This window comes from Sprattus sprattus (genome assembly GCF_963457725.1).
Source record: "Sprattus sprattus genome assembly, chromosome: 16".
Taxonomy (NCBI): domain Eukaryota; kingdom Metazoa; phylum Chordata; class Actinopteri; order Clupeiformes; family Clupeidae; genus Sprattus; species Sprattus sprattus.
Genome location: NC_137914.1, coordinates 10563297 through 10705919, shown reverse-complemented (window position 1 = coordinate 10705919; position 142623 = coordinate 10563297). Strand labels below are relative to the sequence as shown.

At 42.8% G+C, this 142623-nt stretch overlaps 11 protein-coding genes across 13 annotated transcripts; 6 read left to right on the top strand and 5 right to left on the bottom strand.

The window, feature by feature from the left end:
* Positions 1 to 6062: 6062 nt before the first annotated feature.
* Positions 6063 to 7112, bottom strand: LOC308377180 (olfactory receptor 1G1-like; the record flags this gene model as incomplete). Its single annotated transcript, XM_080853764.1, has 1 exon — positions 6063 to 7112. One exon carries the CDS (start codon positions 7110 to 7112, stop codon positions 6063 to 6065), a length of 1050 nt encoding a protein of 349 aa, XP_080709890.1.
* A 27251-nt stretch (positions 7113 to 34363) lies between these two features.
* Positions 34364 to 35440, bottom strand: LOC308377179 (olfactory receptor 4F6-like; the record flags this gene model as incomplete). Its single annotated transcript, XM_080853763.1, has 1 exon — positions 34364 to 35440. The coding sequence occupies one exon, from the start codon at positions 35438 to 35440 to the stop codon at positions 34364 to 34366; it is 1077 nt and encodes a 358-aa protein (XP_080709889.1).
* Positions 35441 to 44703: 9263 nt separating this feature from the next.
* LOC308377178 (olfactory receptor 1G1-like) lies at positions 44704 to 45780 on the bottom strand (the record flags this gene model as incomplete). The annotated part of the gene is made up of 1 exon (XM_080853762.1): positions 44704 to 45780. One exon carries the CDS (start codon positions 45778 to 45780, stop codon positions 44704 to 44706), a length of 1077 nt encoding a protein of 358 aa, XP_080709888.1.
* Positions 45781 to 54174: 8394 nt separating this feature from the next.
* Positions 54175 to 55224, bottom strand: LOC308377177 (olfactory receptor 2G3-like; the record flags this gene model as incomplete). The annotated part of the gene is made up of 1 exon (XM_080853761.1): positions 54175 to 55224. One exon carries the CDS (start codon positions 55222 to 55224, stop codon positions 54175 to 54177), a length of 1050 nt encoding a protein of 349 aa, XP_080709887.1.
* Positions 55225 to 67100: 11876 nt separating this feature from the next.
* LOC308377568 (troponin C, skeletal muscle-like) lies at positions 67101 to 70315 on the top strand. Its single transcript, XM_080854280.1, has 5 exons — positions 67101 to 67145; positions 67557 to 67700; positions 67900 to 68014; positions 69244 to 69380; positions 69977 to 70315. Exons 1-5 carry the CDS (start codon positions 67136 to 67138, stop codon positions 70006 to 70008), a joined length of 438 nt encoding a protein of 145 aa, XP_080710406.1. The 5' UTR covers positions 67101 to 67135; the 3' UTR covers positions 70009 to 70315.
* A 2149-nt stretch (positions 70316 to 72464) lies between these two features.
* On the top strand, positions 72465 to 75154 carry tnnc2.2 (troponin C2, fast skeletal type, tandem duplicate 2). Its single transcript, XM_080854276.1, has 6 exons — positions 72465 to 72572; positions 73694 to 73745; positions 73838 to 73981; positions 74138 to 74252; positions 74337 to 74473; positions 74603 to 75154. The coding sequence occupies exons 1-6, from the start codon at positions 72570 to 72572 to the stop codon at positions 74632 to 74634; spliced, it is 483 nt and encodes a 160-aa protein (XP_080710402.1). The 5' UTR covers positions 72465 to 72569; the 3' UTR covers positions 74635 to 75154.
* A 544-nt stretch (positions 75155 to 75698) lies between these two features.
* taf13 (TATA-box binding protein associated factor 13) lies at positions 75699 to 76655 on the bottom strand. Of its 2 annotated transcripts, none has more exons than XM_080854277.1 (2): positions 76584 to 76655; positions 75699 to 76503 (listed from the first exon to the last, which is right to left on the bottom strand). In XM_080854277.1, the coding sequence occupies exon 2, from the start codon at positions 76465 to 76467 to the stop codon at positions 76093 to 76095; it is 375 nt and encodes a 124-aa protein (XP_080710403.1). In that variant the 5' UTR covers positions 76468 to 76503; positions 76584 to 76655; the 3' UTR covers positions 75699 to 76092. The 2 variants fall into 2 exon arrangements, with proteins under 2 accessions (XP_080710403.1, XP_080710404.1); XM_080854278.1 differs by having other exon boundaries at positions 75699 to 76500; positions 76584 to 76647.
* A 106-nt stretch (positions 76656 to 76761) lies between these two features.
* Positions 76762 to 81513, top strand: LOC308376955 (solute carrier family 35 member C2-like). 2 transcript variants are annotated; one of them, XM_080853465.1, is made up of 10 exons: positions 76762 to 76778; positions 77687 to 77888; positions 78076 to 78226; positions 78844 to 78907; positions 79135 to 79207; positions 79465 to 79633; positions 79800 to 79883; positions 80188 to 80363; positions 80700 to 80829; positions 81088 to 81513. In XM_080853465.1, the coding sequence occupies exons 2-10, from the start codon at positions 77778 to 77780 to the stop codon at positions 81210 to 81212; spliced, it is 1083 nt and encodes a 360-aa protein (XP_080709591.1). In that variant the 5' UTR covers positions 76762 to 76778; positions 77687 to 77777; the 3' UTR covers positions 81213 to 81513. The 2 variants fall into 2 exon arrangements, with proteins under 2 accessions (XP_080709591.1, XP_080709592.1); XM_080853466.1 differs by lacking the exon at positions 76762 to 76778 and adding an exon at positions 77023 to 77095.
* Positions 81514 to 83271: 1758 nt separating this feature from the next.
* LOC308377860 (collagen alpha-1(XX) chain-like) lies at positions 83272 to 113451 on the top strand. Its single transcript, XM_080854622.1, has 42 exons — positions 83272 to 83379; positions 85351 to 85467; positions 87865 to 87969; positions 90163 to 90306; positions 92857 to 93012; positions 93884 to 94144; positions 94978 to 95145; positions 97024 to 97143; positions 97780 to 97944; positions 98302 to 98460; positions 99548 to 99717; positions 100037 to 100166; positions 100517 to 100662; positions 101219 to 101348; positions 101959 to 102098; positions 102531 to 102657; positions 103087 to 103226; positions 103539 to 103671; positions 104015 to 104160; positions 104388 to 104517; positions 104700 to 104816; positions 105685 to 105831; positions 105930 to 105983; positions 106115 to 106153; positions 106283 to 106421; positions 106761 to 106903; positions 107451 to 107560; positions 107652 to 107810; positions 108074 to 108151; positions 108530 to 108616; positions 108721 to 108774; positions 109101 to 109196; positions 109321 to 109374; positions 109537 to 109590; positions 109759 to 109812; positions 109915 to 109986; positions 110246 to 110281; positions 110470 to 110536; positions 110946 to 111134; positions 111725 to 111802; positions 112160 to 112321; positions 112589 to 113451. Exons 2-42 carry the CDS (start codon positions 85380 to 85382, stop codon positions 112615 to 112617), a joined length of 4776 nt encoding a protein of 1591 aa, XP_080710748.1. The 5' UTR covers positions 83272 to 83379; positions 85351 to 85379; the 3' UTR covers positions 112618 to 113451.
* An 859-nt stretch (positions 113452 to 114310) lies between these two features.
* Positions 114311 to 116928, top strand: dpm1 (dolichyl-phosphate mannosyltransferase subunit 1, catalytic). The gene is made up of 9 exons (XM_080853584.1): positions 114311 to 114454; positions 114911 to 115010; positions 115094 to 115127; positions 115250 to 115326; positions 115548 to 115573; positions 115685 to 115780; positions 115956 to 116024; positions 116184 to 116298; positions 116410 to 116928. The coding sequence occupies exons 1-9, from the start codon at positions 114327 to 114329 to the stop codon at positions 116512 to 116514; spliced, it is 750 nt and encodes a 249-aa protein (XP_080709710.1). The 5' UTR covers positions 114311 to 114326; the 3' UTR covers positions 116515 to 116928.
* Positions 116929 to 119153: 2225 nt separating this feature from the next.
* On the top strand, positions 119154 to 126529 carry adnpb (activity-dependent neuroprotector homeobox b). Its single transcript, XM_080853618.1, has 4 exons — positions 119154 to 119445; positions 121935 to 122050; positions 122812 to 122907; positions 123030 to 126529. The coding sequence occupies exons 2-4, from the start codon at positions 121943 to 121945 to the stop codon at positions 126015 to 126017; spliced, it is 3192 nt and encodes a 1063-aa protein (XP_080709744.1). The 5' UTR covers positions 119154 to 119445; positions 121935 to 121942; the 3' UTR covers positions 126018 to 126529.
* The last annotated feature ends 16094 nt before the right edge of the window (positions 126530 to 142623 follow it).

Sequence of the window (142623 nt, the reverse complement as noted above, 5' to 3'; positions counted from 1 at the left end):
ACCTGTTTGTGTGTGTGTGTGTATATATAGTCCTTGTGTTCTTGTCTCTCGTTGCTGGTTCGTCATTAATGTTGCGTGTTAGTTCTCAGTGTTTTCAGCGGTTTCAATGTTCTCAGTGTTCCTCCGTGTTCACAGTTGTAATTAAGTTTTGTCGTGTTGCCAACCCTGGACTGGATTTCGACTTCTCTTTTGCCTTACCCCTTTGGATTGTTTGCCTGCCTTTTGACTGATTACCGTGTACCGAACCCTGGACAGTAGTGATGGCGAAATGAAGCTTCATGAACCCTCGAAGCTTTCCAGCCAGACGTGTTGAAAAAAGGTTCACTACTCGAAGCGTCGTTCGCTCTCCAGTGACACCTGCAGGTCAATATAAATACGGTGTAAGAAAGATTTTCTCGGGACAGTGAATTTGTTAAATTTGTTGTGGTGCGCAAGGCCTGCTAAAATAACATGCACACAAACGTATGGTGGAAGAAAACGTTTCTCCATTAATTAAAATTCCATAGTAGGCGAATACAAGTACAATAAAGGCTTTATTTTTGTATTCTTTGTTCTAATAATAGTTCGATCTGCAAATTAAGGATTACATGGTGGCACAACGGTAAGCGACGTCGGCTAGAACATGTGACTGTTTAGTTTCGACTCCTGACCAAAATTTTAAACGGTCCTTTACATTAAACAAAAAAAGCCTGTAAATTATCTTTACTCTCTATGCCGTTGGAACAGAGTGAAAGTTCTTTTGGAATACTGGTCAGTAGGCTACTTTTGTAAAACCAATTAGTGCTTCTGGACAACTGGTCAGTGCAGGACACTGAAAAGGGGGAGAAAGTGCTTTGTGCAACTGGATCAAGTTCTTTCTCTTTCTAACTGGCTCTATAACTCTATCTCAAATATTCTATACTACCAACAACACCAAACAATCTAAATCTCCAACTATCGCTTATTCTCCAACCACTGACAATGACTACCACGAATACAAGATGAGTTTTGGGCCGTCGTATAGTCGAAGCGTCCCGCGAAAAGTGAACGAACGAACCACTTGGTGAAGCACTTGATTCAAATGAGGCTTCAGACGTCGTCGGTGACGTCATCTCGGCAAAACGATACAAGCCTCGATACGCGCTCCGGTGAGGTAGTGCTTCATTTTCGCGACACAAGCTCCGAAGCCTCGGGTTCATTTGTAACATCACTACTGGACAGTAAAGTTTATTCTTCATTCTACCCCTTGTGTCTGAGTCGTGCTATTGAGTTCACACACGACACCCCAACCCCAATTCGTAACAGACCATTCATACAATGAGATCGAGCTAATCCATGGACCATCTCCTTATTGTAGCTTATTGATTACAATAATCAACCTCCAGATTTCTACATCCAGCCTCCGGTCTTCTGATTGAAAGAAAAGGTGTAGTGAGATCCAGTGGCGGCTCGTCCATAAGGGCGATTGGGCGACGCACTGCCTATGGGAAAAAGAAGAAGGGAAAAAAAAAAAAAAAAATATAATAAAAAAAAAAATCCTGATGTATAAATTCAATTGCACGACTACATGTAAATGTAAATTTCATATATTTTTTCTGTCGGATTCTACCACTAGACCGTCTTATCTGCCTCTGTATGTCATTGTCGAATCAGGTAACAGTCATTCAGTCAGCCTAGAGTCAAGATTCAAATGGCCCCGCCCCTTCAGGGCGATCTGGGACGAAATGAAAATCGCCCCAGACCTCTCCCATCCCATGTTAAATGCGTTTTTTTCACAAAACAGAGCTCTCCACTCTCAATGCATTCTCTATGGCTTCCGGGAGGGCTCGCCCCTCCAAGTCTAGTCATAAGTAAGCGACGCAAAAGGCTATGGTAAAAGCCATTGAGGACGTCACACAGCTTCGACAAAGGCATGTCAAGATGGCACCTGTTCAGCACAACAATTCCATCCGCTCTTTGACAGAAACTTCTTTTTAGTCAGCGTAATAATGAAGATAAATTGACCAAAAAAACAATTAGGACTTCCTAGACCAAAAGTATCCATTCAACAGTTTTCTACAAAGGGAGGGAAATTGGAACAAAAGAAAATCGCGGTCGTGAAGTGGCTAACGCGGTCTGTATTTCTATTTACCACTGTCACTTTTCATAGGTTTCACAGTGTGAACTATCTTTGAATATTTTTTTATGTGATGACTTATTTTGCTTTTGTAAGCCAATACTTTCAGTCAATAAATATCGTTGGTTTTGACGTATGTTGCCCCCTTCTTTATGTTGTTAGTGGACATATCATGTGTCCTGTTCAGCTATGTTACAACATACAACATTTGAGACGTGTGGATAACGAAAAAGTGGGATAATTTAATGTGGAGCCACATCATGTTTGCTTATGAAGGCTCCTGAATGTAACTTTCTTCCATAGCGTTCCACTTGTATCTTGCTACTCTAGCTATGTAGAAAGAGGGGAGATATTACTGTTGGTTGCTGCCAATAGTGGAAAAAAAGGTATTGCTGCATGAGTAAATCGGATAACTTAATGTACCTACTGAATAGGTCGCCTTAATCATAAAAAAAAAAATTGCCCCCCCTGAGAATTTTTTCAGGAGCCGCCACTGGTGAGATCCTATTCTCGCCACAACAATGTTTATGCTGTTCTTCCTACGGGATTCGGTAAAAGTTTAATTTCTTAGCTGGCCCTGGTCATACTACGTTGCTCTGATTGGTTGTAGATCTATTTAATTGAGCGAAGAGGCCTGGTTCGGTTGAAAGTGAAACACGCCTTTAATCACAGCCCAATCGGGAAGTATCAGATTCATATTCTGACTAGAATCGGTCATATTGGGCTCTTAGATCGTTTATTTTCTGTGCCCTCAGTTCGGATTTGAGTAGCCTATATGTTTGCTCGAAAGATTTTTGCTTCGTCTTGTAGTGGCGCGTCACATTGCCACTTTTATTACAGTGCATGAAATGCACTGTATTGTTATTCCTAGGCTTTTTATTACAGTGCATGAAATGCCCTGTATTGTTATTCCTAGGCTTCTTCTTCTTCTTCTTCTTCTTCTTCTTCTTCTTCTTCTTCTTCTTCTTATTCTTGTTACCTTTTTCTGCGATTAATTCAGCCCGAACCGCTTAACGTAGAAACTTCATTCAAACTTTGTCGCGTAGGTCTTGTAAACGACACTTATGCTATGTATTTTTCACTTTTCTAAACTTTATACTTTTTAAGATATTAAAGAAAATCGAATATAAATTTCTCCCATTGACTTACATTGGGCCATTATGACATCATAATAGGGTCTTTCAACTGGCTTGCACCTGTGCTTTACTGACACCTGTGCCAAATCCAAAGAACCTCTTCTCTCTCTGTCCCTCTCAATTTAACTGTAACCAGGAACATTAAGACACCATCCATTCTCTATTTTTTTTCTCTCCATCTCTCCATCTTTCTCTCTCAGTCAACTTTCTCTCACACTCAATCTCTCTTCTTCACTCCATTTTTATCTCCTTTTTTCAATATTTTCACTCTCTCTTTATCTCTTCATCCAGAGCCACTCTTGTTCACTCTTCTTTCCTTCTTCCACTCTTCTTTCCTTTCTTATTTTCTTCTTCCATTTTTCTTTCCTTCTTCCACTCTTCTTGCCTTTCTTTTTTCCTTCATCCACTCTTCTTTCCTTCTTCCACTTTTCTTTCCTTTCTTCACTCTTCTTTCCTTCTTACACTCTTCTTTCCTTTCTTCTTTCATTCTTTCACTCTTCTTTCTTTTCTTATTTCCTTCTTCCACTCTTCTTTCCTTTCTTCTTTCATTATTTCACTCTTCTTTCTTTTCTTCTTTCCTTCTTCCACTCTTCTTTCCTTTCTTCACTCTTCTTTCTTTTCTTCTTTCCTTCTTTCACTCTTCTTTCCTTTCTTCTTTCCTTCTTCCACTCTTCTCTCCTTTCTTCACTCTTCTTTCCTTTTGTCTTTCCTTCTTCCACTCTTCTTTCCTTTCTTCTTTCCTTCTTTCACTCTTCTTTATTTTCTTCTTCCTTTCTTAACCTTTGCATTTCATGCACTGGTATTTCCTTCAGGAAATGCATTTTCTAGTTCTTCTTCTGCTTATTATTCTTTGTACCGACTTCTGCGATTAATTCAGCTCGAACCGCTTAACGTAGAAACTTCATTCCAACTTTGCTGCGTAGGTCTTGTAAAGGACAATTATGCTATGTATTTTTTACTTTTCTAAACTTTATACTTTTTAAGATATTAAATAAAAACGAATCTAAATTTTCCCATTGACTTACATTGGGCCATAATGACATCATAATAGGGTCATTAAACTGGCTTGCACCTGTGCTTCACTGACACCTGCGCCAAATCCAAGGAACCTCTTCTCTGTCCCTCTCAATTTAACTGTAACTAGGAACATTAAGACACCTTCCATTCTCTACTTTTTTTTCTCTCCATCTTTCTCACTATCCCTCTCAGTCTATTTTATCTCACACTCCATCTCTCTTCTTTATCTCCTTTTTTAAATAATTTCACTCTCTCTTTATCTCTTTATCCAGAGCCACTCTTGTTAAAATCCAGGCGGATGTTTGAACACTTAATCCACTAACTTCCCCATTTTTTCTTCTCTTTGATACATGAGCTGAACAAAGATCTATTCACCTTTGGTCCTTCCTCTTTCTTTTGCGATGCAAAGATTGTAAAATAAATTTGAGAACTGTTGGCCTGTTTGGAAACAGGTCTGTTAAAAAAAAGGCAGGAATCGGACTTGTCATGTAAAATAATTGCATGATAAATCTACGGTAAAGAGCTAGCATATATATATTTCATACTAACGTGGCTGTTACATAGACGGGTCTGCATGTAACATGAACGGGAGTTCCAAACGCCAGGTTGTATAAAAAAACGGACATTTATTAAAGTATAATAGAAAAGTCAGTGTTATTGTCAGAAAGTGGCAAGAGGATGTCTACGTAGTATGTCCAAACAAACAACAAACGACGTGTGGCGGAAAGGGAGCCTCCTGCACACTACGCCAAGGCCTTCTTATTGTGGAGCTCATCAAGCGGTCACCTGCGAGCACCCTGCACAGACTCTGCTACCCAGCTGTGGAAAACAGTGCGCACTGATAGCAGGGGGCAGGGCAGACCGGGCTGGGTCATGACAGTGGCATAATGCCCTTCAACATGCGAGGTAGGTCATATATAAAATATATACAGTATATCAAAGAGGTACTGTATGAAATGCATTTTAAATGTAATTCTGTAGGAGCCTATACAACATAGAGAAAAGATTTTGAGAGTGAAAAGACATTTGAAACTGCTGTAATAAAGAAGAAAATACAAAACATTCAAAAAAATTAAGTCTTTGTGTACCTGAGACAATATTTTATCACAAAATTAGAATTATGTACTCTATTTAAGAAGGCCAACTGTTATTTTTCAGAATGAGGTTCACGCGCTGTGTGTGGAATGATACACACAATGTATTGTGTGAAATGTAATAACCTTCATGCAGACACTAATTACCAAAAGCTTTTCAAATGACCTTTGTCAACGTCTGAACTTTTGCATACAATACTGTTAACTGATACTGTTCAGACCAAACACAACAGAGACATTTATCTTCATTTAACAAAATCTTACATAACACAACATTAATAATAAAGACATAGGAATGTTTGCAGTCATAAAGACTACAGAAATACTGTATATGACAAACTGTTTGACTCCTTGTGTTAAATATCAATATACATGCATCTATTTATATAAGCAAAATTATTTAGTGAAATTAATAAATATAATAGGTAGACACTTAGCAATATAGAAAACAGACTCCCTCTCATTATATGCTGGTAAACAGAGTCAATGCAAACATCCAGGGAGGTTATCTGAACAAGATACAGACTCTGTCCCTATAGTTTTGGCTGTTTGGCTGCGGGACACTTTACCTAAATTCAACATATCTCAACAAGATCAACACAGAGCGGTCTACATCCATAGCCCTGTATCCATGAGTTTCAGTTTCAGTTTTTCTCTCTGCAGCAATGATTCGTCAGAGTTATGAATGCTGTTGTTACAGCCATCTAGATATTTTGGTTTTTATACACCTACATTTCTGGATGCATTTCCCCCATCCATACACCTGAGCTCATGGCACTTGCCTTTACACCAGATCATTTTGGGTAGCCCCTGGTGGACCTCACGGTTTCGCAGTCCATAGATGAGGGGGTTGATACAAGGTGGAACTGGAATGAGCAGTAATAACGCAATGTGGAGACGCCAGGCTGTCGACGAGGGAATGAACACAGGGAACGTGCTGGGCACCATGGCCCGGGCGCCCTCCAGCTCCCAGATGGCGTCTGAAGTGATCTTGACAAAGGCGGGCAGCAGCTGGATCAGCAGCATGACACAGTAGAACAGCACGGTTTTACGCGCACGCCTGTTCACCTGAAGGAAAGGCTGCACGGCGTTGCGCGCCTCCTGGTACATGCGCACGTAAGAGAACGAGTAGCTCACCAGACAGGCCATCGTCACGGAAAATCCCGACACTTTCCGGAAAATGGCCGCTGCCCGAGGGTTGCCCATGGCGTGTTCCAGGGTGTCCGGCTCACACAGGAGTCCGAAAGTTGTATGCCCCTCCAAGTGGGTGCCCTGCTCTCGCCCCAGATGCAGAAGGCTCATACTGACAACCGCCTCGCACACAGAGAGCAGCCAGGTGATGCTCACAATGCCACACATACGCCGGGAGGTTAGGATTCTCAGGTAGTGGATGGCCTGACACACATATAGGTAGCGCTCCAGAGCCATGCAAGTGATAGTGAGCACTGAGTTGAACAAACAAACTGTGCCCACAAAATACTGGATTAAACACCAGTTCCCTAAAGACAACGTTCTCCTCTGATACAAACAGTAGATTACTGTGGGTCCGTGTGTGATTATGAGAAGGACGTCACTCAAAATAAGATTCTTTAACAAAGTATAACGCGGGGTCCAGGTAAGATCTTCCGAGTGCCTGAGTCCTACTAGCGTGCATGCATTGACAGATGCAGCGACTAAAGTGAGAATCACTATCGTCCACATGAGCGCTTGCACTGTTATTTCTGCCGGCAGTATCGTACTGAAGGTGCACTCTCCGACATCTGCCGTCATTATTTTCGTGGCGTTCTCCCGTCAGTTCACCATAAAGCGCAAAGGACACTTGCCGGTAGTGATGAGGTCTTTCTGCCCCAAGCGCAGCAGTTAGTTGATGCGTCCATGAAAGTTGGCAAGAAAAATGGACGGAGGTGGGAAGAGAGACAGTGAGAATCGCTGCTAATCATAAGTGAATATAAGGATCTTAAATGAATGTAAAAGCTTGACTAATAGCCACTCGAAGTTGGCCATGCCAGTTATACCAATAATACAAATTCGCAAAACCGTGATGAGAGACTCGACAAATTCTAAAAACTCAAGTGATGATATACTCAGCTATGATTTGAATTGATAAAACTATTTAACACTTACATTATTTTCTGTGAGCATCTTCAGACACCACAAGAACACACTATAGCTCTGTTGAAGAACTAAACCCAATTCTAAAAACTCAAGTAATGATTTACTCAGCTACTGCTTTTAATTGATTAACCTATTTAACACTTACATTCTTTTCTGTGAGCATCTTCAGACACTGCATTAACTCCCCTTAGCTCTGTTGAAGAGCTAAATCATTACCTCGATCCCACTACACATAAGTAGGTGGAGCTGACGCAGGAAGAAAGCAGCCTCTCTTGGACTGGAGGGAAGTGTTTCATGTGACATGACAGTGAAGATGTATTGCTTCCTCGACGATTGAATGAAAGAAGGAATTAAATAGAAATAATAGGCAATTTTGATCTTCTACCACAGTAAGAACATGTTCATACGGCTCTGACGACCTGGTAACCCATAAACCCTACAACGAGTTTGAAGTGTTTAGGAAATGATGCTAGTGAGGTTCCCTCTTGGCTTGCCTAATGCCACATCAATCACTAATCCTGTATGAAAATACTGGTGATTTTCTCTTCACAAAGGAGATATTAGTCAATTTGCAAAACAAACAATAAACAGCCTACTGCAGGGGTATTCAATTAATATTCAAAGAGTTCCATTAAGATAATATGTCCTCAAGCAGAGGTTCCGAACATCATAATGTCTAACTTGCGTTATGATTCAGTGCCATGTATATTACAATTTTCCTCAGTTGTTAACACACAAAAAAGCGAAAAATAGGCCCAATTTGCACAACCTTCACTTCATGTAACAATCGCTTAACCCAATTTGGCACTACTTCACACTCCTTTATCTGAATTATACTCCTTCCTTCTTTACACTCTGATGTCAATAACACATCACCTTGTTGTCACTACACACAATGTTCAGTTGTTGCACACAAGTAAAATCTCAAAGCATCAACCTACAACACACAAATAGTCAAATCTCTAAACATTCAGGTCTGAGGACTGCACCATAAAAGTGCCTTGAGCCTCTGTTTTGTTTGGTAAACAATGGAGAACTTTGAAGAGATCGACAATCAGAGATGGAGAGGGGTAAGAGTGAGAGGAGGAGGAAGAGGAGGACCAGAAGGAGGTGGACAAGGGGGAGTAGGAGGTAGAGGAGTAGGAGAACAGAGAGAAGGAAGAGGAGGACAAGAAGGAGGGGGACAAGGGGTAGGGGGGGTAGTGGGAGGTAGATGAGTAGGAGGACAGAGAGAAGGAAGAGGAGGAGGGAGAGGATGAGAAGGACAAGGATAAGAAGGGGGAGGAGGAGGAGAAAGAAGAAGAAGAAAGATCATCTCTAATGAGATTTGGGCCGCTGCGGTTAACCATGCGCTAAACCATGGTTTGAGCATGAGGGAGGCTGGCCAGAGGGGCCAACCAAATCTCAGCCGCTTCACAGTGGCTGCCATCATTAGAACCTTCAGGATGGAGAACAGGTACGAAATCTATTTACCTTTTGTACTGTAATACTGCATATCAATAGAATACAGTGTGCTCACAGTATTTTATTTTTTGCAGGACTGAAAGAGATCCACATTGTGGAGGAAGAACACACACTTTCACCCCTGAACAGAAGACTGAAATTGTAAATATGGTTTGTGAGAACAACTATCACACGGTTTACAGTACTGTACTGTTCTCTGTGTGTACCGAAAATACAACTTTTTTTGCTGCATTTGTGTGCTGTTTTATGATTGACTACGACAAAGGAGGCATACTGAGACATTTTACAAAGGAGAAATGGCTCATTCTCCAGAGTCGTTGTCCTTCATTATGGTGTGTTCCATGTCGATGATTGTGTTTTCAATTTTTCAGTGTGCAGCAAATGCTTAGTTTTGTGTTCTCAATGAATGGTGTGTGTGTAATTTGATGGCAAAGAGTCATCTTGCAAAGGGAGTGTCAGGTTTAGCATTTTGTGTGTGAGGTTTTCAGTTTTGTGTGTGGAGTTTAAAAAAAGACATGGACCGCGGTCCGCCTAGTGACCTTGTGCCTACTGCATCATAGGCTTTAACAGAGGCAGTTCTTATAATATATTGTACAGTTTATAAACGTGGAAGAATTCCTTTGAAACATGTCTAATTAAATTGTAGCATTACATTGTATTATACTAGTTATCAATATTCGTAGTAAGCAGTGGTTTATTGTTTGCGTTGAATGACTATAAGAATACAACTACTATGTGAAGTAGTGGAGCGATGATGATATGATGGACGCGTGCTTAACGCATTCCAAAATGTTCATATCCCCCCTTTCCTATCTCTAAGGTTGACATGGGCTATGAAGTGTTGTTGACAGGCCACTAGGTGGCTTCTTGAGTTTGCAGTCACTTGACCTTTGGTGTATGTTCAGAGTGTGAATTAAATGTATTTTTGGCTCTTTTAATGTCTCTGAGCTGCTGCCTCAAACTTCAGACATCAATCTAAAGACAGCTAATTATCATTAGTGATGTTGGTTCTTTTGTCGTTTTTTGCTAGTTTGCTCACCCATATGCCCAATTCAATGGAAACTGCTGATGCACGCATGTGCCATAAACAATATGACCAACATGCCCTGATCTCAACCATTTTTTCAGTCAGTGATTTAAATAATATATGAAGGGGTTTACCCATTCAGTTTCAATGTGATCAGAGTAGTGAGTGTTGCTATTATGTTATTTTTCAAGAATTATGTTTTACTGAATGTTTCATGAGCATAAGTTACTACATAATATACTGTGAGTCACTCCATACTGTCTGTCAAAGCTATCAGTGGGTAATGGCTCAAATTGACAAACACTTGAAAAAGAGCGCTGATCAATGTGGTACTGTCTTTTTATGACGAAAGTTGAAGCAACAGCAAGTATAGTAAACATTTGTACCTTCATACACTTTCTATGTTTCCTGCCTGTATTCCTGTACACTGGTAACATCATGGCACCTGTATTGATTGGAACTGAACCAGCTTGGCAATACTTATTTTTAACACTATTTCTGAATGTTTCCCCTACATCTGCTGTTGCTCACGTTGTACTCGACATTTCAGTCGTTTTGGGTAACACTTGTTTCAAGTAGGTTACCATAGTTATGTCGGATGGGCTATCGAAGCTGGAACTCATTTTAATTGACTGGATGACTGAACACTAAGTCCATCTAAGTCAGCTGACCTGATCATTATAAACCCTGCCACTATTATTGTCTTCTTTGGAGCAATAGGGCTAAAAATAACTTCTATGTTTTGGTTGTGTAGTTTGTGTGTGCCTGTCTGATGTTCCTCTGAGTAGGGTTTCTTTGAGAATAAACGCCGTGAGACTTTCTTGTGATTGCATTTAGAGTTCCCTAGTCAGTATGCTATCTTGAGATCTAAGGTCCAAGCATGGAACTACTAGAGACTTGACATTCACAATCCTCCTCAAATGTTGTTTTATCGTTTGTGGTGCCATTTCATGGTTATAAAATAAATAATTGAAGTGGTCTTTACTCAAGGTCTTCCCCACAAGCTTTCCCGCTGTTTATTTTTCACCAGCAGAACGGGACATGCTTTGCAACATTACTGAAATCAACAGTGGCACTCCTGGTTAGCCGAACACACCTGATTTAGCTAAGAAGGACTAGTCGTGTGTGTGCTTGGAACAGGGATACTTACCAGCTATGCAGGACAGCAATGCTTTAGGGGCAGGATTAAGGATCCCAGATAAAGAGAATGATGATTGAGTGATTTTTTTTTATTTAATTTTTTTGCACTTTTTCCTTTCTCAGACCATCTTCACTGACAGATTTGTGTTATTATGTGAAAGGGTGAAATCTTTTGTTCTGCAGGAGGGACCACAGGACTGTGGTGAGTGCATAATGAAGACAGGGGCCTTATTCTGCCCCTCTCCTTATTTAGTTAAAGATGTTTCTGGTTGGTCCCCAGTTTGCAGCTGTGTCTCTAGAAAGAATGTCTAAGAATAAAGTGTAGAAAAGGGGAGGGGCCTTCAAGGAATAGATAGAGAGATTGTGAAGGAGACAGAGAACTCAGACAGAAAGTGAGTGAGAAAGAGAGAGGCAGAGAGAGAGAGAGAGAGCGAGAGAGAGGGAGAGAGAGAAAGAAAGAAACTACCACCTGTTACTTTCCATCAGCTCACCTTGGATTAACAGTATGGCGAAGTATAAATGACATCAGCATTCAGTATGAGAAGATAGCAAATGTCTAGGTGTTGACCTTTTGGACCGGCTGATCTTTGTCTCTAAACCCTAATTTGGATGGCACCTCAGGGAACAGGGAACAGTAACTTGGCTTATTAAACAGTAAGAGGGTTAAAAAAAAGCCATCTGATTGTGTGGGAATATACTATACGAATGTAGGTAAACATGTGACCTCATGTTTTCCGAGGGCATAAGGCTGGGTGAAGCAGGCATTTATATGCTTGGTTAATTGAGTCAGTGATGACAGTGTCTACTGTCACACCGGGCCTGTAAAGTACTGTGATAACTTTTCTCCAGACTCATGTTTCTCTTAGACACAGAGATGTGGATAAAAAAAAAGGATATTCTTCCAGAATAACAATATAATGTCCATTATGTTCAGATACCCTCAGTAGACACCCAATGTGTGCATATTTCCTTTATATAAGATTTTTTTAAAAATGTAATTTAATGTAATTCTGTCATTTATTTCATGCAGGTATATGTTCACATAGAAGATCGAATACATATTTTGACACCAGAATATGCATATTCAAAATAATCTCAAGCAAGCAAGATAGCCGTTATTTATATATGTATTTATTAATCTATCTATTGATCCCTCCAGCTACCTATCCTTACCTACCTATACAAGAGGATCTCACTGACAGACAAAATTACTTCTTCAAGATGACACCAAGGGCTATAAATACTATCACCTCCTTTTCATATAAGCAAGGCACATGAACACATTCAACACATAGCACAGACAATAGTAATTCTCCCTCATCAGGCAATATTGTGCCAATAATAACGAGTGCAAGATTGACGCAATCACGTGCTGCACTACACACAATGCAATAATAATGATCAATTATGATATATTAATAAATTAAGTTATATTACATTGAACCGAACTGTATACTGTATATTTGCATACATCTCCTATGCTTGTTTGGTCTTGTTGGTATGCAAGGAATAATGATCCCTTCTTAATGAGTGTTCTGGCGGTCACACAAATCGCCTCTTCTGACCCTTGCCAACCCCAGAGGGGGTTGTCCTCATGCTCTACTAATGAACACCTCAGTGTGGAAATAGATATGATGCTTTTGCCATAGGCTGTAAATCAGTGGACCCTAATGGCTGAAATCACGGGTAGCTGTGTTAAAAAGGGGATCCCAGCTACTATAGTTCCTCTAAGGGCTTTGGTACATACGGTGTATGGTGTTGTGAGAGTTTGAGTAAAGAGGCACACACACTTACGGAGGGTATGCAGGCTTTTACTATGAGTGACTTTCGATAAATGCACCTGCTTAATAAATCAACGTAAAAGTGTTTGACTGTGTGTGACTTTCAAAGCATGGGAACTACAGACTTAGCCAAATCAAAGTAATATACATATTAGATTTATTATTTATGTTTTCTGAGGTTTGTCAGTAAAGACACACTACCAGGGAGGATCCCCTTATCTTTCTGTGTCTAGCTTGACATAAGAGCCCACCACTGTTTACTCTCCCTGTTGCTTAGTAACCCTTGGTTTAGCCATGGAGCTGCGACAATAAGGAATAGTTTCTCTTTGGTGTTATTTAGATGTATACAATGATGTTACTTTAGCACTTCAGTAAACCATCAAAACACTTCATACTTTACCAAAAAGTGACTCATGCTGCCACTTCTAATGCATATTCTCTCTCCCATTAAACAACTTTATCACTCAATGTACAATTAGCTAAAAAAACACAAAACTGTTTGTATTTATATTTACAGTTTTTCACTATTGTTAAGAAGTAAAAAGCGAAAATTCGGCACAATCTGCACAATCTTCACGTCATGTATCAATCGCTCGCCCCAAGTGGGAAATACTTAAGATTCCCTTATCTACATTAGAGTCCGATTTTCCTTGTGAACACACTGATGTCAATTACACATCACGTTGTTGTCAAAACAGTGTACACAAAGTTCTGTTGTTGCACACAATTTTCAAGTAAAATCTCAAAGCATCAACCTGCAAGCCACAAATAGTCAAATCTCTAAACTTTCAGGTCTTTTGACCAATTTGCAGTGAGGACTGCACCATAAAAGTGTCTTGAGCCTCTGTTTTGTTTGATAAACTATTGAAAACTTGAAAAGATCGATAACCAGAGAAGGAGAGGGGTAAGAGTGAGAGGAGGAGGAAGAGGAGGACAAGAAGGAGGAGGAGTAGGAGGTTGAAGAGTAGGAGGACAGAGAGAAGGAAGAGGAGGACAAGGAGGAGGAAGAGAATGAGGACAAGGTGAAGAAGGAGGAGGATCAGGAGAAAGAAGAAGGAGAATGGTCATCTCTAATGAGATTTGGGCCGCTGTGTTAGACCATGTTTTCATGGTTTTTCATTAGAACCTTCAGGATGGAGAACAAGTACGAAATCTGTTTGCCTTGTGTACTGTAATACTGCATATCAATATAATATACGTAGTGTGCTCACAGTATTTGTATTTTGCAGGACTGAAAGAGAACCACACTGTGGAGGAAGAAAACACACTTTCAATATTTTTTGAAAGCAAAGTAGCATTTTCCAGGAGATATAAAGGGTTTTGCATTTTCAGTTAGTTGCTTTGGGATTTGTGTTTAGAGTTTTGAGAACGAGGCATGCTTTCAAAAAATGTGTGTAAGCAATTGAGAAAAACTATAAGCATTTTGTATACAATTTTATGTCAATACAATCTGGTGGAACAGGAGACTGAAATTGTAAATATGGTTTGTGAGAACAACGGTATTGCTGTTTTATGTTTGACTATGAAAAATGTAGGCCTACACTGATACATATTACAAAAGGAGAAAGGGCTCAATGAGTTATTGTCATTCATATGGTGTGTTTCGATGATTGTGTTTTCAATTTTGCACTTCTGTGTGCTGTAAATGCTTGGTAGTGTGCAGCTAATGCTTAGTTGTGTGTACTAAATTAATGTATGTGTGTGTGTTTTGAAAATATGGCTGTGTGTACCAAATGAAAACACGAGTTCCATTTTGTGAACAGTTAAGAGAAATGATAGCAAAGAGTCATCTTGCAAAGGGAGTGTCAGGTTTAGCATTTTGTGTGTGAGGTTTTCAATTTTCTGTGTGCAGTTTTGAGAAAGACGTTACTGTTTTGAAAAACGGTTTTTAGCAACAGTGAAAAACTGTATTATAAAATGTATATTTGTATGTGTTGCTGTATCCTAGTTTGGTGCAAAAGAAAAGAAAACTATATAACACCTCTTACAAGGGTAACACAATCAAATACAGTAAATACAAAATTCAGCTATATGCCCCAAGACAGCTCAAGTATCTGTGGTACACGATAGTACCAAAAAGTGTGCTGACATTTTCTTTCTTTCATGGTACAGTAAATGAAACAATAACACATGAGATTACCTAGAAGAGTTCTGCAGCCATAATGCTGATCCATGGTGTCCTCTGAATGTAGCCAGAATCTTTATGAACTTCACAGTACAGCAACATTCTCCTTTTCCTTGAATTAAAAAAAGAAAATCTTAAGCACATCTAATCCACCCCTAAAATCCCACATATTCCACAAATATTTCAAGGCAAGCAGTTGTCATGACATCAAGAACAAACTTTTTTGATCTGTTGGTTTGTCAGAATACTGTAAATACCAATTTTGAGTGCGGTATATTTATTATGTGTGATAAAAAGTGTCAGTGATACAGTGGTATAGATTTTTCACAAGTATCTGACCCTGGTTCAATTGCTGGGCAATGCAAGATGCTTTTGTATGTCACTTTGGACGAATACTGTATAACTGACAGTACCAGAGTTTTGTTGCGCTTTTGGGTCACATTGATAGCCCATGATAGATACATCAGTACTAGTGGGTAAATGTCTTCAGCGAAAAATGCCTCAAAATTGTTCCTTCATACATACACATTTCAACGTAAATGCTGTATTACCACTTTGATATAACTGCAAACAAACAAAATGATGCAAAAATTGAATACATTTCCTGCAAAAAACAGAATAAACTGTCTTATTTAAGTATATAAATGTTTGCAAAAATTGCTGCATTGCGTATGGGTGTGTGTGTGTGTGTGTGTGTGTGTGTGTGTTGTGTTTGTGTGCATGAAATCATCACTAGCACACACATACACCAAAGTGTTTTAACTTTGACAAATCGCCTTGACTTGTGACGTTCAATGATTGCAGCGTGTGCAACGTGGCTGCTGGTTTTACTTCTTCACAGTCCAAGGGGCACAGATGTTGATAATTTGAAGACCAATATAGTATTTTTTTGAAAACAGTGCAAGTGGAAAACTGCTGGTGTAGGACCATGCCCCTGGGGGGTGAGTGGTTCATCCAGTAAGAGGCAGGTGATTGATGTGTGCCTGTGAATGCATGCCTTTACACACATCTGTATTTGAAAGTGTGTGTGTGTGTGTGTGTGTGTGTGTGTTTGTGTGTGTATGTATGCATCTGTGTGTGTGTGTACTGTATGATTACATGTGTTTGTGAGCATATAAGTATTGTTTGTGTGTGTGTGTGTGTGTGTGTATGTGTGTGTGTGTGTGTGTGTGTGTGTGTGTGTGTGTGTGTGTGTGTGTGTGTGTGTGTTTGTGTGTGTGTGTGTGTGTGTCATCTAAAGATGTTTGGCCACCCTTGCTGCAAAGAAGGGGATGGGGATATATATATTTGCAAAGCCAACGAAACTCTAGCACGTCGAGGATTACAACAAGAAACCAGATCAGGCACGGCAGGAATGATGTGTAGATATGGATTAGTGGTGGACAAGGTCACTCCTTGAGCAGCAGGTGTGAGAGCAGCACAGGAACTAGACGGGAAAGAGGGAGTCATAGAGAGAGACTGGTGGAAATAGAAATACGCTGAAGAAAAGATAGGGAACAGAAGGATGAAAGAAAGAAAAAAACATGGTGGATACTTCAACATGAGGCATTCAATCATTTATTTGGGCATTTATTGACCTATTTAGTCCACTTTCAGTAATTCCCGCTCTCCTTCAAGAAAAGGTGACTCACTGTAGCCTTGATGTTTAAATCATCAAGAAAAGATAATGGAACAGAATGAGGTAGAGTTTTTGTGCAGTTAAAGTAACACTAACAAATTTACACCTTTTGAGGTTTGGTTTTATAGGCAACTAGCTTTGGTACCGTACTCAAATTAATTTTGATAACATATGGTCATGTGAAGGACAGAGAAAACACCTGTGTCTTTCCCACTAGCCATCCAGGATGTGTCCTATGTAGTTCTGTGTACCGGGCTGGAACACCCGGCGAAAATGGAAGAAAAGCTTTCACATGCATGACATTGCCAGCTATACTGCCAAAAGACACCAGTTAGTGTGTTGGCAAGCTTTTTCAGTGTGAGCTGGTCTGTTGGTGGTGTTTGCAAGGTTTTTGCATGCCTTTTAGGGAGTTTGCTTAATAGTTTTGGAACAGAACTCTATACTGCTGTTTTACCTTCTCTTAATGATCATTTGTCTGTGTCCAACCTTTAGAACTGGAACACATCATAAATATATGTGAAAGAGGAAAGTAAAAATAAATATATACAGTATATTGACATTTATTTATGAAACATCAATAGTTGATAGTTGTGTTACGTCAATTACATCCAATTATCCATATGGGTGTGTTAACAGAGCAAATGCTTTTTTTCTGTATTGAAATCTGACAACTGATCATTTGAGTTTTCTTAATACTTTTTTGTTGTACTGAACAGGATTACTCTTCACCTCTTATACAGAAGTCCAAACAAAAGGCTCTGCATAGTGTTGATGAAGGAGAGAAGGAAAGGAGGAGGAGGAGAAGGAGAGAAGAAGAGAGAGCCAGCTTAACGGATGAACAGATTGACAGACGAGGAGGAGAGAACACACAAGCATGCGAACAATGGCACGCATCTTTCCTCTCTCTCTGTCTGTCTATCTTTCTCTCCCCCCCCCCCCCCTCTCTATGTGTGTATGTGTGTTAGTGTGTATGTATATATGTTTGAGTGTGTAGTTCAGCAAGACAGAGTGGGACAGAGACAGAGAGAAAGAGAAAGAGAGAGAGGGAGAGATAAAGAGAGAGAGCAAAAGAGAGGATCCATTTGTCAGAAGATTCTTTGTTAATCCGCTGCCAAAATAGCTTCTCGATGTCTCACTCACTTTTTTCTCCCCTCCTTTTTCATTAAATGTCATCGCAACTGCCTGCCTTATCCTCTAGCTAAATATGGGGTAAGGATGAGTGCATAAGGGCGCTAGAGTGATATAGACAGAGCTTAGGGGAAGGGGTGTGGGGCGGGGTTTCTCTGACAAGCACTACAGTGATTGGCTAAAGTAAACCCTCTCGGGTATATCTCACCCTATCCCAATCAATTTCAGCTTAACTGAGAGGTGATGTCCTGGTACTTATTGGGCAAGTTCTGTTGGGTCCAAGTCGGGACACGTTGTTTTTTTCAGGGAGAGTGTGAATCGCAGATCTTTGTTGTCTCTGACACTCTTCGGTCAGCCCATCAACAAAGCCAACACAATGGTAAGACCTTTTCTATGCTCAAAAACCCATTGGAGGTTGAGATGTAAGGGAAAAGGACACTGACCTGCAGTCAGTTAGTAAGGATGACCAAATTCTTCATTGGATAAGAAGCCTTTTTTTGAAGACTTTAGTCCTGGAAAGAGAGTTAACTGTCAGTAAAGATTATGGACCATATTGGACATTCACCCTTCATGGACTAGTATTTTCTGTGACTACAAACCATCAAAGTGTTCAGAAACCTGGACAGAAACCACTGGATATGTGGGCATGTTTATATGGGATTCATTACAGGCTATTTTGTGGAAACTGTTCTTTGGAGAGGTGAAAGAGCAGCTGTCTGCGACAAATAGGTTATGCGGTTGTTTTGTGGCCACCGGGTCTTCATCAGTATACACATTTAGTCAGTGATCTGCAGTTAACATTTTCTAGATTATTATGCAAATAATATTTTACATAAAATATAAATGTTTCTATATCCCTTTTGTGAAGTATGACAAACTCTCTAGTAAGTGTTGTTTGCAGAGACTTATTTTTTAGGCATATTTGATGATGAGAGTTGAGATGTCAGCACTGTCCAGAGAGACAGCAACGGCAATGTCACATTCGTGTGAGCCAACACAGCTGACATCTTAACATGTTAAGCTTAGCTTATAGGCCAAGGACACATTTGCCTGCTGGTGCGCTATTTGTGCTTCAGAAGATACGTGAAATAACAAGGAAGATCTCTGAACAACAGCTTGAGCCATATGACGCTGAGAAGGGGCCAAATCACGGAGAGTGAACTAGTCATTTCTGGGCACTGTTGTTGTAGCACATGGGAGAGAGCAGTCCCCCCATCCAGCGTCAAACCCGTATATCCAGGTTATCCTTCGCCTAGACTGTTACTTGTTAGTATGGCAATAGAAGCACATACTTAACACTCTAAGGTCCAAGGCCTTTTAGAATTTTCTAAATTGTCTGACATGCCTTGATGTTTTTGTACATTTTGCTTAACTAAAAACATTGATGCACAAATGGAATATATGATTCTATTCTAGACTTCAGCAATAATATTAGAAAAGGGTTCAATGTTTCCGTGGTTGTTCTTTTTATGTCTCTAAGACGAAAACTCAAAAATAAAAATATCCCGGACGAGGGATATAGACCTTTTAGTGTTAACCATGGTGATGGCACAGTGTCACACTGCCCTCCCTTTTTGAAAGGCTGCCATTGCGCTTCATGCACACACTGGCATTCCTCGTACATCCTCCCCACAGAACTTCTCTCATCCCTGCACTCTAGCGCTTCATTCATCGGCACGGTTCCTCCTGCGGTGATATCGCCTTAGCAGCAGGCGCACCCCAACACCACCCCACTTCTGACACCAATCAAAGGGAGAGAACTATCGCGCCACCAGCCTCAAAACGGGGTCTCCAGGGCAACAAATACAAATGCTGGTTTGGTTTTCAGAGCACATATTCAGTCAGGACGAGGGCCTTCTTATGCAGAGTTAGGATCATTCCTGATCGTGACATTTATTGTACCAAGCTGACCGAGTATTGGCAGATGGAAAGAACAGTTCAAGCCGCTGGCAGGGAGAGAGAGACTGTTTGATTATTCCGACTCTCAATTTTTCTCATATCCTCAGCGTGCTTTTCATTGTTGATTATAATTCTATTGAAGAGGGATCACATTTCAGGGTGGTCTGTGAGGTGTGGTGGTGGTGATGCACTTCACAAGGGCAATTACTACAGTTACTGCCTCATATATGTAGAGAATGAGCTGGCTATGAATGGGCTGAAAGGATAGGCATGCATCCCTTCTTGAGATCCGATCTCAGGAGGAAGATGTAAAATTGAATGGCTTAAAATTCTGCATGATTTACAGACCAAACAGAACCACAGTGATTATAGAAGACTTACATAAAATAAAATACTTCTGGGTGGAGAGCACTAGTAAGCAATCACTGTCAGCAGTGGGCACTAATCTCCACATTTTATTTGTTGAATGTAAGGTAATGTTTTTGCATTTACTGGCAGATTTATTTATATTTTGGATGAAAAGTGACAGTTCTTCCTATAAAAAATCTTCAGTTTCTTTAGGAATGAATATCTATGCTTGGGTAAATATTCAGATTGACAGTGGAAGATGTGAAATAGAATAGCTTATCTGTGTCTAGAAAGCAGTCTGAAATTGCAAAATTCACACCTTTGTTTTGTCTTCAATAGACATTTGTTTTGATTTGATACTCCCCCTACTCAGTAGTATCTGCAGTCGTGGTGGGGAACATGTGGAAAATATTTAGGGCTTTGAATCATAATCACTTGTTCTGATCAGACTCAAGAACCATAATGTTGCACCTCTATCACTTCCTCCAGTTCAAATGATCAAGGCCTTGAAGACAAGGCATTTCCCAAGGACTGCTTTTTTTCTCTCTGCTCTTTCTCTTTTCTTTCAGCCGACTGACGCCCAAGCTGATGCTCGCTCTTTCTTGAGCGAGGAAATGGTTGCAGGTAATTATGTCTGTGTCTGTGTCTGTGTGTGTGTGTGTGTGTGTGTGTAAGAGAGAGATGTCCATCACTCAGGTCAAATAGTGAAGCCTGACACATGTAGAGTTTAGTACACGTAACGTGAGCTAATGTTATGGTAAAATTAAGACAATCAAATGTGTCAAATGTCTCCAAACCAGTAGGTCAGTCAGACTCAAGTCATTTTGGCGGTTCAACAGGATGGCGACAATAGTTCGTTTTCTTAGCCTGTTTGATTTTCAGGGTGGTAATTAGAATTTTTGGCCCTAATTCCTTTTTCCCACATGGTAGCGATCTATAGACAAATGATAGGGAAGTGAAGGGACAGTCAACGAGAGAGAGAGAGAAAGAGAGAGAGAGAGAGAGAGAGAGGAGAGCTGCCAGCCATAAACATATGTTTCTACGCGTCACCCCATACTGATTTTGAGTGATTATTGTGAATGCTCTGATTGTTAAATGTAAATAAATAAAGCCGTGTTATGACAGTTTTGTTTAGTTCTGTTTAGCTATAACAGCTAGTACCTAGGCATCCACTGTGCTCTTTAAACGCTTTTTTCCCTCCCCCTGACCTGCCGGAACAGCACCCTTTTACTGCCGCTTAAAATCTCTCATCCCTGGTTTTTTCAGAGTTCAAGGCGGCCTTCGATTTGTTCGACAGCGACGGTGGTGGTGATATCAGCACCAAGGAGTTGGGTCAGGTCATGAGGATGTTGGGCCAGAACCCAAGCAGGGAAGAGCTGGATGCTATTATTGAAGAGGTTGATGAGGATGGTAAACTATCAAACTTGTTAACATAATGTTACACATAATTATTTTTGATCACACATCATCTTTTAAAGGATAGTCTATGATAATAGATTATATATGTATAGATTTTATATATATATAATTCAATATAACATAATATAGTTCAATATAATATTTCAATGCAAACACTGGTCCCTTTAATATGAAAACTTACCTTCTGTAGGCAGTGGAACCATCGACTTTGAGGAGTTCTTAGTCATGATGGTGCAGCTGCTCAAAGAGGACCAGGACGGAAAGTCAGAGGAGGAGCTGTCGGAGTGTTTCCGCGTGTTTGACAAGTGTGTGTCTGTAAGACTTAACCAAGAACTGAATCTCTGAAGTCTTTTTTCAATAATTTGGCACGTACCAGGGCACCAAATATTTTTGATATGTGAAATTGATTTAAATTATTTTTTCTTCATTTAATCACCTTATAGTCATATGTGATGCACAAATGTATTTTTGCACATTAGTGCTGACTGATTCAACAACACCCCATAGGCCTACTTGACATGACATGGGCCAGTGTCGAAGTTGTCCTAGCATTTTGTTAGAGTAATAGCCATCCAAGCTGCAATGCATTAAAACATCTGCAGGAGGCACTGCCCAAAGTCTTTAAGTTTTCCCAGTCCATCCATCTGTGCATTCCATTGCACTTAGAGTAGTTACATTTCTGCACTTATTTTATTTCTTACGTAAAGTAGTATTTATTGTTACACTAGGTCTCTATTGCTCGTAGCTTGATTGTTCTCTCCTTTGTACAAAAGCGTCTGCTAAATGACTAAATGTAATGTAGATTGTCATTGTCTTAATACCTCCTGCCACTGTCTAGCTGGGTTCATTTAGTTGCAACCTTGACACTTCACCAGGAGAGGTCGCTGTTACTGAAGCTTCAAGTAATGAACCGATTTTTGAAGCAATGTGCCTAATGGTTCAATGCTTCGCCAAAGCTTCATTTGCCCATCACTAGTGTTAATCACATTGAATGTGTGATAGGGTCAGCCTACCGAGATGCTTACAGGCTCACACCCACCTGGGACAGAGCTGGGTTAATGACCACGCAACTTCCGCCGGGATAAAATAGTATGCGGTCTCACTAATTGTTTCACACATAGACATGTATACATGTCTATGGTTTCACACGTTGCCGTCGCTGGCGGGAGTAGGAAGCTAGCTGCAGGAGTCTCATGTCGGAACTTCACGTTTGGCATTGATCGGTAAGCTGTTGCTTGCAACATTAGGCTTTCTATCGCTTGTTTGCTAGGCAGCCCGATCATCCGAATGCTCGGGATGCAATTACTGTGGTTAGCTACCGAGATTGACGCGCTGCCTCTGGCCTGTTGTTATTTGTATGCTATGCTATCTGTTGCTGCTAGCTTATTTATGCTGCCTTGTTTCCACTGCTCCTGTAGTGACGCGGGTCTTCCCTCAATGCCCATTTCCCTCTGGGTTTACCGCGTTGTATTGCCGCCAAGGCCAAGGTAGGCAGAGCGCCACGGTCATGTTTCATATTGTATCTCGTAGGTGGTTAACGGGCAACTTCCCTACTGAAAGGAATGTTTGTAAATTCTAAATGTCTATTTTTCTAATTACAGTAATGATCCATGTATTTATATTTGATCAGGGAAATGTGCAATATCTTTTCTAACCATTGATAGTGATGCATGTATTTATAACGTATCAGGAACAATGTGCAATATCTTAAATTATTGACGTAATGATTCATATATTTATTAGGGGGAATGTGCAATATCTTTTGGTAGACTACAGCAACAATGTTCTTAAACTTAATGTCTATTAAAGTAGAGATGAATGTATATTGTCTCAGGGAAATGTGCAATATCTGTGTTTTCTGATTTTCTGTTTGTAGACCACAGCAGTACTTGCCCATGAGTCTGGCCACTGTTTTCCTTGGTTTATTTATTTTATTGGTTTTGTGTATTGAGCTAGCTTGAGCCACGTGTCCCGTCCTTATTTCTTTTCTCCCTATCTGTTTATTGTTACCCATTCTCGTTGGCCCACGGGCCTAACCCAGATTAAGTATCATTGGGTGGACTCATGCTTCTGTCCTGCCCTTAAGTTGCTGTGTGGGCACCCCCCTAGTGGTTGAGTGTGTTGAGTGTGACATGACCTGTATAGGCTTGCTCTGAGTGATTTATCTTAGCCTCACAACCTTGTGCACTTTGCAGTGGTATACCAGTGTGTATATGAGTGTATTTATAATCACGTATGGCTTGATATTAGTGAGAGATATTCAAACTGCGTCAGTGTAGCTACTCTGGGTTGGTCCTCTGGGCCTATGTTATGTGTTTCTTTTTATGTCTACATATTGTCATGTTGCCCTGTATTCCAGCCAAGCACAAACAGACCTGAATATTAAATAAAAGTGTTCATTGCTTATAACAGCCTCAGTTTGTATCCATTTAATTGGGTAACCTACTAAGTACTTGTTGGCTTGGGCACTAGCCCATGGTCACAAATGATTATGATGAGTTTGACTCACTTTATGTACAAACTACATCTTCTACTATATTTATGCTTTTTGCATATCCTTGGCTCGCATTTTAATCACAGGTGTCTTTTTAAAATGCCTTGGTGAATAATTGCCTTCAAACACATTACCTGTCTTAAATAGATTGCCTGAAACTTTGGTTTGCTTTCACCAAACATGCTTTGAGAGGATGAACCTGTTTTTGAAGATTTGATTTGCCAACATGCTCTCAATCAAATGAGATGCCATAGTACTCATTCCTTTTTTATTATGTGGGCTTCCAGAGGTTTCACTGGATTCAGTGTTTCCATAGTTCATAATCTCGCCAAAGGTTTTGCCCTATTCTTTGGTAATAGTTTACTTTTTACTAATCAACAAAATGACAGCAACCTGCCACATCCAGTCCCTGTAATTAGTATATTGACAATGCCACAAAAAATACATTTATAAATTACGCACTATCTGTGATGGAAGACAGAAGATAAGAGCAAAAATGAAAACAAATACCTTATATGAAACAACTTAGTCAATTTGTAATTTCCTGTCACAGATTCAATGCGAGTCCTCTGATTCTTTATTCCTTGTGTTCTTTCTGTTTATAAGATGGAATGACCATTACACAACATCTACATCTACACCTCACTGTTGCCTGAGAGGTCTTTGTTTGCCTTTCCACTAGAGCGCTCCAGTTTAAATCCAGGCGGATGTTTGAACACTTAACCCACCAACTTCCCCATTCTTTCTTCTCTTTGATACATGAGCTGAACAAAGAGCTATTCACCTTTGGTCCTTCCTTTTTCTTTTGTGATGCAAATACTGTAAAATAAATTTGAGAACTGTTGGGCTGTTTTGAAAAAGTGTGTTAAAAAAAATGCAGGAATCAGACTTGCCATGTAAAATAATTGCATGATAACTCTACGGTAAAGAGCTAGCATATATATATTTCATACTACCGTGGCTCTCTACATGTAACATGAACGGGAGTTCCAAACGCCAGGTTGTATAAAAAACGGACATTTATTAAAGTATAATAGAAAAGTCAGTGTAATTGTAAGATGTAAAAGTGTGACAAGCGTGTGTCTAAGTAGAGTTCATATGTCCAAATAAACGACGCGTCGAGGAGAGGGAGCCTCCTGCACACTACGCCAAGGCCTTCTTATTGTGGAGCTCATCAAGCGGTCACCTGCGAGCACCCTGCACAGACTCTGCTACCCAGCTGTGGAAAACAGTGAGCACTGATAGGAGGGGGCAGGGCACATAGACATCATATAGGTAGACGCCGCCTCCACTGCTTCAGCCCGTTGCCTCGGCGAAACGCGTCGCCGCCATATTGTTACAGGAGCTCTCTGACGCCAGAGGTCTGTCAAATGTGTCAAACAACCGCAAGTTGCCAGGAGCTGCGGTTTATTTGGATACAAATCACGATAACCTTTTACATTTCGCAACCAATTTCATGGAGTACTCAAGGGTTTATGCTCTACGTGAAGTGTGTGAAAAAGATTTGCCTCTACATTACTTTGAATCTCGCTAGTTAAATCGCCAGTCATTCATGTGCATGGGTCTATGATAAACGCTCACCTTTCTCGCACAGCTCGTGCACTTTGAAAATACTGAGAAGATCTATAAACTATCGAAATAGTGCTTCTTTAGTTACTACGTATTGACCATCATTAAGAGAAAGAGCATACATCAAATAGTGAAAAACTGGCAGTCAGTGTGTTTTATAGTTTAATAGTTCCTTTTCAAGTATGTGCATTAAGAAATTAATGACTATGCATTAAGAAATGAATGACTCAGTATAATGTGCAATGGAATAACATATATATGATATATATAATATGTGATACAATATAATATAATATATTTTAAGTATAGGTATATATTCAGCAAGACGATACTTTTTAAAGGGTTCTAGCCTAGATTAAATTATTATATTATATCATATATTGTGTGAAATTATATATTGTGTCAATTGCACTTCATAGATCTGAAAATGTTATGAGCATGATTGTATATGTCAAATTGTACAAATGTACAAATATATATATATATATATATATATATATTATATAATATGAATATATACCTATACTTACAATATAATATAATGTAATATATTTTATCACATATTATATATATCATATATATGTTATTCCATTGCACATTATACTGAGTCATTATATTATATTGTATTATATATGCTATGTTATTTATATTACAGTTCAACTATTGAGATGTGTATGTATATATTGAGATGTGTATATTTTTACTGCTATAGAAATATATAGCTTTTTTTGTAATGTTGATTTGTGAAATAACTGTGTATTGCCAATTGCACTGTTCAAGGTTTCTTAATGCACATACTTGAAAAGGAACTATTAAACTATGAAAAACACACTGACTGCCAGTTTCTCACTATTTGATGTATGCTCTTTCTCTTAATGATGGTCAATACGTAGTAACTAAAGAAGCACTATTTCGATAGTTTATAGATCTTCTCAGTATTTTCAAAGTGCACGAGCTGTGCGAGAAAGGTGAGCGTTTATCATAGACCCATGCACATGAATGACTGGCGATTTAACTAGCGAGATTCAAAGTAATGTAGAGGCAACTCTTTTTCACACACTTCACGTAGAGCATAAACCCTTGAATACTCCATGAAATTGGTTGCGAAATGTAAAAGGTTATCGTGATTTGTATCCAGATAAACCGCAGCTCCTGGCAACTTGCGGTTGTTTGACACGTTTGACAGACCTCTGGCGTCAGAGAGCTCCTGTAACAATATGGCGGCGACGCGTTTCGCCGAGAAGCAGTGGAGGCGGCGTCTACCTATATGATGTCTATGGCAGGGCAGACCAGGCTGGGTCATGACAGTGGCATAATGCCCTTCAACATGCGAGGTAGGTCATTTATAAAATATATACAGTATATCAAAGAGGTAATGTATGAAATGCATTTAAATTATATGAAATTCTGCAGAACATAGAGGAAAGATTTTGAGAGACATTTGAAACTGATGTAAAAAAAAGAAGAAAATACTTTTATTTGTACTTAATACATGAAGTCTTTGTGAACCTGATACAATATTTAATTACAAAATTAGAATTATGTACCCTATTTATATCAATAAGAAGGCCAACTGTTATTGTTCAGAATGAGTTTCAAGCGCTGCAGTGTGTAATGATATACATAATTTATTGTGTGTGAAATGTATTAACCTTCATGCAGACACTAATTAGTACCAATAGCTTTTCAAATTACCTTTGTCAACGTCTGAACATTTGCATACAATACTGTTAACTGTTACTGTTCAGACCAAACACAACAGACAGATACATCTTCATATAACTAAATCTTACATAACACAACATTAATACATAGTGTGAAAAGCGAGGGTCGCGTTTTCCCTGTAGCTACCGTCTAGCCCTGAGTTTGCACACACATCGTCACACGTAACCTGATGACCACACTACATTTCCCATAATTCAACACCTGGTAGCTGGAGCCGCGGCAGCGTTTCAAAGCGGAGTTATAGTCAGTTACAGCTCGTTCCGGTAAGCTAACTTTACAAACAACCACAACACACGTCAGTTCAATAAACTTCATTTATTTACTTAACACCATAGCGAACAGTGAGGTACCCACTGATTCAGTTACAGATTCCATTCCGTTCACAATACTTTCGTTAGTTATTCAAACACACGCAACACAACTCACGAGTCAACTGCAGGTCTCCTAGGTCCGTCCGCAACCTGGTCCGTGTGGAAACGCGAGCCACATTGGAGCTAGGACCTTATTCTGTCCTGTGACAGGGTAATTGGGATTTGCTAATGGAGAGGGGTGCTGAGTTGCCGTGAATACTTCCGGGTATGATTATTATTACTGATGTGATGTATTTGAAGACTATTAGTGAATGAGGAAATGTGTATGAATATGTATATTTATATGATGTGATATTATTATGCTAAATGTGTTTTCTATGGCTTTTGTAATTGTTGTTCTGTGAATATTGTCTGTATTGATTTACCTATCCTGGTGAGTTCTCCCAATTAGTAGTTGATTGGTTGGCTTATTTAAAGCTTGTGGGGAGACTGGGTAGGAGAGATTCGGGGTTGCCAGTGTGTAACACATCAGCTTGCTGTGAGGCTGTGGTTAATGACCTGAACCAAAAGTGAGTTGTGTATTGCCTATGAAGGGCCGGTTTGATTTCTGTTTTTCTAAAGTATTTTCTTTATTATTCTTTTGTTATTATTTTTGCACTTCGCACTTGTAAAATAAACCGGCACTATTTTCTCACTTCAACTGCTGAGCTGCGTCTTGCTTTTTACCCTTCGAACCTTGGTTGTGGCGTCCCGTCCCGTGTGTGAATTGGGGGTGCAATACCGCCTTTTCCACAGTTGGTGGCAGCGGTGGGATCGTGGCGCGCTCCGAGAGAAGAAAGAACTCTGGAAGACGGGAGCTGATCCGTCAGAGGATGTCTATCCGACATCTAACCAAGGGTAAGCCGCCGCCAGAGCAAAATGAAGAAGATGAAGACGATGAGGGAGCCAAGGGACGTGATCCAGCACTTGCTGATGAGGCAGCAGACGACCTGGGTACCTTGAACCTGGCATCACTCCACAGTCTCCTACAGAAGACTCTCAAGGGCCAAGAGCGTGAGGCCCACAAGCAGGAGCAAAGATGGCGTAGCGTGCAGGTGCAGCTGAACAATGTCCGTGATGAACTAGAGGAAGAGCGAAGGCGTGGCGGTGAGGGACGTCGACCAGGCGGTGATGGCGATCGACTTCCAGTGGCACCACCACTACCAGCAGCACCTCCAGAACCAGGACCTCGACCAGCAGAACCACCAGACCGAGCAGCGCCGTCTCCAGCAGCCTGGACCAGAGCAGCCGTGCCAAGGCTGGAGGAGGGAGATGACATCGAGCAGTATCTCACCACCTTCGAGAGGCTGGCAGAGGCCTATCGGTGGCCAAGAGCTGACTGGGCTGTGTACCTGGTACCCTACCTGACCGGACGGGCCCGCTCTGCATATGTGGCAATGGATATCCTGGAGGCCATGGACTACAGCAAGGTGAGGGATGCCATTCTCTCAAAATATGAGATCAGCGAGGAGATCTACAGGCAGCGCTTTCGTGATCCAGACATCCGGCCAGGAGAGACTCCGAAAGAGCTGTACAACCGTCTGAAGGACTTCTATCGGAAGTGGATTAAGCCAGAAGGCAAGACTGTTGAAATGGTTGGAGAGCTCCTCATCTTGGAGCAGTATCTGCAAACCCTGTCTCCTGATGTGCGTGTGTGGGTGAAGGAGCATAACCCGACGACTGGCCAGCAGGCTGCTGAGCTGGTGGAGGCGTTCCTTGCTGCACGCCCGGGAGCAAAGACATTCCGGGACCAGAGCTTCAACAGACCACCAGCTGGGGGTAAGTCTGGGGGTTTCGGTGGGGGAGTTGGTCCTAGGGGGTCTGGACAGAGTAGGGCACCAAACACACAGACTCGCCCTACCTCTACGTCACAGCCTAGACCACCATATACCTCAAAGCCTAGACAGGCCTCAGCACCCACAGCCACACAGAGCAAACATAATGTTATATGCTACTACTGTAATCACCCAGGGCACATCAGCAGGGAGTGTCCCATCAAAAAGGCTAAAGAGATGAGTATGTGTAGCATACCTAGACCTGGTAGGACATCCGACGAGTGTGTCAGCAAAGTGCAGACTGTCCCAGTGTATGTCAACGGCAAACCGACTTTTGCTCTCCTAGATACCGGCAGCACACAGACCTTAGTTCAGCCCCATCTGATAGACAAGTCAGAGAAGCTGGGGGGTAAGCGTATAAGGGTGTGTTGTGTAAATGGGGACGAGCATGTCTATCCTGTGTCAGTGATATGCCTGGAGGTTAGAGGGCGGACCTTTTGGCTAAATGCAGGTGTGGTTGAAGGGTTGAGCCAGCCAGTAGTGTTGGGACAGGACTTACTTATACTACCTGAGTTAGTGCAAACTACCAAGCCAGTCAGCATGGTAGCAACGCGATCTCAAGCCAAGGCTAAAGCTGAAGTTTACAAGTCACTGCTAGAGATGATGCCTTTCAGTCAGGAGGACATTAGCTTACCTGAGCATTCAAAGGTGCAGAAGAGCCGCAGACAGAGAAGGAGAGAGAAACTGCAAGGCACAGTGAAGAAGCTTGGAGATCAGGTGCCAGTTCCTGATGTTTCACAGGGAGCTTTGTGGGAGATTCCCAGTAATGTTAGTGTACTACAGAGAGAAGATGCCTCTTTAAAAGAGGTGTTTAGTAAAGTCACTGAGATAGATGGGGAGAAAACTGGTGTAGCTGCAGCGTTATCAGGGGAGCACTACTTTGTCCGGGAGGGCCTACTGTACCATCAACCTGAAGGGGGAAGCAGTGAGCAGTTGGTTGTCCCAAAGTCTCTGAGAGAGAAGGTGTTGGCATTAGGCCATGATATCCCTTGGGCAGGGCATCTTGGCAATGTGAAGACCCTTGAGAGGATAGCTGCACGTTTTCACTGGCCAGGGTTATACAGTGAGGTTCAGAGGTACTGCAAGTCGTGTTCCACCTGTCAGCTTACCAGTAGCTACAAAGTTAAGCCTTCACCACTACATCCACTTCCCATCATTGGTGTCCCTTTCCATAGGATAGCTATGGACATAGTTGGGCCATTGGAGAGAACACAGGCAGGTCACAGATTCATTCTAGTGATATGCGATTACGCTACCAGATACCCAGAGGCATTCCCCTTGCGCAAGATTACAGCTAGTGCTATTGCACGGGCTTTGTTGCAACTGATATCTAGGGTAGGCATACCACATGAGATCCTCACAGACCAGGGAACTGCATTCTTGTCCAAAACCATGAAACAAGTTTATAGTTTACTGGGGATAAGAGGGATCAGGACCACCCCCTACCACCCTCAGACGGACGGGCTGGTAGAGAGATATAACAGAACCTTAAAGGGCATGATCAGGAAGTTTGTTGCTGATAATGGCAAGGACTGGGACCAGTGGCTGCCGTATCTGCTTTTTGCCTACAGGGAGGTGCCGCAGGCGTCCACAGGGTTCTCGCCCTTTGAACTGTTGTACGGGCGTCAAGCCAGGGGCCCTCTGGATTTGCTGCGGGAGGCCTGGGGGAATCCTAGACCCACCGAGAATGACGGCATACTCACCTACGTCTTGAAGATGCGGGACAAACTGCAGGAGATGGCTAGCCTGGTGGAAGACAACATGCGGCAGGCCCAGCAGACCCAAGTCCGGTGGTACGACCAGTCAGCGCGGCAGAGGAGCTTCGAGCCAGGACAGCAGGTTCTCTTGCTGTTGCCGACGACAGAGAACAAGCTTCTGGCCCGCTGGCAGGGGCCATATCGGATTATTCGTCAGCTGGGGCCAGTGACCTACGAGCTGGAGATGCCAGGGAGGCGCAAGACCAGGCAGGCCTTCCACATCAATCTCCTCAAGGAGTGGCACGAACGGGAGTTGCCACTCAGCCACCAGCTGATGGTGCAAGCTGTGGGGGAGGATGAGGACGTTCCTGAGCAGTACTTCCCTGCGCAGGTCCCCACCACGGAGCCTGACTTCTCACACCTGACTACTCAACAGGCGCAGGAGCTTCGAGCTATCATCCCAGAAGGGTTGTTTTCTGAGCAGCCAGGGCGGACATCAGTGGTGGAGTATGACTTCCAACTCAAAGACGCCAAGCCGGTGAGACAGCGGATGTACCGTATCCCAGAGCGGTTGTTGCCTGCACTCCAGGAGGAGTTGGAGTCGATGAAGCAGCTGGGGGTCATCGAGCGGTCCAACAGTGGCTGGAGTAGCCCCGTGGTTCTCGTTCCAAAGAAAGATGGAACCCTCCGTTTCTGCGTTGACTTCAGGCAGCTGAACGCTCAGTCCAACTTCGACGCCTATCCAATGCCGAGGTTGGAGGACCTCATAGAACGGCTTGGAAAGGCGCAATTCGTCACCACACTTGACCTCTGCAAGGGGTATTGGCAGGTTCCCTTGGCTGATGGAGTTAAGCCTTACACTGCCTTTCGTACCCCTCAAGGTCTCTACCAGTTCACGGTCATGCCTTTTGGCCTGCAGGGGGCGCCTGCATGCTTCCAGAGGCTGATGGACCGTGTGCTGGAGGGCACCGACACCTTTGCAGCGGCCTATCTGGACGATGTGGTCGTCTATAGCGCCACCTGGGGGCAGCACATGCAGCATCTGGGAGAGGTGCTGCGTCGCATCCACGAAGCTGGGCTGACAATCCAGCCAAAGAAATGTGCCTTGGCTCAGTCAGAGGTTAGTTACCTCGGGCACATCATCGGTGGCGGGGTGATTAAGCCTCAAAAGGATAAGTTGGTGGCTGTCCGGGACTGTCCGCGACCCCAGACCAAGAAGGACGTCCGGTCTTTTTTGGGGCTCGCTGGATGGTACCGGAGATTCATCCCAAACTTTGCTACCCGCGCTGCACCTCTCACTGATCTGACCCGGAAGTCGGGGTCCACAAGGGTCAGGTGGGAGGAGGTGCATGAGGGGGCGTTCCAGGACCTGAAAGCAGCATTGCAACACTGGTTCACAGAGCAGAGTCCGGACTTTGAGAGCCAGTTCACGGTGCAGACCGATGCATCTGGAGTGGGACTTGGGGCCGTTCTTCTCCAAGGGGAGGCCGAAGAACAGAAGCCCGTGGCTTACATTAGCCGTAAGCTCTTCCCTCGTGAAACCAGATACTCTGTGGTGGAGCTTGAGTGCCTGGCGATGAAATGGGCTCTAGAGACTTTTAAATATTATCTGTTGGGAAGAGACTTTTTACTTGAGACTGATCATAAGGCATTGCAATGGTTGGGTAAAATGAAAGACTCTAATGCACGCATTACGCGATGGTTTTTGTCCCTGCAGCCATACAAGTTTCAGGTCAAGTACAGGGCGGGGAAACTGAACCCAGTAGCAGACTTCCTGTCTCGTCACCCTAGTGACGACCCTTTAGAGGGGGGAGGAAATGTGAAAAGCGAGGGTCGCGTTTTCCCTGTAGCTACCGTCTAGCCCTGAGTTTGCACACACATCGTCACACGTAACCTGATGACCACACTACATTTCCCATAATTCAACACCTGGTAGCTGGAGCCGCGGCAGCGTTTCAAAGCGGAGTTATAGTCAGTTACAGCTCGTTCCGGTAAGCTAACTTTACAAACAACCACAACACACGTCAGTTCAATAAACTTCATTTATTTACTTAACACCATAGCGAACAGTGAGGTACCCACTGATTCAGTTACAGATTCCATTCCGTTCACAATACTTTCGTTAGTTATTCAAACACACGCAACACAACTCACGAGTCAACTGCAGGTCTCCTAGGTCCGTCCGCAACCTGGTCCGTGTGGAAACGCGAGCCACATTGGAGCTAGGACCTTATTCTGTCCTGTGACAGGGTAATTGGGATTTGCTAATGGAGAGGGGTGCTGAGTTGCCGTGAATACTTCCGGGTATGATTATTATTACTGATGTGATGTATTTGAAGACTATTAGTGAATGAGGAAATGTGTATGAATATGTATATTTATATGATGTGATATTATTATGCTAAATGTGTTTTCTATGGCTTTTGTAATTGTTGTTCTGTGAATATTGTCTGTATTGATTTACCTATCCTGGTGAGTTCTCCCAATTAGTAGTTGATTGGTTGGCTTATTTAAAGCTTGTGGGGAGACTGGGTAGGAGAGATTCGGGGTTGCCAGTGTGTAACACATCAGCTTGCTGTGAGGCTGTGGTTAATGACCTGAACCAAAAGTGAGTTGTGTATTGCCTATGAAGGGCCGGTTTGATTTCTGTTTTTCTAAAGTATTTTCTTTATTATTCTTTTGTTATTATTTTTGCACTTCGCACTTGTAAAATAAACCGGCACTATTTTCTCACTTCAACTGCTGAGCTGCGTCTTGCTTTTTACCCTTCGAACCTTGGTTGTGGCGTCCCGTCCCGTGTGTGAATTGGGGGTGCAATACCGCCTTTTCCACACATAGAAAGACATAGGAATGTTTGTAGTCATAAAGACCATAGAAATACTGTATATGACAAACTGTTTAACTCCTTGTGTTAAACATCGATATATATGCATCTATTTATAAAAGCGAAATTCTTTAGTGAAATTAATAAATATAATAGCTTGACACAGACACTTGGCAATGCAGAAAACAGACTTATTCTTATTATATGCTGGTAAAAAGAGTCAATGCAAACATCCAGGGGAGGTTGTCTGAACAAGATACAGACTCTGCCCCTTGTAGTGATGGCTGTTTGGCTGCGGGAAACTTTACCTAAATTCAACATAGGCCTATCTGAACAAGATCAACACAGAGCGGTCTCCATACAGAGCCCTGTATCCATGATTTGCAATATATGTTGCTCTCTCAGCAGCAATGATTCGTCAGAGTTAGGAATGCTGTTGGCAGCCATCTAACTACTTTCGTTTTTATACTTCTACATTTCTGGATGCATTTTGGCCCCCATCCATACACCTGAGCTTGCCTTTACACCAGATCATTTTGGGTAGCCCCAGGCGGACCTCACGGTTTCGCAGGCCATAGATGAGGGGGTTGATACAAGGTGGCACTGGAATGAGCAGTAATAGCACAATGTGGAAACTTCGGGCTGTTGGCGAGGGAGTCAACCCAGAGAACGTGCTGGGCACCATGGCCACAGTGCCCTCCAGCTCAGAGATGGCGTCTGAGGTGATCTTGACAAACGCGGGCAGCAGCTGGAGCAGCAGCATGCCACAGTAGAATAGCACGGTCTTGCGCGCGCGCATGTTCACCTGAAGGAAAGGCTGCACGGCGTTGCGTGCCTCCTGGTACATGCGCACGTAAGAGAACGAGTAGCTCACCAGACAGGCCATCGTCACGGAAAATCCCGACACTTTCCGGAAAATGGTCGCTGCCCGAGGGTTGCCCATGGAGTGTTCCAGGGTGTCCGGCTCACACAGGAGTCCGAAAGTTGTATGCCCCTCCAAGTGGATGCCCGGCTCGCGCCCCAGATGCAGAAGGCTCATACTGACAACCGCCTCGCACACAGAGAGCAGCCAGGTGATGCTCACAATGACACACATACGCCGGGAGGTTAGGATGCGCAGGTAGTGGATGGCCTGACACACATATAGGTAGCGCTCCAGAGCCATGCAGGTGATAGTGAGCAGTGAGTTGAAAAGACAAACTGTGCCCACAAAATACTGGATTAAACACCAGTTCCCTAAAGACAACGTTGTCCTTTGATACAAACAGTAGATTACTGTGGGTCCTTGTGTGATAATGATAATTACGTCACTTAAAATAAGATTCTTTAACAAAGTAAAACGCGGGGTCCAGGAGAGATCTTCCGAGTGCCTGAGTCCTACTAGCGTGAGTGCATTGACAGATGCCGCGACTAAGGTGATAATCACTATCGTCCACATGAGCGCTTGCACTGTTATTTCTGACGGAAGCATCGTACTAAAGACGGACACTCCGAGCTCTGCCGTCGTTGTTTTCGTTGCGTTCTCCTGTCCGTTCACCATGAAGCGCAAAGAACACTTGCCGGTACTGATGAGGTCTTTCTGCTAGTTTCTCCCCAAGCGCAGCAGTTAGTTGATGCGTCCATGAAAGTTGGCGACAAAAGTGGAGAGAAGTGGGAAGAGAGACAGTGAGACTCGCTGCTAATAATAAGTGAATAAACAAGTATCTTAAATTAATGTAAAAGCTTGACTAATAGCCACTTGAAGTTGGCAATGCTAGTTACACCAATATTGAAAATGTGCAAAACCATGATAAGACACTCGCCAATTTTGAAAATGTGCAAAACCGTGATAAGACACTCGCCAAATTCTAAAAACTCAAGTGATGATTTATTCAGCTACTGATTTTAATTGGTATAAATATTTAAAACTTTTTTTGTTTTACCAGGAAAGTCCCATTGAGCCACAATGGCTCTTCTTCCAGGGAGTCCTGGCCAAGAGTGGCAGGCAGCAAGTGAAAACATTAACAGAAAATACAAGGACAGAGGACAAAACTAACAGGACCACAGACAGAAAACAAAGTACAGAATCACATAGAAAAACTAGACAATTCTCACTAACACAATTGATAGTACCATCAAGGACAACTAAAGAGAAACACTTACATTCCTTCTGTGAGCCTCTTCAGACACCGCATATGAATTAAACATTTTCTGACTGTTAGAAGAATAAAATCTATTTCTATTTAATTCCTTTCATACAATCGTCGAGGAAGCAATACATCTTCACTGTCATGTCACATGAAACACTTCCCTCCAGTCCAAGAGAGCCTGCTTTCTTTCTGCGTCAGCTCCACCTACATTAAATAAGTGGGATGGAGGTAATGGTTTAGTTCTTCAACAGAGCAAATGTGTTCATTCTTACGGCTCTGACGACCCGCTAACCCATAAACCCTACGACAAGTTTGAAGCGTTTAGGAAATTATGCTGCTAAGGTTCCCAATTGGCTTGCCTTATGCCACGTCAATCACTAATCCTGTATGAAAATACTGTTGATTTTCTCGTAACAAAGAAAATATTAGTCAATTTGCAAAACAATGTGACCTTAGACAAGATAGCTTACTGCAGGGGTATTCAATACAAATTCAAATAGGTCCAGCCAGGGAAAGAAAACTTCCTAGCAGAGGTCGGGAACATCACAATGTCTAACTTGCGTTATGATTCAGCTCTAGCCCTTTGGTTGCCCTAGGCGATATTGTGTTTTGCATCTACAAAGTCTACACATGGTGCCTTATTAATGGCCACATCCTAGGTTGATATTTAAGTTTTCTTTGTGGCTGATGATGCGGATAGGTATTTGCTTGATTTTTTCATAAAACTAAATTTGTTTTCCCTCAAGGTTTCAGCTACCGCACTCATGCACTCATTGACAACCCCTCCGTCAGTATTTTTTATTTTATTTTTATGTTTACCCAAAATCCAAGGAACATTCGTAAGCACGTTGTTGGGAGCATGGACGGATTAAGAAACCACGGGCCCCTGGGCGTGGACATGTTAAAGCCCCCCCCCCCCCCCCCCCCCCCCCCCCCCCACACACCTTGCAAAAAATAAATAAAAAATGCGCTCAAAAAAACACGCACCCAAATAGAAACAGCGCCGTATTCGTATAGGCTATATATATTTTACCAACAATGTGTTGGATTTAACGGTCGAATCAGATACGTTGGCTATTGTATTGGGAAAGTAAACAGGTCAACGTTTTCTCCGTAACATCCACCTTCGGTAGCCTGGCCATTACCAGCCTGTGACTCCATTTCATTCCGTCTTTCAGTCTGGGCCAACCCAATGCATTTTGGTTTCCGAGATCGGCGGTACTGTCCCTCTGACTGTGCTCAGTTCTTGACGTTCAGATTGTGCGCCTAAACCAGCTAAATCGTATCGTCACATGATCAAATAGACACTTGACATTGGCGAACAAGATAGGCTACATATTACCCAGAAACCATTGCATATCTGTATATGACAAAAAAATTAATTAGATAAGAAATTATTAATTTATTGAATTGGCTTTTTAATAGTTTATATAGCCTAGTGTATGCACGATAAGCATATAATTGTGTTATTGATTGCTTAATTGCTACTGATGATTTCTCCCTAAAAATTTGAAACCATGATAGACAGGTTTGCCATTTTGAGGGAATAGATAGTACAAGGTGTCATTGCAACTGTCATCCTTGATCACTGTTGCCGCTTTACCCTCCACATAATCGGAAAACCAAAAAAAATAGCGTCTGGTCTCCGTACGAACCTTCCGTGTTGACTTCAATATCAGTACTTACGCTCCTGGTGCACATTCAAAGTTTACAAATAAGCATAGGTACATTTAATTAAAGCCATTAGCAAATTAACCAAATACACCTTTTAAAACCACAAATGAGAGATGCATATCAGCAACTTCACGCAGAGGCTCTGGCTTAGGGGCCCCCTGAGCTCATGGGCCGTTCGGTAATCAATCCCTGAGTAGGACAATTGGGGCCCTGTTACTGACATGAATGGCTTAAGCCTAGAATATACCGGCTATGGCGCATCGTGTCATATCATATTATCAGTACAAAGTAAATATCAGCCACCTCACGCAGAGGCTCTGGCTTAGGGCCCCCTGAGCTCAGGGGCCCCAGGTGCCGGTAGGCCCGTTCGGTAATCAATCCCTGAGTAGGACTATTGGGGCCCCTGTTACTGACATGAATGACTTAAGCCTAGCATATACTGCCAACGGCGCATCGGGTCAAATCATCATATCAATACAAAGTTAATAACAGCGACGTCACGCGGAGGCTCTGGCTCCGGGGCCCCCTGAGCTCATGGGCCCCTGGGCCTGGGCCTGGGCCCGGTAGGCCCGTTCGTTAATCAGTCCCTGGTTGGGAGCGTTCAGAGCCGGTTCAGACCTCCATGGGGCCCTAAGCAAAATTCTGCCAAGGGGCCCTCCTAACTGAACCCCCAAAATTTTCAACCGTCGCACCTGACACCCAGTGCTTCCACTCATCCCCCCCTTTAAATATATTGCATATTGCAACCATTTTATTTAGCAGATCCATATTGTCCGTTTTCTGTTGAAGTGGTTGCTAGGCAAACAAATTGAGTCGTGAAAAGACTTGAGCTTAACAAAACGACATGTTTTCGATTTACAATGACCGTGTCTTTATAAAATGAAAGGAGAGTAAAATGCCATAGCCTAATAAACAACGTACTAACCTCGAAACATCAAACCAAAACTTCAAGCAACAGTTTGATATTTCTCGGTATGATCTCACTCTATTAATAAGTGTTTATTATTTAGCACCATTGTCATAATATTTCACGAGTTTTATTTATTCACCAAGAATAAATCGTATCTGCGTCTATATTTGCCTGTGGGCTATCCAAGCAAACAAACTTCAATCTTAGTCAATATGTATCCATTACTTTCCATTTTGTTAAGTGCAGTTGTAACTATAAGGCTACAACTAAAATTATAGAAGCTAGCAAGACGCACACAGAGACCGGGGATCCCCAAGGGCTCACCGCCCTGTAGGTCTATCACGGACTGTCCCTCCCTCTCTCCCACCAGGAGAGGAGAGTTAAAGGCTTTACCTGACTGCTGCTCCCGCAGTTCATTTTCAAGTTCCTTCCTCTTCCTTTTTTCATTCCCCGAGGGATAGCTCCGCTTCATCTTTCTACACTGATGATGCAATGATGCGCATGGGTAGCTATCTGACGTCCGCGACGGACAGTTACGTTGACACGTTTTTTTTTTCTCCCACGGGGCCTTTATTATAAATAATACATTTGCGGGGCCCTACGCAACGTGCGTAGTGTGCGTATTGAAATAACCGGTACTGGGAGCGTTTATTTCCTGTGCCCTCAGTTCGGATTTGAGTGGGTAATAAGTTCCTTTAGTGCCACTAGATGGCGTTACTAGGAAGTTTACTTGGAAGTTGCCAGCGATATAAGCTGCCACCACCTTTAAAGGCGCCCAAAGCAACAGTAGGGCATCAAAATGGAAATATTCTGGATAAGACAATCTTTATGATATTGACATTAACTTCACCATATTAGCACATTTGCATCATTATTTGATACTTTGGGCGTTAAAACAGTGAGATTTGCAAGATGCAAGATTTGAAAAAAATAAAAATGGCCTCTCCCCACCGGCGGTGTGATTTTCTATTAGTTCTCACCCCACAACGACGTCTCATCTTTGCTCCTTGAATGTCGATATGTAATGGTATGGAGTTATTGAAACTTATTACGTCTAAAAAAGACTAGAAATTAAACGTTTATTTTTCGAGTCTCAAGCCTGCAATGTTGCCTTGGGCGCCTTTAACTAAACCCCGGTCTGGTCCGGCAAAAGCACTCCGAACAATCAGGCGATTTGTATCAATAATGATTATCTTTATTCATAGTTCATAGAAATGGCTCATGTCGGCCCACTCGCAACACAAAACTTCGGGTACATGTCACACGGTGAATGGGTAGTGAGTTGGGGCCAGCTGTTGCTCATACGTTGCTATGCAAGGATGCTGTTTGTCGACTTCAGTTCAGCGTTCAACACCATCATCCCAGAAGTCCTCCTCACCAAACTCACCCAGCTCACTGTGCCTGCCTCCACCTGTCAGTGGATCACAAACTTCCTGATAGACAGGAAGCAGCAGGTAAAGCTGGGTGAAACAACATCCAGCACCCGGTCAGTCAGCACTGGTGCACCTCAGGGATGTGCGCTCTCCCCACTGCTCTTCTCACTCTACACCAACGACTGCACCTCAGGTGACCCATCTGTTATACTCCTAAAATTTGCAGACGACACATCAGTCATTGGCCTCATCCGTGATGATGATGAGACTGCATACAGGCGGGAGGTTGAACAGCTGGCCCTGTGGTGCGGTCGCAACAACCTAGAGCTAAACACGCTTAAAACCGTTGAGATGACAGTGGACTTCAGGAGGAGCCCCCCAGCACTGCCCCCCCTCACCATATTAAACAGTACTGTGTTGGCTGTTGAATCCTTCAAGTTTCTGGGATCCACTATTTCCAGGAACCTGAAGTGGGAACCCAACATCAACACCATCATCAAAAAGGCCCAACAGAGGATGTACAACCTGCCTCAGGAGCTGCTGATCCAGTTCTACACTGCAGTAATAGAGTCTGTTCTGTGCACTTCAGTAACCGTCTGGTTTGGTTCAGCCACCAAACTGGACAAGAACAGACTCCAACGGACAGTCAGGTCTGCTGAAAAGATCAACGGTGCCAACCTGCCCACCATCCAAGACCTATACACCGCCAGAGTCAGGAAACGGGCAGGAAAAATCACTGCAGACCCCTCACACCCCAGAAACAAACTTTTCAAACGCCTCCCCTCTGGTAGGCGTTACAGATCTCTGTTCACAAAAACATCCAGACCAGTGGATCCAGACCAGTTCTATAATAGAAAAGTCAGTGTTATTGTCAGAAATAAAAGTGTGGCAAGCATGTGTCTAAGTAGAGTTCATATGTCCAAATAAACAACATAAACGACACGTTGAGGAGAGGGAGCCTCCTGCACACTGCGCGAAGGCCTTCTTATTGTGGAGCTCATCAAGCCCTCAATCGGCACACCTGCGGGCACCCTGCACAGACTCTGCTACCCAGCTGTGGAAAACAGTGAGCACTGATAGCAGGGGGCAGGGCAGACCAGGCTGGGTCGTGACAGTGGCATAATGCCCTTCAACATGCGAGGTAGGTCATTTATAAAATATATTCAGTATATCAAAGAGGTAATGTATGAAATGCATTTAAATTATATGAAATTCTGCAGAACATAGAGGAAAGATTTTGGGAGACATTTGAAACTGAACTGTAAAAAAGAAAATACTTTTATTTGTACTTAATACATGAAGTCTCTGTGAACCTGATACAATATTTCATTACAAAACTAGAAAATGCATTTCATGAAGGAAATACCAGTGCATGAAATGCAAAAGTAAAGAAAGGAAGAATAAAAGAAAGAAGAGTGAAAGAAGGAAAGAAGAGTAGAAGAAGGAAAGAAGAAAGGATAGAAGAGTGAAGAAAGGAGAGAAGAGAGGATGAAGGAAAGAAGAGTGAAAGAAGAAAAGAAAGAAGAGTGAAGAAAGGAAAGAAGAGTGGAAGAAGAAAAGAAAGAAGAGTGAAAGAAGGAAATAATAGTTGAAGAAGGAAAGAAGAAAAGGAAAGAAGAGTGAAAGAAGGAAAGAAGAAAGGAGATGAAGAAAGGAAAGAAAAGTGAAAGAAGGAAAGAAGAGTGGAAGAAGGAAAGATGAGTCAAAGAAGGAAAGAAGAGTGAAAGAGAAAAAGAGAGTGAAAATATTGAAAAAAGGAGATAAAAATGGAGTGAAGAAGAGAGATTGAGTATGAGAGAAAGTAGACTGAGAGAGAAAGATGGAGAGAGAAAAAAATTGAGAATGGATGGTGTCTTAATGTTCCTAGTTACAGTTAAATTGAGAGGGACAGAGAGAGAAGTGGTTCCTTTGATTTGGCGCAGCTGTCAGTAAAGCACAGGTGCAAGCCAGTTTAAAGACCCTATTATGATGTCATAATGGCCCAATGTAAGTCAATGGGAGAAATGTATATTCGTTTTTGTTTAATATCTTAAAAAGTATAAAGTTTAGAAAAGTGAAAAATACATTGCATAAGTGTCGTTTACAAGACCTACGCGACAAAGTTTGAATGAAGTTTCTACGTTAAGCGGTTCGGGCTGAATTAATTGCAGAAAAAGGTAACAAGAAGAAGAAGAAGAAGCCTAGGAATAACAATACAGGGCATTTCATGCACTGTAATTAGAATTATATACCTGTTGCACACTTGAAGAAAGTAACACTCTCAACAGTGTGCTGGGAAAGATTGTCTTCATTTATTAATACATTTCCAAATATTCCATCTCACTTCACAATCTACGACTGCTTCCTTTTTCTCTCTCGACAATTCTCCACCGGTTAGCTCTTTTTCTTTCCTAACCGTCCTGCAAACTGCAACAACTGTGGTCTAACAGCGCCATCTACAGGCAAAAACATGCAACAGCATCGTAAGTAAATAAAATAAAAGGCCACAAAATCATAAAAAGGGACCAAAGAAAAGACAAAATGGGGGGTATGCCACATACCCTATTTATATCAATAAGAAGGCCAACTGTTATTGTTCAGAAAGAAGTTCAAGCGCTGCAGTGTGTAATGATTCACACTATTTATTGTGTGTGAAATGTATCAACCTTTGTGCAGACACTAATAACCGATAGCTTTTCAAATGACCTTTGTCAAAGTTTGAAAATGTGCATACAATACTGTTAACTGATACTGTTCAGACCAAACACAACAGACAGATTCATCTTCATATAACTAAATCTTACATAACACAACATTAATACATAGAAAGACATAGGAATGTTTGCAGTCATAAAGACCATAGAAATACTGTATGGCAAACTGTTTAACTCCTTGGGCCCTATCTTGCCGATCAGAAACGCAAGTAGGACGGCGCCAAGCGCAAGTAGCTGTGTGGGCGGCTCTAGTTGCTGTTGCTATTTTAACGGCGGAAAAAACACACTTGCGTCCAGCGCAAGTGTCAAAAGGGTTGGTCCAAAGGAGGTTACTCAGCCATAGGTGTGGTTTGGGCGTAATATGCAATAAACCAATCGGAGCGTCATTTCACATTCCCTTTAAGAGCGAGAAGCGCATAGTCCATAGCGGCTTGTTATTTTGATGGCGGAATTACCTGGTGGGAGACCGGAGAAGTTCACAGCCGAGGAGACCGACGTGAGATTTACACCAATTTTTTGGCAAGCCATATATAATTACAAGGAAAATAAAGTATTTACCACTTGAGGAAATCATTGTGAAATCCATATCCAAGATATTTTAAAAATAAGCATACATGTAGCCTACACATTGACCCAAATGATTCAGGTTAATTGAAGCTGAGTGACATTTGATTTCTTGTATGGCTTTGTAAAAAGCCGGGAGATAGATATATATGGGGATGCTAGAAACCCTCCAAAAGTAAGCAAAGTCAAGCAAGCATGTCAAGATATTGCCGTGATTGTTTCTGCAACGGGGCACCCGAAAACGTTGCCGAAAACGCTATAATGACGTCCGGAGACGTGGGACATCCAAGCTGGAAGGTAACACACGTTCTCGTGCCTTCACGGGAGGTGGATCTGCCTCGACCCAGGATCTGACGGCAGCAGAGGACATCGCCACGTCTACCCTCACGCCTGAGAGCGTGCAGGGATTTGGGGGCATGGAAATCGGCACCCAAGCCAGTGCACCAGCTGACCAAACTCAAGGTACATAAATAAAGTCCACATACACAGAGATGAGTTTACAAGATTTATAATAATACTGGCATTAAATAAATGCAACAAAGCCATACAATAAATCAAATGTCACGCAGCTTCAATTAACCTGAATCATTTGGGTCAATTGTGTACGCTAGATGTATGCCTAGTTTTTAAATGTCTTGGATACGGATATCAAAATGATTTCCTCATGTGGTAAATACTTTATTTTCCTTGTAATTATATATGGCTTGCCAAACAATTGGTGTAAATCTCTCGTGAAGACGACAGAAGTAAAGTGTAGCCTACAGGTCCTATACTGTGCGGGCAAGCACATGCGCCCTTAAAATAGCGTTCTGAATACGCGTTACAGACTTTAGACATTGCGCCTCACATTAGACCAGCTTTTTTTTGGTCAATGGCGCACGGCGCACGGCGTTGTTTTGAAACTGCAAAATACCACTTGCGCCAGAGAAACGCCTTCTCTGTTCCGCCCCCGCCCATGTCGACGCAAGTTCATTTCGAAGCGCGCCTCTGGAGGGAAAATCGCGCTGTGCGCCGGGTGCAAGATAGGAATGATACATGCGTCGGTGACAATGTCAATTGCGCTGGGTGCAAGATAGGGCCCCTTGTGTTAAACATCGATATACATGCATCTATTTATAAAAGCAAAATTCTTTAGTGAAATTAATAAATATAATTATAGGTAGACACTTGGCAATGCAGAAAACAGACTTATTCTTATTATATGCTGGTAAAAAGAGTCAATGCATACATCCAGGGGAGGTTGTCTGAACAAGATACAGACTCTGCCCCTTGTAGTGATGGCTGTTTGGCTGCGGGACACTTTACCTAAATTCAACATAGGCCTATCTGAACAAGATCAACACAGAGCGGTCTCCATACAGAGCCCTGTATCCATGATTTGCAATTTATGTTGCTCTCTCAGCAGCATTGATTCGTCAGAGTTAGGAATGCTGTTGGCAGCCATCTAACTACTTTCGTTTTTATATTTCTACATTTCTGGATGCATTTTGGCCCCCATCCATACACCTGAGCTTGCCTTTACACCAGATAATTTTGGGTAGCCCCTGGTGGACCTCACGGTTTCGCAGGCCATAGATGAGGGGGTTGATACAAGGTGGCACTGGAATGAGCAGTAATAGCACAATGTGGAAACTTCGGGCTGTTGGCGAGGGAGTCAACCCAGAGAACGTGCTGGGCACCATGGCCACAGTGCCCTCCAGCTCCGAGATGGCGTCTGAGGTGATCTTGACAAACGCGGGCAGCAGCTGGAGCAGCAGCATGCCACAGTAGAATAGCACGGTCTTGCGCGCGCGCATGTTCACCTGAAGGAAAGGCTGCACGGCGTTGCGCGCCTCTTGGTACATGCGCATGTAAGAGAACGAGTAGCTCACCAGACAGGCCATCGTCACGGAAAATCCCGACACTTTCCGGAAAATGGCCGCTGCCCGAGGGTTGCCCATGGAGTGTTCCAGGGTGTCCGGCTCACACAGGAGTCCGAAAGTTGTATGCCCCTCCAAGTGGATGCCCTGCTCTCGCCCCAGATGCAGAAGGCTCATACTGACAACCGCCTCGCACACAGAGAGCAGCCAGGTGATGCTCACAATGACACACATACGCCGGGAGGTTAGGATGCGCAGGTAGTGGATGGCATGACACACATATAAGTAGCGCTCTAGAGCCATGCAGGTGACAGTGAGCAGTGAGTTGAAAATACAAACTGTGCCCACAAAATACTGGATTAAACACCAGTTCCCTAAAGACAACGTTGTCCTTTGATACAAACAGTAGATTACGGTGGGTCCTCGTGTGATAATGATAAGGACGTCACTCAAAATAAGATTCTTTAACAAAGTAAAACGCGGGGTCCAGGAGAGAACTTCCGAGTGCCTGAGTCCTACTAGCGTGAGTGCATTGACAGATGCCGCGACTAAGGTGATAATCACTATCGTCCACATGAGCGCTTGCACTGTTATTTCTGACGGAAGCATCGTACTAAAGACGCACTCTCCGAGCTCTGCCGTCGTTGTTTTCGTTGCGTTCTCCTGTCCGTTCACCATGAAGCGCAAAGAACACTTGACGGTACTGATGAGGTCTTTCTGCTAGTTTCCCCCCAAGCGCAGCAGTTAGTTGATGCGTCCATGAAAGTTGGCGACAAAAATGGAGAGAAGTGGGAAGAGAGACAGTGAGACTCGCTGCTAATAATAAGTGAATAAACAAGTATCTTAAATTAATGTAAAAGCTTGACTAATAGCCACTAGAAGTTGGCAATGCTAGTTACACCAATATTGAAAATTTGCAAAACCGTGATAAGACACTCGCCAATTTTGAAAATTTGCAAAACCGTGATAAGACACTGGCCAAATTCTCAAAACTCAAGTGATGATTTATTCAGCTACTGATTTTAATTGGTACAATTATTTAACACTTACATTCCTTCTGTGAGCATCTTCAGGCACCGCATATGAATCAAACATTTTCTTACTGTGTTAGAAGAATACAATCTATTTCTATTGAATTCCTTTCATACAATCGTCGAGGAAGCAATACATCTTCACTGTCATGTCACATGAAACACTTCCCTCCAGTCCAAGAGAGCCTGCTTTCTTTCAGCGTCAGCTCCACCTCGTGCATGCATTATACGTCCGGATTAACCATATGGGCAACGGGCAACTGCCCAGGGGCCCCAAGCAACCGATGTAAAAAAAAAAAAGTAATATATAGTAATGATAATTATAATATGTATTCGTTGTCCTTCATTATGTTGTGTTCCATTTCGATGATTGTGTTTTCAATTTTTTAAGTGTGCAGCAAATGCTTAGTTGTGTGAACTCAATGAATGGTGTGTGTGTCATTTGATGGCAAAGAGTCATCTTGCAAAGGGAGTGTCAGGTTTAGCATTTTGTGTGTGAAGTTTTCAGTTTTGTGTGTGCAGTTTTAAGAAAGCCGTTATTGTTTTGAAAAACGTGTGTTAACAATCGTGAAAAACTGTAAAGTAGCCTATTATGTATCGACGTCTGTATCTAGTCAACAACTGACTGTCAAATCAAATGAAGGAAGTACAATTCAGGGGCTCCATCTGTGGTTATCGGCTATATTCCCCTTATGGCCAGGTAGATTTCCTCTCCTCTTGTACTGGTCTGAAGGGGTGTAACACCTAACAAGTCTTCATAGAACACTTTCTTCTCCTTGTTGAAGATCCTTCCATAAACTAACAGCTGAGCATTGTCAGACACATCAGTGGACTCATCTACAGTTAAGCCTACACATGGTGCCTTATGAATTGCTTCAACCAGCTGTGCTTGCACATCCTGGGATAATATTTCAGTTTTCTTTGTGGCTGATGATGCTGACATAGGTATTTGCTTGATCTTTTCACAAAACTCCTTTTGTTTCCCCTCAAGGTTTCAGCTACCGCACTCATAGCCTGGCTGCCATCAAGTCTGTTTTAGAAGACATCGACAGCGCATTCATTGTGAACAGAGAAACGCAATCAAGGCATCTGTCGATCGAAAAGACGTTGTGGGATTTATTTTATGTTTAGATGAACATGGATTAACTCAGCTGTATGAAAGTCTCACTTAGGGAAGGCAGACTAGTTGGGAAACAGTAACCACCATAGAAATGATTCACTGATGTTAGGGGCAGCAATAAAGTTACGACACAGGCACATTCCAAGAAAGGAGGGGGTCTCACAAGACCCCTGGGGGAGCCTGTCACGACACACACACACCTAGGAGGTCTCAGAGGAGTTAGAGAAGAGGGAATAGTTAATTCTGATTGGTTTTGGCAAACAGCCAGATAGAACACACCCCACAATTTACAGGCCTTAAAATGGCCTGCAGACCATGTGAGGTCTGTGTTCTGTCCCTGTCTTGTTTCATTGTATGTATCCCTTGTGTTCTCACGTGTTCCTTCTTTTGTGTTTGTTTACCCTTGTCTCCTCGGGTCTGTCTCCTCACGCCCTTCCCTTGTTATTGTGCTTGTGCTGTTTATTAGTTTGTCTCCCTTGTGTGTCATGTGATCACCTGGTTTGTAATCACCTGGTCTGTGTTCTGTCCCTGTCTTGTTTCATTGTATGTATCCCTTGTGTTCTCACGTGTTCCTTCTTTTGTGTTTGTTTACCCTTGTCTCCTCGGGTCTGTCTCCTCACGCCCTTCCCTTGTTATTGTGCTTGTGCTGTTTATTAGTTTGTCTCCCTTGTGTGTCATGTAATCACCTGGTTTGTTTGTCTTATTGGTTTCTCCTGTGCCCTGTTAATTCCCCTCGTTTAGTCCACCTGTGTCTCCTGCCCTGCCTTGATTGTTTTCACCTGTTTGTGTGTGTGTGTGTATATATAGTCCTTGTGTTCTTGTCTCTCGTTGCTGGTTCGTCATTAATGTTGCGTGTTAGTTCTCAGTGTTTTCAGCGGTTTCAATGTTCTCAGTGTTCCTCCGTGTTCACAGTTGTAATTAAGTTTTGTCGTGTTGCCAACCCTGGACTGGATTTCGACTTCTCTTTTGCCTTACCCCTTTGGATTGTTTGCCTGCCTTTTGACTGATTACCGTGTACCGAACCCTGGACAGTAGTGATGGCGAAATGAAGCTTCATGAACCCTCGAAGCTTTCCAGCCAGACGTGTTGAAAAAAGGTTCACTACTCGAAGCGTCGTTCGCTCTCCAGTGACACCTGCAGGTCAATATAAATACGGTGTAAGAAAGATTTTCTCGGGACAGTGAATTTGTTAAATTTGTTGTGGTGCGCAAGGCCTGCTAAAATAACATGCACACAAACGTATGGTGGAAGAAAACGTTTCTCCATTAATTAAAATTCCATAGTAGGCGAATACAAGTACAATAAAGGCTTTATTTTTGTATTCTTTGTTCTAATAATAGTTCGATCTGCAAATTAAGGATTACATGGTGGCACAACGGTAAGCGACGTCGGCTGGAACATGTGACTGTTTAGTTTCGACTCCTGACCAAAGCGAATTTTAAACGGTCCTTTACATTAAACAAAAAAAGCCTATAAATTATCTTTACTCTCTATGCCGTTGGAACAGAGTGAAAGTTCTTTTGGAATACTGGTCAGTAGGCTACTTTTGTAAAACCAATTAGTGCTTCTGGACAACTGGTCAGTGCAGGACACTGAAAAGGGGGAGAAAGTGCTTTGTGCAACTGGATCAAGTTCTTTCTCTTTCTAACTGGCTCTATAACTCTATCTCAAATATTCTATACTACCAACAACACCAAACAATCTAAATCTCCAACTATCGCTTATTCTCCAACCACTGACAATAACTACCACGAATACAAGATGAGTTTTGGGCCGTCGTATAGTCGAAGCGTCCCGCGAAAAGTGAACGAACGAACCACTTGGTGAAGCACTTGATTCAAATGAGGCTTCAGACGTCGTCGGTGACGTCATCTCGGCAAAACGATACAAGCCTCGATACGCGCTCCGGTGAGGTAGTGCTTCATTTTCGCGACACAAGCTCCGAAGCCTCGGGTTCATTTGTAACATCACTACTGGACAGTAAAGTTTATTCTTCATTCTACCCCTTGTGTCTGAGTCGTGCTATTGAGTTCACACACGACACCCCAACCCCAATTCGTAACAGACCATTCATACAATGAGATCGAGCTAATCCATGGACCATCTCCTTATTGTAGCTTATTGATTACAATAATCAACCTCCAGATTTCTACATCCAGCCTCCGGTCTTCTGATTGAAAGAAAAGGTGTAGTGAGATCCAGTGGCGGCTCGTCCATAAGGGCGATTGGGCGACGCACTGCCTATGGGAAAAAGAAGAAGGGAAAAAAAAAAAAAAATTATAATAAAAAAAAAAATCCTGATGTATAAATTCAATTGCACGACTACATGTAAATGTAAATTTCATATATTTTTTCTGTCGGATTCTACCACTAGACCGTCTTATCTGCCTCTGTATGTCATTGTCGAATCAGGTAACAGTCATTCAGTCAGCCTAGAGTCAAGATTCAAATGGCCCCGCCCCTTCAGGGCGATCTGGGACGAAATGAAAATCGCCCCAGACCTCTCCCATCCCATGTTAAATGCGTTTTTTTCACAAAACAGAGCTCTCAATGCATTCTCTATGGCTTCCGGGAGGGCTCGCCCCTCCAAGTCTAGTCATAAGTAAGCGACGCAAAAGGCTATGGTAAAAGCCATTGAGGACGTCACACAGCTTCGACAAAGGCATGTCAAGATGGCACCTGTTCAGCACAACAATTCCATCCGCTCTTTGACAGAAACTTCTTTTTAGTCAGCGTAATAATGAAGATAAATTGACCAAAAAAACAATTAGGACTTCCTAGACCAAAAGTATCCATTCAACAGTTTTCTACAAAGGGAGGGAAATTGGAACAAAAGAAAATCGCGGTCGTGAAGTGGCTAACGCGGTCTGTATTTCTATTTACCACTGTCACTTTTCATAGGTTTCACAGTGTGAACTATCTTTGAATATTTTTTTATGTGATGACTTATTTTGCTTTTGTAAGCCAATACTTTCAGTCAATAAATATCGTTGGTTTTGACGTATGTTGCCCCCTTCTTTATGTTGTTAGTGGACATATCATGTGTCCTGTTCAGCTATGTTACAACATACAACATTTGAGACGTGTGGATAACGAAAAAGTGGGATAATTTAATGTGGAGCCACATCATGTTTGCTTATGAAGGCTCCTGAATGTAACTTTCTTCCATAGCGTTCCACTTGTATCTTGCTACTCTAGCTATGTAGAAAGAGGGGAGATATTACTGTTGGTTGCTGCCAATAGTGGAAAAAAAGGTATTGCTGCATGAGTAAATCGGATAACTTAATGTACCTACTGAATAGGTCGCCTTAATCATAAAAAAAAAAATTGCCCCCCCTGAGAATTTTTTCAGGAGCCGCCACTGGTGAGATCCTATTCTCGCCACAACAATGTTTATGCTGTTCTTCCTACGGGATTCGGTAAAAGTTTAATTTCTTAGCTGGCCCTGGTCATACTACGTTGCTCTGATTGGTTGTAGATCTATTTAATTGAGCGAAGAGGCCTGGTTCGGTTGAAAGTGAAACACGCCTTTAATCACAGCCCAATCGGGAAGTATCAGATTCATATTCTGACTAGAATCGGTCATATTGGGCTCTTAGATCGTTTATTTTCTGTGCCCTCAGTTCGGATTTGAGTAGCCTATATGTTTGCTCGAAAGATTTTTGCTTCGTCTTGTAGTGGCGCGTCACATTGCCACTTTTATTACAGTGCATGAAATGCACTGTATTGTTATTCCTAGGCTTTTTATTACAGTGCATGAAATGCCCTGTATTGTTATTCCTAGGCTGCTTCTTCTTCTTCTTCTTCTTCTTCTTCTTCTTCTTCTTCTTCTTCTTCTTCTTCTTCTTCTTCTTCTTCTTCTTCTTCTTCTTCTTCTTCTTCTTCTTCTTCTTCTTCTTCTTCTTCTTCTTCTTCTTCTTCTTCTTCTTGTTACCTTTTTCTGCGATTAATTCAGCCCGAACCGCTTAACGTAGAAACTTAATTCAAACTTTGTCGCGTAGGTCTTGTAAACGACACTTATGCTATGTATTTTTCACTTTTCTAAACTTTATACTTTTTAAGATATTAAAGAAAATCGAATATAAATTTCTCCCATTGACTTACATTGGGCCATTATGACATCATAATAGGGTCTTTCAACTGGCTTGCACCTGTGCTTTACTGACACCTGTGCCAAATCCAAAGAACCTCTTCTCTCTCTGTCCCTCTCAATTTAACTGTAACCAGGAACATTAAGACACCATCCATTCTCTATTTTTTTTTCTCTCCATCTCTCCATCTTTCTCTCTCAGTCAACTTTCTCTCACACTCAATCTCTCTTCTTCACTCCATTTTTATCTCCTTTTTTCAATATTTTCACTCTCTCTTTATCTCTTCATCCAGAGCCACTCTTGTTCACTCTTCTTTCCTTCTTCCACTCTTCTTTCCTTTCTTATTTTCTTCTTCCATTTTTCTTTCCTTCTTCCACTCTTCTTGCCTTTCTTTTTTCCTTCATCCACTCTTCTTTCCTTCTTCCACTTTTCTTTCCTTTCTTCACTCTTCTTTCCTTCTTACACTCTTCTTTCCTTTCTTCTTTCCTTCTTTCACTCTTCTTTCTTTTCTTATTTCCTTCTTCCACTCTTCTTTCCTTTCTTCTTTCATTATTTCACTCTTCTTTCTTTTCTTCTTTCCTTCTTCCACTCTTCTTTCCTTTCTTCACTCTTCTTTCTTTTCTTCTTTCCTTCTTTCACTCTTCTTTCCTTTCTTCTTTCCTTCTTCCACTCTTCTCTCCTTTCTTCACTCTTCTTTCCTTTTGTCTTTCCTTCTTCCACTCTTCTTTCCTTTCTTCTTTCCTTCTTTCACTCTTCTTTATTTTCTTCTTCCTTTCTTAACCTTTGCATTTCATGCACTGGTATTTCCTTCAGGAAATGCATTTTCTAGTTCTTCTTCTGCTTATTATTCTTTGTACCGACTTCTGCGATTAATTCAGCTCGAACCGCTTAACGTAGAAACTTCATTCCAACTTTGCTGCGTAGGTCTTGTAAAGGACAATTATGCTATGTATTTTTTACTTTTCTAAACTTTATACTTTTTAAGATATTAAATAAAAACGAATCTAAATTTTCCCATTGACTTACATTGGGCCATAATGACATCATAATAGGGTCATTAAACTGGCTTGCACCTGTGCTTCACTGACACCTGCGCCAAATCCAAGGAACCTCTTCTCTGTCCCTCTCAATTTAACTGTAACTAGGAACATTAAGACACCTTCCATTCTCTACTTTTTTTTCTCTCCATCTTTCTCACTATCCCTCTCAGTCTATTTTATCTCACACTCCATCTCTCTTCTTTATCTCCTTTTTTAAATAATTTCACTCTCTCTTTATCTCTTTATCCAGAGCCACTCTTGTTAAAATCCAGGCGGATGTTTGAACACTTAATCCACTAACTTCCCCATTTTTTCTTCTCTTTGATACATGAGCTGAACAAAGATCTATTCACCTTTGGTCCTTCCTCTTTCTTTTGCGATGCAAAGATTGTAAAATAAATTTGAGAACTGTTGGCCTGTTTGGAAACAGGTCTGTTAAAAAAAAGGCAGGAATCGGACTTGTCATGTAAAATAATTGCATGATAAATCTACGGTAAAGAGCTAGCATATATATATTTCATACTAACGTGGCTGTTACATAGACGGGTCTGCATGTAACATGAACGGGAGTTCCAAACGCCAGGTTGTATAAAAAAACGGACATTTATTAAAGTATAATAGAAAAGTCAGTGTTATTGTCAGAAAGTGGCAAGAGGATGTCTACGTAGTATGTCCAAACAAACAACAAACGACGTGTGGCGGAAAGGGAGCCTCCTGCACACTACGCCAAGGCCTTCTTATTGTGGAGCTCATCAAGCGGTCACCTGCGAGCACCCTGCACAGACTCTGCTACCCAGCTGTGGAAAACAGTGCGCACTGATAGCAGGGGGCAGGGCAGACCAGGCTGGGTCATGACAGTGGCATAATGCCCTTCAACATGCGAGGTAGGTCATATATAAAATATATACAGTATATCAAAGAGGTACTGTATGAAATGCATTTTAAATGTAATTCTGCAGGAGCCTATACAACATAGAGAAAAGATTTTGAGAGTGAAAAGACATTTGAAACTGCTGTAATAAAGAAGAAAATACAAAACATTCAAAAAAATTAAGTCTTTGTGTACCTGAGACAATATTTTATTACAAAATTAGAATTATGTACTCTATTTAAGAAGGCCAACTGTTATTTTTCAGAATGAGGTTCACGCGCTGTGTGTGGAATGATACACACAATGTATTGTGTGAAATGTAATAACCTTCATGCAGACACTAATTACCAAAAGCTTTTCAAATGACCTTTGTCAACGTCTGAACTTTTGCATACAATACTGTTAACTGATACTGTTCAGACCAAACACAACAGAGACATTTATCTTCATTTAACAAAATCTTACATAACACAACATTAATTATAAAGACATAGGAATGTTTGCAGTCATAAAGACTACAGAAATACTGTATATGACAAACTGTTTGACTCCTTGTGTTAAATATCAATATACATGCATCTATTTATATAAGCAAAATTATTTAGTGAAATTAATAAATATAATAGGTAGACACTTAGCAATATAGAAAACAGACTCCCTCTCATTATATGCTGGTAAACAGTCAATGCAAACATCCAGGGAGGTTATCTGAACAAGATACAGACTCTGTCCCTATAGTTTTGGCTGTTTGGCTGCGGGACACTTTACCTAAATTCAACATATCTCAACAAGATCAACACAGAGCGGTCTACATCCATAGCCCTGTATCCATGAGTTTCAGTTTCAGTTTTTCTCTCTGCAGCAATGATTCGTCAGAGTTATGAATGCTGTTGTTACAGCCATCTAGATATTTTGGTTTTTATACACCTACATTTCTGGATGCATTTCCCCCATCCATACACCTGAGCTCATGGCACTTGCCTTTACACCAGATAATTTTGGGTAGCCCCTGGTGGACCTCACGGTTTCGCAGTCCATAGATGAGGGGGTTGATACAAGGTGGAACTGGAATGAGCAGTGATAACGCAATGTGGAGACGCCAGGCTGTCGACGAGGGAATGAACACAGGGAACGTGCTGGGCACCATGGCCCGGGCGCCCTCCAGCTCCCAGATGGCGTCTGAAGTGATCTTGACAAAGGCGGGCAGCAGCTGGATCAGCAGCATGACACAGTAGAACAGCACGGTTTTACGCGCACGCCTGTTCACCTGAAGGAAAGGCTGCACGGCGTTGCGCGCCTCCTGGTACATGCGCACGTAAGAGAACGAGTAGCTCACCAGACAGGCCATCGTCACGGAAAATCCCGACACTTTCCGGAAAATGGCCGCTGCCCGAGGGTTGCCCATGGCGTGTTCCAGGGTGTCCGGCTCACACAGGAGTCCGAAAGTTGTATGCCCCTCCAAGTGGGTGCCCTGCTCTCGCCCCAGATGCAGAAGGCTCATACTGACAACCGCCTCGCACACAGAGAGCAGCCAGGTGATGCTCACAATGCCACACATACGCCGGGAGGTTAGGATTCTCAGGTAGTGGATGGCCTGACACACATATAGGTAGCGCTCCAGAGCCATGCAAGTGATAGTGAGCACTGAGTTGAACAAACAAACTGTGCCCACAAAATACTGGATTAAACACCAGTTCCCTAAAGACAACGTTCTCCTCTGATACAAACAGTAGATTACTGTGGGTCCGTGTGTGATTATGAGAAGGACGTCACTCAAAATAAGATTCTTTAACAAAGTATAACGCGGGGTCCAGGTAAGATCTTCCGAGTGCCTGAGTCCTACTAGCGTGCATGCATTGACAGATGCAGCGACTAAAGTGAGAATCACTATCGTCCACATGAGCGCTTGCACTGTTATTTCTGCCGGTAGTATCGTACTGAAGGTGCACTCTCCGACATCTGCCGTCATTATTTTCGTGGCGTTCTCCCGTCAATTCACCATAAAGCGCAAAGGACACTTGCCGGTAGTGATGAGGTCTTTCTGCCCCAAGCGCAGCAGTTAGTTGATGTGTCCATGAAAGTTGGCAAGAAAAATGGACAGAGGTGGGAAGAGAGACAGTGAGAATCGCTGCTAATCATAAGTGAATATAAGGATCTTAAATGAATGTAAAAGCTTGACTAATAGCCACTCGAAGTTGGCCATGCCAGTTATACCAATAATACAAATTCGCAAAACCGTGATGAGAGACTCGACAAATTCTAAAAACTCAAGTGATGATATACTCAGCTATGATTTGAATTGATAAAACTATTTAACACTTACATTATTTTCTGTGAGCATCTTCAGACACCACAAGAACACACTATAGCTCTGTTGAAGAACTAAACCCAATTCTAAAAACTCAAGTAATGATTTACTCAGCTACTGCTTTTAATTGATTAACCTATTTAACACTTACATTCTTTTCTGTGAGCATCTTCAGACACTGCATTAACTCCCCTTAGCTCTGTTGAAGAGCTAAATCATTACCTCGATCCCACTACACATAAGTAGGTGGAGCTGACGCAGGAAGAAAGCAGCCTCTCTTGGACTGGAGGGAAGTGTTTCATGTGACATGACAGTGAAGATGTATTGCTTCCTCGACGATTGAATGAAAGAAGGAATTAAATAGAAATAATAGGCAATTTTGATCTTCTACCACAGTAAGAACATGTTTAATTCATACGGCTCTGACGACCTGGTAACCCATAAACCCTACAACGAGTTTGAAGTGTTTAGGAAATGATGCTGGTGAGGTTCCCTCTTGGCTTGCCTAATGCCACATCAATCACTAATCCTGTATGAAAATACTGGTGATTTTCTCTTCACAAAGGAGATATTAGTCAATTTGCAAAACAAACAATAAACAGCCTACTGCAGGGGTATTCAATTAATATTCAAAGAGTTCCATTAAGATAATATGTCCTCAAGCAGAGGTTCCGAACATCATAATGTCTAACTTGCGTTATGATTCAGTGCCATATTACAATTTTCCTCAGTTGTTAACACACAAAAAAGCAAAGAATAGGCCCAATTTGCACAACCTTCACTTCATGTAACAATCGCTTAACCCAATTTGGCACTACTTCACACTCCTTTATCTGAATTATACTCCTTCCTTCTTTACACTCTGATGTCAATAACACATCACCTTGTTGTCACTACACACAATGTTCAGTTGTTGCACACAAGTAAAATCTCAAAGCATCAACCTACAACACACAAATAGTCAAATCTCTAAACATTCAGGTCTGAGGACTGCACCATAAAAGTGCCTTGAGCCTCTGTTTTGTTTGGTAAACAATGGAGAACTTTGAAGAGATCGACAATCAGAGATGGAGAGGGGTAAGAGTGAGAGGAGGAGGAAGAGGAGGACCAGAAGGAGGTGGACAAGGGGGAGTAGGAGGTAGAGGAGTAGGAGAACAGAGAGAAGGAAGAGGAGGACAAGAAGGAGGGGGACAAGGGGTAGGGGGGGTAGTGGGAGGTAGATGAGTAGGAGGACAGAGAGAAGGAAGAGGAGGAGGGAGAGGATGAGAAGGACAAGGATAAGAAGGGGGAGGAGGAGGAGAAAGAAGAAGAAGAAAGATCATCTCTAATGAGATTTGGGCCGCTGCGGTTAACCATGCGCTAAACCATGGTTTGAGCATGAGGGAGGCTGGCCAGAGGGGCCAACCAAATCTCAGCCGCTTCACAGTGGCTGCCATCATTAGAACCTTCAGGATGGAGAACAGGTACGAAATCTATTTACCTTTTGTACTGTAATACTGCATATCAATAGAATACAGTGTGCTCACAGTATTTTATTTTTTGCAGGACTGAAAGAGATCCACATTGTGGAGGAAGAACACACACTTTCACCCCTGAACAGAAGACTGAAATTGTAAATATGGTTTGTGAGAACAACTATCACACGGTTTACAGTACTGTACTGTTCTCTGTGTGTACCGAAAATACAACTTTTTTTGCTGCATTTGTGTGCTGTTTTATGATTGACTACGACAAAGGAGGCATACTGAGACATTTTACAAAGGAGAAATGGCTCATTCTCCAGAGTCGTTGTCCTTCATTATGGTGTGTTCCATGTCGATGATTGTGTTTTCAATTTTTCAGTGTGCAGCAAATGCTTAGTTTTGTGTACTCAATGAATGGTGTGTGTGTCATTTGATGGCAAAGAGTCATCTTGCAAAGGGAGTGTCAGGTTTAGCATTTTGTGTGTGAGGTTTTCAGTTTTGTGTGTGGAGTTTTAAAAAAGACATGGACCGCGGTCCGCCTAGTGACCTTGTGCCTACTGCATCATAGGCTTTAACAGAGGCAGTTCTTATAATATATTGTACAGTTTATAAACGTGGAAGAATTCCTTTGAAACATGTCTAATTAAATTGTAGCATTACATTGTATTATACTAGTTATCAATATTCGTAGTAAGCAGTGGTTTATTGTTTGCGTTGAATGACTATAAGAATACAACTACTATGTGAAGTAGTGGAGCGATGATGATATGATGGACGCGTGCTTAACGCATTCCAAAATGTTCATATCCCCCCTTTCCTATCTCTAAGGTTGACATGGGCTATGAAGTGTTGTTGACAAGCCACTAGGTGGCTTCTTGAGTTTGCAGTCACTTGACCTTTGGTGTATGTTCAGAGTGTGAATTAAATGTATTTTTGGCTCTTTTAATGTCTCTGAGCTGCTGCCTCAAACTTCAGACATCAATCTAAAGACAGCTAATTATCATTAGTGATGTTGGTTCTTTTGTCTTTTTTTGCTAGTTTGCTCACCCATATGCCCAATTCAATGGAAACTGCTGATGCACGCATGTGCCATAAACAATATGACCAACATGCCCTGATCTCAACCATTTTTTCAGTCAGTGATTTAAATAATATATGAAGGGGTTTACCCATTCAGTTTCAATGTGATCAGAGTAGTGAGTGTTGCTATTATGTTATTTTTCAAGAATTATGTTTTACTGAATGTTTCATGAGCATAAGTTACTACATAATATACTGTGAGTCACTCCATACTGTCTGTCAAAGCTATCAGTGGGTAATGGCTCAAATTGACAAACACTTGAAAAAGAGCGCTGATCAATGTGGTACTGTCTTTTTATGACGAAAGTTGAAGCAACAGCAAGTATAGTAAACATTTGTACCTTCATACACTTTCTATGTTTCCTGCCTGTATTCCTGTACACTGGTAACATCATGGCACCTGTATTGATTGGAACTGAACCAGCTTGGCAATACTTATTTTTGACACTATTTCTGAATGTTTCCCCTACATCTGCTGTTGCTCACGTTGTACTCCACATTTCAGTCGTTTTGGGTAACACTTGTTTCAAGTAGGTTACCATAGTTATGTCGGATGGGCTATCGAAGCTGGAACTCATTTTAATTGACTGGATGACTGAACACTAAGTCCATCTAAGTCAGCTGACCTGATCATTATAAACCCTGCCACTATTATTGTCTTCTTTGGAGCAATAGGGCTAAAAATTACTTCTATGTTTTGGTTGTGTAGTTTGTGTGTGCCTGTCTGATGTTCCTCTGAGTAGGGTTTCTTTGAGAATAAACGCCGTGAGACTTTCTTGTGATTGCATTTAGAGTTCCCTAGTCAGTATGCTATCTTGAGATCTAAGGTCCAAGCATGGAACTACTAGAGACTTGACATTCACAATCCTCCTCAAATGTTGTTTTATCGTTTGTGGTGCCATTTCATGGTTATAAAATAAATAATTGAAGTGGTCTTTACTCAAGGTCTTCCCCACAAGCTGTCCCACTGTTTATTTTTCACCAGCAGAACCGGACATGCTTTGCAACATTACTGAAATCAACAGTGGCACTCCTGGTTAGCCGAACACACCTGATTTAGCTAAGAAGGACTAGTCGTGTGTGTGCTTGGAACAGGGATACTTACCAGCTATGCAGGACAGCAATGCTTTAGGGGCAGGATTAAGGATCCCAGATAAAGAGAATGATGATTGAGTGATTTTTTTTTATTTAATTTTTTTGCACTTTTTCCTTTCTCAGACCATCTTCACTGACAGATTTGTGTTATTATGTGAAAGAGTGAAATCTTTTGTTCTGCAGGAGGGACCAAAGGACTGTGGTGAGTGCATAATGAAGACAGGGGCCTTATTCTGCCCCTCTCCTTATTTAGTTAAAGATGTTTCTGGTTGGTCCCCAGTTTGCAGCTGTGTCTCTAGAAAGAATGTCTAAGAATAAAGTGTAGAAAAGGGGAGGGGCCTTCAAGGAATAGATAGAGAGATTGTGAAGGAGACAGAGAACTCAGACAGAAAGTGAGTGAGAAAGAGAGAGACAGAGAGAGAGAGAGAGAGCGAGAGAGAGGGAGAGAGAGAAAGAAAGAAACTACCACCTGTTACTTTCCATCAGCTCACCTTGGATTAACAGTATGGCGAAGTATAAATGACATCAGCATTCAGTATGAGAAGATAGCAAATGTCTAGGTGTTGACCTTTTGGACCGGCTGATCTTTGTCTCTAAACCCTAATTTGGATGGCACCTCAGGGAACAGGGAACAGTAACTTGGCTTATTAAACAGTAAGAGGGTTAAAAAAAGCCATCTGATTGTGTGGGAATATACTATACGAATGTAGGTAAACATGTGACCTCATGTTTTCCGAGGGCATAAGGCTGGGTGAAGCAGGCATTTATATGCTTGGTTAATTGAGTCAGTGATGACAGTGTCGACTGTCACACCGGGCCTGTAAAGTACTGTGATAACTTTTCTCCAGACTCATGTTTCTCTTAGACACAGAGATGTGGATAAAAAAAAGGATATTCTTCCAGAATAACAATATAATGTCCATTATATTCAGATACCCTCAGTAGACACCCAATGTGTGCATATTTCCTTTATATAAGATTTTTTTAAAAATGTAATTTAATGTAATTCTGTCATTTATTTCATGCAGGTATATGTTCACATAGAAGATCGAATACATATTTTGACACCAGAAAATGCATATTCAAAATAATCTCAAGCAAGCAAGATAGCTGTTATTTATATATGTATTTATTAATCTATCTATTGATCCCTCCAGCTACCTATCCTTACCTACCTATACAAGAGGATCTCACTGACAGACAAAATTACTTCTTCAAGATGACACCAAGGGCTATAAATACTATCACCTCCTTTTCATATAAGCAAGGCACATGAACACATTCAACACATAGCACAGACAGTAGTAATTCTCCCTCATCAGGCAATATTGTGCCAATAATAACGAGTGCAAGATTGACGCAATCACGTGCTGCACTACACACAATGCAATAATAATGATCAATTATGATATATTAATAAATTAAGTTATATTACATTGAACCGAACTGTATACTGTATATTTGCATACATCTCCTATGCTTGTTTGGTCTTGTTGGTATGCAAGGAATAATGATCCCTTCTTAATGAGTGTTCTGGCGGTCACACAAATCGCCTCTTCTGACCCTCGCCAACCCCAGAGGGGGTTGTCCTCATGCTCTACTAATGAACACCTCAGTGTGGAAATAGATATGATGCTTTTGCCATAGGCTGTAAATCAGTGGACCCTAATGGCTGAAATCACGGGTAGCTGTGTTAAAAAGGGGATCCCAGCTACTATAGTTCCACTAAGGGCTTTGGTACATACGGTGTATGGTGTTGTGAGAGTTTGAGTAAAGAGGCACACACACTTACGGAGGGTATGCAGGCTTTTACTATGAGTGACTTTCGATAAATGCACCTGCTTAATAAATCAACGTAAAAGTGTTTGACTGTGTGTGACTTTCAAAGCATGGGAACTACAGACTTAGCCAAATCAAAGTAATATACATATTAGATTTATTATTTATGTTTTCTGAGGTTTGGCAGTAAAGACACATTACCAGGGAGGATCCCCTTATCTTTCTGTGTCTAGCTTGACATAAGAGCCCACCACTGTTTACTCTCCCTGTTGCTTAGTAACCCTTGGTTTAGCCATGGAGCTGCGACAAACCTAACATAAGGAATAGTTTCTCTTTGGTGTTATTTAGATGTATACAATGATGTTACTTTAGCACTTCAGTAAACCATCAAAACACTTCATACTTTACCAAAAAGTGACTCATGCTGCCACTTCTAATGCATATTCTCTCTCCCATTAAACAACTTTATCACTCAATGTACAATTAGCTAAAAAAACACAAAACTGTTTGTATTTATATTTATTATAAAATGTATATTTGTATGTGTTGCTGTATCCTAGTTTGGTGCAAAAGAAAAGAAAACTATACAACACCTCTTACAAGGGTAACACAATCAAATACAGTAAATACAAAATTCAGCTATATGCCCCAAGACAGCTCAAGTATCTGTGGTACACGATAGTACCAAAAAGTGTGCTGACATTTTCTTTCTTTCATGGTACAGTAAATGAAACAATAACACATGAGATTACCTAGAAGAGTTCTGCAGCCATAATGCTGATCCATGGTGTCCTCTGAATGTAGCCAGAATCTTTATGAACTTCACAGTACAGCAACATTCTCCTTTTCCTTGAATTAAAAAAAGAAAATCTTAAACACATCTAATCCACCCCTAAAATCCCACATATTCCACAAATATTTCAAGGCAAGCAGTTGTCATGACATCAAGAACAAACTTTTTTGATCTGTTGGTTTGTCAGAATACTGTAAATACCAATTTTGAGTGCGGTATATTTATTATGTGTGATAAAAAGTGTCAGTGGTACAGTGGTATAGATTTTTCACAAGTATCTGACCCTGGTTCAATTGCTGGGCAATGCAAGATGCTTTTGTATGTCACTTTGGACGAATAGTGTATAACTGACAGTACCAGAGTTTTGTTGCGCTTTTGGGTCACATTGATAGCCCATGATAGATACATCAGTACTAGTTGGTAAATGTCTTCAGCGAAAAATGGCTCAAAATTGTTCCTTCATACATACACATTTCAACGTAAATGCTGTATTACCACTTTGATATAACTGCAAACAAACAAAATGATGCAAAAATTGAATACATTTCCTGCAAAAAACAGAATAACCTGTCTTATTTATTTAAGTATATAAATGTTTGCAAAAATTGCTGCATTGCGTATGGGTATGTGTGTGTGTGTGTGTGTGTGTGTGTGTGTGTGTGTGTGTGTGTGTGTGTGTGTGTGTGTGTGTTGTGTTTGTGTGCATGAAATCATCACTAGCACACACATACACCAAAGTGTTTTAACTTTGACAAATCGCCTTGACTTGTGACGTTCAATGATTGCAGCGTGTGCAACGTGGCTGCTGGTTTTACTTCTTCACAGTCCAAGGGGCACAGATGTTGATAATTTGAAGACCAATATAGTATTTTTTTGAAAACAGTGCAAGTGGAAAACTGCTGGTGTAGGACCATGCCCCTGGGGGGTGAGTGGTTCATCCAGTAAGAGGCAGGTGATTGATGTGTGCCTGTGAATGCATGCCTTTACACACATCTGTATTTGAAAGTGTGTGTGTGTGTGTGTGTGTGTGTTTGTGTGTGTATGTATGCATCTGTGTGTGTGTGTACTGTATGATTACATGTGTTTGTGAGCATATAAGTATTGTTTGTGTGTGTGTGTGTGTGTGTGTATGTGTGTGTGTGTGTGTGTGTGTGTGTGTGTGTGTGTGTGTGTGTGTGTGTGTGTGTGTGTGTGTGTGTGTGTGTGTGTGTGTGTGTGTGTGTGTGTGTGTGTGTGTCATCTAAAGATGTTTGGCCACCCTTGCTGCAAAGAAGGGGATGGGGATATATATATTTGCAAAGCCAACGAAACTCTAGCACGTCGAGGATTACAACAAGAAACCAGATCAGGCACGGGCAGGAATGATGTGTAGATATGGATTAGTGGTGGACAAGGTCACTCCTTGAGCAGCAGGTGTGAGAGCAGCACAGGAACTAGCAGGGAAAGAGGGAGTCATAGAGAGAGACTGGTGGAAATAGAAATACGCTGAAGAAAAGATAGGGAACAGAAGGATGAAAGAAAGAAAAAAACATGGTGGATACTTCAACATGAGGCATTCAATCATTTATTGACCTATTTAGTCCACTTTCAGTAATTCCCGCTCTCCTTCAAGAAAAGGTGACTCACTGTAGCCTTGATGTTTAAATCATCAAGAAAGAGTTTTTGTGCAGTTAAAGTAACACTAACAAATTAACACCTTTTGAGGTTTGGTTTTATAGGCAACTAGCTTTGGTACCGTACTCAAATTCATTTTGATAGCATATGGTCATGTGAAGGACAGAGAAAACACCTGTGTCTTTCCCACTAGCCATCCAGGATGTGTCCTATGTAGTTCTGTGTACCGGGCTGGAACACCCGGCGAAAATGGAAGAAAAGCTTTCACATGCATGACATTGCCAGCTATACTGCCAAAAGACACCAGTTAGTGTGTTGGCAAGCTTTTTCAGTGTGAGCTGGGCTGTTGGTGGTGTTTGCAAGGTTTTTGCATGCCTTTTAGGGAGTTTGCTTAATAGTTTTGGAACAGAACTCTATACTGCTGTTTTACCTTCTCTTAATGATCATTTGTCTGTGTCCAACCTTTAGAACTGGAACACATCATAAATATATGTGAAAGAGGAAAGTAAAAATAAATATATACAGTATATTGACATTTATTTATGAAACATCAATAGTTGATAGTTGTGTTACGTCAATTACATCCAATTATCCATATGGGTGTGTTAACAGAGCAAATGCGTTTTTTCTGTATTGAAATCTGACAACTGATCATTTGAGTTTTCTTAATACTTTTTTGTTGTACTGAACAGGATTACTCTTCACCTCTTATACAGAAGTCCAAACAAAAGGCTCTGCATAGTGTTGATGAAGGAGAGAAGGAAAGGAGGAGGAGGAGAAGGAGAGAAGAAGAGAGAGCCAGCTTAACGGATGAACAGATTGACAGACGAGGAGGAGAGAACACACAAGCATGCGAACAATGGCACGCATCTTTCCTCTCTCTCTGTCTGTCTATCTTTCTCTCCCCCCCCCCCCCCCTCTCTCTATGTGTGTATGTGTGTTAGTGTGTATGTATATATGTTTGAGTGTGTAGTTCAGCAAGACAGAGTGGGACAGAGACAGAGAGAAAGAGAAAGAGAGAGAGGGAGAGATAAAGAGAGAGAGCAAAAGAGAGGATCCATTTGTCAGAAGATTCTTTGTTAATCCGCTGCCAAAATAGCTTCTCGATGTCTCACTCACTTTTTTCTCCCCTCCTTTTTCATTAAATGTCATCGCAACTGCCTGCCTTATCCTCTAGCTAAATATGGGGTAAGGATGAGTGCATAAGGGCGCTAGAGTGATATAGACAGAGCTTAGGGGAAGGGGTGTGGGGCGGGGTTTCTCTGACAAGCACTACTGTGATTGGCTAAAGTAAACCCTCTCGGGTATATCTCACCCTATCCCAATCAATTTCAGCTTAACTGAGAGGTGATGTCCTGGTACTTATTGGGCAAGTTCTGTTGGGTCCAAGTCGGGACACGTTGTTTTTTTCAGGGAGAGTGCGAATCGCAGATCTTTGTTGTCTCTGACACTCTTCGGTCAGCCCATCAACAAAGCCAACACAATGGTAAGACCTTTTCTATGCTCAAAAACCCATTGGAGGTTGAGATGTAAGGGAAAAGGACACTGACCTGCAGTCAGTTAGTAAGGATGACCAAATTCTTCATTGGATAAGAAGCCTTTTTTTGAAGACTTTAGTCCTGGAAAGAGAGTTAACTGTCAGTAAAGATTATGGACCATATTGGACATTCACCCTTCATGGACTAGTATTTTCTGTGACTACAAACCATCAAAGTGTTCAGAAACCTGGACAGAAACCACTGGATATGTGGGCATGTTTATATGGGATTCATTACAGGCTATTTTGTGGAAACTGTTCTTTGGAGAGGTGAAAGAGCAGCTGTCTGCGGCAAATAGGTTATGCGGTTGTTTTGTGGCCACCGGGTCTTCATCAGTATACACATTTAGTCAGTGATCTGCAGTTAACATTTTCTAGATTATTATGCAAATAATATTTTACATAAAATATAAATGTTTCTATATCCCTTTTGTGAAGTATGACAAACTCTCTAGTAAGTGTTGTTTGCAGAGACTTATTTTTTAGGCATATTTGATGATGAGAGTTGAGATGTCAGCACTGTCCAGAGAGACAGCAACGGCAATGTCACATTCGTGTGAGCCAACACAGCTGACATCCTAACATGTTAAGCTTAGCTTATAGGCCAAGGACACATTTGCCTGCTGGTGCGCTATTTGTGCTTCAGAAGATACGTGAAATAACAAGGAAGATCTCTGAACAACAGCTTGAGCCATATGACGCTGAGAAGGGGCCAAATCACGGAGAGTGAACTAGTCATTTCTGGGCACTGTTGTTGTAGCACATGGGAGAGAGCAGTCCCCCCATCCAGCGTCAAACCCGTATATCCAGGTTATCCTTCGCCTAGACTGTTACTTGTTAGTATGGCAATAGAAGCACATACTTAACCATGGTGATGGCACAGTGTCACACTGCCCTCCCTTTTTGAAAGGCTGCCATTGCGCTTCATGCACACACTGGCATTCCTCGTACATCCTCCCCACAGAACTTCTCTCATCCCTGCACTCTAGCGCTTCATTCATCGGCACGGTTCCTCCTGCGGTGATATCGCCTTAGCAGCAGGCGCACCCCAACACCACCCCACTTCTGACACCAATCAAAGGGAGAGAACTATCGCGCCACCAGCCTCAAAACGGGGTCTCCAGGGCAACAAATACAAATGCTGGTTTGGTTTTCAGAGCACATATTCAGTCAGGACGAGGGCCTTCTTATGCAGAGTTAGGATCATTCCTGATCGTGACATTTATTGTACCAAGCTGACCGAGTATTGGCAGATGGAAAGAACAGTTCAAGCCGCTGGCAGGGAGAGAGAGATTTGATTATTCCGACTCTCAATTTTTCTCATATCCTCAGCGTGCTTTTCATTGTTGATTATAATTCTATTGAAGAGGGATCACATTTCAGGGTGGTCTGTGAGGTGTGGTGGTGGTGATGCACTTCACAAGGGCAATTACTACAGTTACTGCCTCATATATGTAGAGAATGAGCTGGCTATGAATGGGCTGAAAGGATAGGCATGCATCCCTTCTTGAGATCCGATCTCAGGAGGAAGATGTAAAATTGAATGGCTTAAAATTCTGCATGATTTACAGACCAAACAGAACCACAGTGATTATAGAAGACTTACATAAAATAAAATACTTCTGGGTGGAGAGCACTAGTAAGCAATCACTGTCAGCAGTGGGCACTAATCTCCACATTTTATTTGTTGAATGTAAGGTAATGTTTTTGCATTTACTGGCAGATTTATTTATATTTTGGATGAAAAATGACAGTTCTTCCTATAAGAAATCTTCAGTTTCTTTAGGAATGAATATCTATGCTTGGGTAAATATTCAGATTGACAGTGGAAGATGTGAAATAGAAAGCAGAAAGCTTTTAAGGTTTCAACAGCTTATCTGTGTCTAGAAAGCAGTCTGAAATTGCAAAATTCACACCTTTGTTTTGTCTTCAATAGACATTTGTTTTGATTTGATACTCCCCCTACTCAGTAGTATCTGCAGTCGTGGTGGGGAACATGTGGAAAATATTTAGGGCTTTGAATCATAATCACTTGTTCTGATCAGACTCAAGAACCATAATGTTGCACCTCTATCACTTCCTCCAGTTCAAATGATCAAGGCCTTGAAGACAAGGCATTTCCCAAGGACTGCTTTTTTTCTCTCTGCTCTTTCTCTTTTCTTTCAGCCGACTGACGCCCAAGCTGATGCTCGCTCTTTCTTGAGCGAGGAAATGGTTGCAGGTAATTATGTCTGTGTCTGTGTCTGTGTGTGTGTGTGTGTGTGTAAGAGAGAGATGTCCATCACTCAGGTCACATAGTGAAGCCTGACACATGTAGAGTTTAGTGAAGGGACAGTCAACGAGAGAGAGAGAGAAAGAGAGAGAGAGAGAGAGAGAGGAGAGCTGCCAGCCATAAACATATGTTTCTACGCGTCACCCCATACTGATTTTGAGTGATTATTGTGAATGCTCTGATTGTTAAATGTAAATAAATAAAGCCGTGTTATGACAGTTTTGTTTAGTTCTGTTTAGTTATAACAGCTAGTACCTAGGCATCCACTGTGCTCTTTAAACGCTTTTTTCCCTCCCCCTGACCTGCCGGAACAGCACCCTTTTACTGCCGCTTAAAATCTCTCATCCCTGGTTTTTTCAGAGTTCAAGGCGGCCTTCGATTTGTTCGACAGCGACGGTGGTGGTGATATCAGCACCAAGGAGTTGGGTCAGGTCATGAGGATGTTGGGCCAGAACCCAAGCAGGGAAGAGCTGGATGCTATTATTGAAGAGGTTGATGAGGATGGTAAACTATCAAACTTGTTAACATAATGTTACACATAATTATTTTTGATCACACATCATCTTTTAAAGGATAGTCTATGATAATAGATTATATATGTATAGATTTTATATATATATAATTCAATATAACATAATATAGTTCAATATAATATTTCAATGCAAACACTGGTCCCTTTAATATGAAAACTTACCTTCTGTAGGCAGTGGAACCATCGACTTTGAGGAGTTCTTAGTCATGATGGTGCAGCTGCTCAAAGAGGACCAGGACGGAAAGTCAGAGGAGGAGCTGTCGGAGTGTTTCCGCGTGTTTGACAAGTGTGTGTCTGTAAGACTTAACCAAGAACTGAATCTCTGAAGTCTTTTTTCAATAATTTGGCACGTACCAGGGCACCAAATATTTTTGATACGTGAAATTGATTTAAATTATTTTTTCTTCATTTAATCACCTTATAATCATATGTGATGCACAAATGTATTTTTGCACATTAGTGCTGACTGATTCAACAACACCCCATAGGCCTACTTGACATGACATGGGCCAGTGTCGAAGTTGTCCTAGCATTTTGTTAGAGTAATAGCCATCCAAGCTGCAATGCATTAAAACATCTGCAGGAGGCACTGCCCAAAGTCTTTAAGTTTTCCCAGTCCATCCATCTGTGCATTCCATTGCACTTAGAGTAGTTACATTTCTGCACTTATTTTATTTCTTACGTAAAGTAGTATTTATTGTTACACTAGGTCTCTATTGCTCGTAGCTTGATTGTTCTCTCCTTTGTACAAAAGCGTCTGCTAAATGACTAAATGTAATGTAAAGCATTCTCCAACACATGCCCCAGTGGTGGAAACGGTATTCCGATCCTTCACTTGAGTACTGAGTTGGTCCCTCTGACTGATATATTATTATATATGACATCATTAGATTATTAATACTGAAGCATGAGTGTGTAAGCAGCATGTTACGATTGTAGCTGCTGTAGATTGTGCTAGTTTGAACTACTTTATATTCAGTTTTATAAACAGGGACACCAGATAAATCTGATGGGTTGTGAGCTGATTAATTGGAGTGAAAATAAGAAAAACAAAGTTCTGATACACAAAAAAAAAAATTCTCTCTCTAGTGGAAGTATAAAGTAGCATTATCTGTAAATACAAATAAAGTAAAAAGTGTCATGTCTAAAAATAACAGTAGTGCAGTCATACCAATGAGTGGTACCCAGCAGCACTGTATAGCTTTTCAAATGCTTCAATCTATGTCTGTGTTTTCATAGCTGTAGATTGGCTGATGAGATTTCTAGTAAAATTACACTCTTCTATTTTGCTTACTTGAAAGCATTTGCTCATCTGTCTCTAGTGAAATTGCCCTGGATAGAAAAAATGTCCATGCAGGCAGTTCCTTGTTGACTATGGTGTATATCGATATACTTGTTGCATTAATTCTTCATATAACTGCATCTAAATAGGAATCTAAAGCATCATGGGGCATTTAAGGACACATGCTGTGAATAACTGAATGATTGTATTGATTCCAATGATGGTGGCAACAGGAATGGGGATGGGTGGATTGATCGTGAGGAGTTTGGGGAGATTATGACGGCCACCGGAGAGCCAATTAACGAGGACGAGGTGGACGAGCTGATGGGTGATGCAGACACAAATAAAGATGGCAAGATCGATTTCGATGGTGAGTAGATTTGGTCTGTAAAGCTTTCTTTTCACAGTTTTTTATTTTATTTTTTATTGTAAAAAAACTCACACACGCACACGCAGAGTCACAAATGCATGTATGGTGGGCGGTGGAAGTGGTAGACCACTGCTCTCCCATGCCCACATCCACGGCTGAAGTGCCCTTGAGCAAGGCACCTAACCCTGATCACTGCTCCCCGGGCGCCCCCAAAGGCAGCTCACTGCTCCGGGTTAGTGTGTAACCTCACTTCACTGTGTGTGTGTCACTTCCCTGGATGGGTTAAATGCAAAGGTGGATTTCAGAGTGTGTGTGTCTACACCACCTCTGCCATAGAGAGGACTTTCACTTTTTTTCATGTATACCTTCACTGGGGCCATTTGATAGAAGGCTTAATAGAATAAATCTGATTGTAATGACATACTCACATTCCTTCATTCCCCATATTGATACTTCTGTATGTCAGCTCACCTCTTTATGTCTTAGAACCTTAATTATGCCTGTGTGGTTTAGCTCAACAACCCCCCCACCCCCAACACCCCCCAGTCGCCTCTCATAGTGGAACTGTAATCCCACTCTTTCCTTGTCTTTAACAGAGTTCCTGAAGATGATGGAGAACGTACAATAGATTCAAACCACATTCCTTCGTGCCCCATTCTTTACAAGAGGCTTATGCTGACCTCCCTACTGGGCAAGAAGACAGAAACAAACGCATTGAATACAAAGAGAATGAAGAATGAAGTCCATAATGTCAAAGTTAAAGGGCAATCGTAATGAATTTAAAGAAACTGAGATGACTAATGAGATGACTAGTCTACCGTATCATGCTGCCAATACTTTTCTGGAGATGGTTGCTGGTGGAGATCTATAAATAACCTTATGAAACCCTTGAAGTGGACAGCCAAACACTCCCCCCATATCCACTCTCACACCCTTGAGACACTTTCCCTCCCACCCCGTGCCTCCCCTTCAGCTGTCTCCTTCCACACCTGCTAGTTCTGGAGACATACCCCCCCATCCTACCCCCTTATTTGAGTCTCCTCTGGCTCCCTCGTTCCTTGCCCCCACCCTCTGTGAAATGTTTCAAAATAAACCAGCTTCCATCTTTGCCTCAGATTCCATCTCAATGTTATATCTTAATGTTAAAGAAAGCATTTTTTTTAAAGAAAATATACAGTGTTCTTCATGAAGTGTGTGTGTCCAGGTTTTTATTTTTTCTTCTTAGCAGATCTGGTGGAGAAAACTAATTTGGCAGAGCTTCTCTATACTTTCTTGCTTCTCTATAAATGCAATTACTGGAATGCTGTTTTTGTAATGTATTACTTACATTCATTTCTAGTAAATTTTCATGTCATTGTTACAAGTTTGTGCATCATATTTTGTTTTTGTAGCCTCATTGTCCTTGCTTCATACCCAAATGTTGAATGTGCAAGAGACGTGCCATCACATTTTCATGGGACTAAACCACCTTCCCTTCCCCTCCTTCATCTCCCCTCCCCTCCCCTCCCCTCCCCTCCCCATCCCCTCCCCTCCCCTCCCCATCCACCATCCTATGCACTCCTTTGGGTCACAGATCATGTTTCCACATCATCAACAGTCTTCTCTCCCGACAAAAGTATTAAACATCCATGTTGCATGTCCATAGGCAGAGAGACCAAATGTCTGCATCCACTCTTCATTTCTTTCTTCATATTAGAGGGATCTCCATAACCGACATATTTCACATACTCTTATAGCCACATAACTTACCTTTTTGTGTTACTTGTAACACCAGTTGGATGTTTATGCGTCTTAGTGTCTTTTGGTATAACAGTTAGTCAGGACAAAGTCAAGTAACCATTGATAAAAAAAAAAAAAAACACCATCACTCTTTTCTAACCAAGCAACAGGAACAGCAACATAACAAAACAAAATGTCATCCATAAAAAAATGGGGCAAAAAATCGAATCTCTCATTCAGGATCTTCGCTTGCTGCCCAGCCGACATCATCCTCTGATGTGTCTTTGTCTCCTAGGAAAGGTACGATCACCATTCACCAATCGCCTGTGTTGTAAATGCCCAAGCCTTCTCCCTTGATTGGGATGCAAGGTCAAGCCTTGATGAGCCAGATAATTGATCCGGCAGAATCCCCTAAGTGGTGCTTCTAAAAGCGTTCAAATGCCATCGGACTGCCTGCGAGCATCACCTCGCAAATTCTCCCTTTAAAAACATAGCCCCTCGACCTCAAAGTATATAGGGCTTAATGCCCTCCCACTTGTCAAATCCCCAGTCAATCGGTTCCTGAACCCCTAACGAATGTCTCTTAGCCCGCCTTCCTGACCTGGTCCAGGAAACAACCACCATACATGGAGAGCCAGATCGGACCCTGTAGCATGTGCAAATTACCTGGTTCGCTGTTGTATGTGTGTTTTCAGGGGAGGGGGCTACTCTATCCCCTTTTAGTCTTCAATCAACTGCTATTCAGGGTGCGGTGGAGTTTCTGCACCACTGCACTTTTTCCTGAGTGTCTAAGGTTTCACTTTACCCCTGAGAAGTCCCAAGATAACTACCCACCCAAGAGCCTGACCTCCTCTGCACAATATCCTGAACGCTATAAACGCCATTTCAAACATGAAATCACTGATTTGCATCTCAAAATAGACACAAGTAATTTGGCAACCACTAAAACAAACTCATAATGAGTGTGATTTAAAAGTTGTAGTCTACATGATGTACGTTCCAAATGGATATGAGATGACTAAAACACAATGAAACAGAATGCATTCTGTTGCATTCCAGAAATGCATTTCACATGAAGATACAAAGTTGATCAGAAATCCAGCATGCATTTGTCAATCATTGGGTTCTTTTCCATCAGTTCAAGTGTCTTTAAAACAGTTTGATCCCTCCTGAATACTCTATCTGATCATATTGACTGTGTTTACCAAAACGTTATCTAGAGCAATTGAAAGTTCGGTTGTACAGACTCGAAATTCCGATTGGCTTGTGGGCGCCCAAGAACCCTAAAAGTTCAAGATTCTAAATCTGGAGGCCCGGGTACGCCAGGGGGCGTGTCTTAAGTGGTCGGTTTTAAGTATGTCTGAACTGTCACTTCACGTCTAGTCTTTCTGTTGAGGTGCAATAGGATTGACCACTCCTTTGGTTTTATTTCCTGGATATTAGGGGGGAAAACAAATCCACTTGCCTATCATGGTAAGTAGTCAAATCACCCAGTCATCGTCGAAGTTGTTTGTAAAAGCATGAAACTTAGTTTACAACTCTTTGTGGAATGGTCCTAGAAATGTAACAGGTGTACTTAGAATTAAATAGGGTTATGGAATACCTAAAGAAAACAGAATAGCCTACTGTGTGGAGATTATATGAAGAAAGGAACACTTCACTTATTTCAGCTATTTTTCTCGTTTATACAAGAACTCTTTGTAAAACATATTTTGAAAAATTGTTTAAAATTTTTTCGGATATGCGAATCAGCTGGATTTGATGTGTTTTTTTTTTATACTGCCCTTGGCCTATGCCTGGGGTTGCCTAGGTCTAATTGAAAAAGTTCAGAATAAAACAGGAATTAATATGCAACATCAGACATTTGGGTTTTGCGAATCAGTGGCTAATACGGGGCAATAGTTATATTAAAGGGTGCGTGGCAAGAGTTATATTAAAGGCTTACTTGCAGCAACTGAAGAAGAGAGGGGACTAATAGCATACTTGCGACTTAAAAGGAAGTCATTCAGAGTCGGTTGTGTAGACTACTTGCTTAGGCGACACATTCCAAGGATTGTATTTCGAAATTACCATGTAGAGTCACTGGCTACGGGGATAATTCGCTCAGCCTAAAATAGATAACATGCAGCAGTAAGTGTCGGATGAAACAGCAGTCTGACGAGTGGATAATATGACAATTGGCAAAAGGCCAATCGCTACCCTAGAATAATAAGGTTCTATCTGACATTTTTGTCAAAATTGAGTTATTTACATATTCCTATTCTGGCATAATTTATGAACATTATTTAAGGTGTTTTAAAAAAAAATAATAATAATTTGAGTGTTTTATTCTGAAAAATGTGCCCCATTTGTCAGTTTTGGTATATGCAATGCTAAAACTTTAAACCTCAATATCTCAAAACTGACCTGAACGCAGATAGAACCTTATTATTCTGAGGTAGCGAAGTGCTAATGACTTCTGCAAAGCCGGAAGAGTAGGCCTACGCTGTCGTAATTGTTCATATATTGTGTTGCCTAATTACTTCCATATGGGTCATGGGTTAGTTTTAATCAACCAAAAATGATAAAAAAAACACTTCGATGTGTTTTTGTAGACTGACGCGCAACAGGAGGCTCGCGGCTACCTGAGCGAGGAGATGCTCAATGGTGAGTGTACGAAGGAAAACATCAATTAAACACTCATACTGTAAAGAGGTAAGTTATGTTTTTAACATGGCGTTGTGGACCCTCATCTGTAGAGTTCAAGGCTGCCTTCGATATGTTCGACACCGACGGTGGCGGTGATATCAGCACCAAGGAGTTGGGTCAGGTCATGAGGATGTTGGGCCAAAACCCAACCAGAGAGGAGTTGGAGGAGATCATCGAGGAGGTCGATGAGGATGGTGAGAAAACTACATTTCACTGATAGAACATTTTAGCAGACTGATTGCATATCGATGTGCTAGGTCTAGACTACCCTTACACGTTTACCTGGAGTCCTATAGGGACCACAATGTGGGCCTTGTTTTTGAATTGACGCTTTTGTGTATGATGTTCAGGCAGCGGTTCCATCGACTTCGAGGAGTTCTTGGTCATGATGGTGAGGCTCCTAAAGGAGGACCAGGCTGGCAAGAGCGAGGAAGAGTTGGCGGAGTGCTTCCGTGTGTTCGACGCGTACGTCACTCACCTTCATATGCTATGTGTGATATGGTTCTTAATATTTGGGAGCATCCTATTTCATAGTTGTTGTCTCTTTAGGAACGCTGATGGATACATCGACAGAGATGAGTTCGCTGAGATCATCCGTAGTACTGGTGAGGCAGTTACAGAAGATGAGATTGATGAGCTGCTTAAGGACGGAGACAAGAACTCTGATGGCATGCTGGACTTTGACGGTAATTTTAACTTTTTGATATGTTCAGAACGCTTTTTTAAAAATCAATTTCAATTTAACATGCCTCTTTTGCAATTTCAATTCCTCTGCTGCAAGGTGATTATTGCTTTCTATTTTCTTTCCCCCGCAGAATTCCTCAAGATGATGGAGAACGTGCAGTAAAACAGACTCACGGACATTCCTCTTCCCCGTTACCCACTGTCGACAAACCAGTCCCCTACACCCACCCATGCCCTTCCTGCTCTTATGTCCTGGTCAATTGTTTCCTCCCCGTTCATCTTGACTCATCTAGGCCTCAACAGACAGATTGACACCCGAACGGGGCTTTCCAACACAGGGTCACATTTTTTTGTGACAGAGTTCATGAAGTTGCTTCAGTGACAGGCATGTTCAAAGATCCGAGGAGCCAGGTTGTGACAGCCCCACGGGACAACGCTCAGTACATCGAGAGCGCTCGCCATCAAAAACACCCCCAACATTACTGAGCGTCTAGATATATAGTCTAGATCGGCAGCTTGTTATCGCTGCTTAAACCAATGCCAATCATTTCATCGAAACTAATAAATGCTTTACAGTACAAAATAAATAAATAAAACATGCTCATGTTTAGTTGGTCTAATATTTGATGGTCTGTATGGTTTTGTTTTAAGGAGTATCAATAAACGTGATATATTTTTTTCTTTTTTCTCTCCAAAAGTTTCATTGATCTCTAGTGACATGCCCTACCAGGCTTTTGAGAGCATTTTTTTGTTTTAAGTAGCCTATTTGGATGCATCCGTTGTAATCATCAGGTATATGGCTGTAGGCCTGAGACGTATTGACAGGTGGCGGATTATCATGATTGGCCTGATGGCGTGCAGGTAACGAGAGTGCGTTACCTATGCCCGTTGATGTTTCTTTTAGTTCCAAAGTGTTGTCAATCTTTTGGGCTCCTATGCTTTTAAAACAAACTTGTCCTGCAGATATTCTTAGACACAATATACCACTCATCTAGACTATATACTACCCAGGAAACGTACTTTGGGAAGTTAGTTGTGTTGGAAAATGCATCCAAATATACAATAACATAATTATGTGTCCAGGATTGAAAGGCATCAATATCTCCATGCAATCCATTCCGTTTTCTATTGTTCAGCATACCTATGCCACCTGCTGCCATGCCAGGTCTGAATGCATAAAGAATGCCAAAAACATGGCCAAGTCACTGCTCCTTCAGAATGGTTAAATTCTAGTGTAGAAGCAGTTTTATTTGGGACAGTAAGTACCGGTACTACATTTAGCCTGGTAGTAAGTAAGTCTATAGCCTACTACTAAATTTAGACTGCACGATGAAGCGCTTTAAATGACACATTCGTGTGCTTTCGATCAAGACAAAAATTGCAACAATTGCACTCATGATATAAATCAATCACGAATACTGCCAATGAAAGGAATACGTTTATTTTCTTTAAAAAAAAATCCTGTGATGGTAGTCGTGATAACAGTAGATATCGGCTCCAGTTTGGGCCAAATAAATGCATATGACCCAATCAACAGCTTCCATGTGTGACTAACAACTGAGGTGTGTGACTGTCAAAACAGATGATGTCTTATCACCAACTCATTGATAATTACAGCCAATTACGAGCCATAGTTTGCTTCATCAAAAGCTTTACGCGCCCTCTTGAGCTCTTCGTTCATAGTCAGAAGATCCTTCACTCTGGCAAACTTTCTTGGATCCTTACGAATAAGAAACACGATGTCTTCAACCTGGACACGGCCTTGGCGTCCGATAGACATGGCTTTGTGCGTCATTTCAGTGATGAATTCGATCACAAGGTCCTCGAGAATATCCACCGATTCGGTATACGGATTCTGATCATCTCCAAACCCATACATCATGCACCGGAGCTCTTTCGAAAACAGCCTTTTTCTTTTTCCGTGCCCTGAGTCAACGCCGTTGCCCGAATCGTCGAACTCTTCATCAAAAGCAGGGTCATCCTCCTCTTCCGCCATTCTAGATGCAAGTAACCTGAAGTCTGTAGTTACCTTCTGGTTAGCAAAACCAAAGTTAGATATTCAGTGGGTGATGCAGACCTCAGATAATAGAGTAAGTATGTAATCTTACTTACATGAACGGCTCGTGATAGCAAATAATTACACACCGCACATCCCACAACAGCACAAACAAGAAGCCTGGAGATTCAACGTCATGTCCTGCAATTCTTCTGTAGGTTGGCACAGGACTGTGCTTTAAGGGGCGTGGAATATGTGCACGTCGCCACCTACAGTATTGGAGTGCGGATATGACAAGCAGCTGGCGAAAGGTAAGGACACCCAGCGCTCTTTCAGTGTTGAATAAATAAAAAAAAAACATATTGCGATATTGCATATTGTTTTTTTTCTTTTTTGCAAGCTAATACATCTTGCCATTGGGTTTTACAATTGTATACCCTTCCCAGCGTCAAGAGAGTGGCGTGAAATTCCTTATTTCCCAGGCTACAGTTCATGTGATGGCTTGGTAGCTAGCACGCTATCTAGCTACTTCACATAACACGTCGCAGAAGTGCGGTCAAGAGTGCTCCCTTGTTTCGCCATTGGATGTTCACTCCAATTCGATTTTCTTTGTTTAGTGAATGGGGCGGTTAGCAATTTTACTGATTTACTGACTAAGACAATGTTTCGATAACACATGGTCACGTTATTTGTTTGACAACATAATTTACTCTCGGTGTATCTGAACAGGGCAACCTGCCAGTTGGTAAATCTACGTTAACCTGGTTAGCAGTTACGGGGCGGGATGGTGGTCATTAATGGTTCTTTAAAAGTTATTTTAAAGCAATTTAATCACTTTAAATGTTAGTGTTATGTTCACTTTTCGTCTTGGTGTTACAAGTGCACACTAACAGTGGCTAAGCATGGTTTGATTTCATAGTTGTCAACAAGTTTATTTGAATCAACCATCGATGTCAGTATTATCATAGCTATTAAACAACACATCACTCTCGGAAATAACTTTATGGACCACATATACACTACCATGAAACACATTTCCCTGTTTATATTTAGTAGTTGGCTGTGTGAAACGGATGTAAACACATGACCCAGTACACATAGCTAATATCACAATGATTGCGCAACTCAAGGAGACCACCTTATCACACAGTTACACAGTTATCTCTGACTAAATTCTGAAATACTGCCGATCGTGTTGACGTGGCAGTCCTCTTTCCAGGTGTGATCACGGTGGAGGACCCAAGGACTGAAGGCTATGATACCCGTCGAGTGAAGCCCTCTTCCAAGAGAGGGCTGACTGGAGTGCCATCATGGTGATCCCGGTACAATTCCTCTGCCGTGCGCTCCGCACCGTGGGATTAGTGCTTTTCTATTATGTCTTCTCCATTGGAATCACGTTCTACAACAAATGGCTCATGAAGGTAGGCCTATGGCTTGGCATATTTATGTGTGCGGTCAAGATACATGCTAGGTACATATGTCTTACTAAAAATGATTGCGGAACAATTGACCAAGACTCAAGGCCACACATTTAATTTATCCAGCTCTGGTAAGATGTTCTCTCTCAACCTGCTGTTCATTGTACTTCAAACTCTTCTTGCTTCTCAGGGCTTCCATTTTCCCCTCTTCATGACTCTGGTGCACCTGACCATAATATTTTGTCTCTCTGCCTTCACTCGTTATGCCTTGCAATGTTGCTCTGGTAAACAAAGGGTTATGCTTGGCTGGTCAGACTACATCTACAAAGTGGCACCAACTGGTAAGGCTGCATGTACACTCACTTATTCAGGTGCACTTGATTGAGGAAAAAAAAGTTAAACTAGTACTGAAACACAGAGGAAAAATTAAAAGAACCATGGTAACAGGGTAACAGAATAGTTGTGCCACAGTGTTTTATCATTCTCTGGATCTGGCTGTTTGAATGGCAACCAAAGTCCAGATACCGTTTACCTATTTTGACAGTCTTGTTTGAAGGGCTCGAAAAGCCTTATCAGTGATTGCTTTAGTTCATGAAGTGCGGGGTAGAACATGAACCAAGTCTTAAATCGCTGTCCTAAGTGATCCATGTACAGTATCTAAACCTAGAACCTGGCTTATTCTGGCAGCGTTAGAAGTGAATGTTTAAAGTCTGTTGTCTCTTTATGCCCACTGAGTAAACGATTATGGTAAAACATTCTCCTCAAGTATTCTGCCTATACATTCTCAGCACTTTTTTGCATAAATGATAGCCTCACATAATGCTGACGGGAATGATAAATAAATGTGGCTCATGCATCAGTTTATGTCTGTTTAATGACTGGCTGAAGCTCTTTGTCTGGTGTAAGCACTTGGCAAACACTAACAGTTGTTTACACTTTCTGCTCTTTTCTGTTGTAGCTCTGGCAACTGTGCTGGACATTGGGTTATCTAACTGGAGCTTTCTCTTCATCACCATCAGTTTGTAAGTAAGCGAGACAGTTTGTGTGTGTGTGTGTGTTTTGAGGTGGAGAAATCAGGAAAGAAAAAAGAAGTATTTTCAGGTCCACATTTCCAGAGACCCATTTTTTTTTTTTTATGGTTTTGACTGTGAATCTGAAAATAGCTTCATATCTGTTTATTTCATTCTAGTTTGCTGAACAGTCTAGGTCAGATGTAATATGTTTTGTTTCGTGTTGCCATCATCCTCAGGTACACCATGACCAAGTCTTCCGCTGTCCTCTTCATCTTGCTGTTCTCGCTTGTCTTTAAGCTTGAGGAGTCGGTAAGTGGTCTCACTTTGTTGACAGCTGTATTTGTGGCTTATTAACAGTAACATTTATATTTGATGATTACATTTAATTAATTCATGCTGTTAGAAAAACTGGAACGTCTTACTAATTGTCCAGAAGTGAACGTCCTACTCAAATGTAATATGTTACAGCAATATTTTCTGTGAAACACGAAGAACATCAAGAAGTCGTGAATGAAAAGCTGATGATTTATTTATTTTGAATTTTATTCCACCCCTCTATCTGTCAGAATCCATTCCTCATCGTGGTCGTACTGCTGATCTCCGGTGGTCTGTTCATGTTCACGTATGAATCGACCCAGTTCAACCTGGAAGGGTTTGTCATGGTTCTGCTCGCCTCCTTCATCGGCGGTATCCGCTGGACCCTCACGCAGGTCCTCATGCAGAAAGCAGAACTGGGTCAGTATCCGGGTGTGTGTGTGTGTATGAGATGTGGGAATTAATGGCAACACGGGATATTTGGGGATGAGGTGGTTAACAGATAGCAGTGATAGATGTTGTTAAAATTGGCCTGGATTAATATGTTTAACATTGAGACATTTTGCTGATGCTCTTTTGTTGACAGGTCTCCAAAACCCGATTGACACCATGTACCACCTACAGCCTCTTATGTTCCTGGGGCTCTTCCCTCTCTTTCTCTACAATGAAGGTTCGTTCTGGGTCCTGTTTTTACTCTTTCTGAAAAACTGCCTGTTTATTTCTCTTGTTTTAATTTACATGGTCACTTGGCAGTTAGAAATACATGCATATTTTACCACAGATACTATACATTGGTGTATTTGACGCCTATGACCCTATCAATGTTACTTGCATGAAGGCACCATCATTTATATGATCACCATCAGACCTAGTCATTTTGCTCAAACAATATTTCCATTTTAGAGTACTATTGTTTATCGTTCTCCCTCGCTGGTCATTAAATCAGCTGTGTTGGGTTTTTTGTCTGCACTAAGGGTTGAGCCTGTGTACCTCGGAGAAGCTGTTCCGTGTGAGTGAGCTGGCCCCTCTGTTGTACTCCCTGTCCACCCTGGCTCTGGGAGGCGCCCTGGCATTCGGACTGGGATTCTCAGAGTTCCTGCTGGTCTCTCGGACGTCCAGCCTCACTCTCTCCATTGCTGGGATATTCAAGGCAAGTCTGTGATCCTTGACCCGCAGTCTTTTTCTCACGAAGCATGCACCCTATTGTGGAAGCTATTCCACAGTTCAGGATAAGGGACTTACCCAAATAAGTGCAAAGGGCAAACTCTCCGAAATCTTTGTGAAACAGCCAGATGGTTTAATTGATTTGAAGGATGTGATGCAGAACAAATACCCACAGGGCTGAGGAGGACCACCTTTAGTTTAGATACGCCAGCTCACCGCCCAATTAACGGCCATCAGGCATTTTATTGGTTATAACAGATGGTCCGCTCCTGTTCTGTTCTCTTACGCTCTTTCTCATTCCCTCCCTTTCTCCACCGTGTAGGAAGTGTGCACGCTGTTGCTGGCGGCTGAGTTCCTTGGAGACAAAATGACGCTGCTCAACTGGCTAGGCTTCATCGTGTGTCTGTTGGGCATCTCTCTGCATGTCGGCCTTAAGACTTACTACTCCAAAGGTAGCATTATCTTGGACTTCCATCTGATTTCACAACAGGAAATGCCTGTTACAAGAGTAACCCCACAAACTAGTTCCGAGACAACAATGGTGACCTTTGCTTCTAGAAAATGAAGAATGCAACAGTAGCACACCACACCATTTTCTGGTAGAAACCAGAAGATGCTACCTCTTAGTTTATTTGTACAAATTAGTTCAGTTTAAGACAATTTTGCTGACCTTCATGTTTTTAATATACGTCCATTTATATATTTTTAAGGGAAGGCACATTTGGTGAGGCAGCTGCCCTGCAAAGAAGGCCCTGACATCGAGCTTCCTCTCCTGCACCGGGAGGAGGAAGAGGAGATGTACGATGAAGACGAGGAGCAGGAGATACTGCACTGAGTGGGTTCTGCTCAGTTGGTCGCTCGGTCTGCATGTCGGAGTCCACGTAAAATCTCCACAATGGAGGAGGAAATGCGGGATGTCTCTCATCCCAGGAATGGTCACATTGACCTCAGAGACTCAACCACAGTACTGTACCTCATCAAAGATGGCTCGTTCTGTAAGAACAAGCAAACAAACTGAAAGCTATGGACCCAGAAGAATCATGGGATCTTCACAGAACATCTGTTGTTTCTCAGCAATGAAATGAAACACGAGGAGAATTAACCGCATGTTAGTGACATGACAGTTGTGACATGATGGTTGTTTGCCAATGGGAAGGTTGGGGGGGGGGGTTGGGGTGGGGTGGTTCACTTCACCCAATCAAGTAGTCAGGACCAAGTTTCATGTGGCCTTATTTCATGATGGTTTACTAGACTAACCAATGGTATTTTAATGTTGATTTATGAACAGCTGAATGTCAGTATGTGCTAAAGCAATTTCCAAACCATTAACTTAATTGAAGAACAACAACCAAAAAAGCCTTTGATTCATTTGTTCATGCTGGATTCTATAAATGGACTGTTTGTATTTACGGACTCCTCCATACACCACACTACACCGTCTATCTCAGTTCTGTGCGTCTGCAGGCATAAACCACACCATTGATATGGTCCTCTCTTCTCGCAATTAGATTTCCTGCCTCAGAGAGAGGAAGTCTTGTACCTTACCCTGTGGAGAGACGCAATTAGATTTCCCAATTAGGCGGTTTGCTTTCATGTGGCAAGCACGGTAGTGAGAAAGCAAAGCAGTGGTTCTAGACGGAGGGGTGTAAGTGGCAGTGCCTTATTAATCTGATTGGATTTATCTAAGTTTGTGTTGGAAATTAACCAGTATACACTGAGGTTGATTCAGAAGGCTGCAATAGAGATACCACAGAGGGGAAAGCAAGACATCAAGGTATTGGAGTGAGGGTATTATCTAAACTGCAACACTGTGTGCTCTCATATCTACAAATTCCAAATGATGCAGTTAAATCATGGCTAAAATAGGAAGTATAAGCCTTATATAAAGCACTCAGTGATTACCAGGCTGGTGAAAACACTTCCACAGACCAGCATTAACCACTAGGTAAGCTGATGTTTGATGGCATACTGGTCTCTTACTGGTTCATCCCAGAGAATCCACAGTCACTGGCCTGGCCCGGCCCTGCTGTTTTTTTTAGTCTGGGAGCAAAGGAGAACAGACACAAACACAGCTGGTCTCCAGTGTTCATGCGTGTTTCTGATTGGCAAATTTGCCAGTGTTAGTGAAAAGTTTGTATGTATTTTAACAATATATGAAGGACTTGCTTAGAGGACTGATAAACCAAATCTAGTGGGTGAAAACCTGTGGAAGCTTCAACTCACAAGTTTAAATATCTGTCTAGATTAGTATTGAAGAAAATCTAAATAAAGCTGTTATACAACACAGACTGGTTGCTAGGCTTGTAATATATAGTCAGTGAGGGCCTTCACAAAACAGACTGAGGAGTGTGGTGTGAGGTCAGAAAAAAATCTGAGCAGTAGCCTACATCTCAATAACAACACTTAAACATGCCATAAAGCGCATTTTAAAAATGCCGTCAATTCTCCGCTTCTACACCCGTCACTGGTAACATTTATGACTGTAGGAGGTGTTTTTGTAAAGGTCAACACGGTACCGTTGTCCTGGTGAGTGCAGTGTCTCACTTTAAGCATTGTATTTCACTTGTACCCTACGATTTCCGAACTCACAAAAGTTAACACGTTTTGAGAAACATCTCACGTAAGGCAAAGACAGAATCAAATTAAATGCGTATTACAGTTTAAATTAATCTGCATTTTTTTTAACTACAAAGGAATCTAAATGGCATGTTGCTCCGGCGTGCGCTTTGTCTTTCAGAGACAAGTCACAACAGTGCACAGAGGGAGAAATCATTTCCCGGGAGAATTTATACCCTTCCCAAAAGTTTCTCCGCCCATTTTCGTGTTGGAAGCCCTGAAGACCCATATCAAATTTCACACCTAGTTCCTCTAGAGACAACAGTTGATAAGGGATCAGCGGACATAGTGAGTTTGGAACCCCTGTTGACACCCAGGTCTTTGGAATGCTCCCTACTTGGCCCGCACCGTGCGAATAACCTGGACGCAGAGACGAAAGGCCGCAGGTACATTCTTATTTGACTCTTGCAGAATTTTGACCCTTTCAAAACTTATTTGTAGGTTGCCTGACAAAAAGTTGCACGCAACATCTGTTCTGGTCATACGTCCACTGAATTTTCATTGAAAGTGTTGGTAGATAGTACGTGTTCATGGGTAGGAATGACGTTTGTTTCTTTTAGCCTACTTGTAATTAGGCGTATATCCTCTTATGAATAATAGAAGATAAGTCACATGACGGTAAACTACATAATTACAAGGTTAGCTTTTTTTCTGTTCACTAGATCATACAGACCAGTAAACGAGTGCACTCACTAAGAGTGAGCATTTCTAATTCCATGACTACTCTGAACAAGACATTTGAATGATTTGGTCTTCTAACGCAAATTGGACTCTGTGAGAACGGTGTTATAGGATGTTGCTTTCGTCATCTCCAAGTAGTGGCTAATATTTTTAGTATGGTGACAGTCGTATGATGCCAGAATCTGGTGGATGTGCAATTTCACATAATTGCAGCAAACCATTGTTGAACTATAAAACTTTTCGTATTGTCTCATTCATTCATTCAAGCGTCTTTGAGTATTTAGAAAAGCGCTATAGAAAATTGAATTATTATTATTATTCATGGAGTGGGTAATTACAATTCTTGACATTGTGGCTCACCTCTTTCATTGATTCGTGTATTCTCTGACTCGCCCACACATTCAGGCATAAAACAGCTGTTAACTAATGTTTGTCTTGTAATTAGCTGAAATTGCCTTCCTAATGACAACTGTTTGGAAAGCTTTTGGAAGGGAAGCTCCTTTTGACCCTGAGCAAATGCATGCTCTATGGAGGGATATTATGTGTCCACGCTGTAATTACATTAGTGTGGTCACATTAAAATGCCACGGTCTGTGCTTCAGATCATGTGCACCCACCCACAGGTTCCCTTGGGAAAACAGGTTGGTGTTTCATAGGACTGTACCAAATGCTGGCCTGGGTGCCCACATAATAGTGTTCAGTAGCATAATTTCTTTGTTGATGCAATAGTATTTTGGTCTGCACTCCTCTGTACTTGCCAGCCACCTATACTATATTTGATGTGCCAACCCGAATTGTGAGCAGTATATTTTCAGACTTTCTGTTTGCCTCTTGCACCTGGTAGTAAGATTACAAGTGACTCTCTGTCAATCTTTTAAGCCATAGTGATGTGTGTCAGACATACCAGAGTATCTGCAGTATGCAGTGGTGGCAGCATCAAGCTTGTCAAATGGGCTCAAATTCTGTGGACAAGCACTGATACACAGTTCTCTAAATTTCAGTTATTTAAAGTGTTTAAGAGGTATGCTCATTGTTCTGCCCTTCAGTAGCCCTGGCATGGTCTCTTTACAGAACTGGGATGGAGTACCTCCTGCTGAAGTCTTTTATGAATATGGTGGACAATTAGCTTTTTTGCCACGAAAGACATCCACGTGTATCCCTTTGAAAAAAGAGTGTGAACTAGAACTGCGGTCTTATAATATAAACTTTTCCAAATACACTTTATTTGGCTAAAAATGGTTCCTTGGCGATGAAAAGGCTCTATGAAAGTTACTGCCGATCTCGAGGCTTTCTCAGTGGGGCCAAAAAAACCTCCCAAACTCTTCAGTTGTTTTGGCTGTCTTTAAAGCACATGTGTCAAACTTAAGGCCCTGGGGCCGGATCAGGCCCGACAAGCTATTTAATCTTGCCCGCCTGCTCCTCAGAATGTTGCAAAAAGTTCCATTGATTTGAATGAGCAACGGTGAAATTTGATTTGGTTTGCCTAATTTTCCCTCAGGATTAATAAAGTATCCACCGTGTTGGTAGCATACGTCAATTTAGGTAGGCGCTTGCCCCACTGTCCGGCCCTCGACTTACACCCATTTTTTTTGTTTCGGCCCTCTGTGTATTTGACACCCCTGCTTTTAACTGTCAATTCATTACTGCAGTTACATACACCTTGCGGTTTCCCACAGGTTTATATGAACTCCAGTCCAGTGTCATCATGCTCAGGCACCGGTCATCTCAGTCACGGCTCCTGCTGCCCCTCCTGTGGACGCTTCTACTGCTGATCGCAGGGGTTCATTCACAAGGTAGAAGTTCACACTCAGTTACCATGGCAGACCTGTATACTGCAGACCATTCTGTTATTAAATGGCTCCTCTCTACACTGCAGATATATACTTTTTTGAGGGTTAGTCTTTATACCGGAAAGCATGCGTCCTTAGATGGTTGGTGTCCTAATAATCAAAAATGGTATTTACTTTGTATTTCTTTGATTTGTTTTTTTCGTGGTGTATTGGTAGTATACGAGGCCTTAAATGCAGTTTTAGGTTAACAGGTTTTGTTGGCATTTATTGAATGTTTTTGTAATATGTGTCTAGCATGTATGTCCTTATCATCTCTCTGCTTTCCTCAGATGCACACACACGCTCACATACACAACCATGTACACACACACACACGCGCACACACACACACACACACACACACACACACACACACACACACACACACACAACCATGTACACACACACACACACACTCAGCTTTATCATTGTTTGGCTGGATGAATTACAAAATTGAGGCAGATCAGCAAAGGCATGTGTGCCACAAACACACATATGCACACCTGAATACCTACACACACAGGCACACATACGTACAGTACAGTATATAGTTTATTCTTGTTTCTTCTCATGTAAAAACTATGACGGAAAGAAACATGCATACTCAAGTTTAAATATGCATGATAAAAAAGTTTTTGATTATACCAAGAATATGCCAAGCATAAATATTATTCCAAAATTACACTCTGTATGGGTGGCTTTGGAATGTCCATTTGGAATGTTTATGCTTCATCATTTTGGTGCAAGTGTCAGGGTTTTGGCTCACCAATTGTCCGCCATTGTTGTTGTTTGTGGGTGTGCAGAAGCCGGCAGGCGCCGGTTGGCCACTGATCTTCTGCCACCACTCCAGAGGCTGGGGTGCTTGAGCGTTGCTATGGACACAGCATTAACCCTCAAAAGCCCCCCCGCCCGCGCACACACACACTGTCTAAATTAGGGCAGGACTTGAAAGACTACACTTGAGTCAAGACAAAGATGCCTTCACTCTCCACCAGTAGTCAACATCCTGCTCCTTCCCCTTCGCTCTCTACCTCCCCTTCGTCCCCTTCCTTGGGCCTTGACGTCACCCCCACAGGCGGTGCCTTAAATCTAACATTCAACCCCTCCTGTCACTATAACCCCTGAGCACCACAGCCACCCCACTTCAGGGCCCCCGTCAAAAACGGATGTCCTGTGGCCGTGCCTGTGCCCCCTCATAACCCCGGGGGGGACAGCATAAGGCTCGCTTTGAGCCGCGCGCGACAGCTGGAGGGAAGAGGAGGCAGCGAACAGGGTAGGCATGAAAAGGGAGATTGTTCGAGAATGCCGTGTGGAAACTATGCAGATCATCCGCGGACAAGGGAAGGGTTGAGCGAGAGAATGGAGAGACGAGGGAACAGAGAGCAGGGGGAGACGCGCCGGGGTGGCAAAACCAGAGGCTTGAGATGTTTTACAACTTCTGGAAGGATGGAGGGTGGGAGGGGGTGGGGGGGGGGGGGGTGGTGTGCTTCGAGATATTCTTGGTGGATAGCTTTGATCTCCAAGACAAGCCTGCTGCTCGCCCCCCCCACACCCCCACCCCAACCCTCCACTTGGCCCCAGCACACTGCTGCACAGCCTGACCCTGCTTTCTATGGATCTCCCTGTCAGTTTATTATCATCTACCACAAGTCCCAGGGTATAGACACACCACCCATTCACTCATGCCACCAGAGCTCCTGCCTTGCTGGCCTAGTTAAGCTCTTGTATGCTGTGTCTCGACTGATTCTAGTGGAGAATGGCAGACCGCAGCCAATCCAAATGTGATTCATATCAGAATTGTAGTTAGGTTGTAAAAAAAAACATTACACATTAGCTCCCATTTTTGTGTGTATATTGTATGTTTTTATTTGTGCATGTATGCAAGTGCTGTTTGTCTTTATTGTCTGCATGAGTTATGTCTGTGTGGTGTAAAGTTATTAATGTCTAAATCAGTTGATGCTAGACATGCCTCTCTCCTCCTTTCTTGTCCTAATCAGAGCCACATGAAGGTCATTACAGTAGTGGTTTTGTTGGAAAGCTGTATCTAACAACCACAAACCCATTGACCCACAATCTTTGTAAGAAATCGAACCGCAAAGACATTTGCGAGTCATTTATCATGTACTCAAGACATTTGTGTACCCAGACACAAGATGCGCACACACTCACAGACACTCTCTCCCTTTCTCTCTCTCCCTCTCTCTCTCACCCTCTCTCTCTCTCTCTCACACACACACACACTCACACACACACACACACACACACACATATGCACACAGACTCACAATTGTGCACAGCACTGTCTATACCTGTCTATATTGAGTGTGTGTGTGTGTGTGTGTGTGTGTGTGTGTTACACAGGCCGGCTAAAACTAACAGTGCTATCTGAGGACCGACTGCAGATGAAGTGGAAAGAGGCAGACGGACCCGTTCAGGGCTACAAGGTCAGAGTGCGTCCCATTTCAGGTGAGATATATTCATATTTCCCTCAGCCCTCTGGCTTAGCTGGGTTTAGCAGATTTTCATGACGAATTATGGCATGTGGGAAAACAATGACCTTTGATTCGTCTTTACACCTCGGTTAAATGGGTCAGTTGTTGATTGACAGCTCGTTGGAAATGTGAACACCTTCATGATCAGTCAGTTATGGGAGAAGGTCAGTAGGTCATTCATGGAATGTTTATGGAATAATGGAATAAGTGGCTAAGCTAGACCACTCATGCAACGCCTTCTCATGGCTCTTGGTCAGTCTCTTACAAGTTTAAGAGCGTTTTGAGGACCATTTTAGAGCACACAATCAGATTTGAGACCACCTTAGCCTACACCTTGGCCATATTATGGTATATTTTCTTACCTGAAAGGGGACTTTTGCTGTTTGACAGGCATGGACTGGCTTTGCATGGCCTTTGAACCTTCTAATCTGCTGAGATCATTCCAGCAGTCGTATTGGTTATATTCGTGCATGGCAGACTTCTCTAGGTGGTAAGGGATGTTTCCCTCAGCATTACCTCAACGAGAATGCTTTTCCTCCAAACCGTCATGGCCCCCTTTCCAATCACTCAGAGAGTTATTTATGCTGGAGGGCTGGCCTGGCCTGCGGCTGTATCGTCTCATGACCCCAGTGACCACTCCTGAACACCTGATCTTGGAGATGGTGTGAAATATGTGCAGGCAGTGAGGCTGTTGGAGGGCTTTTGTTGATATGTTCATTTTCACAATCCTTTAATGCCTGCCAAGAAAGTACACGTTTCTTTTACTCATTGTGTTTGTCTTAAACTTTGGAGAAGTGGGAACACAATGTCAATTAAGCACTGGACAACGCCAGATGGTGATTCTTATGCTGGAGTCTTTGGTGAAAAAAAATGCTGCCTATGTGATCATTGATCATTGATAATTGTTCTCGCTCTCAGAAGTCTTTTGCCTTTAACGGATGACCATGATAAGAAATCAACATGTCACCCCATTTGCAATTATCTGCAACCACCTGTGACTACAACCTGTTCACAATTCCACACAGTAACAGGAATATAGGAAACGTAAAACCTGAAAAATGTCTCAGGTGCGTTAAGCTGCTGTGGTGCATTCTTTTTGCATAGTGTCAGACTTTTGTCTGCAAGCAAGGGGGGCTGAAGGGTGTTGCAGACTAACCTAAATGGAATGGGGGAGTGATAGGCATCTAGCCAGAATGCTGCCCCCTCCCCCTCCCCCTCCCCCTCACCATACACTCCCTGTTATCTCTTTTATTCAGGTCTTATTATTGTCCACAGAACCCCTTCTCTCTGCCTCTTTGTCTTTCTCTGTCTTTCCTTCTTTCTCTCTCTTTTTTGTTTCTCATACTCTCTCTGCCTTTTTTCTCTTACTCGTCCTCTCTTCATGTCTCTTTGTTTCTACCTTCTTTCTCTATGCCTATTTCCCCCCTGTTCTCCCTTCTTCTTTGCCTCCTTGTTTCACATTGTCAACCCTCGTGTCTCTTATCTTCTTCTCCTCATCTCTCTCTCTCCCAATCTCTCAATTTTTTTGCTCAGTTCAGACAGGCCTGCAGGGGAACTGTTGGGAAACTGCACACAGAAAAACAAACACGAGCCAGGTCTTCCCTGCAGGTCTTGGGAGGGGAAGCAAGATAAGGGGGGAAGGGAGAGACGTACCTGTGGTTTGCTGGAGTGATTTGGAAGAAGGCGTTTGAAAGGAGGGTGGATGGCAACTCACAGGGGGCTGACAGTAATTGAGTAACTACTTTTAATGAGTTTTCATTGGCCTTGTTTTGGTGTGTGAACTGCGAACTCAATTTCAATTTCATTTTCTTCATTTATATAGAGACTTCAACAGTTGACTTTGAGCAAAACATCACCAGAAATTCAGCCAGTCATTTGTGTTCCAGTGTTACTACGGCCGTTATGTAAAAAGCACACTCAGAGGGTGCCATGACACCCAGCTTCTGTACTCTACCCTTTGTGATGCATGCTTGAACCCCTGGGCTGCATATGTACACTCCCCTGTGCTTTGTTTCTCTGTGCGCTAAAGTATGCTCTCTCCACTCTCCTGTTAAGACTGCTTGGAAGGAGGATATGGGTAACAATTGATAATGAGCCAGCATCTGCAACATTAATATCTAAAGAAAGCAATGTGTTTTGTCTGTGTGTTACCCTCTTGCGTGTGCAGATGATCCACAGCCGGAGCTGATGCTGACCACCACCAAGGGCCGGGCCACAGTTGCGGGGCTGGACTCCACGCAGGAGTACCTCCTGCAGGTCCTCTTGCTCAACGGCACCATGGAGAAACTGGTGGCCAAGAGACGCTTCACCAGTAAGGCACAAGGCATTGTGGGATGGGGGGGGGACGTGATGAGGAAAGTTGCTAGAGAAAATGCTTTGTTGCTGGATAAAAGGCAGATTTCATCAGCGGTTGCGACACTGAATACCAATAAGGATGAAAATGGGAACCCGGGACAGAAAAGAGATAGATAGAAGAATCACTAGCAGAACCGAAGCGAAAGACCAAACAAGGACCATCATTCTGAGTCAGCAACTCTCATGATCTTTCCCAAGTTGGATAAATCAGATAAGAGTATTCACAATGTTCCACACCACAGTCAGACGAATGTTCTCAGATTCTTTTTTTTTTTGGGAGGGATATGCTTGAAAAGTCAAAAAATCTTTGGAATGCTTACATTTCCGAAGCTTTTCATACTGTGTCAGTGAGGAGCTGAGAGATGGGATCCCCCAGCCGAGATAAGAGCAGTGACGAGCTGGAGTTTGAGCTGAAGTCAGCATTCAGAGTAGTCGAGGGACTCACAAAAATGGCACTATTGTTTTGGGGAATTTAAATGGTCAGCTATGGCATTTTGTGTGTGTGTGTGTGTACGTATGTATGTTAGTGTGTGAGTGTGTGTGTGTGTGTGTCTGCTATCTGTCGGTTCTCTGCTCACCATTCTCTAGTTTTAAAAAGACCTGGTTAACAATTGTTCACTGAAAGGTGTTGGCTTAGACCTGCTCACTTTCCCCCCGTGGGCCCAGGTCTAATTGGCTCCGTGGAAAAGGTGGATTCCTGAGGAATGACAGGCTGGGGCTTAGTCAAGAAGGGAAACACTGGAATGGGCCTTGTGTCATTACAAGACCAGACGAATGTTCCAGACTTGTCAAAAAATGCACAACAGTCCGTTCAGTATGTCACGGTCATAACCTCCTTTTCAAGCGAGTGTAGCGGTTCGTCTTAGTCTCAGTTTTTGGTAAGTTAGTTCCTCAAGCGTCTCTGTTCAGTAGATTAAAAAAAATCATCTTTTGAAACAACCCTCTGACGATGAGCATATCTTTCTTACACACATTTTTTTTTTTTAAGTTTTAAAATAATGCAGATATTGTTGTTCAGAAGTGTCTCCCTTGAGGTTTGAGCTGCGAGTAGGTTACTGTGACAAACCGTATGTGTCTGAACATGCCGTGCCTGCTGCCGGGCCTGCTGCCGGGCCGGAAGAGCATCTGTGGCTTGAAGGATATTTCCATTGTTCCAGTCAGAGGACGGACTGTGTCGGTGCCTGCAGCACTGATGGAGAGTTCACGCTTTTCTTGAATTTCAGTTCCAGTTCAGAATCCAGTTTTGTCTGCCTTTCCTTTGATTCAATTAGTCGGTCATGTATTTTTCTTGTCCTTTGATTCAATTAGTCGGTCATGTATTTGGTCATGTATTTTTCTTGTCCTTTGATTCAATTAGTCGGTCATGGATTTTTCTTGTCCTTTGATTCAATTAGTCGGTCATGGATTTTTCTTGTCCTTTGATTCCATTAGTCGGTCATGTATTTGGTCATGTATTTTTCTTGTCCTTTGATTCAATTAGTCGGTCATGGATTTTTCTTGTCCTTTGATTCAATTAGTCGGTCATGGATTTTTCTTGTCCTTTGATTCCATTAGTCGGTCATGTATTTGGTCATGTATTTTTCTTGTCCTTTGATTCAATTAGTCGGTCATGGATTTTTCTTGTCCTTTGATTCCATTAGTCGGTCATGTATTTGGTCATGTATTTTTCTTGTCCTTTGATTCAATTAGTCGGTCATGTATTTTTCTTGTCCTTTGATTCAATTAGTCGGTCATGTATTTTTCTTGTCCTTTGATTCAATTAGTCGGTCATGTATTTTTCTTGTCCTTTGATTCAATTAGTCGGTCATGTATTTTTTTTTCCTTTGATTAAATAAATCAGTCAATCAATCTTCATTTCTCGTAGCTCCTCCTGTATCTTCTGATTTGCAGAGAACAACATGCGTTGACGTAATTAATACACTCATACTGATTTTCTGAATTTATGAATATTATCACAGCATAACAATGTTGTATGGTGCCCACAATAGGGCTTGGTAAAACTGTAAAACTGTGGCGCAGAGACCATGAAAAGGGTCAAAATCTTCTCAGTTTCCCCAAAAATCATCTGTAATTGTTGCTAATTAATCTCCTTCTACCCCCCCTCTCTCTCTCTCTCTCTCTCTCTCTCTCTCTCTCTCTCTCTCTCTCTTTCTCTTTCAATAATGTTCTCTGTCCCACCCCATCTCAATCCTGTCCCTTTCTTCTGTCTTCTCCTCTCAATCCTCTCGTTTGGGGTCCCCCTCTCTGTCCTCTTCTCTCCAACCTCTCCCCCTCTCTTCTCTTCTCTCCAACCTGTCCCTCTCTCCCCTTCTCCTCTCTTCTCTCCAACCTGTCCCTCTCTCCCCTCTTCTCGCAAACCTCTCCAACCTCTCCTCTCCTCTCTCCAACCTTTCCCTCTCTCTCCTCTTCTCTCCAACCTGTCCCCCTCTCCTATCTTCTCTCCAACCTGTCCCTCTCTCCCCTTCTCCTATCTTCTGTCCAACCTGTCCCTCTCTCCCCTCCATAGTTGACGGGCTGCGGGAGGACGAGCTGCTCCGTAGTGGGAACCGCGAGCAGAAGAAGAAGTCCCTGGCGGCTGGCTCCGGTTCTGGAGAAATGGATGATGTCACTGAGTTGCTGACGGCCCTGCCCACAGTACTCTACCAGGAACCCACCACCTTAGGTGCCTAAACCTCTCTCTCTCTCTCTGTCTCTCTCTCTATCTTTCTGTACCTCTCTATTTCTTTTTGTCTCTCTCTTTGTCTCTATTTGTCTCCCTGTCTCTCTCTATTTCATTCTCTCTCTCTCTGTCACCCTCCATATGTCTCTCTCCCTCTTTCTTTCTTTCTTTCTCTCTCTCTCTTGCCCTTCCCTCCTCTCTCTCTATTTCAAATTCTTCGTGACAGACTCCCCCCCCCCCCCCTCTTTCTGGAAAGCTCTATTCTTATGTGTGCATGAAATGAGAGGAAGCAGGTGGTTGGAGTGCCGCTAAGTGTCTCTTCACCCATTCATAACACCTCTGCTCCACCCACCTCCGCACCACACACACACACACAATAAGAATAAGGCTCCCTCTTTGTTTACTCTCACGGCCTAAATGTTTTTCATTGGGCCATCTGGAACACAATACTTCCATACCAAATTCCATAGCAAAAATACTAAAACACAGATAGTTATTTAACCATCAGTAATATGATTATTAATTATATCACGCCATCCCACTTTACTTAGAATTGCAGTATGCATTACATACCTGTAGCGGACTAAATCTATATGGTCTGCGATCAAAATGTTCAGAGATTGTGTCTATAAAAAGCAAAAACTGCAGCGGACCGTACCGCCATCTCCAAATTTTAATGAGGTATAGTTTTTGTTTTTATAGGAGCTGTCCTGAAAGTGATTCATAAAATTTGTATGTGAGGAGAGGTTGTCAGCACTGTCTTGTAATGCCAAAATGAGTTTGATTTGAAGAGTGGAAGCTTTGCACTTAACAGTGTGACCTGTAACAAGCAGGCAACTCTGGTAAACGGTGCTATTACCTTTTCCGTCTTTAGCTCCGTCTCCAGCTCCCACCACAGCGGGGATCCCCACAGCCACAGAGCCACCCCCTACAGCAGAGGACGAGGCTGAGCTTGAGGCCGTGACTGTGGTTGTCACAGGGAAGACGCCCAGAGAGAGGAAGAAGAAGAAGAAGGACAAGAATCGCTCCAGGGCCGATGACAAGGGTGGCGATCAGGGAACCGATCGGGTCGAACCATCGGAGGAAAGCACCAGCAGAGACAAACCTCGCAAGATCCCCACACTACCCGTCACAGGTAACACACACACACATGCCCTTTGAAACAGAGTCAAGCAGTAGTACCAGGTGTTTAAATGCGTAGTGAATTGAAGTGTGATTCTTTTAAAATAAGACTTCCTGTTCTTTCTGAATGCATTGCCTCACACAGAGGCTGGATGGGGCTTTTTATGAAAGGCTGAAAGGCATGCTGACTGCTGTTGAGCCGGTAATGACTGGCCTGTGAAGTTAGTTCTTGTGGTGAAGTACAGGTCATAATAACTGGCCTGTGTAGTTCTTGTGGTGAAGTACAGGTTATAATGGGGGGGAGGGGGGGGGGGTGCGTGCATTCATAGGCAGTGTAATGACAGAGTCCAAGAATGTGCTCTAAAATGGGCCCCCTCCATGCCTTAAGGGCATACATGAGCTCTCTTTCTCATTTCTTACCACCCACCCACTCACACACACACACACACACACACACACACCTTCCTTTTTCTTCTAAACTCAACAACATGCACAAAAGATAAATAGTGACACACTCTCCCTCTCTCTTTAAGAAACCCTCTGCCTTTCTTCTGCCTTTTTAGATTTTAATGGTTTCATTTTTACTTTTGTCTCTCTTGTTTTAAAGTGTCAGACTATTTCATCATGGAAAGCACTTTGTGCGCTTTATTGAAAAGATGTTTCATCAACAACTGTATTTTATAATAATGTTACTTCTACTAATATTAATGATGAAGATGATAGTGATAATGACATTGATAGTGATGATGATGACGAGTAGGAGGAAGGGGATGATAGTGATGATGATGATGACGATGATGATGAGGAGGAGGATGATAGTGATGATGATGATGATGATACCTTCAGTGGGGACCACAAGCGGGGCCTTCGTGTGTGACCCGGCGACGCCGGCGGACCTGGTGCTGCTGGTGGACGGCTCCTGGAGCATTGGCCGCACCAATTTCAGACGCGTGAGGGACTTCCTGGAGGGCGTGGTCTCCCCCTTCCACATTGGCAGGGACAAGGTGCAGATAGGTGAGGAGGAAAAAATGACAAGCTTACATATGGCAGCAACATTGGACTCACTCTTCGCTTGTTAGTCATATACACAGTACTGGGCCAAGTTTAAGGCTCCTTTGGTGATGATGAGTGGGTTTTGACCTATCAATTAACAACATTCAAAGTGTAGCAAACCAAAAATACGTAAACCAATTTCACTACTTTCGGAAACATTTTCCTTTTTGAAAATCTTAATACGATATTTTCTGTAGGCGTCACATGACAAGACACACGTGACGTCATAGTAGCCGTATGCAGCCTGGTTACACCTACTGAGTCACAGAAAGACTTACTTAGTGGCAGCTTTCAGCTTGAATGGTGCAAATCTAATCAACAGGTCTAATCTATATGTAACAACTCGTCATCACACAGTTATGTGTACGGTTCGAGTAACCACGCATTCATTGAAATTTTAGTGAAAGCCGTGTGGAGTGGAAGGTGAAAAGAGTATAATATAAAGGCGATTACTTTAAAGCCTGTTTTACAGCGCAAGTGATTCAGGAACATTTCACACATTCAATGACAATGCCGGACTAGACAAGGCAAGAGAGAGTCCAGCAGATGGATTTACCTGCTTGTGCCTGCGATGCTCCCTCTGTCATTCCCATCACAGCCATATAGGCATATCCCCTGAAATGTTACTAGGTCCTGAGGCTACAGGTGAACTGCATGAGTCAAACACACTTAAGAGGCCAGTCACTGCTAATGTTGGAATAGCACAAATACACACCGCCTGCACGCCTCAGCCCAGCTTATGTGGTGCTCACTCAGTCCGACTAAGGGGGCGTATACCGGCGGTAAAGTGACATCAGTACACCCCCTCTACTGACACACTAATGCAGAAGCTAGAAAATCACAGCGTTTAGACAAATGCTTAAAACTTTTACACAGTATTGATTTGGTTGAAATGGCTGAAATGGCTATGTTGCAAAGTTTTTTGTAACCACAATAATAAGCAGATACTGTCCCTATACTGTAGCTGAGTAGAGATTCAGATGTGTTCTCATTCCTTCCACCCATATTATTTCCCTGTAATAACACTCCCTTTGTAAAACATAATTGGTTTGTTGTGTTGTCTCTCCTCTGGCTGCAGCACTTGCTGAAAGGGAGACTTTATCTGATTTCCCTTGATGGCTCTAGCCTCTCTCTAATATTAGCTTAGCCACTGCATTGTGTCCCTACACTACTTGCAGCGGTTTTGGTATTGCTACATCCTCTGTCTCAAAGCACACTAAACTGTTACCTCCACGCATCTTAGATATAAGCTCAATTTATTAACCTGAGTCATTATCTGATCGGTTTTAGCTGAAGCTGCCAGATGTGTAACACTGTCAAACTTCAGAGGTGTCAAACTTTTATACCTATGACCTATCAATTAACAACATTCAAAGTGTAGCAAACCAAAAATACCTAAACCAATTTCACTACTTTTGAAAAAAAAAATCCTTTTTGAAAATCTAAATACTATATTTTCTGTAGGCGTCACATGACAAGACACACATGACGTCATAGTAGCCGTAAGCAGCCTGGTTACACCTACTGAGTCACAGAAAGACTAACTTACTTAGTGGCAGCTTTCAGCTTGAATAGTGCAAATCTAATCAACAGGTCTAATCTATATGTAACAACTCGTCAGCGGTTTTGGTATTGCTACATCCTCTGTCTCAAAGCACCTTAAACTGTTACCTCCATGCACCTTATATATTGGCTCAATTTATTGTCATTATCTGATCAGTTTTAGCTGAAACTGCCAGATGTGTTACACTGTCAAACTTCAGAAGGTGTCAAACTGTCAAAACACACTGAAAAGTGCACACTGTACTGGCTGAACGAATGAATGTCCGTGTCCATCAGCTCTGTCCCAGTACAGCGGAGACCCTCGCACAGAGTGGCAGCTCAGCAACTTCACCACCAAAGACCAGCTGGTGGAGGCAGTGCGCAACTTCAGATACAAAGGAGGAAACACCTTCACAGGTGAGCTGTAATGCTTGGCAGTGATCACACAGCAACATGCTGTAAGCAACATTCCTGGGTTTATATTAGCATACAAAATGAATACCTCTAAGGTTAATGAGTCCTTACTGGCTCTGTGACGAGCCGTGGCAGGTTTTAGATGCAGTATTAGATACAGAGCAACTGATGACCTAAAGAAGTTTACTTTACGTGTGTGTGGGCCTTTGTTGGAGCTTACACAGCAAAAACGCCAGTGTTGATTTAACACCCACAGTGTTAAATTTAACACCAAGAAAGTGTCTATATGTGTCCACACTAGCTGGTGTTAAAGTAACATTTTTGAAAGTGTTAAAGGATTAACATTTTTTTGTTAACTTAACACCCCATATATGCTTTTGTGCAAGTTCTTGCCTGTGGCTAGTCCTTTTATGTAAAATAATGTGTGTGTGTGTGTTTGTCTGTGTCTGTATTTATGAGTGCGTGTTTGCCTTTGTGTGTGTGTGCCTTTATATATATGTGTGTGTGTGTGTCTGTGTGTGTGTGTGTGTGTGTGTGTGTGTGTGTGTGTGTGTGTGTGTGTGTGTGTGTGTGTGTGTGTGTGTGTGTGTGTGTGTGTGTGTGTGTGTGTGTGTGTGTGTGTGTGTGTGTGTCTTCCAGGCCAGGCTTTGATGCATGTGTTGAATGAGAATCTGAAGGAGGAGGCCGGGGCGCGAGCGCACGTCCCTCGCTTTGTGTTGCTGCTCACCGATGGGAAGTCTCAGGACGACGCGATCGCTGCTGCCAGCAAGCTGAAGAGTGTAGGAGTGGAGATCATCGCTGTAGGTGAGACCTCTACTGGCGGACCTCATGTACTGCACACATCTGGACTAACTTTAAACAGAGTTGCATGCAACGATGCAAAGTTGGATTAATTTGCTTGGGAGGTTTTTTCCCCTCCAACTAGTGTTTTCATTTGAAATGGAGCCCACATATGATTTGATTTTCTTTTGGCAAAGGTCGATTTTTGTCTGTGTTTGTAAAGGTTTCTCTTTGCCTTAAGTAAATATTTGAAGGTACTGTATTAGGTGGGTTCATGATTCTGCACTGTGCCTGTCAATTATTAGCACAGGTGGGTGTATGAATGAATGTGTGTGAACCTCTCTCTCTCTCTCTCTCTCTCTCTCTTTCTCTCTATATAAGGTGTGAAGAACGCAGATGTAGCTGAATTGAAGCAGGTGGCTTCGGCCCCTGAGGACCTGAATGCCTACAATGTAAATGACTTCCCTCTGCTGAGTAAACTGGTGAGCCGACTGGTGCGAATCCTCTGTGGGAAAATGGAGGAACGCAGCAAAGCCAGGCGTGAGTGGAACACACACACACACACACACACACACACACACACACACACACACACACAAACACACAAACACATAGAGTTGATCAGCCTGCCTTTACATCCTGCATCTCTGCTGTGTTGTTTCTACTGCTACTGCTATGATTCAGGAAGAGCAGGTCTAAAGGATTTAGGCCTGGAGGATTAACCACAGAGTAAATGCTGTCAATGAGTAAACATCAGCTTGTTATTATTTCAGGGGTGTAGCACACACACACACACACACACACACACACACACACACACACACACACACACACACACACAAACACACACACGCAAACATATGCACACTAACACACACACACATATATTTCCCCGCCTCCATCTGAACTTGGAAGACCGACACAAAATTACTAGGAAGCCACTTCTCAGCACACTGTTCTGGTGAAAACTTAAGTATCACTTGGCAGGTCTGTCTCTCAGTGTGCTTGTGGTTGTGATAGAAAGCAAACACAATGGCAGAGGCTATTTCAAAAAAAGGATGTGAATTGTGACGTCTGCACTGGGGGAAAACTCAAAGCTGTGAAGTCCTGTCTGGACTGTCTGTGGTCTTACTGTAAATCTCACTTCAAAGCTCATAATTATGAAAACCACTTGAGTAAACCATAGGTTTTGTGAGATGTAGACATATTTAACCCGGCTATCTGTATGTTGTTCCTTCAGTATCTTTTATGGGTTTTGTGACCGCATGTCTATTCAGTTATGGCTGCATGCTATTTACCATCAGCTCAGTAGAGAACATAGAGAGCAGAGAGCAGTAGAGAGCAAACGCACCTTCACTCACATACCTACACTCTACACACACACACACACTACACACAGACATACAGGCATTCACATTCACTCATAATAAAACATATTCTTTTTTTATTTAAACAGAAAACATGCATTTAAAAAATCCTATATTCACACATGCTGATTCATATACAGTACCTACAATGATAACACACACATATTATTATATCCATGTTGCTATTGTATCCATGCCGACTGAGAGCCTATCTATGTGTGTGTCACCTGTATGTTTTGGTTTATGTGTATTCTGGTTAGGAAGGGAACGACCCACCCAGGTCCCTGTGGTGTCGTACCCGAGCCCCACCGACCTGCGCTTCTCTGACCTGGGGTCCAGGGAGGTCCGGCCCAGCTGGACCCCACCCTCACGCTGGGTCGGCCAGTACAGGGTGGTGTTCCACAGCACGGAGGGCCAGACCCCACTGGAGGTGAGAGAGAGGGAGACTTTGACTGGACAACTTATATCTGTCTTTCCAGTTGATAGCTCACTCAACTCACAATTTATCTGATGCGTAATCAATTTTTCATTATACTAGAGGCTCCAGTGCCTCAGTACCTTGCTGTTATGTCTGGTCAAATTCCCTGAGATGGCAGATATTCTATATTTCACAGCACTACAATATCACTGCTCAATGAAATTACAGTGTCTTAAGAGTTCTCCCTAGTCCCTACCTTAATATTTATTATGAGAGGCCAGTTCCTGTGTTCTTTCTCTGACTCATTCCATATTCTCATTCCGATCCTCAGATGGTTGTGAACGGAACCCATTCCAGTGTTCTCTTGACTGGCCTGTCCTCTCAGACGCAGTATCAGCTGTCAATCTTCCCTGTCTATGAAGACAATGTGGGGCCTCCTCTGCGGGGCACCTTCACCACCTGTAAGAATAAGCAGTTGATGCAATGTTGTATAAATTGCTACCTTTTTGCAATGTTTTTTATTTTTATTTCTCCTTTCACCCCTACTCTCTCTCTCTCTCTCTGTTTGCCCTTTCTTCCTCTCGTCTCATCAACTCTCATTTATTTTGTCTTCTTCCCCTCACCTTCTCTCTCCTCTCCTCTCCTCTCCTCTCCTCTCCTGTCCTGTCCTGTCCTGTCCTGTCCTGTCCTCTCCTCTCATGTCTTCTTTTCTCTTCTTTTCCCATTCCTCTCCTTTCACCTCTATTTCCCCCTCTCTTTCCTCCATTTCTTCCATCCTCCGTCCTTTTCTTCCCTTTCTCTCTCCCTGTAGTGCCACTGGCCATGCCAGAGAGCCTGGAGCTGACCCCTTCCTCCCCCACGAGCCTGAAGGTGCGCTGGAGCCCTGCGGTCGGGGCCACCCAGTACATGGCCCTCTACTCCACCCTCACAGATGGAGAACCGGACGACGCTAAGGAGGTAAGGCAGAGGAACTGGAAGATTTCCTGTGGTCATGCCAGGTGCTTCTTTATTTAATTTGAACACAACATACATGACCACGCTAGAATAAAATGTCATGGGACTGACTGAAAAGCCTGTGGTATGGGATAGAATGTGTGTGTGTGTGTGTGTGGGGGGGGGGGGGGGGGGTCAGGGATTATGCCTGGCTGCATTTATGCATGACCTGTTTTTGGGTGCGTTCATGGTGTGTTTCTCTTCTGTATTTGCCCTTATGCTAAAATGTCTAATCGAGTTTCTCTATGCCTCTTCTGGCTATGTATGTATTTTGTGCTGTTCAATTATGAGTGTCTGATTGAAGGTTGCTATGTATGTCTTTAGTGCTGTTAGATTATGATTGTCTGATTAACGGTAACTCTGTATGTCTTTAGTGCTGTTAGATTATGAGTGTCTGATAAACGGTGGCTGGATGAGTGGCTCTACCTCAGGCGGAGGGTGACCATATGGTGCTCTTGTTTGCTGCTAGTGTAAAACAAGTCGTAGTGACAGGTCTCCCCGTGTGGCTTCTCCTCCTCAGGTGAAGTTCGGAGCAGATCAGACAGATGTGGAACTGGAGGATCTGATGCCAGCCACTGAATACTCCGTCACGCTCTACGCCCTGTATGATGATGACCCCAGCGACCCCGTGACCGCTGTTGCAACCACCTGTAAATCACTCAGCTCAGACACGCACACACACACACACACACACACACACACACACACACACACACACACACACTGACACAAATAACACACTCAAACAGAAGATTAGTGAGAAGTAGAAAGCCAACTGGTAAATATGGTAGTAATGCTTTTTTCAAAGGGGAGGGAGCCCAGATAATGACAGTGATAGTGGAAGGCTGATATAACTGTTATCAGAGGCCATCTGGGTTTACTTTACAAAGTGCAGTTTTGAATGTGGGTGGATTAAAAATGGAGTTCCAGTTATCTTTGTTGTAAACGCTTATTTACTCTGTAATACAAGCAAACTGGTGATATTATGTAAATCTGAACATGCAGATGTCCGCTCTCCTCTCCTCTCCTCTCTCTCCTCCCTCCTCTTTCCTCTCTCCTCTCCTCTCCTCTCCTCTCCTCTCCTCTCCTCTCCTTCTCTCTCCTCTCCTCTCCTCTCCTCCCTCCTCTCTCCTCCCATCTCTTTCCTCCCGTCTCTCTTCTCCTCTCTCCTCTCCTCTCCTCTCCTCTCCTCTCCTCTCCTCTCCTCTCCTCTCCCTTCTCTCCTCTCCTCTCCTCTCCTCTCCTGTCTCATATCCACAGTTCCTCACCCCCCTCCCTTGAGTGTCCACATCCCCATGGTCAGCCACAGCTCGATGCGGGTGAGCTGGGTGCCCGGTGCAGTGGACGTGCCCGGGCACCGCATCGTCTGCGCCACCAACCATGGCAGTGACGCACATCAGGTGAGAAGAGCTGTAAAAACAGGCAGGCGGGAAGTGAGTCCTGTCCAATTTACACGTTATCAGGATGACTTATGCTGCTGAGATCAATCGCTTCAATACCGGTACAGTGGTGTCGACAGCTGGAAACTGTGGCTGCGGCCTGTGTTGGTTGTTTCTCTGAAGCCCTCTCAGTGTGAACTCTCACAACTCCACTGTGCTCCTGTTGTTCCTGAGGTGTACATTTCTGCCAAAACACCTCCTGAATGCTCACTTTCTTCCCTTTCCCAGTTCCGCTATAGAAATAGACTGTGATCATCATTAGATTTAGATAGAAATAAATATCTAATATATCTATTAATATGACATTCAAGACATTACACTTAGTCTCTCTGTTATGCATATCTCTCTCTCTCTTTCTTTCTCTTTCTTTCTCTCTCTTCCTCTCATTGTCAGGTGGAGGTGAAAGGTGCCAATTCTGTACTGCTGCAGAACCTGTCATCTCTCTCCAGATATTTTGTCTCAGTGCAGTCACACTATGAGAAAGGACTGTCAGCACCTGTCACAAACAATGCAACCACACGTGAGTCCTTTTTGGACTTTAAATGGTTATCTCACACAATCTTTGAATAGTGTCACTGATAAACCATTCAGAATATGTCGTTGTTCGGTGACCATTTTTATTAATAAAATGTAAGAAGGGCATTCACTGACTAATAACACACTTAGAAATTTGATTAATTGTTTCCTAACATGTATTGGTGACACAACATTGTAGCAACATAGCATTTATATATTATTGAACAGCAACTACTACAAACTATTTATACTGTTGAACAGTATCAAGTAAAATTCCCAATTAGATTCATGCCTCGCTCTGGGTTATTCCATGCTTGCTTGTAATTTGTTTGTATTGTACCTCATTTGCAAGTATTTGGGTAAAAGCCTCTGCTAAATGACTACATTTAAATGGAAACGTAAATGAAAATGTGAACATTAATGTTTTCCTCAGTGAAAGTGCCGCCTCCCTCAGACCTCAGGGTCACCAACTTCTCAGGAAGTGACATCACAGTGAGGTGGGAGTCAGCGGCTGATGATGTTGTCTCATACATGATGAAGTGGATCCCTCTCAGTGGAGGGAAGCTTCAGCAGGTGAGTTAAAATGTCTCAAGAAGCCTTTTAATTTCTTAAGGCAATAATGGAATTCCAAGGGACCATACACAACTAATGTATCCCTTACCTGTACTGTTTGATGTCTTGAAAGCATATGAATAAATGTAAGTAAACAGACACAACGGTAAAAGGTAAACGAAAATGCCTTGCAACTCATATCATTATTTTATAGCATAATTTTGTAGCCTGCTGCCTCTGTGCCTGTACCGCCTGTCTGTATAACACTACACTGTGTGTGTGTGTGTGTGTGTGTGTGTGTGTGTGTTTGTTTTCCCTCTGACTGGACTTCAGCTGTCAGTGGCTGGGCAGAGTGAGGGAGCCATCTTAGAGGATGTGGAGGATAACAAGGATTACCAGCTCTCACTGTCTGCCCTCTACGCTGATGGAGCTCAGAGCGAGGCAGTGGCCATCAGATACAGCACCTGTGAGACACACATCCAGTGCATACACCACACACACACATGCACAGACACACATGCACACACACACACACACACACACACACGTGCACAAATGTACTGTATGCATATACACACACACATTAGGGTACACTTATACAGAAATGAATACAGCCACACGTACCGGCCCATACCGGATCATTCCTCACATATATACACATACGCAGCAGGTACCCCTTGAACTTATTGTACAATAACAAACACAAACCCCCCTCAACTACAAGAACATGATTTTAGAACCTTAAGCTTCTTGTCCTGGTTTATGTTGTTGTGTAGAACCTAAAGCTTTTTTTCCTGGTTCTGTTGTAGTGTCTGGTGCGGGTCCCAGCAGTGTGTCCGTGTCAGAGGAGACCGCAGTGAGTCTGCTGGTCAGCTGGGTTCCCCCTAATGCCCACGTGCAACAGTACCGCGTGTCCTTCACCACTATCACAGGAGACACCCCACGAGAAAAAACTGTGAGTGTGTGTTCCTCAGTGTGTGTGAGTGTGTGTGTGTGTGTGTGTTTGTGATGAAAGTTGTCTAACTATGAACAAGGCAGTGTGACAAAAGGTACAAAAAGGTGCTGCAATAAGGAGACAGATTCAATTAATGAAGACTTGCATTGTGTGTGTGTGTGTGTGTGTGTGTGTGCACGTGTGTGTGTGTGTGTGTGTGTGTGTGTGTGTTTGTGTGTGTGTTTCAGGTGTCTGTTCCTGGCACTGAGAGTCGTGTGCTGCTGCAGTCCTTGGTGCCTGACACGCGCTACAGCGTCCTGGTCACTGCTGAGTACCGCGGCCGAGAGGGAGGCAGCGCTACAGCACAGGGGAAGACTGGTGAGGCTCTCCCTCCCTATCCACATCACTCAATAACACTATAGTTGAGTCATATGTGGAGAGATCCTGTCTGTTATTCTGTCTGTAATGGCACACACACTTTGTCATCCTGGTCCTTGCCATGCACTTGTCATCTTATTTCTTGTCATCTTAATACCCCCCCATCCTCTCTCTCTCTCTAGCCAGTCTGCGAGTGAGCAGTGTGAGTGTGGTGCGCTCGGACCACTCCAGTATGTGTGTGTCCTGGAGGCCAGTGGCTGCCGTCAGCAGCTTCCGCGTCCTCATCCAGGCCCTCAGAGGTACACACACACACACACACACACACACACACACACACAAACACACACACACTTAACGCTTATAGCCCGCTCAGAGTCCTGCTGGCCTGCTTCAAATGGGAGGTGATAGTGTCTGTGGCAAGACAAGCCTTATCGCTGCCTTTAAGGGAAGTCTCATGCAACTCGTCTTTCAGTTTTTGTATTACTGTAATTAATATAATTAATAATTAATAATTAATATACCCCCCATCATCTTAAGGACAGCTGTTCAGCTTAAGCTTTAAAATGTTTGTTTGTGTCAGAGCTCACATTACACGCATGTAGACGCAGTCAGCAACAGTCTTTGGGTCAGGGGTCTTTTTCTCATGCTGGCCGTTTCAAACGTGGGGTCCCTCCAAAATCTTTACATGTCTTCCATAATGACTCTGGCGCTTCTCAAAATGTTCATCCAGCAACCAAAAGGTTGTGTGAGTTCCATGCTGGTCGGAAAGTGTCTTCTTCCAATGTGGCAACGATTCCCCTTCAGTGGCATGCATGTGTAAAAAGAATCTATTTGTCTGTATTCCTGCGTAGGTTGTTTCCATAAACGGCATACAAACTGTGCAACACTCTTGTAAGTGGCTAATAACAGATAGATAGTGGTAGATACATTCTTTGAACTTGCCATCATTTAGGAAACAATTTTTAGTGAATTGTTAAAACTCCATATAGTCCTCAACATAAATCTGCTCTATTTTATCTTTGTGTGTGTGTGTGTGTGTGTGTGTGTTTGTCTGTGTGTGTGTGTGTGTGTGTGTCTTTGTGTGTGTCTCTGTGTGTGTGTGTGTGTGTGTGTGTGTGTGTGTGTGTGTGTGTGTGCGCGCGTGTGTGTGTGATTGTGTGAACACAGACAAGCAGATGAATCAGGAGGTGTTGGACGCCTCCACCAACAGTCACTGTTTTTCTCAGCTGCAGCCCGAGACTGTGTATCGCATCAGCGTGTACTCCCGTCTAGAGACAGTAGAGGGGGCTGCTGTTTCCATCCTGCACTCCACAGGTCAGACCCTGTCTTCATATCATTTAGTTTCCTGCACATGCAAATTAGCTGTTAGTTTCCGCTAATAAGAGCTAATGAAGAGTTTTATATCCTGACAGCTGCGGCCCCAATCAGGATCCCCATACCGAGAATATTCTCCACCCATACTGGAGGTGAGGGTCATTCAGCCTGAATACAGCCTCAGAAATTACTCATATGTTTTCTTTTTTCTTTCTTTCTTGTGTGCTGTTTTAAATATGTATGAAGCTTGTGTGTAACGTGTTTTTTTTTTTTATTTCTACAGCGTGTCCTGACTTGACAATAAGAAACAACTTAGTAAAAGGTATGGACCAGCTTCTTCATCGTTTCATCAAGACATTGCAGAATGTCTTTGTTATTTTTATTTTCTGTGTGTGTGTGCGTGTGTTCGCGCGCATTTATGTGTGCGTGTGCGTGTGTGTGTGTACTGTAGGGTATAACATGATGGAGGCATTTGGCTTGACCAAGACGGCTCACTCTTCAGTGGAGGGGGTGGCAGCTGAGCCCTTCATCTTCACCACACTGCCCAGCTACACCCTCTACAGGGACGTCCAGCTGACCCAGAACACAGGGTGAGAGAGAGAGAGAGAGAGAGAGAGAGAGAAATGTATAACCAAACTACAGGATTTCCCTTACTAGCCTAGTCATCTATAACCAAACTATAGGATTGCCCTTATTTGTCAACCTTTCTAGCTCACATATTTATCAGCCTTACAAGCCTACATACTTTTCAGCTTTATAAGCTGACATGCTCTGTCAGTTGCCTTTACAAGCTCATACAAATGGTGTATCCATACACTGAATTCTAGTCAAAGGTCTGTCTAGAAGGAAAAGACTGTAGTGCTCTGGTTGTTTATCTTCCAAGTTCGTCCCTTATACTGTACCTCACTGCTCTGTGTGTGTTTGCTCAGCTTCATCCACCCAGCAGGCATAGTGGCAGAGCACACCCTCAGCATGGCGTTCCGCCTGCTACAGGACTCCCCTAGAGAGCCCTTCGCCCTGTGGCAGCTCACAGACAACGACTTCCAGCCCAAGATGGGGGTGGTGCTCGACCGTGAGTCAAGAGGGGAGTGGGATGGGAGCGGGATTGGAGCGGGTTTCAGGGTTTATTGGGATTTATCAGGGAGTTTGACAGTTAGAGGTCAGGCTATTGGTAGATTGATAAATGGGTGGGTTGGATTGATGTATGGATGAATGTAAGGATAGGAGGATGGATAGAATGATTAATGAAAGGACATTTCAGATAGACTGGTAGACAGTTGTCAAATTGAAATACAGAATTATAAAAAATCATTAGATTACCTCTCCTGGGCAGGCAATATATTGTACATTTCTTTGATATGCTTTGTCTAGTAATATCCCGGTAGTACCAGTATGTTTTACTTACGGTACACACAGGTATATACAAAGAATGAGGTTGAAAGCAGGTTGCTTTCTTTTTGTTCTGCATTGCCTGTTTTGTAGAAGAGCCTTGTGTAGTTTCTGTACATTCAGTTTTACTGGCCAATTCTAGTACATCGTTTAAAATGGGGTTTGCTTTTGCACTCATTTCTTCTCTACCTGTCTGGATAAATTGCTGAGTCATTCTTCTCTGTTTTTAGCTGAAAAGAAAACCCTGCTGTACTTCAGCCTGGACTACAGAGGAGAGGTGCAGGAGCTGACCTTTGACCAGCCTGAGGTCCACAAGCTCTTCTATGGCAGCTTCCACAAGGTCAGTGTTCACTGCAGTAGTTACCCAGACGCCAGGAAGGAAGGCGAACATCAACCAGTAATTCCTGTTTTACCCCCTCTGTGTTCGGCAGCTTCACTTGTCTGTCAGTCAAGTGAGCGTATCCCTGTCTGTGGACTGTGAACCTATTGGGGAGAGACCGGCCCGCCCTCTCGGAGCCCTGCCCACAGATGGCTTTGAGATGCTGGGGAAGCTTGTGAAGACACGAGGGCCAAACAGTGGCTCTGCCTCGGTATGGTTGAACTCCAGAACCATCTCTAGACCATGTAGTGCAACACTGGTGATACAAAAAACATGCCTAATTAAAGCCATACAAGACTGTGTTCAAAGATATCACTGAGTTGACTCTTAGTCACCTCAGATAATACACTTGCATATTTTCATTTAACAGATGGTTTTATCCAGAGCAACGTAGAGCACTGTGCGAAAATACCTTTTTTTGGGCTGCAGTAAAGGTGAACGGAGGTGAGATAATGATCTGTGTCTGTCTTGCAGTTCCAGCTGCAGTCATTTGAGATTGTGTGCAACACCTCCTGGCCCTCAGAAGACACCTGCTGTGACCTGCCTGCTCAGGTACATAAAACAGACAGGTGTTACTATTTGTTTGTGTGTGTGTGTGATTCTTTATGTATGTGTGTTTATCTCTTTGTGTGTGTGTGTGTGTGTTTGTCTGTGTGTGTGTGTGTGTGTCTTTGTGTGTGTGTGTCTTTGTGTGTGTGTGTGTGTGTGTGTGTGTCTTTGTGTGTGTGTGTGTCTTTGTGTGTGTGTGTGTGTGTGTGTGTGTGTGTGTGTGTGTTGGGGTCATGGATAAGTCATGTGAGACAGGAACAGATCAGATTCACAGATACATACAAGCACAGAGGCAAGTCATCACCTGTTGGATAAAAACGACAGCCAGGTGAGAGACCAATGCTGTTCTTTGTTGTGATTGGCTGGCTTTGCGTGTTGTAGAGGGATGAAGAGAGCTGCCCTGCACCGGCCTACGCGTGCACCTGCACCTCAAACACGCCCGGGAGACCAGGGGACACGGGGCCGCCTGTGAGTGTGAATATTCATAGTGCATTCATCGTGACCTTAGACGATCCCACTCATAATGGTGACTCTAAATGCTCCCTTGTTTCACCTGTGTGTGTGATTCACAGGGTAAGCCAGGTCCACGTGGGGAGAAAGGGGAAAAGGGTGAACTTGGCCAAAAGGTGAGGTGGCAAAACACACACATTCATGTTTTGTGGGTGTGTGTGTGGGTGTGGGTGTGGGTGTGTATTTCATTATGTCTTTACACCGAGGCTACGTTTCTATACGCTGACTAATACACTGAAAACTATGTGTGTTACTAGGAGACATGAAAATATGAATACATAAAACTCTGTGGAAAAACTCATCTCATTATGATAGACCTTCCTTCCTTGACTATCCTCTCATTGCATACACTCTTTTTATGTGTTAACAATTAAGCCTCAGTGTAATTCAGTGTGAAAAATTGTGGTACACGCCATCATTCTCTTCATCTTATTTTGGACAGGGAGAGATGGGCCCTCCAGGTAGGGTGGGTCCAGATGGAGTCCTGGGGCCCATCGGTGCTCGAGGCCCTCAAGGCATCACAGTCCAAGGGAAAATGGTAAAAGTCAGATTTGTTTTGAGAGAAGTACAGTGTGGTCTTGTAAGTTTGTGCATTCTTGTTATAACTGTCTCTCCTCACGACCGTATATGTTCTCATAACTGCTTACACATCTCTCCGCCAGGGACCACCAGGCGCAAGAGGAGAGAAAGGGGAGGCGGGAAAACCAGGAGGCCAGGTGAGCATGGCTAAAGTCACATGTCACCCACCTCTGTCAGTCCTCAGCCAATCAGATTCTCTGGACGATTTGCTTGAATTGTGCAAGACAACTCTACTGTTTATTCTATTCTAGTCGTCCTGCATTCATCCTTTTCTTATGCTTTTGCACTCCTCCTCTCAGGGGTTACCAGGCCCTCCTGGCCTACAGGGTGCTGAGGGGAACCATGGACCTGCGGTAAAATGACTTTTACAACATTCTGAGGCACAGCCTCCTTCACTCTGCACAGAAACAGACACGCATGTAGCCAAATACACCTGAAAAGAGCTTTTGTCTATAAGATGTACGACTGCATCTTGAGATTTGTTTTGTGTTCCCCTTCCCTTTAAAATCTCCAACATGTAGGGAGTCAGAGGTGTCGAGGGCAACATGGGATCCCCAGGCCTTACTGGACCAAGGGTAAGGCTCCGACTTCAAGATGTGTGGAAACCAATAAAGATTTTGGTCATATATGGTGACAGCTGTTGATTGGCCCCCCTCCCCTTTGCCTGTCTTCCTCAGGGTTTTCAGGGTATGCCAGGCCACCCTGGGCCAGTGGGTGGCAGAGGACATATGGGCCCAGTGGGACCTTCGGTGGGTACAGAGACCAGAAGTTTCACATGTCTAGATTGGGTCATTTTTTTATTATTCATGAAAATGCAATTTGCTGTTTTATTTTACATTTTGCCATTCTAAAGTACCATTCTAAAGTACCATTCTAAAGCACCATTCTAAAGTACCATTCTAAATTACCATTCTAAAGCACCATTCTAAAGCACTATTTTAAAAAACTTGGTGTATCGCTTTGGAATATTCTAGGGGTTGTATTAATCTCATCCTGTTTTAATTCTAGGGTCTCCCAGGAAAAAAGGGGGACAGGGGAGAAAAGGTGGGTTATGAACTGACATCAAAAATAATCTCCCTCACTAATTCTGTAATGCCATGGCACCTAATTCTACCACATTGAATTAATGGACTGGGTTGTTTGCTATTCTAAATAGAATTGTTTCAGAATAATGTTTGACAGTGATCACCTGAAAAAGCTGTGAAAATGTAAAGTTCTTTCCAATGTTTTAGGGGGAACCACAGTCTCTTGCCATAATATATCAGCTGGTGACAGAGGCCTGTGAAAAACTAATGCACAGTATGTACTAACTAAAACACATATGCACGCGCGCGCGCACACACACACACACACACACACACACACACACACACACACATATACACACACAGAGACAAAGACACACACATAACACAGACAAAGACACACACACACACACACACATACACAGACAAAGACACACACACACACACACACACACACACAAACACACACACACACACAGAGAGACACACACACACACACACACACACACACAAACACACAGACACACACACACACACACACACACATACACACAGACAGACACATACACACAGACATTCATTCATACACACACACACACAAGCAAAAGTGTTAAATGTCTCTTAAATGCAGCCCATGATCAGTGTTACCTTGTATGCACATTGATCAACTTGTGACCCTCCAGACGAGGTTCTGAAGCTGGACTCCTTCCTGAATGAGATGAGTCGGAAGCCCGTCCCCATCGAGGAGCCAGTAGGTCCACCAGGAGAGCCTGGCATCCCAGGGTCCAAAGGCCCGCCAGGTCTCAGGGGCGGGCAGGGACGCCAGGGAACAAGAGGGACGCCAGGGAAGTCTGGCTACCCAGGGGAACAAGGTGGGCCATTGGGACATTAATCCAAGGTCCACTGAACAGTAATCAGTACTCTGTCAAACACTTGATTAAGCAACTGCCTTAGGCATTGGGCACTTATGATGAGTGACAGTAATGACAGTATTTTGTGGAATAGTCACAATGGAGTTGCTATAGGCATAATGTATTTAAGAGGTGCAATTAGGGATTTGAATACAGTGTTATTCTCATGTGAAAAACTATTGTTTCATGCTACTTGTTATGAAAGCTAGTTTTAACCCTAGTTGTTAATATATTGTACATTTACATGAACGTATATTAGAAGTACACTGTACTTATTAACGTTAACGTTATATTTAGAAAGTGTAACCAGATTAGATTAGATTAGATTAGATTAAATTACAGCAGAATATATATAAAATAACTTGAATTTTGAAGTGCCCAATACATATATACAGTATATACATTAAAAATAACTTGTTTATCATATAAAGTCAAACTGTAATGTCATGAAGAAAGAACTAGTACTACCCATTTCATTAGTATAGGACAAGCAGGGGACAGAAGGGTAAATAGGGCTGGTTAATCATCATTGTGTCTGATCCATCAACCAGGACAAAGAGGCCCTTCAGGAGAGAAGGGCAACGTGGGTGCCAATACACAGGGACCGCAAGGGATCAAGGGATTTGCTGGTAATGTTCAACCTCATGAGCAGTTTTGTCTTTCACAGGTTGAGGTATTAATTTGTGTTAATATAATTTGGAGAGAGCTCAGCATTTAATACCTCTTCACAGATTTTCACAGACTTTACAGTTTCAATGTTCTTTGACAGACATTTGAGTGATTCAGCATTTCCTTGACCACTGTGTGTGTGTGTGCGTGTGTGTGTGTGTGTGTGTGTGCGTGTGCGTGTGCGTTCGGTGTGCGTGTGCGTGTGCGTGTGCGTGTGCGTGTGCGTGTGCGTGTGCGTGTGCGTGTGCGCGTGCGCGTGCGCGTGTGTGTGTGCGTGCGCATTCGTGTTTGTGTGTGTGTGTGTGTTTATATTTTAGGTACTCCTGGTGAGACAAAAGTGGGTAGTCAGGGATCCAGAGGGGATGATGGCCAGCAAGGCCTACCTGGCATTGCAGGTGCTATGGGTCAGGTCGGAGAGATGGGCCCCCCTGGCATCTGCGACAGCAGCAGCAGCTGCAATCCAGCGCCACAGACAGCAGGTCAGTGGTATTATATTATAAGAACCCTTAAGGAAGTTAACGCACCCCAACAATTAAGCCGATTGTATGTTTAGACGACCTTTGAGTTTGATTTTGAAACCGTTTTTGCTTTGAAACTTGTTTTGTGTCCACATGAGGGCATGCCTGTGTCTTCCTTCTGTTTTGTGTCCACATGAGGGCATGCCTGTGTCCACCTCTGTTTGATGTAAATACACAATGTTCCAGTTCCAGTTCCAGTTAAATGCTTTTCTTTGTTTTTTATTTCAGAGGACCCGTACTATGGATACCAACCATGAGTGGAAGGGTTCGAAGTAACAAAATAGAAAAAGGAATTCAACCCCTGTTCCTACACAATGTTAACCATGTAGGGAGACATGGTCTATGGACAGACAGAATGACTGAAGCTGAACAATGCACTGCACAGACATGGCATGACATACCTGTTCAGTGGCTGGACAGGGGTCGTATCTGTTCAGATTAAGTGCAAGTGTGATGGAATGGCAGGAAAATCTGCAGACCTCCCATTCTGAGTTACAGTGGTATGATATTCAGATATGCCATATCTGTGAACAATCTACAAATCTGCGACGTTGTTTGATGACAAAATATGCCCACAAAGCCATCACAGTTAATGTTGAATATTTAAATGCTGACTTAACCTTTGTGTGGAAGTGTATTCGTAGTACAGAAAGATGATGTCTCTTTATTTCAAAATGAGAAGGCAGTATATATGTGTGGTGTATGAAATGACATAAATCTTCGCACTGATAATGTTTATATTGCTCATCAGTTTATTGAATTATATTGTTTTTTTATTTATGTACTGTTGTGTGTCCTTTGCAAATTATTGTAAAGCTGTTGTCATCTCTGCTATTCATTTATTGTTTTTTTTTTAAGTTCAGTTCAAATTAATTTTGCTTGTTATTATAAAACTAAACTGTGAGACTTTTTTTCTTACTTACTGTATGAACATATGTTAAGCATATATTTAGAATTAATTTGATGCCATACTAAGTAATTGTATAATTTGGTTACTTCTAGGAATATATTGTATTTTGAAAAGTGTGTGCTATTACAAGCTGCATTGTGTGCTTTTCTTTTGTAAATGGCCACTACAGTCACCACTATTTTTAAACCTACTGGACATTTCTTCAGTATTTGTCATACTCATCCAAAGTCCATAGAGTCGTGTGTGTGTGTGCGTGTGTGTGTGTGTGTGTGTGTGTGTGTGTGTGTGTGTGTGTGTGTGTGTGTGTGTGTGTGTGTGTGTGTGTGTGTGTGTGTGTGTGTGTGTGTGTGTGTGTGTGTGTGTGTGTGTGTATGGACCTGTTTCTCTACCTGTCTGTGGATGCGGGTGCATTGACATATGTGTGTATGTGAAAGAGAGACTGACTGAAAAAAACACTATTTTTTGGGGTATTGCCTGAATAAAAACATTTGTACAAAAAATGTATTGGAGTTTATTCTGTGAAGAATGCAAATACATGATGACTGATGAAAAAACAATTACTACAGTAGGCTAAGATAAATATACTTCAGAGAAAATAGTTTTTACACACCATAGTTTTCACTTGACACCCAATGGCAACAAACTAAAACTGATCTACCTGATATCTTCCACAAAATCTTTTAATCTACAAGTAGTAGGCTAGGGTATGACTGGCACTGCCATTTGAAATACTAGCACTGTAAACAATTTGTAAGGAATGAAACTTATATGTAGTAGGTGTCATATTTTTTTTTTTTAATTAACATACGGTAAGCAAGGATGCTGTCATTTTACAGGAGGCTATATGAGGTTTTGGATTTTGTCTGTCGTGGCTATGTGGTTTGTGGTAATGTGGGCCCATATTTCAGAATGTATCGTTTTATGGGGAAAGTGTCTGCCGTAATGTACTTAATGACGCCATCTAGCGGTGCAAATTTCCTCGGAACCAAGTGATGTTGATGGTACGGACACAATATCTTGTAACGCCTACATCCGCCGGTTTCTCTACATTCCAACATGGCAAGTAGGAAGAGTACCAAGAAACAAGACAAGGGAGACAAATATTCTGTGTTATTGCCCACTTACAACGAACGAGAGAATTTACCTCTTATCGTGTGGCTTTTGGTCAAATACTTCGGCGACAGGTGAGATGGCTGGCATTTTGGTTTTCGCACCTTCAACTGCACTGACAGATAAGTAGCTTTCGTGGCTGAGTTGTTATGATGACCTCACTCAAAATTCACTTCAATTTGTTGAATGATTCGTTAATATGTAGAACAGAATCGTCCCAGTTTCCAGTCAATGACTAAACTTTCATAAACATTGTAATGAAATGCTTATTATATTACTTAGGGAAATGTATTCTGTCTGCTAAGTTAGCTATATAGATATGTTCAGTTAACTAAATTAGGTGTCACCTGAATACATGGGTGTGTAAAAGCTACATTTAAGGCCTATTAGTTTCAGTAGCTTACTTGCCTTTTCAGTAACTAGGACAGTGATGGTGGTCTGACATCTTGTCATCATGATGTCTTACAGTAAGAAGTTATTCGTACATTTCGTGGCCTATTCTGTTTAATTATTCAATTTGTATTGTATAGTGGATATGACTATGAGATCATTGTCATTGATGATGGAAGCCCAGATGGGACACTCCAAGTTGCTGAGCAGTTGCAGAAAATCTATGGCGAGGACAAGATAGTGAGTAAAAAACTATAATTGTTACCCTACACCTAACATTTGAATGGTTCTGAATGTTGTTACAATTGCTTTTTTCTTGACAGCTACTCAGGCCCAGAGCAAAGAAACTAGGATTAGGTACAGTTTTTTTTTTTATTCAGTAACATTTGCCATTTGACAAATATGATATGTTTGACAGGGTTGAACACATACAACTCAGTAATGCAACTCAGTAATGCTTTATCCTTTTTTCCACATAGGCACTGCTTATATCCACGGCATTCAGCATGCCACTGGCAATTTTATCTTCATTATGGATGCTGATCTCTCTCATCATGTAAGATGATTTGGGCTATTATGGGCGATTATATACCTACACTACTTCTCATAAATGTTATGAACACTACAATGATATGCCAGTTAAGACCACATTTGCATTAGGGAGCTATACAGGTGTTTGCTGACAGTAATCAGGAGCATAGACCAAAAAAAGTGCATTGATGTCAGTGGTGGAACTAAATATACAGCAGGTTAAAATGTTCTTCCCTTCTGTTCCAGCCTAAATTCATTCCAGAGTTCATAGAGTAAGTCCATCCTTCTGTCTCTGCAAACCACGTGTTTGTTTTGTTCAAGGTTTAAGTGACACATGCTGTCCATACTGCATTTCTCAGTGTGTTTTTGTGTGTGTGTTGAAGTTTACAAAAAGAAGGTGGATATGACGTGGTCTCTGGCACAAGGTACAGTGGAAATGGGGGTGTGTATGGATGGGATTTGCGCAGGAAGCTTATCAGGTAATGACCAGGGACTGCTTTTCCCCTCTTTCCCTCATTTCAATCAAATTCTCTGTTATTTTACAGTAGGGGTTGTTTAACCACATACTGTACATTTTGGTGGAATTTTTGAATTGGGTGCTAAGAATGTCTGTCCTTCCTCCCTACTCTCTCTGTCATTCCTCCATCATCCCAGCCGAGGAGCAAACTTCATCACACAGGTGCTCTTAAGACCCGGGGCGTCCGATTTGACAGGAAGCTTCAGGTGTGATAATTGTGTGTGTGTGTGTGTGTGTGTGTGTGTGTGTGTGTGTGTGTTCTCTCTCTCACACAGTCACAATCCTATAGAATATAATTTTTCGAAGTGTTTTGTGTCTTCACATAGTACTTATATTATGTAGTCTCATATCTGTGTTTGTTTCAGGCTATACAAGAAGGAGGTGTTACAGAGCTTGATAGAGGTGTGTGTGTCTAAGGGCTATGTATTCCAAATGGAGATGATTGTGCGTGCCAGACAGCTGGGATACAGTATTGGAGAGGTAAGACCCCATGGAATAAGTCCCCCTATATCAAAACTCCTTTGTACAATAATCCTGGTATATATGCATACGTACTGTATTTGATGAATAATGTTGAATACTTTTCAATAGGTTCCCATCTCATTTGTGGATCGTGTTTACGGGGAGTCCAAGTTGGGAGGAAATGAAATCGTGTCCTTTGGGAAAGGACTTCTTACCTTGTTTGCAACAACATAGACTAAATTAGTCATGAGGCATCGCTGCTAAAAGAGCTTAAACGGTAGCTGGTTTGCATAGTGTCAGTTCAAGATTATTATTTCATAAATTATAACTTCCAATTGTGTATGGAAAGTTTAGAAGTTTAGTCGTCATATTGGCAGTGGATTTTTATGTGTGAAATAAAACGACTGAATTTCCAGGATACTGTTTAAAAATTCAATAAAGCTCCTGGTAAATCAAGTTTGAATTGCACTTGCTCGTCGTTTGCATTTGTTTTCCACCTGTCCGTCCTTTACTGCAGCTATGAAGGCAACTGATCGGTTGGTGTGTACTAGACATTATGTGACAGGAGCCAAAGAGATGCAAGGTGCTGTATTGTAATAGACACATTTTGAATAAAATAAATCCTGTTAAATTAATAATGACATCTATTCGTGTGATGAAATGCAGTTTATACTTCTGAAGAAATTGTCTGGTCAAAGACATGTTTGCTATAGAATGAAAGTGCACTGTGCAAACTGATGACATTATCCACTTTTTATTTTTCAAATATGTCTTTGAATCTTTGCTCCTTTTGGAACATAAATTATCTGAATTAATTATTGATTGATATTTTAATCATAATTATGACATTCTTCATTATTAAGCAGATTAATATCATTCAAATTATGTCTGTACTGGCAGTGTAATCACAGCAACCAATTAAGATCTATTTTAGGACATACCTGGAATAAGCTTGTAGAATATGCCTTTCTTTATGTCCAGTGGGATTTAACAAGTGTGTGAAGTTATCTTTATATTTCACTAAGGGTGAGCATAACTGCGTTGGATGTTTTTTTCATGTAGTCCATGTCCAAGATTTTTCATGTTCGTAATGTTTCCATTTATGTTACCACAATTATTTAAAATAAGACTCATTCAGAGATATCATTACGCTTCATATTGCTCCAGCCGCAGTCTCGTTGAATAAAAAAAACATCCCTATGAGCATCGATTTGCTCAGGCATTCTGCTTTCATTATGTGTTTCTAAGAATGTTATTGTCACAGCTGATCCTTAGGGGAGTTACAACAAAGTGCCATAGACTCAGTTTGATATCCTGGTATTGATTGTGCGTCAAGACCTGACTAATATCTGTCGGGGCAAGTTGATCTCCCCTCTTTTCTTCTGGTGTCATATTGACTCATGAGCAAAGGTTATTAATGACCATTGTACAATAGGGCACATCCAAGCTTGTTACAATGTGAAACCATGGTGTTTATCCATCATAACTGACATTGTTCATAAAATCATTCTCTAAATAAGGACTTCCGATTACTCAGGGCTTTGTGCTTGTGATTTGCCTCTGAAACAGATGTGGCTTGTAATTGTTTAGACTTCTGTTGTTTTGTAGGATATTCAGTATACCATGGTGCTGATAAACACAAGATGCCATTTTGCTTCGTACTGAGTACTGATGTCAGAATTAAGATTTGATGATTTATATCATAATATTTAATCAGTCATCCCCAGAGACAATTTGTTAAAACATAGTGGTAATGCAACATATCAAATAATAATTGTTTCAGAAGAGGAATGTCTGTGGAATATACAGTGGATATAGTGAATGTATTTTTCTACCAGTGTGTAATAAGACTATTATTACACTTATTTAATGTGTTGTCCGTATAAACCCTGTGCCTATGTTGATGTTTAGTGTTACATATCAGGAGTATTTCAGGAAAGTGGTGCTTATGAAGACCATATGCCCCTGCGTTAAGAGCTGATTTGGTCACTTCATAAGACTGTTATCATGAATAGGCCTGTTTCTTTACTCATGGGTTGAGGTATTATCAGTGGAGTAATGCAAGATTTCTTGGCAGTAGGCTATGCAAGATGTCTTGGCAACAGTTTGGGTGAAGATTATTCTCAAGGCAAGTAAGTATTACACCTCTATATTAAAAAAAACACCAATTTCATTACTCAAGGGAACCTAAGAACCTAACTGTGAAGGTAGGCTACCACTGGTAGTAACATCACGCATAGATGCTCACAATCACTCCCCGTCCCTGGCACTGAAAAGTAGTCCCGGTGAACAGTACAGCGCCACCACCTGAAATGATAGTACTCCGACGCTGGGTAAGTACTCAGGCACTGTATACATCCGACTCTCTGTGGGGGAAGCAGAGGGGAAGGCACCAGATGTAGTTTCAACGCATGCGTTCACTGTCAGTTGAGCTTCTGAGAAGGGCGCCCCCTGTGTTCCAAAACTGATAAGTGCAGATTGGGTTTGTTTACCCCAGTGCCAAGGAGAAGAGAAAATCGCCTCAGCAATCTCCATCAGTGGCTTTTGTGTCGCCGTGAAATTCAAGAGGAAAGGAATAAACTATTGAACAGGTAAAGATGTGATTGATGGTCGGCTGACAGCCCCATCTCTGATTTTCTGGACTCAACGGCTCTCTCTGTCGGCACAATGAGTTTTTTATGCTAATCAAACACATATGTCACTTCCGCCCTTTTAGGCACGCCATTTTGGACAGAGCAGGGACTGGATTGGGTTGTATTGTCTGTGTGGGAGATGAGGGAATAGACTAATTGCGGACCATTTGCATGATCTGATTGTGTAGGTATCCGGGTAAACCCCGTTAGTAGTAACTGTTCAGGACTCTAAATAATCAACTACTCTTCCGCAATACTGGTATTCTTAAGGATCACCCAACTAGATGAGTTTCAGCACCACATCCCCGGTAACCGAACAGAGGGAGACGGACAGCTCTGACTCCGCTAGTTGTAGAAGTCGAGCTCCCTCTTTTGGTGTGGTGTGCCCGTTTCGAATGGTTTCAGCAAGGCAGTGTATTGTGCCTGCCCCACTGGAGGAAGAGGAGGGAAAGTGAGAGTGCCGGTCACGTTTTTGTGTCTGCGGTTGTGCTGGGATTATAATTACCTTTACGGGAGAAAGACTCGGAGCCAGGTAACTAACTTCTACTTAAACAAGAGGCTAGCTCGCTAGTTGATTGTTTAGCTAAAATAGCATCTGTGCTAACAACAGGAAACATTGAAACGCCAGAAACTTAGCTAGGGCGCTAGGATAGCTCATGTTAGCTAAATGTCGTTTCCCTTTCCATTATCGCAAGGGTAGAGCCGGGGCATTTTTGAAAGCAGTGTAGACACTTCCAGTCACACTTAATAAGAGGAACAATGTCAAGAATGATGATGTCGCATAACATGAGTTCGTTGGCATCAGTCAAGGAAGCTCGCTTCCATAGCCCGCTGCCTTGTCTGCTAGCGAAGGCTAGCTTTCTGAGAGATGTCAGTAGCCTACATCAGTCAGCAGCCTAGCTAGCCTGTCGTCGCCCATTGACAAACAGCTCGTGCCAGGAGACTAGAACTAACGTTAGCGCTCCGGTTGCTCCTACAGCTTTTTCGATGTTTAAAACGTCTGATGCATTGTATTGATGAAATGGTTAACTACGCTACGCTGTCGACGGATTTCTTCTCATGTCCTTTTCATCTTGAGCTGCGGACAAGCTTTTCAACTATGCTATACATGTCTGTAGCTTAGCCTGCTACTGTTAGCCACCTAGCTGGTTAGTTATATTTTAATAAGTTTGTGAACAGTATTTGGTGACCATCAAGTCATATCTGGTCAACTGTAAGAAACATTTAAGTTAACTCATCAGCGACTTCCAAGAGGTGAAATAGGCTGACGAAATGAGTTAAAGAACTCTGTCTATAGTAACGTTTGTGTATTGATGGTCATTAACACTTGTATTGTATGTTAATAGGTTTACTAGCTATGCTAGCTGACATAATACATATTGCTATGATTGTGATGGTCTCTCTCCATGGTGAACGTGACTAGGGTATGTTTTGACATTTTTATGCTAAAAAAGGTAGTCACTCATTGTACAGTATGACGTAACTATTACCCACTGGATACTTTGAAGATAACGTTTCTGGCTAAATGTAAAATAATATTTTATATGCAGTCTTGCCGCTTTGATCCTATGAACTCTGATTGGATGTAACCAGGGTCTACAGATGTCAAAGTTCGCTGACTCTGTGAAACGTCCTCCCATTTGTCCTAACATCTACCTTCTCCATATTAATCATCTGTTCAGTTTCAAAAAATCTGTGAAAGAGGAGATGATAAAGTGATAGGGTAGTTCCCGTCCATGTCAGTACTCAGTAATGACGCTTCCAGGCAGCAGTTTGCGTCTGAAGTCTTCGGTGTACGGTGTTGTCATCCTCTGCGTGAGGAGGCGCTGAGGATAGTTTTTATTTATTTATTTTTTATCAGAAACTACTCGATGAGATGCATACGCTCACATAGGGCAGTGGTGGTTTTTCTGGTCAGCAAAGGGAAGTGTTACCTTTGAAAGTTTCCCTTGAGTGTTCCATCTGCACTGTCGAGATCTTTTTAGATTCTCATTGTCTGTTGTGGGAAAACAGGGAAACAGTGCTCTTGTTCCAGCTGGTCTTCAGTCTGGCAGTGTGATTCCTGCCCCCACCCAAGAAAATCCTCTGCAGAAATGTTGTATAGGCTGGGCTCTGCTGCTGTTTCAGTAGGAGGCGCTATCCTGTGATTGCAGGCAGGGAGGCAGGCGGAGAGGAGGGGAGAAAAAACAAAGAGGGGGGGAAAGGGCAAGCGTGGAAGGGAGAGGCTTATATAACAGGGAGGCAGAAGCGTCCTCTAGCGCCATCTACAAGTGATGGGAGAAAACGAGTCATTGAGAGAAGAGAGCCCAACCCTTTGCAAAGGCTGGAACAGGTAGGGAGGGAGGCAGGCAGGCAAGCAGGCAGGCAGTTAGCTTGTGCACCCTAACCACAGTCCCTCAGTGGAGAAACCTCACAACCACTGTTCTGACTGCCAGCTCAGGGGATGGAGCTGGGGGGTGGGTGGTCCACATCAGTAAAAGTCAATAGTGGCCATGTGGCGGTCACCTGACCTTTGACCTACATAATGACCTTTCCACATTAGTTTTTTGTTTCTGATGAAGTCTGTATCCCTAATTAGGCTAATTAAGAAGATTTTCAGGCGCGTGTCTGTCAAATGATAGTGGTGGTAACCTAGTGTTGTACTTCAGCAAAACAGCGATAAGTAATTTCAAACTGTGTCACTAAGGTTTTGTTTGTTGTCTGGCCCACTTGTCCCTGTGTCACAAAGTGCATAACGGCAGTCGTGGTTTTTCACGCCATTTTTGTCTTCTTTGTTTGTGGACAACTGATGTCAAAGGCTACTAGAGTTTGTTTACCACTCTGGGTGTGGGGTTGTCTTAGTCTTCAGAAGCCAAGCCATTAATCTCTGAACAAAGGAAAGGGTAGGGCGGGGGTCTATTTGATTAGTTGTCACATCTGTTTTACTCTTAATCTGAGTACCTCTGAATAGTACAAGTCATTTTAATTTAAAGATTTTCACATGTGCTCTTCACTAATTTCTACTTTATTCTATCTTTCAAGTGGGCAGCATGTTCCAGCTCCCAGTCAACAACCTTGGCAGTTTACGCAAAGCCAGGAGAAATGTCAAGAAGGTGCTTGGAGACATCGGCTTAGAGTTTTGCAAGAAGCATATTGAAGTGAGTACACTTGGGTCCACAAGGCACTTCCTCTCCCGCTTAAGCAGTTGTAAACAAATCAATAGATTTATCACTTCTGCTTAGAAAGTTGCTTATCTCACAGGTCGTCTTTACACTTACAAGTTTGTGATGTGATTGCTTTTCATCATGTGCAGCAGTCAATTAAATTCCGTTTTGAGAGGGATTCGGTTAAAGTGTAACTTCACCCCCAGGTCTAAACCAAGCAACAATGCTAAAGTATAGTGGGGCTAAGGAGGGTTTGGCGTAAACTGCTGTGAATGATGAGTCTCGATCAGCAACCTAAAGTGAGACTCACTCATGGGTGGGGACAGGGGGAGATGGGCCGCTCAATCCCTACCGTAGAGATATCCCAAATGTTCGACTCTATGTCAGCATCAGTCTTGCAAGGTTCAGGGTGATTGTAAACAGTAGCTGGTGTGTTGTCATTTTCGACGCATAAAATGCATATTTGTTAATAAAAATGTGTAATTATAAATCAATTTAGTTAGTGTTAACACCAGCATTGATTTGTTTCATCACAGTAGTCACATCATTTAGTTTGCAACTCAAAAAACACATTCAAGTGTGCAGTGCCTCGTTAATGTGTGCATTATTTATTATTATTAATTATTTGAGATGAAATAAATTAGATTCACTTTTTTTTAAGTCCCCAAGAATTGTATTGATCTGGACTCTCTGTAATTAGCACCGGTCGTGAAACACCACAGGTACTAAACTAGATTTTCTTACCCCGTCCACAGGATTTCAAAGACTTTGTTCCAAATCATGACTTCTACCTAAAACACACTAACTGGGACGACGTAGGCTGGTGGGATCCCTCTATGACCAAATCTCAAGTAAGTGTTGTGTGTCTCCCTTTGTTTGCTCTTCTCTTTTTTTTTTTTTTTAAACTCCTCAGCCTTTGCCCTTAGTTTGAGTCCTGACATGTTTCCTTTGTTTTCTCCCCCCCCCCCCCCAGGACTATCGCTCAAAACCATTCTGCTGCTCGGGTTGCCCCTTCTCCTCCAAGTTCTTCTCCGCCTACAAAAGCCACTTCCGCAATGTCCACAGCGAGGACTTTGAGAACCGCATCCTCCTCAACTGTCCGTACTGCACATACAATGGCAACAAGAAGACCCTGGAGACGCACATCAAGCTGTTCCACATGCCCAATAACATGCTTCGACAGGGCCAGCAGGGGGCCATGAGCCCCCTCAACAAGACCCTTGACAAGGGCCGCCTCAGCGACACCGTAGAGCAGCCCGTTTACTACTGTAAGAAATGTACATATCGGGACCCACTGTACAATGTGGTGCGCAAGCACATCTACCGGGAACACTTCCAGCACGTGGCCGCACCGTATATGGTGAAGCCGGGGGAGAAAGTCACGCCACCTAATGGTGCAACTGGGGCAGCCGCAGCCGCCACCACCGGGGCAGGTGCCACAGCTGGGGCCAGTGGCGAATCCAACAGCGGAGGCAGTAACAGCAGCAGTTCGGCCATCCACTGCAAGCGCTGCCTCTTCGTCCCACGCACCTACGAGGCCCTGGTGCAGCACGTCATCGAGGACCATGAGCGGATCGGGTACCAAGTCACCGCTATGATCGGCCACACCAACGTCGTGGTGCCCCGTGCCAAGCCTGTGATCATGGTCTCGCCCAAAAACCCAGGGGACGGAAAGGGCATTATCGGGGTCACCCCCAAGGGCACACTGGTGACTACCGGGGTGCGCCCACTTTCTACCCAGCAGCTGAGCAGGATTGTGATCCCCAAAGTGGGCCTCAACTCCTCGGGTCTCATGTCTGGTCTGAAGCAGGGCACGTTTGGGCTGAAAGCAGGGACCACCACACAGTCAGTGTCCATAGGAGGGCATCAGGTGCGCATAACATTACCGGGCAACGCCCAGGTATCGGTGCCACAGCAGTCCCACGCAGCCAAACCTCACCTCGGCGTCGGCGGAGTTCGGAGCCCTGTTGCTGTAGGATCCGCCGCCTCCTCCTCCACGCTTAAGACGTCACCTCTGACCTCACGCGTACAGCCCGCCGCCACCACTGTCTCCTCGGTAGTGGCCAAGAAAGGCGGTTCCTCGGTGATCGGCACCTCCTACACCCAGAAGTGGAAGATCTGCACAATTTGCAACGAGCTCTTCCCCGAGAACGTCTACAGCTCGCACTTCGAGAAGGAGCACAAGGCGGAGAAGGTGCCCGCCGTGGCCAACTACATTATGAAGATCCACAATTTCACCAGCAAGTGCTTGTACTGCAACCGCTACCTGCCCAGCGACACGCTGCTCAACCACATGCTGATCCACGGCCTGTCGTGCCCACACTGCCGCGCCTCCTTCAACGACGTCGAGAAAATGGTGGCTCACATGCGCAGCGCGCACCCGGACGAGACCGTGGGCCCGCGCACCGACTCGCCCCTCACCTTTGACCTCACCCTCCAGCAGGGTAACCCCAAGAATGTCCAGCTGATCGTCACCACCTACAACATGCGGGACGCGCCGGAGGAGTCGGTGGCCTTCCATGCCCAGAACAGCAGTGCCTCGTCCTCCCCGCAGGGCAAGAAACCGGCCACCGCCAATCACCCGAAGCCAGCCGCCGAAGCCCAAGACGGCACGCCTGTGAAAAGCCCTCCGCAGGCCGCGGTGCCCTACAAGAGGGATGTGGGTAAGACTCTGTGCCCGCTGTGCTTCTCCATCCTAAAGGGCCCCATCTCTGACGCCTTGGCACACCACCTGCGTGAGCGCCACCAGGTCATCCAGACAGTCCATCCAGTGGAAAAGAAGCTGACGTACAAATGCATCCACTGCCTGGGGGTGTACACCAGCAACATGACTGCCTCCACCATCACCCTGCACTTGGTGCACTGCCGGGGCGTGGGCAAGACGCCAAATGGCAAAGAGAGCAAACCCTCCCCGTCGTCCAAGTCCAGCCAGTCTCAGAGCTCCTCACTCAAACGGTCCAGCGCCGAGAACGTCGACCCGTCCGACCCAAAGCGTCGGAAGGCTTCATCGGGAGCCGAACACGCCTCGGGGCCAGGTTCCGCAGCGCAGGGGGAGAGGTCGGAGGAACCCATCGTGCTGGCGTTAGACCCGAAGGGCCACGAGGACGAATCGTACGAGGCGCGCAAGGCCTTCCTCACTCAGTACTTCAACCATCAGCCGTACCCAACGCGACGCGAGGTGGAGAAGCTGGCCGCCAGCCTGTGGCTCTGGAAGTCCGACGTGGGCAGCCACTTCAGCAACCGCAGGCGGAAGTGTGTCCACGACTGCGAGACGCGCCGCTTCCAGGTGCTGCTGGGCTTCAAGATGCGGGAGGTCAACCGGCTGCAGCACAACATGGGCTTCGCTGGTGACCTGGAATTCCAGCCCAACGAGCCCAAAGAGAGCCGGACGTCGGCCACCTCCATCGGGCGGTCCGAGGAGGCTGCCAAACGGTGGTTGAAGGACCGTGCCAACGGGGCCACTTGCCAGCGCCCAGCCGCTGCCCGGCCAAACAGTGCCAAGGGAACGCCATCCAGTGACCAAAACAAGACAATCAGGAGGACCTCGACCACCAGGAGAGCAGCGAGCGCGGAGCACATCGCAGAGCCCATCGCAGAGCCCATCGCAGAGCCCATCGCGGAGCCCATCGTAGAGCCCATCGCACTGGACTCAGACAGCGAAAAGGAGGAGATCGTGTTGGATGGGAAAGAGGAGGCGGACTCTACAGAGAAGGACCAGATTGCCGTAGATGGACAGACTGAGGATGGAAAGGTGGTTGCGGCAGTGGTGGCAGCGGAGAAGGAGGTGGAGGAGGGAAAAGAAGGCGTCCTGGCTGATGGAGAGGTCCACGGGGAGAACGGCTACGGACCCGCCCAAGAGCCTGCGAGAGGCGTGAAGCGCAAGGCCCGGGCCCAACGAGACGCTAAGACTAAACTCAGACAGACAGGACCAGGGGCTCAGATAGGCAAGCAGCAATCCTAACTGGCGCCACAAGGATAATTCATGCACAAACACAATACTTATATGCTCACAAACACATGTAATCATACACGCACACAGATGCATACATACATATATACACACACACACACACACACACACACACACACACACACACACACACCCATACATACAAACATGCGCGCACACACACTCTCACACACTCTCACACACACACCTAAATACCTTGACATTTGTTACAACTGACATATGCCAACAACTCTGCCTCACCCAAACTCATGCGAGCCATAATCAGTGGCTGTGATGAGAGGAACAAGTAGGGGAGAACGGGGCCTGAGAGGGGCCACCTCCCAACACCAGAAGCCATTGTTTTTGGGTTAGAAGTGAAGTTTATTTACGATGTACTTTATTCAAATTCAGAGTTTAAGAAGAAAAAAAGAAAATAGAAAAAAAAAGGACTGGGGAGAAATTATTTTACACGACCTCCAGGGCAGGGAACGAACACACTGAAAAATGCACCAAACAATATCGATGTCTTCAATATCGATGATTTTCAAGTTTAAACAAGTACTTATTGGTTTAGCCACTAACTAAGTTGTGGTGAAGATGCATTGGTTCTTTAGATTTTAATAATTACAAGTTAGACGTTTCATGTAGGCATACTGAAGAGCTATTGTATATTTGTACAGTCTTTTAGACACATCTAAAGAGATGTTGGTGTAGGTGTATTAAAATAAAAATGCTATTCATTTTTTGTGCAAAGACTAGATTGTCAGATGTTCTACATTGGTTCACTTAGACAATGGATGTGGCTTTGGTGGCTTCTTCTCTCTTGTTTTTTTTTTTTTTTTAAATGGGCTCCATTTTTTTTATAAAAGAAACCTTCAGCAAAAAAATAATATATCTATATATTAAATGCAAATAAAATGGACATATTATCATGCTTTTTTTTGGCTGGTTACTTCTACTATTATTATTATTATTATTATATTTTTTTATTGGTAGTAATTATAACTTTGGTTCTACTGTATGAGCAGTTTTTATTCCCTCTGTCTGGCCTCTGTCTACCTTTGGTCCGAGTGATGGAGCTGGTTCACTGACGGCTGTAGCTCTGTGTATGTAGGCTAGACTGTGGTAAATTCAGCCTCTGCTGATCAGTACTTGCTTTCTCCCTTTCTTTCGATTGTTGACCTTTTTATTTTTTTCTCTTGCACCCCTTAAGACTGAGCTCTTGCAATTTTATTTTTGTTTATGTTTGTTCTTTTTGTTTTGTTTTTGTTTTTTGTTTCTTTTTGCCCGTGGTGCCCGGAGATTGTTGGCTGTGGATCTGACTTTGCTGTGTGTACATGTTTAATTTGTGACCTGCGATTTCTGTTCGTATATATATATTTTGTTTTTGGTTGTTTGTTTTTGTTATTTTGTCACTTAAGCATTTCTGAACAATAAAGTGCTGTATTGTGCTTCTCATACTGGTTTGAATCCTGCCATGTTAGCAGTGTCTGCATCTTTGGATCTGTCCATTTTGGTGACAGAACATGCAAGCACGTCCCTCATCTTAGACGGTATTGCGCTCATACAAGACTGATTGCATCCATTATCTTTTTGTTCAGACTGAGTTTCGAGAATCTGAGGGGCATATATTCAAACTAACATATATATTCTTTGTCTTTTCTTACTGATGTAACCCTCGATGCAAGGATATGAGATTCCTTAGTTAGCCATTACGTTATTGTGAGCATTGGTATATTGCTATGGCTGATGATTGTGAGGTTGTCCCTGAGGAGATGAAAAGCTCTCATCATGAAATTCACAGGCCTAGATCACTTCACTTGAACTGTACTCCCTTCATTGCTGAGTGTATATGTGCCTGTGCATCACGAAGGTGTTATCATTATGATTTGTAAATAAGTGCTTATAGAAATGTTGTGTTGTATATGTTTAACATCAGGCCTATGAGTCCTCTTCCTTTCAGGGAAGAAGGCTACAAAATGGAGGGAAACTACCCCTCCGAGAGAGCACCCTCCCTCCCCCCACTGGATCACTGTTCTTGCTGTGCTGAGAAAAAAAAGGGAGGGAGAGAGAGACAGAAAGAAAAGAGAGAGGAGGGCGGGTGAGGGAGTGCTAGTGGTGGAGGAGGAGGAGGAGGGAGGCAGGCAGGCTGAGGAGGCCCGACTCACTCTGAGGGGAGGCTGTAGTCGTGTTCTCTGAGCTTCTAGAAGAATGGGGGAGGGGGGGAGAGGAGTGAAGAGAAAGAGAAAAGCGAGTGAGATAGAGTGTGAGAGAGAGAGCGAGGGAGTATGTGTGAGCGAGTGAGAGGGGGAGGGGGAAAAGAACTGGGAAGGCTGCAGTGGATAAGAGAAAGCCACTAGTGGTGCCTCCTAGTGGTCTAGATTAGCAGCCAGTGAGTCCTGCTGCCCCTAGTGGTAGGGTTGGGGAGCAGCAAGTGCTTCTGGCCTGCCTACAGCTGCCTGTCATATTGCCCTCCTCTTCTATGCTCAAGTTTTTTTCATTCGTCAGCGATGATGTCATCTTCGTCCGTCAGTCTGTTTGTTGTGTGATTGAAGGGTTTGGATATCTGTGCGATTTGGACACATGAGGGTGTGAGAGTGCCTGGAGTGCTGCAGGGAAGAGCAGAGCAAGCCAGGGCTTTATGAGGTCAACTGTAGGCACGTCTGCATGTTCTAACATGCTGTGTTATTAGGTGTAGATGGGCTGTGCTCAGAATGCAAACACCACTCTGTTTGTCAGGTCAGGCCTGGCACAGGAAACATTAGCAGAGTTGAAACCATCATCATTTTTTTTTAAAAACCACAATGTTCTGTTTTTTTAGCAAAGAGCATTGCAGTGGGAGTCCGTAAGATGAGTGGAGCAGCAAAGTCAGCCTCGTTTCTGGTCAGATGCTCCTTGTAGTTTGCCTTATGCCCCAGGCCAACCCCAATACATTGAACCACTGGCCCTCCCTTAGCCCCTGTTAATTTCAAGGCCAACAGATATACAGCCTCCTGATGGCATATTCATAACTACCTTTTGTATACCTTCTGAGTGTCTTGTTGCATTACCCTTCAATTCAATGTTTTGTTTCATTCTTTTTTGTTTCATCATCCTCATTATTTGGCCCAGAAGCTTGTTTTCTCTGGATTTTCGGCAGTTAAATGCCAAAGTTGCAATTAAAGGGGATTATTGCTACCTACAACTCTCCTATATTGAGTACAAACCTCTAAGGGCAATAGCCACCTGAACATCTCTTATTTTGTTGTTTTACGCAACCATGCCAGGAAACGGTGAACAGAACAGGAGCTAAGGCATTGCAGTGGCAGCCTTCCTGTTTTAGTTCAGCTGCAGAACATTTGTATTGTAGAGCATGTTGTGTAATGGCAGAGTACACATTCCCAGGTAAAGAAGATCCCTTGTGTTCACTCATTTTCTGTTTTTGATTAAGTATTGATCCCCTTGTTGAAATGTGTTAATGACTTGTTTAAGGGTGGGAATTGCCACAGAGGCAACAATACAATACCTTCACAACATTTTGGCCACATTACGATATTACGATTCTTTAAACTACAATACAGTTAAAAATACAGCAAGGATTGTGTTTCAATAATGAGATACATTGCGATTTATTTCTCCCGTAGTACGTTCCACATACTGGTAGTGTCTGCAGTCATCTTTGGGTGGTACATTTGTCCTCGACTCTGACTTCCTTTCCAATTTCCGCTATGAAGCAAAAGAAGAACGAGGTCTTGTGTCATCTTGTGGACTTCAGAAGCAGTAGACACATGTACCAAAGTAAAATTATATCAAATAAATATTGCGATACTAAGCATCGCTGTATTGATATAATATCTTGCCAAAAATGATCACTGTTACACTATTAATTTGTTTCTCCCATCTCTATGATCTGTACCTACTTAATGATCTCTACAACAGGAAAACACATGTGGTTGTAGACTTACATGGAGTTACATGATGGTTGTATGTCTTGTATGCTGGATATCCAGACATGTGAAAAGGGTGTGACAGTCCCACACAGAGTTCATTGTACTCCTAGTAGAGTCAAACAATCTGATCTCTCGCAGTGCCCTTACCCTGATGTTTTTCTGTAGGAATTCCCCTTTGACATGTTTCTAGGACGCTGCAGACTTCCTCACAGACACTGTTAGCATTTCTGCTTTCTGAGCTTGAACACCTTTGTCTGGTGCCACCAGACGGTCTCTGATGCCTCACAGCTCAGACGTATGGCTGTGAGTCTTCCACTTTGTAAAGCAACAGTGTACCATCACTGTCATGGTCAGTTTGTCTCTGTAAGTGTATGTGCAGTTGAAAGTGTGAAAGTCAATAACAATAACTGAACCACTAAAAATGAACCATCAGCTACTTTGTAGAACACAGATGCAGGGAAGGTACCCTGTGCCTGAACAAGAGTCCTAGGAAACAGCACCTGTTAAACGCTTGAACAGCTTTCCCCTTGCAAAAGTGTTCAGCAGCTCACAAAGCAACTCAAGCTTTGCATACATCCCATGTCTGAAATCTGAGCTTCTCACATAGTTTAGTTCTGCAATAGCAAATAGGATAAATGTGTTGAAATAAGCTACCAGCAGATGGCAGTATTGCCTTTAGAGTCATTAGTCATCAGGCAATACCACAGGCCAAAAGTCAAGGGTGTTAAGAATGTGTTGGAATTACTGTCAATGTTAGGAAAGTAAATTATTTTAACTCAAAAGACTAAAAATCCTTGATCAATATGAATGTCTGACCTCTGACCTTGTCACTGCTGGACCGGTAGAGGTGTGGCGTGCTTTTGCATTTTTGTGTGGCTGGCTCTAAACCTGGCTGACAGAAGTCCTGAGGGGCGACCCTCTGGGCACAGTTATGGGCAGCAGCAGTGGAGCTCTGGTTGGCGCGCTTCCTCGTGCCCACAAGTGCGGTTTCGTCAGAGGAAGCCCTGCATGCCCGCTCCAACGCGCAGTGGGATGCTTCTGCAGCACACTTCCTGTCCTGGGTGTGGGCCACAAGTGCAATCTGTGGGCTCCTCGGGATGCGGTGGACAGCACAGTCACGTCCCCTCTGTTCTGCTACCGAGCAGCATGTTAGATGACCTCACCACCCAGTGTGACATTCATTTTTCACTGTTTACAACAATCAAGCTCTAAACACATTGTTGGAATTTTGACCACATTTTTTATTTTGGTTGTGTGTTTGTTGTTTTTGGATGATGGACCCATAGTCAAAGTTTGTCTGTGTTTTCATAGAAAACAGGTTTCCTTTCTCAGACTGCGTATGTAAAGCCAAACTGCTGTTTGCTTTATGCTGTGTGGCTGGCATCCCAGATATTTGTTGTATGTATTACCACAAATCCACATTTATCAGCTAAGCTACTATCAAGAAACAGACAGTGTGCATTGCACTGACGATAATGTCAGAGCCGTGGCTAACACATAGTCTATCGTTACAATATTTATAAGGTTAGTGAGAGGCATGCCTGGACCTCCTGACAGATATTATACAGGAAAACCCTGGCAGTGTGAAATATTCATCAAGTGACTTGGTCATGCTGAGGAGAATCTTTTCTCTGTGCAACAGGGAAATCATTTACAGGAGAGCTGTAGGGGTCTGATTTAAACTCCTCCAGGAAATGTGTTTTCTTTCTCGCTCTTTTTGCTTTCAACAACTGTAACATTTAAGTGCATTGTGTCGCAAAACTTGCTTGCTAAAGGTTGATAAATATTTGTGAAATATTATTTTTAGAAAATCTATCTTCATGTGCTGGTCTTAGGTTTCCAGTGCTACCTATTGAGGCAGAATACTTAATGAAAGGCGCATTCAGCAGGAAGTGGAACTGAAACCTAATGAGACTCCGTCCTTTGGAGAGTTCCGATGATGAAGCCAGCACTCCTCCACACACCATAGCTGAACGAAATGATCCTTATATAATTCATGATATTACATTATTTAAAGGTGATCTAATGTCATTTTACATATTATTTTAAAACTACTCAATTTAAATTCATACCTGTGTCTGACACGTTTTTTTTTTTTGTGAATACAGCATCAAGCTGTATTCACAAAAATTCTCCTAATTTTCACTCTCTCTCTTTCTCTCTGTCTTTTTTGACGTGCTGGGTATACATGCCTGCTCCTCGAGAGCTCTGCACTGAGACGCATTGTCTGCCAGTGATCATTTGCCAAGGCCACTGACTAGGCACATAAATCACTGCATAGAAAATGCTTAAAGACCAAGCATCTCTCCACTCTCCAGCCCCTCAGTTACCTATTAGTCTGTGTGTGTGTGTGTGTACGTGTCTGTGTGTGTGTGTGTGTGTGTGTGTGTGTGTGTGTGTGAAGAGGTCAGATGCTTTCATTCAGATGAAGGAGAATGGAAGTAGAGCAGGAACCCTTCCAAGGACATGGATCCCCACGAACTACTCCCCAGATAGCGCTGTATTTAGTGTGTCAGTCTGTCATTGTCTTACACTGGAGGAAGATAAACATGCCAGGCATATGTTGATGACACTGGAATATTCTAGAAACCGAAGCCATCATTTACTTCTTTCTCTCTCTCTCTCTCTCTCTCTCTCGCTCTATCTCTCTGTCTCTCGCTCTCTGTGTGTGTCTGTATGGAGTTATGGATTGACCCTTTCTTAATGTACCTACAGCAGCAGAAGCAGTGCCCTGACCCAGTTAGTGGCTCTTCTTCTTATAGTAACTCCTCTTTATTAATAACTACTCAGATCAGGGGGAAAGGGAGCTCTGAGCTGCCAGACTGTTCCTCTGATCTGTACACACACTCACACACACACACACACACACTCTCGCATATGCATACAGGCATGCACACACACTTGCATGTGCACACAGGCATGCACACACACTCACATGTGCACTCAAACACTTTCATATGCAGACACTTGCATGTGCACAAGCACTAGGGATGTATCAGAGTACATTCTTCAGGAAAGCACAAATAATGTGATGGAAACAGATATTTACATTCTACTCTACTCAAAGTTGCTCTTTGTAAATCCTAAAACAAATCTGAAAAATTCAGCTCCATGATAGACATGTCTGTGCATCGGCCATGGTTTTTCTTTTTTTCAAATTGATTATTTGATTATTTATTAATTTCATTTACTACACATTATTGAGAAGTGATGGCTATATTCTGTAGTTGCCCCCATTAAGTCAGCAGGCTGTGTCTGACAGCTGGTGTAAAAGCTGTATTTCTTTCAAAACCGAGCAACCTAAACACAAACAACCAAACAACAGATATTTCAGTCAATATTTATTCATTTCAGATGTAAAAACAATGCTGTATGTATCAGCCATAGGCTTCATGGAATTTTGGAATTTTAGCATCAACTATTACCCTACCGACTAGCCTATTTCAGGATTAGCAACAAGGACTTTCTATGGATTAAATGGATGCTTCCAGAGAGTGACACGTCTCTGACTCATGTAGTCTAGGTGTATGCTAGCCTTATTGCACTGCAGGTAGGCTATCTTTTCCCCCTGTGGCAAATATGATAGTACGTGTTGCTGTAATATGGGGAGGTTGGACAGTGTGGTGACTCTCCTGGACTATGTTGTGTGTGTGTTGGATTCTTTAATTAACTAAAGGCTAAAGAATAACATCTGTATTTAAATTTCTAGGCCACTATTTAATAGGTTGCACTGGTGAAGAAGTTTGCACTGAATTCTTGCTCTGCCCTATTAACACTGGTTGTAGTTGCTATGGGAGATTGGGAGTATGGTTTTGGCTTTATAATTCCAGCAATGTTAACCTTCAACAGAAGATAGCGGCTGGTTTCAACCCTATACAGTTGCATATTTTAAGCACATACAGTATATGACAATTTGCCTAAGAAATGTCTGTGTGGATTTTCATCAGCTGTGTTATGCGGATTTAAAAATGTAAATTCTCCTCATAGCAGGAGGAGCTGTGAACAGCTGTGGGTTTTAAACTTCATCAACCAGCTTGGTTTCCATCAACCGGTATCATTTGCTGGTTGAATAGATACAGATACAGAAAATTACATCTCTGTACACCTCTAACAAGCACACACACACACACACACACACACACAGACTCTAGAATCTGAGTGAGACTGCCATTTTGGAGTAAAAGTATGAGTGAGTGAGAGTGGTCACCTGTCCTAAATGGGCTGAGTATTTTAAGGGTCGATTAATGGACTGTTTTCCCTCATGGTGGTTATAATCTCACTCACCAAACTGGGACTGAGTGTGTGTGTGTGTGTGTGTGTGTGTGAGAGAGAGAGAGAGAGAGAGAGAGAGAGAGAGAGAGAGAGAGTGCAACTGCGTTTGTGTTATACGTGAAAATATATCACAAATAGATAAAAGTTGCTCAGAGTGCTCAGAAATGACTGTGTGCGTGTGTGTTTGTATTTCTGTGTGTGTGATTAAGGGAGTGTGTGTGTGTGTGTTCATTGCATTGCATTGCATGTGTGTGTGTTGAGAGGGGGCACTAGTGTCAGATGAAAGCTTGGTATATCTTTGTGAGATGCAGATAACTGATTAAGCTGATGAAATGCTGTGCACACAAAAGGTCTGTGTGCATGTGTGTGTGTGTGTGTGTGTGTGTGTGTGTGTGTGTGTGTGTGTGTGTGTGTGTGTGTGTGTGTGTGTGTGTGTGTGTGTGTGTGTGTGTGTGTGTGTGTGTGTGTGTGTGTGTGTGTCCATGAGATGTTTTTGATCAGCGAGCACTGTGTGTGTGCACGAGTCATATCGAAGGACCCCAGGACAAAGGAGCAGACTAATTGGAGACCTTGTCTGGCGATTGGACAGCTGAAATGAAGCTTAAAAGGTTGGAAATATCAGAAACTCTGGCTCTGCTGATAAGGATTATAGTAAAGAATGGAAAATGAGTTTTCTAAATAAAGCCTTCACCTTTTCCCAAATACCAACCATCAGAAACACACGGTGACATTTCCATAAATTACATGCTAATGTTTCCTCTCAATTACCTAAGTACAATACAACCGTTCCAAAACATCCAAAGCATCCAAAACATCGCAAAGCCCATTCCTAAAAACGTATCCATATGTAAATATAAACCTCACAGGGTGTGAATTCATTTGAGCCATAAGACAGAAACATGCTTAAGTTTGGTTTAACGTCCATGTTCCTGTGATGTGGGATATGCATCTTCTGGCCTACATCCCCAGTCAAATATAGCCCAATAATTAGGTCCAGGGAGCACACATGGAAAATGGAGCATTAAGGAGAGAGGGAAAGTCATTTTAGGCACTACAATCGTATTTCTGTTTTAATTCGGTGAACACGTGACGGCCAGTTGATCCGTGTTTTAAGCATCGTTGCATCCGGATATGATTTAGTCAAATAAGTGTTTGTATGGATGGGCAAATGATTTATTGGACATTAATTATATTCTTACAATGCTATGACTCTGTAGAGTAATTCTGTGATTTCATGTATAAATATTCGAACTACTCTCTGTCTCTGTCTTTCGCTCTGTCTCTCGCTCTGTCTCTCTCTCTCTCTCTCTCTCTCTCTGTTCATCTTTCTATCTGTCTATCTTATGTCTATCTCCACACCTAAGTGAAGAAAGGCAACCACACACATGCACACTTGTATTCAGTTGGATTGCTGTGGAGGGTGACTACTTCCTGCTTGGACAATAACTCAAGGTTAAAGCATGAAAGTGTGTGGGCAACCATTGCAAGCAGCTTTTCTGACCAAAACCCTGTGTCAAAAGCGAATGAAAGGAACATCAGTCAAGACCTAACACTGTTATGAAGGTACAAAGTTGAACAATAGCTATCCAACAGACCAAATAAACAGCTAACAGGATCACCATTTAAAAAATAACAAAAACTGTCCCAAATCCAACTGCATCTCCTTCCCCAAAAAGACACTGTTATGGTTACTGTTTCTTTAAATCAACATGAGTTTTGCACAGTTTTGCTTTCGACACGAGTGCAGAGGGTATTTCAGAGGGTAGCAATGCAGCAATTATAGAAATGAAACAACAACAGATGACATCACTTCATTTTTGCACACACAACAAGAGTGCCTCCAAAGTATTCGTAATATTGCCACAGGGCCTGTGCGCCTTCATAAATGAGGATCACTAATTAATCACAATCGTTTATTTATACCCTATTTGGCAAGGCGACTTTACAGCAGGGAAGACTTAGCTCAGCACTGGATTAACAATAACAGAAATCCCTTTTTTTGCCTTGTCATATAACTCACTCATGAGTAATTGCTTCCTATTTCATTTTTAATTAACCACATTTGGTTGAATAGTCTAATGCATTATGTGTCGAAATGTTGTCATGTAGGTTTTAGCCATTGTTGTGATATTCGGGTGTTGGTTCTGTGGATCATTGCAAATGGGTAAACTTTTGACTGGGATCAAAGACATTTTCACAGCCCAAGTGCTTAAAAGGGCTCTATCTCAGATGTTCTATATCTTCTTAAAGGCCTGATGATATTACATAATCCTAATAGCACTGAGGATTTTCTTTGTTTAGATATTTCACTCCAATTTCACTCCATGCCTAATATAGCAATGTATTACAATGCATTCATACAATTCATACATAACAGAGGAGAAATCCAGAGCACACACACACACACAAACACACACACACACACACACACACACACACACACACACACACAGAACACACACATACATCGTAGTTAGTTCCTGCCATAATTATACAGCCATCTGTCCGTGGCCCATTGGCAGTGAGAAGGACTGGTGCCCTCATCACAGTTCAGCATGATGGCTCATTCATAGGGCAGGGTGTAGATGGTGAATCGCGCTCTGCTGATGCTGCCATATTTTGTGGCAGTAGTCAGTCTGGACCCCCAGTCCCAGGCAGGGAAACAGGGAGCTGCACCCTCTCCAGACAGTATCAGAGAGTGAGTGTGAGGGCATGGACTCAGGCTGGGCCCTCTTTTCCCACACTTAACAGATCAGGCTCATTGTCACAGCCAGCGCCGGGGATTTGGCTCCGGCACGATGAGATATCAGACGTTCCCACCACTTGCTTCTGAGGGAGATCAGCTCTTCAGTGTCAGACTGCCAGAGAAAATAGGAACATCTAGAATAAGCGATAAGTGAACGAAAGAAAAAAAAACTGAACCGTGCTGCCATTGGTCGCACAGGGGGTTAGATAATCACAGATGTGATTCAAGTGCACCTCTGTGGGGGAAAACAAATGCATATGTACAAACACATGGAAATGTGTGTGTGTGTATGTGTGTAAACATCAGTTTCCAAATAGATTTGAGTGTGTCTTTGCTCCAGTGTGTGTGTGTGTGAGACTGTGTTTCATGAAGAGGTCTGTAACGGCAGTTTTTTCATGTGCAGATAATGAAATGATGTTTGTTGAGGTTTAATCCGATGCAGTAATCCTGTCCGTTCTCAATCTGCTGGTCAGTGCAACTCAGCACCAGGATTGGTCAACTGCTAAGTACTTGGCAACTAAAACACTGACTGCAACTGAATTTCATCATCATCATCTTTTTTTTTTCTTCTTCTTCTACTTCTTCTTCGTCTTCATCTTCTTCTTCATCTTCATCATCATTCTTGTCATCATCCAAAATGGACAAAACAAGACCTGATAAAATGCTATACAGTAACACCACTATACACGATGAACACTATTGCCATGTCATTATAGTAAGGTGTCTAATGGAATAACCACTCACACCGAACCAAATGGCAAAAGTTGGAGAGAGAGAGAGAGAGAGAGAGAGAGAGAGAGAGATACCCACGCTAGATGGAAGCATAGATTATTTCTCTTCTGGTGGGGAGAGTGGGAGGGACGGCGGTAGGGCGGGCGCAGCATCCTTCGTGTCCGTGCACGAGAACTCAAGCCAGCCCATGCTGCGCGTGTGTGAATTTCACAACTGATCCGAATACCGATAACCTAGTCACAGCAACGATACTTTCCTATCATCAAACTTGGAATTTGTTTGACCATCTTGAGCGCACTTAGTGCCCCTTCAATATCTGCTAAGAAACCAGGTAATACAAGTTTTTCTATGTCATTTTTAGATTTGTGTTGCAATCATGCATAATAGCAACTGTGCTGAGATGTCAGAGCTTTAAAGGTGTGCGAATTTCAATTTCCGTGGAGTGGAATATTGATAAAAAATAGCTAAAAGTATGGTTTGGGTCTCATATTTATATTACTTGTAGAAAGTAATTTAATACTGTGCTATATATTGCATCTATGCGCTTTTAATCCAGCAAGAAACCTGTCGCACCACCGAAACCGGTGCACGAGATAGGATACTCATGATGCGCGAGTGCCCTTGTCGCCGCCGTCAAGTCGCAATATGGGGATCTAGTTAAATGTATTTCTGTTAGTCTCCGCTGAAGACTTGAAAGTTATATTTATTTTCGTCAGCGTTAGTGTCTGTTGAAGACTTGAAAGTTATACTTCATTTTCGTCGGTGTTGCTTTCCCAGCTGGTTACTTCCAGCTATGGTAAAAGTACAATGATGAAGAGACATCACACCCGAAGACATTTACAAATCGTGGGTTGTGCCGACTGGAAGCCTCAGATCACTGTAGTTGTTTGTTATAAAGAACAGTTTAAAAAGTCAATCTTTCTGTCTTGGTTTATTCAACAGCTGTAGGAAATAAAACAAAAAACTGTATGTCTGTTTTGTCTATCACCAGTGCACGGTACAGTTTGTGTAGTTTCAACGACTTTGTCAATTTGAACATTTCTGGGTCACACCTGATTAGATACAATTAGGCATTCTTTAAATGTAAAGCATGTGCCAGTCCACATTGCTTAACAAGTCAAAGTCATGAATATCAGTTATAATAGGCAATGACAGCAATCGCTTGTTTACTTGTTGCCCCCAAGCAGACACATCTAATGTGGATGTGAATGCAGAAATCTCATTCAAATTACTTTTTTGTTTCTACATAGAAGAGCTTGCAGACTTCAAAGAAATCAGCTGCCCTATCCATACAAAGCCAAAGTCTTTGTTTCTAACTCCACATTTAATTATGGCATAAGTTATGCATTGTTGAACACACTTAGAGTGCACATGCTATTTTAATTTCAAAAGGTACTTTTGTAAGGTATTTGTGACACTGTCCAAATTCAGAATTGACACAGGTGCACATGTTCTGTTTGTGTGTGGGATATCTTGGTTATTTTATGCCTAGAATGTTCTCTATGAAGACGTGTGGAGGAAACTCAAATTCTGCTGTCCAACCATGTGCCACCGCCTCTTACATATGAGTGGATGTTATGTCAAAGTGATGGACTAGTCCACATGTACTGACTGAGAGAGTTCAATGCCTGCCTTTCGTGGAGAAGCTCCCTCATAATTAAATATGGAGCACTCACAGCCAAAGCTGAAGGTGTGACAGCAGGGTGAGAGACGCAAACAGGGTTGAGGTGTGAACTCTATTGTAAGCTTTCTCACCAGCATAACAGCCCCACTTAAGGGTATCCCAGTCCTAGCTGGAAGAGTATTTGGAAGTGGCAAGACCTGGAAAGATATATATATAAATAAATAAATAATGCTGTGAGCAGATAATATTTTCTGGTTGAATTTCATTTAGCATTATTCCAAAAGCTCTCAGATTGTGCGAAGCAACACACTGGACACGCTGGATTAGCAGCAAAAACAAGTAAACATAGAATAAAAAAGAGAGTTGTCAGTGAGGACGTGGGATTAGGGATGTTTTGGCAGAATCGCATTAGCGGCTGTTTTTGTGACAGGATGGAGAGACGAGGCGAAGAAATAAAACACACTCAGCCATTGGTGTTCTGACGGATGGGTCATTTACAAGTGCATCTGAGCCTGTGCCAAAGCCCACATCCAGAAAAAAAACATCTTTCATTCCATCTTTTTGGACAAAATCTTCTGTACAATGGAATGTCCCTGACACTGTTCCCTGTACCTGTTCACTCCATTTTAAGTCAAGGATAAGAGCCATCAACTTTCTGACTAGTTTTCTCTGGTGGAAGTTACCCTTTAGTGAACTGACAGTATTTCTCGGTATTTCTTTATCGTTATCTCATTCACTTTATACTGTAACCTCAGCTGATAATTAAATTTGAAAGCAAAATGACAAAGAACCCAGAGTCACATAATCCTCACACTGTATAATACCTTATTATATCTGCACATTCTTTTTTTTTTTTTTTTTTTTTTTAAGGCTGAAGTCTGAATTGTGTAAACACATTTAGTGAGGCCAGCAGACCCAGAGGTGTACTGTAAGAGCTGACAGCCCTGTGGGTCCTGGCAGTCTCCAGATTTAATGGTGGTGATTAACAGCTGTCCGCTCCAGTTTACACCCGGGATGCCCAGCGATGCTCCTGATGCCTTATTACTCAAATGAGCATCTCAGTTTGGGCCTTGTTATTATTTGACTTAATGAAGGGTGAACGTGGATTGATATAATTTTGAATCTCATTACAAACGCCCCCGTCGCGACAATGGGGATGGGAGTCATAAGCTCCTTGCGTATGTTAGATTTCCCTCCAGAAGCACCCCGTGCTGGGAGTCCTGTTAGGGCCATTAATGAGTGTGTTAACACACACACACACACTCTGCCCGCGGACACGGGAACTATGGAGGCAAGTAGAGCTGAAACACCCATCCAGCTCACCCATCCAACACCTGGATGCTGGGCCTTATGTAATGGATCGCCTTTGGCTATGCCAATGCTGTGTGTTTGTGTGAAAGAGAGGGCGTGAAGGAGAAGTGTGTGTGTGTGCGGGAGAAAGCGAAGGAGAAAGAGGGATGTGTATATGCAAAGAGCTTTGTGTTGTTTGTACGTCAGTCAGTTTTGCGTGAGTGTCTTGTGTGCATTCCTGTTTGTGGATTTGTGTATTTGTGTATATTTGTGGTTTTGAGGTTTTGTCTGCTTGCATGTGTGTGTATTTGTCAGCATTTGTGTGTGTATGTGCATGTGTATGGTGTGCGTGCCTGTGTGTGCGTGTGTGTGTGTGTGTGTCAGTGCATGTGTATGTGTACATGCATGTGTGTATGTGTGCGTGCATGTGTGTATGTGTGCGTGCATGTGTGTGTTTGTCAATATGTATGTGTGTGTGTGCATCGTGTGTGTGTGTCTGTGGGTGCGTGTATGTGTGTGTGCTTGCATGTGTGTGTGTGTGTGTTGATAACCCTGTTCCCCTCCTGATGCTCCTGTGCTTCAGTTCAGTTCAGAGGAGGCTGTTGAATGTGTCCTGCTTCCTTCAGAGAGCTCTGAGATTTATGTGTGTGTGTGTGTGTGTTTGTGTGTGTGTGTGTGTGTGTGTGTTTTGAGGACCCTGTTTCCCTCCTGACTCTGCCAGCTGAGCCACACTTTGAACTGACCCTCCTTCCCTCTGGGGGACCAGAGGACCAGCAGGCAGCACACCATCATTACGGACACACACACACACACACACACACACACACACACACACACACACACACACACACACACACACACACACACACACACACACACACACACACACACACACAGAGAGACACTAAACCACACCACACCACTCCACCGCTTGCCTGTCTGCCTGCCTGCCTGCCTGCCTGCCTGCCTGCCTGGCCTGTCTTCAGACATCCTATGAGTTACATGCAGTTATGACTCATAACCCCTTGAGACCCCTCTCAGGCTGTGGAGCCAGGTTTAACTCAAGACACAGGCTGTCTTCAGCGGTGAGGCGCTTGGTACTTAATACTACTACTGGTAATTGTGGAAGCCTATGACTGGAGAGTATAGCTATAGCCAAGGCTCAATGCCTCAATGGAGTCTGAATTTAGGAGTCTGATTGTTAAGACAATCCACGCACATACACTCACACACACACACACACACACACACACACACACACACACACACACACACACACACACACACACACACACACACACACACACACACACACACACACACACACACACAGAGGAACTAAGACCAGGGCTCTTGAGACTCCACTCAGGCTCTGGAGCTGGGTTAAACTGAAGACATGGGCTGTCTGTCTGTGGCTTAATATTACTGGTAATTGTGAATGCTTGATACTACTGACTAGTGAGTCTATGCCAAATTAGGGCAAAGCAAAGGAGGTTAGGATTGGTGAGACAACCCCTTGCCACATACACACATACACACACAGAAAGAAAGAGAGAGAGAGCCACCATTAATAGGAACTCTCTCAAGCTCTGGACTCAAGACTCAAACGACGACGGAGTGTTTTGGAAAAGATGTTTTTTCTTCCGTGTCCACACAACAAGGTTTTGAGTGCTCATCTGCGTCCACACAGAAACGATTGAAACTGCTATTTCTAACTAGGTCTGCATAACCTATGATGCAAGTTATAGCCTTCAACCGAACAAGATTAGTATCAGAGCAATGGCACTACGAGACGAGATCAATCCTAAATATCTTTTATTTTTCAACATCAGCAAAATGTGGTTTGGGACAAACATCATTTCCCAGTGAAGTGAAGTCACCTTGCTTAAGGTTGCTAGCATTTTGTGTCACTTTATATCAAACAGAAAAGGTTTTGGCCACTGATGTTTCCGATAGATAGAAATAGAACATATTGACTGATAACCATGATGATTTTCTATTCAGTGACACTGAGAACGTGGTGGA

Excerpts from the sequence above, each read along its gene's own strand:
- dpm1 (XM_080853584.1), top strand. The coding sequence starts at position 114,327 with ATGGCAAGTAGGAAGAGTACCAAGAAACAAGACAAGGGAGACAAATAT. Across the intron at positions 115,128-115,249 it reads AGCAAAGAAACTAGGATTAG|GCACTGCTTATATCCACGGC; the intron begins GTACAGTTTTTT and ends TTTTCCACATAG. Across the intron at positions 116,025-116,183 it reads GATTTGACAGGAAGCTTCAG|GCTATACAAGAAGGAGGTGT; the intron begins GTGTGATAATTG and ends TGTTTGTTTCAG.
- taf13 (XM_080854277.1), bottom strand. The coding sequence starts at position 76,467 with ATGGCGGAAGAGGAGGATGACCCTGCTTTTGATGAAGAGTTCGACGAT.
- adnpb (XM_080853618.1), top strand. The coding sequence starts at position 121,943 with ATGTTCCAGCTCCCAGTCAACAACCTTGGCAGTTTACGCAAAGCCAGG. Across the intron at positions 122,051-122,811 it reads TTTGCAAGAAGCATATTGAA|GATTTCAAAGACTTTGTTCC; the intron begins GTGAGTACACTT and ends CCCCGTCCACAG. Across the intron at positions 122,908-123,029 it reads CCTCTATGACCAAATCTCAA|GACTATCGCTCAAAACCATT; the intron begins GTAAGTGTTGTG and ends CCCCCCCCCCAG.
- LOC308377568 (XM_080854280.1), top strand. Across the intron at positions 67,701-67,899 it reads TGAAGAGGTTGATGAGGATG|GCAGTGGAACCATCGACTTT; the intron begins GTAAACTATCAA and ends TACCTTCTGTAG. Across the intron at positions 69,381-69,976 it reads TGGCAAGATCGATTTCGATG|AGTTCCTGAAGATGATGGAG; the intron begins GTGAGTAGATTT and ends TGTCTTTAACAG.
- LOC308376955 (XM_080853465.1), top strand. The coding sequence starts at position 77,778 with ATGGTGATCCCGGTACAATTCCTCTGCCGTGCGCTCCGCACCGTGGGA. Across the intron at positions 78,908-79,134 it reads CTCTTCATCACCATCAGTTT|GTACACCATGACCAAGTCTT; the intron begins GTAAGTAAGCGA and ends CATCATCCTCAG. Across the intron at positions 80,364-80,699 it reads CCATTGCTGGGATATTCAAG|GAAGTGTGCACGCTGTTGCT; the intron begins GCAAGTCTGTGA and ends TCCACCGTGTAG.
- tnnc2.2 (XM_080854276.1), top strand. Across the intron at positions 73,982-74,137 it reads CGAGGAGGTCGATGAGGATG|GCAGCGGTTCCATCGACTTC; the intron begins GTGAGAAAACTA and ends TATGATGTTCAG. Across the intron at positions 74,253-74,336 it reads TGCTTCCGTGTGTTCGACGC|GAACGCTGATGGATACATCG; the intron begins GTACGTCACTCA and ends TTGTCTCTTTAG.
- LOC308377860 (XM_080854622.1), top strand. The coding sequence starts at position 85,380 with ATGCTCAGGCACCGGTCATCTCAGTCACGGCTCCTGCTGCCCCTCCTG. Across the intron at positions 98,461-99,547 it reads GGAACGCAGCAAAGCCAGGC|GAAGGGAACGACCCACCCAG; the intron begins GTGAGTGGAACA and ends TATTCTGGTTAG. Across the intron at positions 110,537-110,945 it reads CTGTGAAAAACTAATGCACA|ACGAGGTTCTGAAGCTGGAC; the intron begins GTATGTACTAAC and ends GTGACCCTCCAG.